Raw genomic sequence first — 105,000 nt, forward strand, 5'->3', positions numbered from 1 at the left:
GAATATTTCAGACACTAAACTGCGAGAGCGTGAAGCAAACTTAATGAGGTTTTAGAATGGGATAAAATCCTTGAATATGTAATTATATTGGACAGTACAATATATTTACTTTGAAACGGTAAATTGGAAATGAATGTGACATTTCGATCAATCTACTATGGACCTTGATCACGCAATGATTTAATTCGTCAGCATTAATGTTTCTCTCTGAAACTGTGGAATAATAGTGTCCATAAATTGATGGTAGTTGGTATCCTTGGTCCATGTTCATGGTGGGTCTCCTCTGTCTGATGCAAATAGCTTCCTTTACTTTATGTTTTAACCAGTGCTGTTCTCTGTCTAAAACCTGCTAAGTGTTATCCCAGGACACATTGTGACCAGTCTTTTTACAGTGGTCCCCAACTTCGGTGGCCTTATCCCTCTTTGTGTGCTCTTTGAATCAGACGCTGAGGGGGCGTTTGGACTCCCCGATGTAGGTATGGCTGCTGTCCTGATCACATGTGATGTGGTAAATCGTGCCACAGAGTTTGTTCTTTCGGTGTTTTGTCCTTGGGGTGCACTAGCAATGTGTGCAGGGTGTTGCTTGGCTGGTGGTACAAATTAACACCATGAGATTGGAAAACTCTGAACAGTTGTTCAGAGAGTCCCTGTAGATAAGGTAGTCCCAGTATGCGCTGGCTAGTTGGGGGAGTATTGGACTTACTGACAGTTGGCTTGGTAGTTCTTGGTGGTATGTTGAGGGTCCACTCCTCATTGTCATTGCCCCTCAATGTGTTGTTCAGCAATTGTAATTATATTATTTATTCGTTTTAGGAAATTCATTTTTTTTTAGATATCCAAGGTTTATATAAACAAATAAAACAAATACAGATGAAGATAAAGAGACACATAGAGTCACTCATGTAAAGCCAAGTACAAATACTTATAGGCATCAACACAGACTTGTAAATTTGTACCATACACAATGGAACACTACCAGTGGTTCTACAGTACACAAATAGACACATACACACAAACATGTACATGCATATTCATATTCATAATCACACAAATACATCCCCGATATGCTTGTATCATTCATATCCTTACACGCTACAGGCATTCTCGCAAAACAGAGCTGTTATTTCTTCCGCAACACTGACTTGGACAGTGCCGTAAGAGAGGGTGTAGTTTTACAATGACTACAGGAGGCAAAACATGAAACATTTCAAAACACAAAAATATATACATGTATATAATAAAGAAACATCAAGATTGTAAAACATGTAAAATTTGCAAATACTTGTAAACAGAATCTTTTCAATTGGAAATATATGTTTATCTTTTTTTAAATAAAAAATCAACAGGTGGTTGAAAATATGATTATCTATAAGCTAAACATAAAATATTTCATTTTAGTGCTGACCAGTCAGACAAAAAAAAATCAAAAAATATAATCATTTGCAGCAAATTTCTGCCAAACCTCAATAAAAAATATTGAACTTTTTGTTTCATAATTATGTATATCTATAGATTTGACTACTTCTGTACTAATGCATGTGTCATCAAAACCTACATTGGTACTTGGCAACACAATATTATTTTTAGTCTTCTATGATACTATACACAGGATAATACACATTTCTCATTGTCAGATGTCATATGACTTGAGTAAGCCATTTTTCATCTCGCGGCAAATCTCACGATATCCGCATGAGCAACTGCATCCATAGCAACTATGTGAGGGTGGTCAAGCTGAAAGTGTCAAACGCTTAGCAACACGATTGTTCTCAACATCATCGCACATGGTCACGGCGAACGCTTGACCACGATCACATGATTGACAACCGTTGTTGCTAGGTATATTTGCATATCTCACGAGATCTGTAATGAGACGTAAAATCCCTTATTGAGCACCTGTTAGAAATCTCATACAGATTGTAGACAATCCAAAGTGTCGACTGACCATACTACTCAAATTAATGTTATTCCATAAATTTTATCATCAAAATATGTAACAGTAACAATGAAATAACCTGTGACAGCTACTGGTGGGCTGTAATAAGATATTAAAAAATTCATGTCTGGGTGTCAGTTAGATATTAGTCCCAAATATTCTTCTTCATTCAGATGAAAAAAATATGAGTGACTTAAGGGACCTTGTTACTCTTCGATCAACTTATACTGACAAATCCTCAGGTTACAAGTATTTTCTGGCTAAACGAAGATAAGTATTGGGGAATACAGATATATAAGTATACCTCCTCAAGCACAATTTATGAAAACTCAAGTAAAATAATAATAGTGATTTGGAATGTTTTGACTCATATTTTGAACATTGCAGAACCAGTGAATGAGTGATGTAGATGCAAGTAGTCACGATGTAGCCCAATCATAGTATTATAACCCACGTTTTTAGTTCAATCAAACAACTTCGACTCAGCTTGTGGGTGGTATAATACTTCTTGGCATTATTTACCACGCATTGCACTGTAAGTGCTACGCTCTGATCAAGGTTAGGATGTGGGAGTTGAAATATTAGGCAGCCCTAAAAAGGTATCATTTGTATCAAATGGAACATTGAACAGTAAACAACTCCAATGGTGTAGTTGCTGTTCTTGTTATTTAGTATTTTAGAGGAAGTGTGTATGTGGAGCAGATGTCATTTGCTTGTTCATGATTGCCTCTGCAGTTGTCTTCACTGAAGTAGAGAGGGTTATTTTTGTGTTTCCCCATGGATATGCATACTGCATTGGCTGACAAACACATATAAAAAAGACCGATGTGAGGGCATTTAAGTGACCAGAAACAATTCTTTTCTCTTTTTTTTGGCCTAACAATATATGTTATTTACTTCTAATCAGTCCCATTGATTCTCTAAGTTACACATTTTATAATTTATATACTAACCTACTGTTGACATCTGCTGAATCAATTTGCCTATAAATGCATAGTAATGAGTATTCATGAATATGAAATGACCCACCAGCACTTCTTCATGCTGGGGAGAAACCCTAAAATGGGCCAACTAGTTTTCTATCCTGGCAGGATTTTTCAAAGAAGGGGCAAATATGGTGAAATAGTGTATACGGGAACACTGATAAATAACTAAAGTTCACATCTCACATTAGTGACTTTGTCTATATTCCAGCAAAATTGAAACTGTAGGTTCAATTACAATACACATGTAAACAAATCAACTATGTATTACTGCAAAGTACAATATCCTACAATTTCCCTGTGGTTTCCTTTTCAATCTTTGATAGCCACACTTAACTGCAGCTTAACAGAAATGTATGTAGTTCATTTCACACAGATTAATTCTGACTAGGTTAACCTATCAAACGCTGTCGCTGACAGCAGAGAGTAGGTCCCAAGTGCAAGGCAGGTCACACATGATTGCATGTTAATCAGAATGAAACTTGACAAGAAGCAAAATCTGTCCTGCCTGCAACATACACAAATATCAGGCAGGTCAAAGGTCATAGGTCATTCAAACATGTACACTAAGGTCATGATATGCAACATACTGGACATAACCTTCTTCTTTTCTAAATTTTTTTGTGCTGGGAATTCCTTCCAGCGATTTTCTTTTTATGCAGACTAATAAACAAACATAAACACAACCACACAATTCTACTGAAATCCATTCCGGTTTTGGGACTATCTGACAGGGCTATGTTGCATGCTCCATATCGCATCACTGTTAGGCTTTCCCAGTCAGTCCACAGGCTATCCTGGAGTCACCCAGGACTGGCATACACAGTGCCAGCAGGCTCTGTGTGAGCAGTCATCCTTGACTTTTTGAGTCAATACTCCAAGGGTCCCCAAATTCACACTCATCTTGTGAGTGAAGGCCAAGTGATACAGCCTACCCATTGAGACTACAGAACACTCACCCTGGGTTTGGGTCAATCACAGAACAATCCCCTGAGTGTCTCCATTCTGATTTGAACCCATGACTTCCCAACTGATAATCCTGAGCACAGAGCACTATACCACAGGGAGCTGGCTGGACTTGACATTAAACAAGTAACCAAAAGTTTGATATAGCACAGCACAACAGCTACAGTTTTGTTTTGAAAGTAATATGTAGATGCATACACTGAAGAGATGCCAGTATTGTGTACATCTTTATAGTTACACCTCATGACATGTATCTAATTTAAGTCAGAAATATAATTTTTGACCTAAAATATTACAGAAAATTGCCCTACAAATAGTTTTAATACAGGATGACAGATATCACCTCCCACTGAATAAACCTACAGTGACTCTCAACCCTAGGAACATTTCAGAAATTAACATTCTATTCAAAGATATTTACTCAAGTGGAACTTTCAGGCAACTTGACATTACAACCTATTTACCAATTTCAAATAACTCACTAGGTTTTGCTCCAATAGATGTAACTTTTTTTTTCTATCTTTGGTAATTTTTGCTGCCTATAGACACCATATTACATGTACATTATTATTATTTCATTTGTAAAAATCTAATATCAATTTTATAACATTTGTAGAAACTTAATATAACGATAAAACAAACAACTTCTGTCTCAGCATCAAATCAGATAAAGTGTACCCAAAGGATAGTATCTACTACAATGTGATGTATCTTGATGTCTCATCATGTTATCAGCATCACAACATTCCAGCAAATGTCAACATCCTATCACGAAATTAATTTTACTAAATGTGGACATATACATAGATTCTTAGTCTTTGGGTTGGTGTGGTTATATATAGATATAATAGTCTTTGGGTCAGTTTGGTTATACATAGTCTAGATACAAAGTCTTTGGGTCAGTGGTTATATACATAGACACATAGTCTTAATGTCTGCAGTTCCTGGATTATCTCTGTCTTACTCATCCATGTCAAGGATAATACTACGATATTAAATTTTTTCCATAAATCTTTAATAAAGAAGAACAGACTACAAAAAAAAAAGAAGCCGCTATACCCTTCAAGCAGTAGACTGTAATATCTCATTCCTGATATGCTGTTGAGTCCTATGATGACTTGTGTATGTAATGGAGTAAACTTTAGATGATCAACAGTTGATGCTAGCACTCTTTTTTCTTTCTTTTGCAGAGTATATATTCTGTAGGGTAAATTTTAATAATATTTTGAAAAGTGCTGAGGATATGATTTTTTTTTGCTGACGTAGAATGTCTTACTACCAAAATCTTTTTGTATACAAATCAAAACCTGAATACAGCATAATTTACCAGCTACAAAATTGTTTGGGTAACTGTAATCTCCTGAAATTGACTCAACAAATGTAATTTAAGGAACAGCATTTTATATGATGGTAGTTTGTAAATGTCACATGAAAGTACAAAAATGTGTTTTGTGGATTACTATGAAAATTCTGACCATAAATTTTTTTTGGTGTAGAAATAAATCCAAATTTTTTGCTGACATCAAAAAGTACTGTATGTACTAGTAGAGGTTTGGTCGTCATGTTTACAGATACCTCATACATTGAATTGTATGGACACATCTAATAGATGTAATCTCATTGAATGTCAACAGGTATAACACACATGACATAGTGACTGTATATATATATCCTATTACCCTGATAAATGTAATTCTAAACTCACTGATACTATGAGTCCATGACTTAATCCTGAAATCAATCATAATCTAATATTATGTGTTTTCAGTTTCAAATCCTCTCATTATATCAAGACTCAATAAAACACACAAATTTTAATCAAAGACTCAATAAACTGCAAACTGCATGCAACAATAAATATACTAGATATGTAATTATTGAGCAAAAAAAGGTTTTAATTTACTAGACTCGATGTCGCCTTTTTGAGGAACAAATATATTTAGTATTATCTGACATCGTTCAGCCATGCCTGTCCATGTTATACACATATACCTTCAAATTTCCGTTTCTTGTTTTCTATCATGCATTAACATTAGTTTTGTATGCTATGATGACATGTCAGTCACGCCATCATTTAATCATATATAACATACATGTTACTACATTGACTGTCAGAAAGAAATGACTATGTTCATATAAATCATTAAAGTACTTTGCGGAAGGTTCAGCAAGCAATTCTTTGTATTTGCTTTCACTGATCACCTTTCAGCCAACAGAAGTTCAAAATTCTGAACACAGTTTACACATTCTAGTTCAATATTTTAAATGTATGCCTGTGTGTGAGCAACTGCATAATATACGTACACAAAGCAAAAGTGAGAATAGTATATGGCATACATAATATCATATTACAGACCTGTATTATCTATTTTTATGAAACTACTACTTACATAAAGTCACAAGGTCTGTGAAATAAACATCAACGCTTATATTTACAGAGATAATACCCATCTAATTCATGGTTTTTAGCATAAAGTACAAATACTAACATCATTTTCCTAAGGAGCATATTTGTTAAGGTTTCAACTTTTTTCCAAAAAGATACTGGGGGCGGGTGGGGGGGGGGGGGGGGGAGAGGCAACAACATTGTAAGATAACATATAGCTATGCCATAATGATGCCATATGGTTTCTAAATACAAGTTACAACACAAACAATATTAACAGTAAACAATGAAAGTATAACTGACACATCTCAGATAGTGTTTACATACCATGTTTGTGACAATACACTCATATTTATAACCAAAAGGTATGGCAGTGGTTAATACTATGAACTAATACTATTATTGCAACACAATGACATACATAAGCTGTTCAACACTGAACATTGATTTAAAGGGACTGAAATAAAAAAAAATTTCTTTGGTAGTCCTACTGGGTTACCACTTTCAGAAACTGGTAGCCCAAGAATGATGACCGATAGTCCTATATTCCTGAAGTGAAAACTGAGTTCCTCGATTGGAAATATGTCTGATATTAAAATAGCTTCATGTTCGTAAATCTTCCATCTTTTAAATCTTCACATAATCAGCTGCAAACTATGGTAGCCCCATTACAAGAATTGGTAGTCTGTGGGAACGAGACTACTGTTGATTTTAAGTCCTGTTTAATTATTATACCCTCAGTAGGGTGGTGTTTCTGCTAGCTACAATGTAAATTGAATACAAAGTGATTACATCCACACAAAAGAGGCACTGCTATCACCACATTGAAAAGCAGTTTTAGTTTGTGTCTATCTTCAATAAGGCAAGCCTACACCTTGATTGTTGCTAAAGCATTTCACTATTACCTTTGGCTAGACAGGCACTGTTGTGAAAGTCATTGTCAATGATAATAAATACACATATATACTATCTGCCTACTGGGAAATCATGAAGGACTTACTTATAGTAAGGTGATACAATTAATGTCTTTCTAAATCCCGATCACCAAAGAATAAGACAAATATATCAGCAACTACGTAATGAGTAAAATCACAACTATAGTAATATGGATATGATGAAAGTATAAGTAATTACTCATAACTTGATTAGGTTTCCAATTATTTGCCACAGAGGTTGAATAACTGAGATTATAGTGTCATTCAAATATATTGATAATCAAAAAAATCTCATAACCCTTTTCATTTAATGTTTGGATTCATGATGTGAAAATTAAATGTTTAAGTTGCCAGGCATGATATTTGAGTACTTGAAATAAATCATACAGTTCAATAAAAATAACCCCAAAATATAAAACCCGCAATGTGTGACTTGCTTGTCAAAAGGATTTTTGTACTATACCACATCATATTGTGTGCAATTCACCTTTAATACATTCACACAAACAAGACCTTGCTCTAACATGTTTTTTGGGGGTTTTTTTTTATTGAAAACACATTCACATGTCTACATTTCATATCTTCATTTGTACAACATGATACTGCCCTTAAAACTCACCTATTTCGGTCTTAAATCTCACTCACTTGCACACTTCTCTCTACATCCTTGCTATGTTTTCAATTGTTTTTTATGTATCCTCTCATTTTGTTAATAGTTCTGTGTCTGGAGCTCGTCAGAGAACAGGCCCATTATTATTATTTTATTATTATACATTAGGTAAGATAAGATTAGATAGGATATACCTTTACTACAACTGTATAGAAAATTGATAATTCTATTTGGGTACTTAAAGTGTAATAAAGATATTAAGAACACTAAAATGAAATAGGCTAATGTTCTAAGTATAGAAGTAAAACAATTTTCTTGAATAAAATATTTTCACGAGTATAGATGAAATTTTAAGTCTGGTTACAAGCAATATGTATTGGTTGTCGTCATATTGTACATCTATATAGAATGGCTATATAGTAGAGCTGTATTCCTTACATTGTCAAACCAAACCTATCGTCTTCATCTCTATATACATTACATGACATGGCACAGCCATGATCTACATGTCAAGTCATACTGCAGTAGTTCTTTTGATGTTTGCCAGCACACTCAGTATCAACAGTTCAAATCGCAATCAATACAGTATGGCTTTATTCCCTGACTTTAAAAGTACAATTTATAGCACTTTGACAACTTCCTTATAGCCTTCACAGATTACTATATTTCCTACTTTTCACCCTTTTTCACTATCTAATTCTGATTGAACACCTGTTAGTAGAAATGTCATAGTGCAACATGTTTGAATGAAAAGAGAGTGCATTATTGATTTTTTTTTTACATTGTGACCTCTGCGAACAGATTTCTGTAACATTTGCATTTTACCTTTTGCAATTAGATTGGCATTCTGAAATTTACATAGTCACGGCAATCAAAAATGATGAAAGACTATATCTGAGATAGAAATACAGTATGTGATTTGTTCCGAAACCATTACAGAGTGGTTGTTATTAGCTATTAGAATATGAATACCATCACTTGAGAAACGCAATCACATCACCATGTTTCACTTCTCTATTTTTTCATAATTTTTTGCATCCCACATTTATTCTGGTATTTAAAGTTTAAAGATCAAGATTACAATACCAGGTTCTCATATTAGTCTTATCTACCTAATCAATAGTCTGGATGTCGATGTGGTATCAATCATCTCTAAGAGAGATCTTAAGATTTGAAGCCAAGGATAGCACTAGACTAGGTAATCAGAGGAGCCATAAGATTGCATAGGAGTATTCTCCTGTCCTCAACCAACTGTATCGAAGTCTCTACCAGGCAACAATTTTTCACTCCTATATTTTCATACGAATCCAAACTGGGAATTTAACACCATTATTGTATAAATATGAGTTGGTTATTTGACTTGTGTGCTGTCATCTCCACTTATCCTATATGGCTCAATTCTTAATATAATACATAACAATTATTAACATAGTGATATTTTTCACAAGTTAAAAGCTTTGCTCATAATAAGGATAATGGAAAAACAGCGCTTAGACTTTCGCAAAACTCTGAGGAGTGGATCACAGTGACATGTAATGATGTACATGTATATTTGATACTGGTAAGATGTAGGACATGTGGTAATCATAGAAGGCTTGTCCGTACCTTCAGGTAAAAAAAGAGTTACTTGAGAAGTCAAGGGGATGGTTGTCACTGGTTACACGGATTACTTTGATCTGACATGAATATTATATGGAATCCCGTGTTCATCGGTCATCATACTGTATGGATGCCAAGTTGTATGCATTCTAACAGAAAACACAGGATTTATGTCATCACAACACTTGCCTACATCCTCTAAGTGCTAAAAATATTACTTAAAACATTCACAATTGCTGTTATTTTCCCTGTATTCTCTTAAATTGAGTTGAAGCTTCATTCATTTTGCAAATATAGGGTTAGCACTATATTATTGTGTTTAACTTTTAGTGACTGTAGTGACAATGTCACTTTTTGTTTGTCACTCAGATTTTATTCTGCTGAATGAAAGGAAAGAAAAGAATGTACAAAGTCATTTACTTGGGTATAATTATAGTTTGAAATTCAAAGCTTTAAAACAAATTTATTCAAACTGAAATGTAGGTATTTTCTGTGGGTGGGGTGGGGTGGGGTGGGGTGGGGAAGAGGGGGTAGGGGTAGAAGGATCTATTAAACTGAACTTTTAAATCTAACACAAATATTAGTACTATAACTATTCCTGTTTTCATTCCAACAGTAATTATTAACAAAATATTTTTTTCAACAGAACAGTTTTCTCCAAAAGCAATAAATTATTTTGCATAGTTTTGTACTTATGATATATTTGGTCAAATTTGGAAGATGTATTGATGTTTTGTTTTGTTTTAAAGTTTTTCTAAGAACTCACTACCTAGTGCACAACATCTTTGTTTGACTGCCACCTAAACTAAACTACATGCATGTGTATTACAGCATATCTGAAGGACATTGACAGTCTTCCCAGGGGAATGCACAACATTCCTTCAAGGGAAGCAACTTTCAATACACAACATGTCTCTCTAAATGTCTTTGTACAAACCAGAACAGGTACTGCTACGACTATGTAATAGAGTTTAATACATCCAATAGTTTATTTTACCTCATCTGTTTTGATCTAAAGTCAGTAACCAGATCACTGTACTGTGAGGAGAATGAACCCATTGTACATCTTAAACTCATTTTTCAACCCAAGTTAATCCAATCATTAGAATTTTGAAGCAACAATTCATCACAAAGTGTCCCACTTATGCAATTACACTGTCATAGAAGACTGGCAATGGCAGTGAATAAAATCAAATTACAAACTCAAACCAAACCTATGAACAAAAATTTGACCTTTACAATTTGTTTTTGAAGCAGTATAAATAACACTTACATGAAATTCCTATTTCAAGTTTTTATAGCAAAACATCAGTATGAGTTGGTCTCACGGGAATTGACATTTTTTAATCATCATAGCGTCATGTATTATGCATAATTAATGATGTACAATGACTACTTTGCAACCTATTGGTTAGGGTTATTAAATATGTTATGATTTATGGTTCAGTACCTATAATATGACAATCCTAGTCAATGTCAATATTTTAGTTCTTAAAAAATACATACCTTTATTTGGAACGTTTCAATTCTAATTTTTAATAAATGGTAATATCATTTTTTCCTGATCTGATATTTTCCCCCCAAATTATGGTCAGGTTCAGGAAATTTAAGGTCTGTTAGGCAAAAAAAAAAATTGTTTCTGGTCAGAACAGTTCGTCTAAAATGGTGTGACATGGTTTTTTTGTTGTTGGTTTTTTTAATTCTCAACAAACCTGTCAGTCTACTATTTATGGCAGTTACTGTTCTTTTTATTTAGTACTTTAAGTGTGTATGTGGGGCAGATGTCATTTGCTTGTTCATGATTGGCTCTGCAGTTGTCTTCACTGATGTAGGGAGGGTTATTTTTGTTTCCCCACAGATCTGCAGACAGTATGGGCTGGACAAATATGAAAAAACAAGTCATTGAAAAAGACAGTCCCCGCTATGATTAGGTTTTAAGGAACTGGCAGTTTATGTTGTCATTTTCGAGGTATGCATTTTCTTGATATCACTACTCTGATCACACAACAACACTTGTGAACCTAAACGCTGACCAGAAACAATTCTTTTTTTTTTTTGCCTTAGGTCATGAGAAATGGCAAACTATCCAAATAAGGCCACTCAGATATGTGAAACCTTCCAAGGGAACAATAAAGGACTAAAATGACATAACAAGATTGAACGGTCATGGACTCTAGGTTCACAGTATTATGTGAAAATTTCTATTTACAGAATCCAAAAATTTCTTGGCAGCAAATCACAAATACATCTGAATGTCAACCAATCTTTCTGAAAGCTTACTTCAGCACTGCAAAGAATATGAGAAACTGACTTAGAGTTTAAAACCACCCAGAATAGTAATTTTTACTTAAAATGCAAAAACGAACCAGAATAGTCTTTTTTTTTTACTTCTGCATGTCACCAGGTAAAATTATGTTACAGCAATATCCTGAATACTCTAGGTATGACTCATCTCATGATAAATTCTTTTATTTCAATTTCCCAACTAGATAATACAATATATTCAAATTGGAATTGATCATACACAGCTGCGATTTACTACCTTTCTACATAAATTTTCAAAGAGGATTTTCAAAACGTGATTATTCTTTCAAGGATTTGAATGGAAGATGTCTGAGTGGTATACTTTGATGTCTTAATAATTCTTCATGGCATCCAGTAAAACTTGAGTACCATCACACAATGGTGTAGTAATATCACGACGTTCAATAGTCATCATTACGTACAGCAGTTAAGGACCTTCGGGGTGTTTTTTTAACATTGCAGTGGTCAATACAACTTTTGTGAATGGAGATGAGTTGATTCAGGCCAAGGATTATACATTCTTCTATCTATATTCCTTTGACATACATTGTATTTATCATGAGTTTGTATTTTTTTTCCTGCTATGCACCTTTAAACTTAGAAATTTCTATTTGTAAATTAAATTATGTTTTTCATTTTCTCTTTTCTCTCTTGAGCATTTGTTGGATTTGTTTGGTAAACGAATAAATGTGTAGAAAATTTCATTAGAATCAATGCAGTAGTTTTTGAGATATTGTGTTCACAGACAGACAGACAGACAGACAGACAGACAGACAGACAGACAGACAGACAGACAGAAACATACACAGACACAGAGACAGAGGCAGACAGAGATAGAGAGAGGGGGTGAGAGAGACAGAGACAGACAGACAGACAGACAGACAGACAGACAGACACACACACACACACACACACAGACAGACAATCAAGAAATTTATTATGAAAAAGACTCAAGTAAACTTGGTGTACTATGTTTTGTTTGGGTTCTAAACATGAGATGGCTATAGATGCATGAATCTACTGGGTCGATTAGTAAACAAGATACATCAGTTTCCCTGTGACATGTTGACTTTCTAATTCTTAGTCATTGAACAGTAGCTATGTTCTCTAAATTTCACCATTCGTCTTCAAGCCTTTCACGTAAATTAATGTTGAAACCTTTCTTGATTATTAGTAATTCGTCATGTTTCTATGTGTGTATCTGTAAAATCTTGCATAGTATATCTAGCATGTCTGGAAAAAACAAATGACATCTAATAGACATGGGATTTCATTCATAGCTATCCAGCAACAAAACTCTGCCTACTGAATGTGATAAACAGCCAGTCAGTACAATCTGTCAAAAATTCCATGTTACTCCTTATTTTACTTTTGCACAATGTAATATTTGATTATGAATGATTGATAAAAATTTTATTAAATACCCCCAAAAAAGACAACCATATACACACAAATTGCTGTACTGAATGCAAGACTATGCAGTCATTAACTTTGTTTGAGTCAAGTAATAGCTTGCGCAGCGGCAGTGAAGCTGCTGTGTAGCGGCTCAATGACTAGTATGCATGCAGGTCGTATATACTGTGCGAAAAAAATTGGTGGTTCAGTTTAATTTCCGGGTTGTGGAAGTGTTTTGACATTTATATTGTCGATAATTGATTTTTTTTACATTTTTTTTAATTAAAAAGAATAACTACTTTCCTATGTTTGTTGGTACAGTAACATTCCTAAATCATCGAGTTGAATTGAGAAATCGTGATGTTCGGCAACATGTCAACAAAACATTTGTCCAAAGACCAACTATGATAAGTTGATTGAAAATGAACAATATTAATCTAATGGCTATGATGGTTTTTGAAACCAACAACTGCATAGAGTGTTGATGCATAGAGTTTTGACTTTCTTTACTTCAGAGAATTAGATGTCATTCAATAAAATAAATTTTGATGATCAATACCCCTGGAAAATGACCCAAATCAAGTGTATCAACCCTGGCCCAGGCAGCCGGTCACAAATGAATCTACCCTGCACGAGCTTATGGGCTTTGCCTAGTTATGATATTATTTTTTAATATATCCCTAGTATTATTTTTAAAAATATGTCCCCATAGTCATTTGTGGTTACACTAATGTAAACACTACTGATAAAAGGTGTACATAGAATTGGTATAATGTAACAGTATGTAATTTTGTACTTAAAACAAACATTTCACAGAAACTCTATGTAACAGACAAGACTACAACCTCAAATTTATACTTTTAACAAGTTTGGTTCAAGACGATAATTAAAATAATATTATCTATTCTTGTATTAAGTACTAAAATTAACCAATACACACATATCAATATTTTTATTTTATTTAAATTCTCTTCCTATCATTAATAAAACGCTTATTAATAAAAAAAAAATCAATATTGTCATTAACTTTATTCCTTCATCTATTATTTAAGATGTATAACGTGTAGAAAAGGAAGAGGGTAACAAGTAACAGTAATGATCATTCTCTATGCAAACTACCGTTAATGTTATTTCAGATTTTCCCTGTAGAATTATACCTATGGGATTAATTAACCACCTGTTGGATATCCTGGTAAACCTCTTTATGACCTATGACCTACAGTATAAACAGACAGGGAGACAGGGAGACAGAGAGGAATAATTTATTGATTTGATAGTTGCTACACTTAAAAGAGCAGTGTTTATGTCTCTGTTTATTTATAGTTGTTAATAAAAACTGTAATAAAGTCTGTATACATTTTATGATAAAGTACTGTATACTTTTATATGATGACACCACATGTCTCAATAACAGTTGATTATTAAAAACAGCACAGTCTAGAGTAGACTTAGAGTTTTTTGTCAGTATAAATTTTCACATATGAACAATTATTATGTATTTTATTCCAATATTTTGAACTTCTAGTGCATTGTAACCTTTGTAAATGATTTGATCTATCAAGCTGATGTACATTTTTGGTTAATAATTGAAACTGTTTTACTCCAACCATTACTGATAAAATTCTGTGAGATCACATCAGTACATAGATCTACGTAGTATTGTTGTACATTTGTCTGTTTAGTTATATGTTGTCTGTGATAGCGTTTTTATTTGTATATTGGGATTTCTGAGATGCCAGAAGAAAATTTTCCATTATATGTTTTAATTTAATGGACAATAAAGGTTTTGAATTGAATTGAATTGAATTGAATTGAATTTAGCATTTACTTTATTGAATCCCAAGAAGAAGGCAATCATTTCCACAACAGAAAAACTGAAAACAAACTACAATATACGAGTAAATAAAGGAATCAAGTCATATTCCGACATCATATTTTAATCAGATTGATGTAATACAGCAGTTAGTTCTACAAATGCAATGAATGGTTCAATGACATATTTTTTGGATGCACCCAGAAATTTTTCATTGAAATTTGGAACGTAATATAAACTGTCCCTGCATTTCTCTGTCACAAGACATAACAAATTGACTACATGTATATTTACAAATATGAAAGAATGAAAGAAAACTAATGAAGAGTTAGGTTGTGCCTCCTTAACTAAATAGTGAAACCCATTCATCTCCGTCCCAACTCTTGTAACATTTTACATGTTCCGGTTGACAATGTTTCTGTCTAGTCCCTTGCATACTATTTCATATACACTTACTAGTACTAAAGTACATCGATAGCATCCTGATATTTTTACATTTCTCGGTCTATTAAAACTACATATAGTATACATTATACCATCACATACTTTCACTTCACAAGCGGTATGTAATGCTAGGGGCAGAACTTTCTTTTTCATTCTAATGACCTTATTACCCCTGATAATCCTGAAAATTTCCACTGTCGCATGGAAGCAGATATTTCCCCATAACAGACTCTGAGACATCTTGTATTGCAAGACTTAAGAGGTTAATCTCCGGTTATGGCTGTGGCAGGATTAGTGACAGGGTTAAGTCAGACAAGGGAATTACTTAAAGACGTAATGAATACTTGACTAGTAGTACTTGAAACAACATGCCTGAAAGAATAGTCTGACACTAATTATCTATTTAACTCCATGGCGGTAGTAGCATCATCATACATGAAGGTAGTGGTGTTATTTCCATGACCTAATCCACCTGAAAGCTTCATCCAGAGTTCTTCATTCAAATGACAAAATTCTACTTCATGTACCACGGAGTAACCGGAAAACTTATGGTGATTGTGCTTTCTCACATACTTCTCACTTGGAACAGTGTCCCTCTAGAAGTATGCCAGTCACCTAGCCTTGATAATTTTAAGAAGTGCATCAAGACTTATCTGTTTAGCAGAACATACTAACAACTCTACTCAGACTTTGTAAAGGGCCATTGAACATTACTATGTATTGGAGTTTGGTGCTATATATAAATCCATTTGATTGATTGATTGATTGATTGATTGATTGATTGATTGATTGATTGATTGATTGATTGGTTGGTTGATTGATTGATTGATTACTCCAATGTCTTCATGAAGTCAACCCTGTATCCCTAGGTTTCTGAGTTTCTTCTTTCTAGTAGGTCCAAAAGTGAAATATTTGAAGATTTGTGTCTATTTTTTCATTCTTTCTACAAGAGAGGTATTAATTAGGAAAAACAGAAAAGTAACCTACCAACCATCTAGTAATCATATTGAGGGTCTAATAACATACAAATTATTTGGCTACATTTTTTGTATACAGATACTAAATACATGTAGTTCACAAATATGTAGCCTTGTACATGTACATTCTTCATACTGTACATTAGAACCCCATGACACATGAGTGCCAATGTGACATACCAAGGGTATTTACATGACTGGTTTTCGCTTCATGATCTGTACTTGCTTGATCATGAAACCAGTGAAAGTGCAGGGCATTGGAATCTAGCTTCTCTTCTCTGTTACTGGAGTCCAAAACCTTACCAAAACAGTCTAGAATTGGTTTTAATTTCATCAATAATTATATACACACAGTGGCACTATACCATATTGTAGACAATAGTGATTCCATATGTGACACTATATTCACATATGTTCTAGATGATGGAATGATGGAATGCAATCATACATTTTTATCATATTCATCTTTTGTCTAGTACATGCCTCATTAGAATAATTCCACATTAAACATATGTGTTATATTACAAAGTATATTCAGTTTGGTTTGTGAATGTTATAACCCTATTGTAACTGCAGAACAGAGGAAATTCACAGCACTAGAATCTTGTCAAGGTTTCAAAAAGTATACCAGTACATTTTGTATATTATTAATTAAGGTGAATACAAAGCAATATATTGTGGTTATAACTTATATATTATGACATGGGATCAAATAGCATTGAAATTAATTTGAAAGGTTGCTTCCAGGTATTTCATACTTGGATCATTTTCAAGGACTGTCGGTAGAAATGTCATGTCAGTGACTCGAGTTATAGTGGTCTATGTACATACAATCTGGATCACAGCTCTGTACGTGAAATACAGATTTCAACATAGCTGTAATGTGTACTATAGCCCACAGACCAGACACAATTTATGTACACATTTTAATGAAAACAAAATATTTTAGTTATATGCTGCATGGGGATATAACATTTTAATTTATGTACAGTCACACCTCAGAAAGGTCAAGATATTGTAATTTGTTTATAACTGTACACTGCTTCACTGTACATACTTTCAGTTTTGATCAACGAAAGTGAAGGCATTTCTGAAGGTATCGAGCTTGACAGTGTGGGTGTATTCTCGCAATCGAAAGGGTATTACTTAATTATAGGCATATTACCTGCTTATATAGGCACAATATTGTGTAAATGGCCAATTACACACTATATAAGGTTAAAATGACATTGTCATTGGCACTTGAAGGGAAGGGGTGAAGTTTACGCATGAACTCAACTCACCATCCGTACGATCTAAAATTAAGATGTACATACAATACAGTACGATGTAAAAATATATCACGATCTATTTCACACAGATCTAATAACTTGACGTCGAACTTACCTTCACTAAGCAGCTAACATAAAAATCACAACACAAATAATCGACGTGCGAGACCCGTGATTTGTAAGGACATTCGTATTTGGCCAAGTTTTAATGAGAACATGCAGCCATCTTGACTGAAATGAAGGTGCGTTTGACTCCCTATCTTACTGATTATGATTTTTGGGTTGCCAATGTCGAACTTTAGGTGTCACTTGAAATATTCCATCTACTCAAACTTGATCAACAAATATAAAATAAACTGTTTACGGGGTATCAAGCGATACAATTTGTTAATTAACATCGGCTACATTTGAGAGGGTGTACTGTAGATCAACGAATATGCCTAAAGGGCTTTTTGGAGCTTATTGGAGCAAAGATTTTGTTTTCACCGTGACGGGCCAGCCTGCATTGCGCAACCTCTTTAAAATCATCATAAAAATTGGCAAATCTGCTTGAGAAGGGCCCGCTGTATTTGGGGCAAGGCATTCTGGGAACCAAGTAAAGTTGGGAGCTCCTCAAACAATGTTTAGACTATTCTTTTACAACGTAAGAGATTAGAAACCCGGATCCAGGAAATCGAACTGTTCTAACCAGAAAACAATTGAACAAATGTCAGTAAAAAAACATGTATTGATAGTAACATTATACTAAAATTATTAATTTTACAGTTATTTTCCCTCTACTAAGTAGAAAGTTTATTGGGTTGTGCCACTTTAAGTTTGTCCAAATGCTACAGATCTCCCGAATAGACCTAGTAAGCTTATATGACGATTGCAAACTCTAAATATATTCTGATATATTCTTCATAATGAAAATGTTTTTTTGTAGAAAAAAATGCCACAATCTGAACTTTGTCCCTCTAAGTCTAGGATGATAGCGTATAGGCCGACTCGATATTTTTTAATTTACATGAAATCTTTCAACGTGTTCCATGTGCATAAGCTTACATTGCAGTGTTCCATTATGTTGCCATGACAAACAAACGATTCGTCACATCTCAGATATTTATTAATCCAAAGAACATGAAGCTTATCGGACTAAATCTTGCAATTTCTAGGCTAGTTAGATAGTTTGGGTATTTAAATAACTTAACATACAGAAGTCAAAGAGTTCTTCTTTTGGTAGAAATGTGTGCATTTTCATGATAATATTATCTCGTTTCCATAACCCAGATTATAAAGAATTATTCGTTATATGTAAATAGAAATTTCTTACAATTAAAAAACACACGACTGCGTACATATATATCTTGTTGGTTCTGTACGACAAATTGTGGCCTCCTGGTGTGGTATCCTTGTATGTGATAATCCGGCCTTTTTTGATGTTTACATGTTCTACAGATAATGAAGTTTTTGCTTACACTGAGGACACGAGAAATGTCATTGCAGTTAGTGGATTAAACTGGCGAATCAATAATCATACATACTTTGAAATTGGAAAGAGTAAGCTATATAAAACTATAAACACCGTGACTGATGAAGAAAAAAGAAGAACTTAAGCTTACCTAATAGGGGTCTTTCAGGAGAAATTTAATTTAATTTAGATTTTTATTGGAAGAATCTCACCCTTCAAATATATAAATTCCATCAATGCAAGTGAAAAGTATATAGATATCTTTCCAAGTGCTTATCACGTGTATCATAAAGCAGTAATAGTAACCTAAAGGAATAAATGTGGGGGATATATACATTTCTTTTATTTGAACTTATATCCGATATAAATTTTATCATACTCCTAGGCTACAAGGATCTGAAAGATTTTTTTTTTATTTTGCATGTTTTTGTAAGATATAGAGAAACATCACGAAAGAAATGGAAAATAGGATAGGATGGATGGGAAAAAAAGAAAGTCGAGTTCGAACACACGTTGAGCATTGATTGTGGCGCGATGAGCTCGCGCTGCTGGCGGTTTTGTGAAAAGTACTGTTCGAGCTTCAGAGGGCGCGCTCGGGCGAAGAATTGAAATTCATACAACAAATTCAACATGGCGACAGCTAGCTGATCACGAAAAGGTGAGCTCGTAATATTGTGTGCGTTGAGTTGAAAGAAATGCTGTGTGTGACCCAAGGTGATGAGCGAGAGACCCTCTAGTAACCGACCAAGTCGACAACGCAGAGAAAAAGTACCAGAAGATTTGTCCAAAATTCCAAACGACAGCAAGAAGGAGAAGACCGTGACAGGAAGCTCAAGACAGTCCTCGTCGCAACAGCATGGTCGTTCCCGTCGAAGCAGACGGGAAAGGGAACGAAAACCAAGCCTACACAGCGACCACAGAGAAGATGGACAAAGGATCACATCAAAAACCAAGAGAGAACAGTCTGAGAAGAGTGGCAGTACCGATAAATCAGAATTGTCTGCACAACTTCTGCTTGGGGAAAGCTTGATTCAGTATGGTCGGGGATTTCCCCGTACAAGTGGCGTAACAATGAGGCAAAACCATGGTAAGAATTAGATAATTTCCTACTTAGTTTCGTAATAGCAGCAGAATTATCGTTGCGAGACATACATATCAAGGTTTCGTTGCATAGATATTGGCAAAAAGTGAACGAGAAGACGTATTCAAGGTTCTCTTTGACAACGCCTTTTATTGGAACTGTTGAACTATTTATATTGTTGTTATCATCAAATGACCGTTGTGATCTGCCTGCACCGTCATGCCACGTAAAATCCCATGGCCTCGATTTGTCAACGTAATAGTGAAAGTTGTTTTTCAGTAAGATACTTAAGATGTTAAAATAAAATAAAGACTTCAATGATAGGATCGGACAACTGCATTATTAATTTGCATTTTCAGTTTGAACTGTTTTGCGCGGTCCTTGGTTTGGGAAGGGGGTCGATCGACGGCAGTTTGCCAACATAAACCGAGGTCAAAGTTCGTGTAAGGCCAACTTTGATCGAAACAACACAGCTATTTTATACCATATGGTAAAGAAATGGTTCGATCTCTAAAATGGGAACTTCATGCCTTCATATATCAAGGAAAGAGAACGCAATGTAAGACATCACTTTTAGAGGCAGTGGCCACCTGCATGGCCTTAAAACATACACTTGTGTAATGATGTGCAGTTGTGAGGTTGGATTGTGCCAGGGATCTATTGTACTGAAAACAATGTGTATGTATTCATGAAGTTTGAACCCAATAATTTACTGGAAACATTAAGTCAGCCCATTTGATTGTAACCAGAAATGGTGACATTGTCATTCATTGTTCTCAAGACAAATTGAAAAGTATCTTGTAAAAATTTTAATTTTTGTTATTTGGGCTAATAATGATAGGGGAAAATGTGCACTTGACTTTCAAAGTTAGACACAGCTATTTTACATTTTACAACATTTTAAATTTGCATGAACACAAGAACACATAGATCACAGGCTTCAGTACAGCTGTATAACAGAAGTCTTTGAGATGCATGAATATAACAGATTGTATGGTTATAATCTTTGGAATCTCTGATTTGTTTAATACATACAGTTACACTTACCTGTAAATTATTCTTTCTGTCAAAAAGTCGTCGCAAACCCTGACCGTTTTACAGTACTGCTCTTAATGAGCTGGTCCCTATTTCGAAGTGTAGTGGTAGAAATAATAACTCTGGTTTGCGAGAATGTCAAAAAGTATGTTAATGTCGAACTCTCAAATTCTTTAGGACAATGCAATCCACAGTATACAGAAATAGCTCAGCTTTGAGACTGTCAGACATGATTCTTCCTTTTTGTTACATGTATGTAATGATAGTACATAAATCCTTTCCTAAAATGTCTTCAAAATAGATTGAAGTTTAGGTATTATATGAGTATTAAAAGTAATCCTTTGTGGTGCTCCTTTTCTGTCTCTGTAGATCGTAGTTTGATATTCAATGATGATTCCCATCTGTCAACCCTTGTAAGGCGCATTACACGAGAAGATGATCGTGATCGCCGCCTTACTGCTGCCAGACAACTGAGGGAATATCTCTACCAGCCAGAGAATGGCAAGGTAAGGGGATTTTGCTGTGGTTTGCAAACACTGATGAAGTACTGTATAGCCTGGTTAAGACTTAGTATCGTATGTGTTTGATACACCATAACTTTGGTTGGGATTCTTAGAATATATTTATAGATATTTGCAAATCTGGTTAATAAGAAGCCTGCTATAAATTGTGGAGAGGCTCTTTGGAAAACAATGTTACTAAAATAGGAGCTACATGTAAACGTTTATTTAATCCTTGCCCAAACAATGCTGAGGGTTTTGTTTTAAGATGTGTACAGCTCTAAACTTTGTTTATCCAGAATGCCTCACCCCTATGTACAGCAGGCCTCGCCTTGACCAGATTTGTTTTTAGAAAGGCTGTAATTTGATGTTATACTGATGTATAGACTAGAATGGTATTGTCTGCGATACATCAGTGCCAGCAAGGGTTATACTGACGTATAGACTAGAATGGTATTGTCTGCGATACATCAGTACCAGCAAGGGTTATACTGACGTATAGACTAGAATGGTATTGTCTGCGATACATCAGTACCAGCAAGGGTTATACTGACACATAAACTAGAATGGTATTGTCTGCGATACATCAGTACCAGCAAGGGTTATACTGACGTAGAGACTAGAATGGTATTGTCTGCGATACATCAGTACCAGCAAGGGTTATACTGACGTATAGACTAGAATGGTATTGTCTGCGATACATCAGTGGCAGCAAGGGTTATACTGATGTATAGACTAGAATGGTATTGTCTGCGATACATCAGTGCCAGCAAGGGTTATACTGACGTATAAACTAGAATGGTATTGTCTGCGATACATCAGTGCCAGCAAGGGTTATACTGACATAGAGACTAGAATGGTATTGTCTGTGATACATCAGTGCCAGCAAGGGTTATACTGACGTAGAGACTAGAATGGTATTGTCTGCGATACATCAGTACCAGCAAGGGTTATACTGACGTAGAGACTAGAATGGTATTGTCTGCGATACATCAGTGCCAGCAAGGGTTATACTGACGTAGAGACTAGAATGGTATTGTCTGCGATACATCAGTGCCAGCAAGGGTTATACTGACGTAGAGACTAGAATGGTATTGTCTGCAATACATCAGTGGCAGCAAGGGTTATACTGATGTATAGACTAGAATGGCATTGTCTGCGATACATCAGTGCCAGCAAGGGTTATACATGTACTGACGTAGAGACTAGAATGGTATTGTCTGCGATACATCAGTGCCAGCAAGGGTTATACTGACGTAGAGACTAGAATGGTATTGTCTGCGATACATCAGTGCCAGCAAGGGTTATACTGATGTATAGACTAGAATGGTATTGTCTGCGATACATCAGTGCCAGCAAGGGTTATACTGACGTAGAGACTAGAATGGTATTGTCTGCGATACATCAGTACCAGCAAGGGTTATACTGACGTATAGACTAGAATGGTATTGTCTGCGATACATCAGTACCAGCAAGGGTTATACTGATGTATAGACTAGAATGGTATTGTCTGCGATACATCAGTGCCAGCAAGGGTTATACTGACGTAGAGACTAGAATGGTATTGTCTGCGATACATCAGTGCCAGCAAGGGTTATACTGACGTATAGACTAGAATGGTATTGTCTGCGATACATCAGTGCCAGCAAGGGTTATACTGACGTATAGACTAGAATGGTATTGTCTGCTATACATCAGTACCAGCAAGGGTTATACTGACGTATAGACTAGAATGGTATTGTCTGCGATACATCAGTGCCAGCAAGGGTTATATACTGATGTAGAGACTAAAATGGTATTGTCTGCGATACATCAGTACCAGCAAGGGTTATATATTATTAAACAACTGAGGAATTTGATGCTAATTTGGATAATAATAATGAAAGTAATATCATTGAAATGAAGATTGGAACTGTAATAAAGACATTGTGTTATGGATATTGAATGACACAGTAGAAAAAATGCTATACACATGTCATTCTTACAGCATAACTCTAAAAAAAAAAGAAATCAACCATCTTCATTCGTACTTGTTCAGACAACTATAATGTATGACTTTATATTTTAATTGCTTATCAATATTTTGCATCCAAAGTCAAAGTAAATACCAAATAATTCAAGTTAATGGTCTCACAGTCTTTAAATTGTTTACCCAGTATTTCAGGTCATTATATAATCTAATAAAAGAATATATGATAGCTTAGAGATTAGTTAGAGTAGAAAAAACGACTAGTGTTATAGATTATAAATATCGAATTTCATATTCCCTAATAGTAATACATTTTTGTGCAGCTTGAATCTAAATTCATGAAGAAGAAATTACCCTGGAAAATTTTATTTGATAATGATTACTATTAAATGTGAGGGATGATAGAGATAGCTTGTCAATTTCAGAACAAATGGTGAAGTGTAATTTGTGTTATGCGTGTCAGAAATTTTCCTGCTTCAAGTCTCCTATTCACACACCAATAGAATGGCTGTGCTGTAATAGGTTGTGGTTGTGGTGATAAAAATTATTTCACATTTGCTGAGTGTGAATAAAATAAGCCATTCACAACGTATACTGCATTGTGAAGTCAAGATAATTGAAGCAGACTCATATTAATGTTTATTATATTCCCCAGACTGAAGCATGTTTTGATTTTTTTTCACAGGCTATTTCCAAAGTAATTGATAATTTGCTAGCTGCTCTACAAGAAGTCTTTTATGAAAGGTAGGCACCTTCCTATTGAATTTTTGTTATTGACAGAAGTGTGAAAGAAAGCGTAGGAACTTTGACATTTGTGTTATACAACAAGTGATGCGATAACAGACTTGATATGTTGAGACTTGAGTGTTCTAATCCATTATGTAAGCTGTGTGTTACAACATGATGTAATGATTTCAACTTTCAAGGATGTAGATAGATTCATAGTCGTAGAGTAAAAAAAAGATGAAACATAAAAGGTTTGTTGTGTTCTCTGAAGGTGCATTAAGCCTCGTCAAATTTATGTCAGACTAGAGTACATTGTTATGCCAGTAAATTTCAACTAAATAAAGGAATATAATTAAATTGTTTTCAGGAAGTCTTAGGGTAGAACCCACTACTGCTATAGTTTGATGATTTGTTTTGGGATATGATGCAATTTAGCCAACTTAGAGCCATTTTTGTGTCAAAAAATGTTATTTTTGGTCAAAAAAACATAAACTCCAAAACTACTGGGCAGATTGGCCTGGGATTTGGTGGGAATGTTCTTAGAAGTGATATTCTGCAGATTTTCTGTAAAACATTTTGGCCCTAGCAACAATAACCATGCCCATAGCAACAACCAAATGGTAGTGTGTTTTGGTCAAATAACAACCTTATCAGGTAGGCAAGTGTAAACATTAAAAAAATGTATGCAAATATCCTCAGATAACATTTATTAATAGGCAATTGAATAAGCATTCAAGAAATGTATGTAAATGTGTCTAGCAACAGGACCATGCCCATAGCAACAACCAAATGATCTGGTATATTGCAAAGATAACAATATGTATTAAAAGACAATTAAATAAACATTCAAAAATATGTATGTAAATGTGCCTGGCAACAAGACCACACCCATAGCAACAGCCAGATGATCACTTTATATTGGAAAGATAACAACAGGGATTAGTATACAATATAAAAATACAAATTAACATTCAAAAAAAATTTATGCAAATATTCAGCCATTGGCACTATATTTCATACAACCTTATACATCACACTACCATGACTGGTAGCAATCCCCTGAAAACATCCATTGCAAGGGGGGGGGGGGAGGGGGTGAGTCATCTATAATGACTGCTTGTTTGTTTTGGATCGGTTTTTGCAGCGTTTCAGTTGTCAACTGTCATTGGCTATAGAATTAGCATTTCCCAGTTGGGAGTTTTCAAGTCACACAGTGTGTTAAATTGGTTAATTAGAAATGGTGATGAGTTTTACTCTTTCTCTTATCAATTGATTTATGAGAAAATGTTATGTGTTATCTGGCGCTCTCTAGTGAATGGTCTTGTCTTGAAATTAACATGTTTGGGGCTAATAATAGTCTGTGAATATATGCTTAAGCCACACTATCTGGAGTATCATTTTCGATTGGACAACCAACAATATATATTCATGGAAAGTTGTGGAAATACCAATAATTAGATACTGTATATGTTAATTTAATAAATAGAGGTCTATTTTATCTATTAGTACATGTAGTACAGAATAGGTTGAAATAGTGATCATGTGGAGGCACTGTTTTTAGGGTATGGACAACCCAAAAATCAGTTTGAGGGAATTTATTGTACCATACTCTGCGTACAGATACACAAATGTGATTACCCACATGTGATTCAATACTGTTCAGTGTGTACAACATTACAAGTAAGTCATTACATCTAACAAAGAAGTTTTTAAAAAAAAATGTTTGAGTTGCAGCCAGTGCAGCTTTAAACTATTGGGTTGTTTTTTTGTTTCACCAAAATTTTAGATGAATCAAGTTTTTTTTAAGTTTCTAAACAAGATTTGAAGAAGCCTAATATATACTTAATTTGTTTCCAATTGGTACCTATCATTCTGAAATTGTTACAGTATTTTTTTGTCATTCATGCATAAACGATGCGACATCATATACTGTCAGAAGACCTGTAGACTCAGGTTGAAAGCTAACATTTACAGTATTTTCAAAATCATTCAAAGTATACATGACTTTTCACAATTAAAAATAAATACCAAAAATTATATTTGAATTTCATATTAGTCAGCAATTTTTTTTCCAAAAAACAGTACTTGATATGACAATATTTTGTAGTTGCTCATGCATAAACAATGTGACTTCACATCCCTGGAGAAGACCTGCAGACATAGTTTGAAACCTATGGTTTATTTAAAAATTCAAGAATTTTGAAGAATACAAATTTTAGATTTACTTAGAATGTAAATATCACCTGTACAGTTGAGCCCTCGTCATAGTAGCCATGTTTTCTACATTTTTGGGGGGATATGGAAAGGTGTACATTACAGTAGATGTGTTTATCTTGTCACCAGCTACTCTTCCTTGTTATGCACAAACACATGTCACTTTATCAGATATAACAAACTTTACATCAATTCTCTCCTAGAAAAATGTCTGTGAGGTTAAAAATGTCTCTGAGGTTACATTGTAAAAATGGCTGTGAGGTTACATATAGCTGTGAGGTTAAAATGGCTGGGAGGTTACATATGCTAATATTTGATGAAAGAAATATAGTCGTCATAACTATTGTAGTACCGGTAATGCTAAGAATGTTTTTTATATGATGAGAAAAATAAAGACCTCACAAGATAACTTTTTATAATGGTTTATGATAATGTGTATTTAAATATTTGTTTGTTTTAGTTTTTGAATGTACAAATTTTGAGTAGCTTTTCAATGAATAAATGTAAGAATTGACAGGCAACATAATCATAACAGTTTACAGAATCTTTGAACAGTCTAATAAATAAATAATGTGAAAGTTCAATGTCTACTTTTGGAGGTAAGATTATTTGATGTATTATACTATGTTCAGCAAAAAATATGAGATACATAAATTGATGCAGGTGTAAAAAAAGAAGACATTCCCTGCTGGTGATTTATATCTTGTTCATGTCATTAGGGGCAATGTGTCAAGCCTTGTGAGTACCTCTATGGTATAAATAATTTCTGGGATATTTTGACAATATTTCTTTCCCATGTTAAAAAATAAGATATGTAAAATTGTAATGCAAATAATTCCCTAGAGGTTCTGTGCATATCAAGGCGAGCTTCTGACTTGAATTAATGGTAAAAAAAGAAACATGATTGATATGTTTTGCAATATTATTTACGCTAGTGTACATTTGGGTTAGGTGGATTATCCTATATACTTCTACCTCCATGATTATCCAAAATGTTGAGAACTACTACACTGGAGGTTTGAGTTTACTAAGATCTATAGACACAAACTAACATTATTGTGACATGGTGATATAATTATCTATTATTATAATAATCTATTGAATAGGGAACTTGCAAACCCACCATGTTGAATGTTGCATCATGGGAAAAGTGATAATAAATACTAATCGAATAGTATTGTAAATAATAATATTAAATTGTTTTTAACCACAAATGATCAATTCATAGTCACCCTGACAATTGTGGGAGGTTTATTTTATCGGCAACTCAAGATTAGTTATTATGATAACCACAGATAATCCCATAGTCCTTTGTGTCTGAGCATGCTCAGTCTGGATTGCAAGTTCCCTATTGATGTTAGTTCAGTTATATTCACAATAGGGTGTCTTTTCTGATGACTTCCATGATCTTATGATATTTTTGGGACGTGGTGACTTCTAGTGTTTTCACTATCTGGATTACAGGGTGATAATAATCCACACAACAAAGACACCACTATCACCCACTTGTATAATCTACCACATTGAACATCAATAGTTGTAGTTTGTGTCTATTTTAGTAATCCGAAACCTCAATTGCTGTTGTTGTAAGAAAGGAGAAATGGAAAATATGAGAACTATGTACTCTTGGTTGATTTATTTATTTGAAACTGAACATTTAGGTGATGCTATGTCATGGATTTGGACCACTTAGCAATACATCTTAGGATCAGTGCACTTTCTAATAAAATGACCCCAAAAAATTGTGTTGTGCGTCAAAATGATAAAAGTGTTTTCTTGTTAGTTACCAAGAGATAGAGGAACACTAAAGCTTTAACTAGCTGACAATATATTTCATAAAGTCTTGTTCATTTTTTGGATGTTTTGATGTTGTTTTACTTGCTATAGGTCTGTACATTATTCACAACTAGACATCAAGTAAGAATAGAACACAGTGATAAGTCAAAATTTCAGCTCATCAGAAGTATTCAACTGTTAAAGATTTGGTGTATTTTGCAATAATAGTGAAATGATTACAGCAGCTGAGGTTTTGAAATGAAAAGGGTGTCTTTAAGACCCCGAGGAAAACTGATTCAATTAACTGTCCTACTTTTCTGTCCTTACTGACCCCGAAACATCTAGATCAATACATGTGGACTGGCACAGATGGCCAATTATGGAAAATGAATGGGACTGTTTGAAAAAAAGTATGAAAATCCAAAGTTACCCACAGGCGTTATTTTCCCTATCTGACATTTAAAAATCAGAATTCTTACCTGTGTTGCATGCTGCTTGAGGACAATAGGCGACCTTAAAATGAACCTAATGTGTGGTATTGATATTATTTTTACTAACTGTCACGATTCATACATCATGAAATACTATTAATCAAATTTGTCCTCGAGATGATTTAATCTTGAAGTATTAGTGAGTATAGAATTTGTTTGATCGATATTAGATGGCATGTAAGACTATATGTCTGTTCCTTTGTAGCATGGTGACTAGTTGAATGAAGGGGTGTTGTCTGTACCTGTCTGTGTCTGTTTGTCTGTCTGGCTCGCTGTCTGTCGCTCTGTCTGTACTATAATCACCATGATTGCATTGTCGACACGTTTGTTTGTAATAAAGGTGTACCAGGTTGATGAAAATTTCAGACAAGTCTGGTTTTGTTCTGGTGTCTGCCATCTTGTTCTGTTGTCAGCCATATTGTTATGTGTCAGCTATCTTGTTCTTGCTGGTCCTGGTACATTTGTAGTACATTTCAAGTACAGGTACACATATAGTATTCACCGTAGAATGTTTTCACAAGATGGCCTAGTGATCAGCAACACTGTTTGTTTGTTAGAGGCCTGGAGAAGGGAGAATATTGGATCGTGTGGCCATTAAGATGTCATTTTTGTTATAAATTTAAGTGGTTCGGAGTATAATTTTAATTTTGTCAAGATGGGGCATTTCAGTAGGACTTGGCACCTTGTCACTTTCTCTAAGAGAACATTTCCAGTCAGTCTGTTATGATGGATGTGTCAAAAGAAAGGCCATAATGTCAAGCCTAATTGTTATAACCTCTTCTATGACAGAACAATGTATCTGCATGTCAAAATAAAAACAGAGGAGCAAAATTTGCCACTGATGACATGTAATACAAATGTATGTGTACCCCATTGTAATACAATATCACTTGATGACTTGACATGTAAGTCTGACTAGAACAGTGAAAGATATAAAACCAGTCTATACCAACATTTCAAAATCTTTTTAAAGTGTGGTACATTTGAAAGTTGTTAATATGAAAATATTTGGTATTTTAGATCAATCAATGAGAAACATAAAGCATGTCAATACAAGTACAGAAGAGTCAGTGTTGGTGGATGTTGGCAGCCTGGGTGGCACATTTGGTAGTACATCCACCTAGTGATTGGAAAGTGCTAGGTCTGAGTCTCCACACCCAGCCAACATTCCTCCTTCTCGACTTCACTATCTAAATCATTTTCATCATCTTACAAAAGTTAGTCTTTGCCGGATCCATCATTAATGTTGTCATGTTTTATGATTTCAGGGCACTGAATGAATTGAAAAAGGAGATTTCACAATGCCTTGGTATATTAGGCAGTCATTTAGGTTATGATGCACAGATGTTTTTCCAATGGCTGTTTGGCAAACTGAATTCGGCACCTTCTGATGAGGTCAAAGCACTTTTCCTTGCTACTCTAATGCAGGTAAGAGAGAGGCCCCACATGTGGTTTATGAATTATAGTAATAACTGACATGCTAGAGTCATCCGTGATACACTGATAAGATTGCAGGAGAAAGAGCTTTCTCTAAGTTGCACCCTGGGAGATGTATTCGGCAATCTGTGTCTGTTCTGTAAAAAGTGACAGATTGTATGCAAAGGATGTAAGATGGTAGGTTACGTGAACATAAATATGATCGATTAATTTGGTGGCAACCAAAACTTTGAATAAGCACTTTAGTCCAAATTCTCTGGTACATTTATGGTGAAAAACAATTAGTCTGGTAAAGCTACACAGAAATTTTGTCCAGAACAAAAGAATGATCCCTTTTATCAGCAAACTTTTAGGATTTGCTAGCAAAATTTTTTTCTTGTCTGAGTCAAATTTTTATTTGTAGCTATGTTCCCAAAGTCCACGAACATTCATTCTTGCAAATGAATGATCCTATATAATCGTTGTGGTTCCACTGATACTCTAAAGGTTGAACCTGGGATTGAAACCATGGCTTTTAAAGTTCATAATGTTTCCTTAGGGTTACACATTATGCCATAATTGTGATAGAGAATCTAGTATGTGTTATGGAGTCTAGGGAGATTTGACCTGCTTTTCCTTTTAAAAAAATGTGTGAAATTTTGAATATCGGAGTCTGATTGTGAGTTGACCCCATTTCTCGTTTGTGATTTTACAACCTTCAGGCTTTGCAAGAAGATAGAGAAAAATTGGAATTTGCAGAGCTGATGCCGTTTGTGATGAATAATTTGCAAACAACTCTTGAAAGTGTAGATACCCCAGGTAAGAGATATAAATAATGACAGTTGTAACCTTAAGATTTCCTCCAAGTGCATGTATCTGGTTTCATTGCTCATCACCAAAATTACCTAACTTTATTCGCTGACTGTTTTAAAAGTTCCAAAGAGGAGCATAAAATACAGTTCTGTTTAGTTGACAATGTTTGAAGTAGCTAGAATAATGTTAGAATATGAAATGGGTAGTGTAAATAATGCAAATATTTGGGTTTAATTAATATTAGAAGCAGACAACATTACACAATAAAAAAATGTGTGCATGTCATTTTAAATAATGAATCCAAAAAATTCATATTTTTGGTTGTAATAACAATTTTTTGATGAATTTTGATGACTTGATATGTTTACTTTTATGTTTATTAAGTAAAACCAAATAAAAAGGATGGGGTTCTGACTACGTAAAATATGGTCGATACGAACTTTTGTTTGTATTTTTGGTGATCACACCCTCGCTGTTTCTAGTCTAGTGTAATATCTTTTATTCAAATCTTTTTGTTTGTGTCATTACTTGTACTGTTTTTGTAAACTAATCAAAGAAAAAATTAGGGTCTACATGGGAAAATCAGGCTTGTTTTCTGGGGGTGAACTAGGAAAGAGTAGGTAAGGTTGTAAGTAGCTAGGTAAGGTTGGGTAATGAAAACAGTAACATGCCTAAGAATCATTCCCTTGGATTGTGCTTTTCTTTTCCTGTGAAGTCTTTTTCAATGCTGTTTCTTGACCTACTTTCCTGTAAAAATGACAGGCAATCAATTATGATATGATAGCTTGTAGTAGAAATCTTAGCTAGCTCTATATGATTAATGGAACACATAATGCTTTCTAACCTTCTACAGATCTGCTTGTAGCTACAGTGGATAATATTCGCTATGTGTCTGAGGTACACCCAGCTGTGTTTGGCGTTCACTTCAGGGTAAGCAGAACAGAGTGTATGCACATGTTTGTCTGGATGGACATCAACAAATTGTCGTTTACCAAGAAAGAAAAGATTTCTATGGACAACTGGAGAATAACAGGATCTGTAGTGTACACCATTTTATATATATTTCAATCAGAAAAAAATTAAAGCTTAAAGCTGCTGTATACCTGCAACATTTTGTGAAACTGGTTTGTTCGATGTAATGACTTACTCGTAATATCGTACATCCTGCACTGCACAGTATTGATACACCTGTGGGTAAACACATTGGTGTAGCAACACATATAATATATCCAATTAAATTGATATTTTTGGTTTGCACCCAAATGTTGAAGGTCAAATTATTGGCACTTTAAAGGGGAACACTCCAGGAAATAAAACTATTTTCATAAACTAAGGATTCTGGAGAGTCATTTCATGATTTTACATCACCTACAATTACTTGTGATTGCAGAGAAACATGAAGTTTATCTTGTGCATTTATAGGGTATCTCTGCTGTAGGCCTTTGCATCATGGGAGTTAGCTGACATATTACAGTCATGGTTGCACAGTGAATATTCATGACTACCAAGTGCTTATCCCCTTCAATGTAAAACATCTCTCATGAACAAAAATAAATACCCAATCCTCATCCATATGGCCACTTTAAAGGAAGCACTTAATCAATACACTTGGGATTTTGAAACCGACATGTTTTGAAAAAAAATATGTTTCCTTCTTCGGAGTCCACACTATATCCATAGACCCACCTCCTCTATGCTATATCAGAATGATCCAAATTACAAAGCATTGTTGATTTTCAAATTTGTGTCATTGATTCAAGTTGTTTGTACATCTATTGTAGAGGACAATGGCACACAATTAACTGAGTTGATTGTTATTACCATTTTACTGTCAACATTGTATATTGTACAAAAGTGCATGCACACCACTGACAATAGAAGGGTATCCTAGCATTGTGTGTGTTTACAAACTACAATCACCTCAGTCTAGCGAATAGGCAACTGTCTATTAAAAAAAAAACATTTGTGTTGTTTCATAGAGAGAAACATTTCAGTATGAAAGCACTGCTCTTCCAATGACGCCTGTTGTGCAAGATGTACAGACAAACAAAAGTGACAAACAATACACAAAAAGAAACCCTCAATTCAGTTGTTAAGTAAATCAGGGATGAAGTTTTCTCTCTTTCTTTTTTTGCACTCCAGGACACTGTAGATATTTTGGTTGGCTGGCATATTGATACTACTCAGAAGCGAGCAGTTACACTGTATACTGCAGGTACATGGAAAAATATATTATATTTGTAACTCATTAAGTGACTGCATTGTCATAGTGATGTGTGTGTGTGTGTGTGTGTGTGTGTGTGTGTGTGTGTGTGTGTGTGTGTGTGTGTGTGTGTGTGTGTGTAGATGGGTTTGAGTGGATGTGTATACATATGTATGTGGATGTGGATGTGTTTGCATATGTATATGTGTGTGTGTGTGTGTGCAGTATGTGTATGTATGCGTGTGATGGTTAGGTATAGTTAGAGGTGACAAAACTCACTTTAAACTATATTATGTGTATGAGCAGTTGATGATAATGTCTATAGATAACCCCAGGTTTTGCCATGGGAAAAGATTGTTTCAGAATTGATATAAATGTAGGTACATTGTTAAAAGTGTCCTTTTTCCATTCTTTGGTTATGGTATACACATACATACAGTCATATAAGATTTGTAGATTTAGGTCCATGAAAGAGTTTACTTTGAATAATTATGTATTGTTGTGACTGTGTACATGTATGCTTTATGTCAACACATTACCCCCCCCCCCCTCTCTCTCTCTCTCTCTCTCTCTCTCTCTCTCTCTCTCTCTCTCTCTCTCTCTCTCTCTCTCTCTCTCTCTCTCTCTCTCTCTCTCTCTCTCTCTCTCTCTCTCTCTCTCTCTCTCTCTCTCTCTCTCTCTCTCTCTCTCTCTCTCTCTCTCTCTCTCTCTCTCTCTCTCTCTCTCTCTCTCTCTCTCTCTCTCTCTCTCTCTCTCTCTCCCCCCCCCCCACACCTTATGTAATTGCCGGTCATTGTTGGGTGCATTTGTGTTACACATGCAGGAGAACTCTCTTATAAACAGATATTAGACTGGAACCAGTCCCTCAGGATTTTTTGTTAATGTCATATTCTTCAAATAATTTGGGTTTGTTATTAAATTGTAGTTTTGTGAAGGAAAATGTCTGCAACTTTTTTTTCCAAGTCACCAGTAGTCTCCCAATGGACTTGGTGTTCACCCAGTTGTCTGCAGTCTCTCATTCAGATCACTATTTCACACAAGAACAAGCTTGTGTTAAAAAAAGAATATTTTCTTCAAATAATGAGTGAAAAAAACCCCAGAGACTTGAGCAAGTCAACTAGTGTTGTAGAAATTGTTCAAATTGCAGTACAGGTATGCCACTGTATTTTTTTCTTTGGAAAATCTTATAAACGGCGTAAAACGCTATCAGAAATGGTTGTAAATGTATTTGCTTTCCTACAATAGAGAAAACATTATATATTTGTAATGAGTGCTATTAACTTTACAGTTTACCAGAGTTCTCCTCAATCCCAATAGAGTGCTGGTCAGTTATTAATGTTTATGAGTATTGATATTCACAATATTAAAGGTAGGCGTAGCTAGTGTGTGTTAGGATTAATTGCAAAATGTATGTTAACAGTAGAGTGGTTGAGGTTTTGAGTGTTGGCTGGTAATGTGGTAATGTGGTATCACCCCTGTATAAGGGGAACCCCCCCCCCCCAACCCCCCCCATCTCAGCCCAAAGCTATTTAGAAGTATTAGCACTTAGGCCTAAAAAATAATTTTTGGTTCCAATTTCACTCAATTTTAGAATAGGTAGGGTAGGTAGATTTTTTTTCATGTGTGAGTGTCTAGGTCAGGTAGTTGTGTTTTCCGTTGTTTTCCATATGGTCTCTGTGTTATTGGTTTCTTCTCATCAGATGTACAGCCATTACAGATTGGAAGAACAGTTTTGTATTGTCTTTTTAAGGTGATGTCAGTTTCCGCATCCACTAATTCTGGCAAGACTTCCCAATTTTTGCAATTTTTTTCTTGAATACATAAAAAAGTTTACGGTCGGCAGTGAAAAACTAGGTGGGGGTTGGGTAAGAAGAAGATTGTTTTCCATCTATCTGCAAATATTTTGAAGTAATTCATAGTCAAACACACTGTGGAATATCAATGGGTTAGAATATTTATCAGATAAATTGTAATTCGTTATACTGTTTCCGTTCTAAGTGTGTTCTTTGTTAAAATATTGATGTGTAACCTTTTCTGTGATAACATGATACCACAGGAAGTGTAGAAATTGATGTACAATGTAATATGTATTGTGTGTAATGATATCGTTTTTACTGCCCTGTGACATTTTAAAGAAATAGGAGGCAACACTTTATTACAGTTGCTTTCTAGGTGCCTGTGTTTTCTGTATCATAAATCTTTCATCTATATCTTTGAATTTCCAATGTAGAAGTTACCTATGTAAGCTTTATAGTCAAAGTTGAATTATTGTAAGTTGTAAAATAGTAGTATTCTTTCAAAACTAATAAATTGTTTGTTGGCATTCGTTTAATAACCAAATAGGCTTTTTGAATATGTGTAGTCTGAGATTAAAATTTAATTAGCAACTAATGTCAGAAATCTTATGAGAAGCATTTTTCAAACTGGTACCAGAAGAATAATGTAAGAAGAAAAAAGTGATACCGGTACATTTAATAAAAAAGCTGTCATTGTAGTTTAATTCTTAACACTTAATGTTAATACATACAAGTAGTGCTAATATGTAATTTGAAAATTATATAATAACTCCTTTGATATTCTTAAAATACCCCTTTAATATGATAAGAGCTTTATATGGTATGTTTCCATGGTTACACGTTTTAATCCATGTCTCTTGTTGTACTTGATATCACAAATGTGACATGAACCCATAACATGACAAGAACGATATATGGTATATGTTTCCATGGTTACACCTGTTTTGGTCCCTGTCTTTTGTTGTGTGTGATATCCCATAAATTATGTAGCATGAACCCATCACACTATTATCATCACCAACATCACACTATACACCTGTGTTGGACTATTTCTCTAATGCTTACATGTAATGTTCAGTGTATTGAATCTACATAACCTGCTAAACAAAATTTCAACATCTGAGTTTCCATGGTTACAAGTGTTTTTATGATGTCTTGCTGTATGCTTGATATCAAGTATATGATATGTAGCTAGAAAAGTTTGGAGTGCAATCTTCTGTACAGATGTAAAATTTCAACATGAGTTTCCATGGTTACAAGTGTTTGTATGATGTGCTCTATGCTGTGTGTGGCTAGAAATGTTAGGAGTGCTATCTTCTGTTAGTGTACAGATGTAACATTTCAACATCTGAGTTTCCATGGTGATGAGTGTTTTTATGATGTCGCGCTGTATGCTTGATATCAAGTGTATAGTGTGTGTGGCTAGAAATGTTAAAAGTGCAATCTTCTGTACAGATGTACTCAGTAAATTAAAAATGATGGGAATCCAGAGAGCAAGAGGCACATTTATCTTGTCATACAAGGTTCTATGAATAATTTAGAGCTAATGATAACGTTATCTCCTGTTTGTTGTAAATATACTAGAACTAGTAGAACTTGTGCTGTTCAAAGATTGTGTGTCAATTTGTCAAATTACGGCATGAAAGGTGTTTGTTTCCTTTGTTTGTATGACTAAATATTCTCCCAAAATGTTTTGTACTCATTATTTCCAGTGAAATTAATACAATATGTAAATACATGTGCATGTCTGTGTGTGTGTGTGTGTGTGTGTGTGTGTGTCTGTGTGTCTGTGTCTGTGTCTGTGTCTGTGTCTGTGTGTGTGTCACTGTGTGAGTGTCTATATGTGTATCATAGTATGTATGTGCGTGTTTCTGTTTGTGTATATGTATGTGTATGTATGTGTGTATGTATGTATGTATGTGTGTGTGTGTGTATGTATGTATGTATGTATGTATGTATGTATGTGTGTCTGTATGTGTGTATGTGTGTGTGTGTGTGTGTGTGTGTGTGTGTGTGTGTGTGTGTGTGTGTGTGTGTGTGTGTGTGTGTGTATAGTAAAGTCAACATGATTTTGCAAGGGATCTTACTGTATAGCAAGATATAGCACTGAATTCCATTAATATTATGAATTTTATTCCAGACTCGCTTGTCAGTTTTCATCCATTCTGGATAGCTGATATTGGATTTTCACTCACTTTGCTTGGACAGTTTCTTGAAGACATGGAGGCATATGCAGAGGTGAGGGGCAGTAGCTATTATTTGGGGAAGGGAAGGGAGATTTTACCTTTTCAGAGCTTGCCTGTATTTAATAGAGGCTAGTAGATCAAAAATTGGTAACTGTATCTTGGTTGAATAGACATAGAATAAGTATGTGTGGATGAATAATATTTAGCCATGCAGAAAATACATCACTTTGTCTCTGTAAACTTAAAAATGAATTTGTATGGCGTACATTTCCTCCTTAAGAAAACTGATGCTGCAGAGATCACCATGGCAACTGTTGTCAAAGTAATGGTGATTTATTCATTGTAGAAATCTTGATACAATTGAGTCGTAAGTCTTGAGTGCCACAAGATGTAACATACTTCGAGGCCATTCCAAACAGTCCTAGGACATACCAACATGCTATAAAGATTGTCTTTGACAAATCTTGAATGAATGCTCACAGCATAAATCTATATAGCCAGTTAGCCATTGTAGCTAACAGCTGGCATTAAGCTATTAATGTTTTTTACTCCCCGTGAACATTTTTCCACCGAGAAAATAATGCATTTTGCATGTCATTCTCATTGACAAAGTAGCCAAGCATACACAGTATATGCAATGTATAGTTAGAGATGTAATGGAAGGGTACTTTGAACAAAGAATAAGACTTAGTATACTTTGGGATAAAATTGTAGGCTGTTTTTGAATAGCCAGTTACATGTAAAATAGTTAATCTAAAAATAATATAACCAGTTTTAAAAAATATACTAGTAGTAGTTAAATAGAAAGAACTGGAATTTGTCTCCATAGATCATGAGAAGTAATAAATTCACTACCTGACCAAGTGAGAAAAAAATTGAAATCAGATTGGCCTTCTAATTTCAATTAAAGCAGTATTTATTAGTTAATTGATTTGTTAAAATATTGTTTTTGAACCTTTGTTTCGCCCCTTCCATGTACTCCACAGACATAGTCATTCATTTTAAGTCAGTACACCCTCATTTTACCCCTTCCATGTACTCCAGACATAGTCATTCATTTAAGTCAGTACTCCCTCATTTTACCCCTTCCATGTACTCCAGACATAGTCATTCATTTAAGTCAATGCACCTTTTGTTAGTGTACTGCATCTTTTCTTTGAGCCATAAACCTGGCTAGTTTGGAAAAACTATTTTTGGCGTCCAGCCAGAAGTCTAAAGTTTTGTAATTAATATTTGTTCATTTGTTTGCCTATTTGTTTGTTTGTTTATGTATTTATTTATTTATTTATTTATGTATTTATTTATTTATTTGTTACCATTGTATTTATGTTATTGTTTCTCATTTGAATTCAGGCAAATAAATGTTATTATTAGTAAGGAGAAACTGTTAACTGTGAAAAAAACCCTCTTATAGGTACGGGTGGTGAGGACTGCTGTGATGGATTCATAGGGTTACAACATACATCTACTTGTTTGATAGGTTATTTTAGCCCCAAACCCATTCAGGCATGGTTGGGATGGGGGTGAGGTTATTTTAGCCCCAAACCCATTCAGGCATGGTTGGGATGAGGGTGGGGCTGGGGCAGTTACAATGAGTTCCATGTGTCCATCTATTGTGTCCACAGTACTGATTTCTCTGACATTCAAACCTGGCACAAATACTGTGTCTTCTACAATGACTAATAATGTTTCCAATTTCTTTGTAGGATTTAAACCATGATGGTAGAGTGTCACCAGGGGATGATGAAATTCCACCTCCTGATGTCTGTAGAAATAAAATTGCTGCTTTGCTGAGGTGTGTTATGGGTTACTAATATATACATTTTATAGTAACAACTTCATGCAATGTCAAACTGTCCCTTATTTTGTAGGGAGGTGTGGAGAAAAATGCATTAAATCAAAATTGCAGAGGACTGTGTGATTGCATAATGTTGTTTTCTCAGAGGTACCTGTTACATGTTGTACCTCTAAGACAGGTTGAACTCATGTTAAAGTGAGACCTATCACAAGGTATATGCTAGACTGTAAGATATTTTGTCTTGTTCAGCCATATCAGGCTTCTCTGAGTGCTGGCTCATAGCGTTGCACGAATGTCGTATCTTACAGAATAGGAATATACATGTACTAGTGTAGGAAAAAAATATTGCAGTGTATTTTACCAAAGAATGCACGATGTTAGAGTTGTATCATTCTAATTAGACAAGATAAACCTATAGAACATTCAGCTACTTCATAGTGTATCACTTATCAGAAAGATTTGTTTATTTACAACGACTGTTCAGGCTGTTATTCAAGTATTTTGTCATCATTCAAGTTGCATACACATCGCTGTGTTATATATAAATGTGATTTGTGTTTCGTTTTGACTCACGCTACCTGTCAATTACATTTCAGGGTGTTCACAACAGTAGTTCAAGCTATAGGCAACCATTTTAATCCTATGAAATCTCCAGCTATTACAGCGTCTTACGTTGCAGAGGTTAGTACTGGTACTCTGACTTGAAATTTGAGGAGAGTGACAACAGATGTATAATTTATCAGTATTAAATGTCAATTATCCAGTCTCACTGGTTTTTACATTAGTGTTATCTTATCAGTGGAGCCATGAGGATTTACATAGAATCATTTCTTTGTTTCATATTATAAATTTATATATGTTATTGAAATGTGAATACTACTAAGTATATTTCAAGTTGTTCAGTTGTGAGAATTGCTTAAAAGATGCTTAGTTTTATAGTTAAGGATTTTCAGTATATTTTCAATGTGTAAGTTAGGTTTGAGAAAATAGGAAAGAGTGAGTGAACTTGTGTATCGGAGGTAACCTGTCTTTCATCTCAACAGAACAACAGAAATTGTGTTCAATTGTGTTCTACACTGTACATATCCCAAAAATAGTAGCATACATTATTGAAATTAAATTTATTTTTTCCTATTCACAGACTTTGCAAAGAGTAATGAAATGCCATAATGTAGCACTGCGAAAAGAATTCTATGAAGACATAGTTATTGCAGGTAGGAGAGGCGAAAAACTGTAATTTGTGAAGTCTATGAACATACAGACAGGTCTAAAAGATAGATTTTTTGGCTGAAATGCATGCTGTGGGATTTACAGACTTTGGTTAATGGACTTTCCGTCAGACCTTTCTTTCTTCCACTTGGGAATTGCACCTATGTTGAAATCATCAAATATATTTGAAATGTTGTTACATAGCATACATAAGTTATGAATACTGAATAGGTTGGATCAGTCCTGCCTCTTGCTGTTCAGCAATGACTTTGAATACAAGACTATTTCTACGCTACAATTTTGTACATGTTTTCCAGATATATGTCGAAGGATATGCTAGATAAGTTCTACAGTGGGTTTGATAAATGTCATTTTGAACAATCTTCTCAGCCTTGATATTTTCTGTAGAGATGTAATTACTTAGCTAGATGTTTCTTGTACCATGTGGTCCTTGGCATATAGAAATAAAATAGAGTGAATGCAATATGTTTGAATTGACAGCTAATGACACCCTGCAAGCTATGTGTGCTGGTCTACAGTCTCATCTCACCAAGTGCTTTGATGGTGTACTTAAGTATGCTGTAGATCAAGTAGAGAAGAAGCACATACTTTCCAAGGCTCATTTAGTATCTGTTCTAAATCTCTTGCATAAGGTAAGGATGAAGACAATGGATTCACCAAAGTGTAGTGTGTCTTGATGTCTGGATGGATGTCTGGATGGATGTCTGGATGGATGGATGGATGGATGGATGATGGATGAATGGACGGATGGATGGATGAATGGATGGATGGATGGATGGATGGATGGATGGATGGATGGATGGATGGATGGATGGATGGATGAATGATGGATGGATGGATTGATGGATGAATGGATGGATAGATGAATGATGGATGGATGGATTGATGGATGTACTGTGTGTGTGTGTGTGTGTGTGTGTGTGTGTGTGTGTGTGTGTGTGTGTGTGTGTTTGTGTATGTTTCAATTCATTCTACTTTAAGTCCATTCATACAGATCTCAAATGTCCTGAAAATTGCTTTGTAAATCAAAAGAACAGAAAACAGAGCTTATCACATTGCTAGTATTTGTTAGAGGCTTATAGGTGTTTATTTGAAGTAAAATGCTCAGGACACCTCTCTGCATAGATGTTGTTAGTTTTGAGTTTAGTGATGCAGAACAAATAGTATATTCTTGAGCTTTGGAAAAAAGAAGCATTTCTTAGAAATGATTTGCTCTTTGATTTTTAGCTATAAACACTCATTTAGTAGCTTACACCAGAAGATCATGTTACTGTAATATTTGAAATTGTGGCAGTGTCATTAATTGCTAAATTGATAATTGTCTGATTTGTTGTGTTTGATTTCTTAGATTGTAGATAACGTTGGTTCTGTCCTTCCTGCAACATTTGTGCAACAGTTCCTTGGCCCTCAGTCAAAGTTTCTCAGGCTCAGATTACAGCCCCATCAACAGGTAAGTTTGTACTGTACTGTACTGTACTGTACTGTACTGTACTGTACTGTACTGTACTGTACTGTACTGGTATATAGGATTTTGATCATTGATACAAGAGTGATGTTATTGCATGTGGTATATCACATAAAAGGATGATTGTGGAACCTTGGGGATATGAATGAGATCACACTTAAATCAAGATAGTGTAACCCCATAAATGTACTCTGGGAAAATCTTGGAATTGAAATCTACAAGAATGAAATATTAACATAGGTCTTCCCTAGACAGAAGTATTCTTGAGGTCAAATGTGCCATCACTTGAGGAAACCTTGCATCAGAAACTCCTCCATACTGTGAGTGTAACAAAACCAATGTTCATTGATAGATTGTGTCAACATATCACAACAACCATACCATGTGACACAATATGAGCCAATCACTGAAGGCTGTAGGAAGATGATATGATTGTTTATATATTCCAAATGGTAGAAGAGATCAGGATGTCATTGAATTGACATGTTGTATTATTTATCCTAATATTTGTATTTCATTGTATTCAGGTATTGTCTAGTTTGATGAATGTCTACCATAGTCTGCTTGGCATGAAAAATATTCCTTTATTAGAGTCTGCATATAGGTGAGTCTTGAGTCTTGTGTCTTGTGTCGTGTAACATTCTGTAACAGTGTACACTGGTAGTGTACTGTAATTACTATAATGTACTGAACTATGCTACATGCTATGCTGTACAGTACTGTACTATAATGTATTGTATTATGCTGTGCCGTGCTGTGCTGTACTGTACTGTACTGTACTGTACTGTACTATAATGTATTGTACTATGCTGTGCCATGCTGTGCTGTACTGTACTATACTGTACTATAATGTATTGTACTATGCTGTGCCGTGCTGTGCTGTGCTGTACTGTACTGTACTGTAATGAACTATGCTGTTGTGCCCTCTGTGTTGTGCTATACTGTAATGTAATGTACTATGGTTAAATGTACTGTGCTGTGCTGTGCTGTGCTGTGCTGTACTGTACTGTACTGTACTGTACTGTACTGTACTGTACTGTACTGTACTGTACTGTACTGTACTGCACTGTACTGCACTGCACTGTACTGTGTCAAAGGTCATGTAGTTTGATATGTATTGGCATTCAAATGTTTGGCTGATTATTTAGGGTCATGTTATGTCAGGTTAAGTAAAGATTGTTTGAAGTTGAAGATTGAATTTGAGTACTGGTATGTCCCTACCCAAAGGAATATCAGTTGGTTGATGTCATTCAACAACAACAACAACAACAACAACAACAACAACAACAACAACAACAACAATGATTCAGAGATGATAATAATTTTGAAGATGTGAAGCACAATTCCATATTTCATAAAAGGCACTATGGCAGTATTATCCAGTAAAATGTTCTTTCTTTTCTTGTTTTTCAGTTTTGTGTTGAGTGATCTTGAATTAGCATACAACAAATTACTAGAACACAGTGATTGTGTTAGTAGAGTTGACGTAGTCAAAGAAAACATGTTTGTTGACAAGCATGTCAATTTACAAGATGCAGAGACTACAATTATTTTTGATATCTGTGCACTGTCAGAGATTGGTAGCTCCAAGAACACCATTATTGGGGTGAGTGCAAATATGTACCGATGTCTTCAAACTACATGTACCTATAGTGGGTGTTATTAACATTACTAGTCTATTACAGCCAGTGACAGGTAAACATTTACAAACAAGAAAAGTAAATAAATGAATTGGATTACTAACACTTGGCAAAAATGTTGGAACTTTAGAGCCTTGTATTTTATTTCATGGTTCGATATGAAAAGTTTTACTAAACCAACTGTATTGGAAATATCCGTATATTCCATTATAACTTCTACATAGAATATAGTGTTCTTGGTTTTGATGTTTAAAAAAAAAAGGAGTTTATGTGTAATTTTGTAACTTCATTGCAATCAACTCAAAACAATTCTTCCATAGACAGCATAACAGTTCTTCTAAATCTCTCAGAAATTTAGTTCATCATTTACATCATATATTGTTTAGAAAGTACAGTGTGAGGTATGAATGTGTGGTATAGTTGACGGGCATTCATTCAATCCATATCATCTTTCATTTCAGATGTGGGCATTATCTCCAAGTGTTTTTGAGTTACTGACTGACAACTTGAGTGTTTGTCACTGGGAGTTAGCAATGTATTATCCCAGTGTACAGTATGCTGTGCTGCAAGCCTTGTATGCCCATTGTCACAGGTGAGTTGATTGTGTAATGTGTAATCGCATGTCAAAGGTCATGCAAGGGAGGACATAAGGACAAGCCAAGATGGTGTCCCAAAGTGTATGTCAAAGGTCAAGTGCAAATCCAACATGGCTGCCTGAATGTTTCATTCCCACATTTTTGTGCACCCTGACAGTAAATGTTTGCCGCTTGGACTCGGGGATGTCAATGTAAAGTATTTTGAGTAATACTGCATCAATAGAGAAATGAGTAAAAGGAAAAATTACCCACTGATTTGAAAGAACTACCGGTATGGTATGAGAATTATATAACTCTACTATAGTATTATAACATAGTTGGGGTTCTTATAGCTGACATGTTGGAGGATTTGTATCCTAGCAACCTATTAATATTATGAATGGATGAAGACGAATACATATTGTGATAAACCATTTGAAAACGATATCTTGTAAAAAAAGTCACCCAGTTTTCATACTCATGACATGACATTTTCCCTTCTATGACAGACATGGCCACTTTATAACCAGTAGTATGGGTAGCAACCAGCCAGCCATCGTAGAAGGAACCGTACTAAGTTCTGTCTCATCCAGTACAACCAGTACTTACTTTCCTAAAATATTAGAAATACTGAGTAGTGTGTTGTCTCATTCAGCTACATCTTGTGATATCAAGTAAGTTCAAGATTTACATACTTATTGTTGTTGTTTCAACACTTTTGTACTTATCTCCATAAATTACCATGCGTCCTTTTCAGGCTTGGTAGCACGTTTTTATGTTGTTAATGTGTAATAATGGCATAATTTGTCATAAACGATGTAAATTATAATAATTTGAACAATTTGTAGAAAAGGTCTCAACATAATAGTCACTGATGCAGTTTGTAATAAAACCTAAACAAAGTCTTTTTGAAAGAGTTGATATGTGAAACTAGTTGAAAACTCAAGCTGATTCTGTACTCTGTTAGGGCTGTAATGAGAGATTTTAACAAAAGTTGTAAGCCCCTGACTTAATAAAGATTAAATTAGTAATTGATAATGTGCGTTTGATCCAATTTATAACGAACTTCAAAAATAGGAACCAAAAACTCTTCCTTCTCAATGTGGTCAATTATGAATTAGATATTATAACAAATGATTGCTATACAGCATGAAATGGCTTCAACACATTCTTCACAAGTTACTCATGTGTGTAGTCAGTCTATTTAATTTGTACCATTTCAGGTTGTTTGGTATGAAATGGCTGCAAGAAATCCTTGAGAGGTTACACAACACTGAGAGTTTCACATTATACAACTCTCCAGAGTTCAAATCTACCATCATGGCTCTGCTGTCACAAGGTAATTTTTAAACTTTCCAACTTGTGATGCTGTAGTTTAGCTGCTAGCCCATTGGGCTTTCTCTTCATTATAGGTGACCAAAAGTGCACATCAGGGACATTTGCACACCAGGGGTATTCAGCTTTTCCGTGGCAACCTTCCAAACACAGAGTCAGGTCTACCTACAAGACTATTGACTGAGTTGAAAAATGAATAAACTCTGAACTTTTACCCTGTGTCCACAGTATAATGTTTCAATCATTGCAGAGTAGTTCATTCTCTGTAAGAATTTAATTGCCAGGACAACTGTACTGTGTTAATGCCATAAGTCCTTGGGCAAGATTTGAAACATGATTGTGCCTCAGTCAACCCAGCTTTATAATTGGGGACCTGGTAGGATAAAGGTTGGAATGTGAATGCTGTAAACCTACACACTTGCAAAGGCTACAAGGATTGTATGCTTCCCAGGGAGTTGAGGAAGTATAAAGGGCCATTATACTAGGGTAGTAATTGTAATGCACTTAAGTTATAATAGAGCACAGTGTGGGCAAGTGCTATATAGAAACTAACATTATTTTTATTATTATTATTATTAGTATTATTATATTTATAAAGTGAAGATGACACATTTTTTAATTACTTCACCCCAGTCTGATGCACATATTCAATTTATTTATTTTTATTTTTATTTAATTTATTTAAAACACTGCATCCATAAATGGGTTTTCATGCAGATGTTAAAAGAAAAAATATATAAATGTACATAAAGCAGAACACATACAATAAAAACAGTAAGGTGGAAAATAAAATCTACAATGACACATAAAAAACACAAAGCTATTTGATTCTATTGTTTGCAACAATTTTACAATATCTTTGTTGTTTATAGTACTACCCTGCAAAGAATAATTAATGTTACAGAGTCCATTTGATACAGTATTTATTCGAAATAATGTCTTTGTCATTATTATTTTTTGCTCACTTCTTTATGAGCTTTCCTAAATCTAATGTGATAGCTGTATAAATATTGTACATATGGCCATCTTTCATTAATTGATTGGTTGGTTGTTCAGTTGATTGATTTATTTGTTTGTGATGGATGGATTGGGTGATTGATTGATTGATTGATTGATTGATTGATTGATTGATTGATTGATTGATTGATAGATGTGTGAGTTGGAAATAGTCTATTTTCTTTATCTTTTCTGACGGTTTTTGATGGTTGAGTGATAGTAATTGGGTAGCTGACTTAATCAGATTATAGAAGATTAGAGGTTAATCAAAGTTTGTGATTATTCTGATATTTTTTCATCAAATTAATTACTTTTGTAGATTTCCTTGCCTGTGTAATCTATGTATCAAATTACATTTACTCTCCGATGTTGTATTCCTTATTTTAATCGACTAGTTGTTTACATACTGTCAGATATTGCCCACTTGCAACTCTTCTACTACAGAGATGGTATCAAGTGATAGAATTATGCATTCCTATCTGTGCTAGCCTATATTGCCCACTTACAACTCTTCAACTACAGAGATTGTGCTATATTTAGTATTTGAATTTTTTTTCTGTACAGCTACGTCATCTACTTCTAGTCTGAGTTTACAAGCTTGTTTGTGTCTTCACTCTACTGTAACGTCCAAACACCTGCTTAGTTATTTGCTGAAAAGGTAAGGTTATATCACCATTATTCTGACTAAATTTTACGACCGTTTTGTGATCTTTCTCATTGTTTAACTCATCTCAAGTAGTTAGAGATAGTTTGGTTGTGATAATAGCAGTTTTATCTCAGGTTGTGACCACCTATCAATAAGCCATTTGAATCAACAAATAGGGCTTTATCTCCTGAGGGGTTTTATTGCTATAAAAATCAACTGTTCCAAGACTAGGCTGTATTATAATATTTGCATATAAAAGAGAGTTAGTGGTCTGTCATCAGTTCATTCTCCACGTTGCTGTGGTCTGTACTGTAGTGCTTAGAGAGGCAGGTAGTTTTCTTGTTGGCAAAATACATACATGCCCCTCTGTATAAATGGTAAAAATGTGTTAAAGAAAATCCAGGTAAGGCTAAAACGAAGAATGCATGACTGTTTCACACAACTACATTCTAGCTTGATATTTTGTGTTACACATTATTTTTTTGACGTTACTTTGTGGTATGTTCACGACGTGAAATATTGAGATGTAATTTTGCTAAATGATAGAAATAATTTACGATGTCATAATCTTTTCAGTACTTTTTGGTAACACATTAAAGTCTGCTAGGTCACCTAAAGCCCAAGTATCTATTTTCTGTTATTTTTATCATTTAAATATATTCCAAACTTTTATTTACATCAGTTAAATCTTTCTATTTAGCTGACTTACCCTGTCTGGTACTCGTAACACTGGTACTATGTACACTAGCTTGATATATATCTGTCTGTTAAAAGTACAGATAAACAGTCCAAACCAACGATAATCATATTCCATACACTCAGCTTCAGTAAGCATCAGGAAATAAAATAATTTGAAAATAAAAGCAACAAATTCTGGAAAGAGTCGTTCCATTTTATACAGGTGTAAATGAATTTTGCTGTAAGTTTGTCAGTGAACTTGATTCAAAATAAAGAGAAAAGAAATTATGTTCTCAATTGTTGATAATCTTTCGTTAGTGTACAAGTATTTTTTCTTACCAGTTCTCTCTTGGACTTACCATCCATTGAATTTGTTCCTTTTTGTTTTGTGTCCTAGATTAATTGAAGTGTGTAAAGTGAAACTAAGTAGCAGTGATGGTGCAGTCTTAGATGCATACACAACAATGCTAAAGAGTTTACCAACAGATATCATAACAAGGTACAGTAAATTTTAGAAGGTGTTAGTTATACTTCCATAAATTAAGGTTTTCAAAAATTGTTTCATCATTCACATATCAGTATGAACAATTATTTTGTTTGGGCAATTTAAATTTTCTATAATTGAAAGGATGAAGTGGGGGTGGGTGAGATGGGTGGGGGAACGGACGAGAAAATTAGTTGATAGCCAATTTATGTTTCCTGTAACTGAAAGGATGAAGGGAGCTTGGATGGGTGGGGAGAGGAGGGAGGGAGGGAGGGAGGGACAGACAGACAAAGAAACAGAGAATTAGAGAAGTAGAATGAGGGAGAAAGAGAGTGGGAGGAGGGGGAATCAGTAATCCAAAATGCATTTTACTACTAAAGTAGTCTGTTGTGTTTACTTCATTGTACTTACCTTTACTGTTGTTTGGTTATTCTTGTAGGTCTGCTGACCCCTCCCTGATAGATGGCAAACAGAGGAATGGTGCAGTACGAGGACAGTTAGACCTCAGTAGTGTACAGGCTCTTAGACTGGCATGTCGTAGTCAGATTGCTAGACCACCTACTGGCTCCTTTCATTCACATAACTTTAGAACTGTTATGGCATTCATTCTGAAAGGAGATGCACGAGGGTAAGCTTACATATCACATTAGGTCTTTGTGTGTTAAAAATTTCCAAACAATAATGTTTCTTTGTGGGGTGTAGATCTGCACACCAAATGCATTTTGTCACTTCAATGCAGTAAGGTCGTATCTGCTGTGCAATTGTATAGGCAGATACAACCTTACTGCACTGACTCGATGATTTCTGTGCTTTCTTCATATTGCATGTATGATTAAATACTTATGAATTGTTTTAGAAAAATACAATTTTTGTTTGAGCATTGGAGTAACAGCAATGGCCCATTTGCCAGTCCTAAAGTACACCACATGTCTTCCTCAATGTAATTTTGTATGTACAGGAGACTTGGTTTACAAGTAAAAACTGTTTTACTCTCTCATTGATGGAATTTGATGTTTCTTGTATAAAGTTATATGTTTCTTGTCAAAATAACTTGCACGTAAACAAGTCAACATCTCTTTTCATCATTTGATTAGTCATGAAAATGTTTCTTCAAGTGTCCTACTTAAAGACAAAATAAACCAAAAGTTTTAACCACACTAACTACATTGCCGTACACAATATATCTTGGAACCAAAAAATCAACTAGTGATTGGTATATTTAGACTAAGTACTCGGTACACCTTTCTGCCAAACCAACTATATAATGTGCTAATACACTATGACAATAGTGGCCATAGTTCCTTTCACACTCTGACAGAATGACATTACAACCTTTACCTAACTTTGTGTATTCCACAGGAGATATGAAGGACAAGATTGGTTGGAAAGACAGTACTACAGTTGTCAAAGACATCACAAATCATCATTAAGTGATGGCAAGTCTAACACTGATGATAATTTATTCCATGAAATGGTAGGTATTCTAATCTTCTCATTGTCAAGTTGTTGTTACAGGCAGATTGTGTGATTTGTCTCTGTCTGTCTGTCTGTCTGTCTGTCTGTCTGTCTGTCTGTCTGTCTGTCTGTCTGTCTGTCTGTCTGTCTGTCTGTCTGTCTGCCTGCCTGTCTGTCTGTCTGTCTGTCTGTCTGTCTGTCTGTCTCTGTCTGTCTGTCTGTCTGTCTGACTCTGTCTCATTATCATCTCACCAAGTTTTGGGAGGATTTGAATGAAATTGGGTACTTGTCTACTTTATTGTAATGCAGAAGTGTAATCATTGTGTGTGCAGACCTGTGAATATTGATTAGTGTGATTTGCATATATCAGATTGAAAATGATTGTAAGAAATAGATTTCTTTTAAATCAGTAATGATCTGTGTCTTCATATTGTATTTACTAGATGGTTGGCAATGATAACCTAAAGTGGTTCTGGGCTACCTGTGAGTGTGCTATGTTTTGTGTGTTAGCTAAATTGAGAACACCACTTGGTAAACCACAAGAAACATTCCAGAATATTGAAGGTAAGGTTTATCATCTGCATGTGTAATTTTGGTGAAGAAGCTGTGATTTTTCATCGAAGCAAGGCAATGCTTGTTGGTAGCCATCTTGAAAAATGGCTGCCATATTGGATTTTCTAGTTGCCAATATTATTTTTATGCAGAGATTCCCTTTATTTGTAGCAAATTACTTTGTTTATATTACGAAGTGAATGATTATGGCTAAAATGGCACTGATTTTGTCCATTGGACTGCTTACAAAAATGATGGGTCATAAAAAATATGATCTGATGCAAACATTAATCATATGAATAATTGCCTTTTTTTAAGTTTTAATGTCAAAGTTCATGTTGCTAAGAGACTAGAAGTGTATACACAATTTTAATATGTGTCTGAAATGTTGTTACGTGGTTTGTAGGTACACTAAGAGCCTATGCTGCTGAGGCTAGAGCTGAAGAACCAAAGTCTACACCAATGAGCTTGACCAAAGATAGCAGTGGTAGGTGGAAGCCAAACAAAGTTTTCAAGTTTGACAAAAGTTATCCCTGTGATTATTGGTAGATGTATTTCCTGTAAAAAGTCCCTGACGAATAAATATGTCAGTTTTGAAATATTTGAAGGAAAGAACAGTAACCATTTCAACTTTAAAATATTTTATTCAGCAAGAATATAGATTAGTGGACTTTGTATTCTAACTAGGGAGTTACAGGTGGGATAGTGTATGGAGAAGAAGAAAGTTAGACTCCCTGGCTTGCATATATTACCTGATTTTATATATCATGATTCATATGCATTAAGGGGGTGCTGTTGTACATATGTTTGATTGGAACATTCTATCAAGCCACCATTCATGATTTTGAGGTCTATCTTTCTAAAAAAATTGATATAAATTGAATCATTCATATATGCCGATTATAGCTTTCATTTGTATGTACCTTGTTTACATTATTTGAACTTTATAACTTGTTCTTTCAGTTGTTAGGTTGTGTTATAATTTGTTACTTGTATTGTGTTTGACAGTGTTAGGACCAGCGTACTACACCCGACAGCTACGTCCTGTGTTACTACTACAGTTCCTAGAACACTTAGAGAAACACATGTACAATGCCTATGAAGGCTGTGCTGTGGCATTACCTACTCTGCCTAAGGTAAGACTGTCTGAACGACTTGGCTTTTTTGTCACTCTGTGCACAGTGTAGAAGTATAGAGAGATTTTGTTGTCACTATAGTATCAGTCAGCTCTGTTTGTGTGTGGATGATAAAGGTACATATAACATAAAAGATACAGAACTTTTTGTGTGTATTTGTCTATATTGTATCCTGCGAGGCTGATCCTGCTGTGTGTTTCTGCGGTGAGTCTGTGAACACACATTTACAAAGCCAGTTTTAATTGTCCCCTATCGATAAAACTTTGTTCTGATCACATGGATTGCTGTAGAAAACTCTGAAAAGGTTTGTAGCCTGTACTTGGACCTTGCGTCAAGATAATAGGATTGGTTAAGTTTTGAGTTTCAGATTATATGAAGTGAAAGTGAAAAGAGAAATGTGTTTTGTCCATCAGATTGTGAAAACGTTCTTTAGAACGAACCGTGGTACATGTCAGGAATGGTTGAATAGAATCCGACTGTCAGCTATGACGGTGGCTTTACACAGTGGACAACCAGCTATTGCCATCAGACATGGCTTTGAACTTCTACAAGATATGAAACACAACAACAATACAATGGTAAGTGGTCAGAAGCTTACGGATTGTTTCCTAGACAACTACACACAACACTATGATGCACTTTAAAGCAGTGTATATTGATTGGAAGCTTATCATTCAACACTTCTATGAATTGTACATTGTTTTATTTCGATATAAAAGTACACAATAGTAGGATGAATATACATGGTTTAACATATGTGTCATGACTGTGATGGATGAAAACTCATTCATTACTAGTATGTATCATATTGTACAATTCATTGAGCATAAACGATGATAATGATATTTAAAACTCATCTAATACATAGGATTTTTTTACAAATCATTCAGTTTGAAAGATCTACCCCAGACAACTAAAATAAAGTGTCCCCTCATGTTTTGGAAAATGTAACATTAATTTGAGGCATCTGTACGTGATATTACACACTTGTACTTTATCCGTAGGGTTCTGAGTTTGAACATGCTGTTATGATGGTTGTTTGCGCAATGTGTGAGTTACATTGCTCTGAGGCCATACAGGGTATATTAGCCTGGACTAAGGAAATCATTGGTCGACATTTTCCATGGATTGGTGCTGTAGCACAGCAAGCAGCAGGACGGTAAGCTGTATAACTTTCATTGTAACATTTACTGATTGTTCATCACTGTCAGTAATGAGTTTCCATGTCTTTTTAAACTTGAATGTCGTGAAAGAACAAGCTGTGATTTTCATTTTTTATTTAGGACAGCTATTGATTTGACTTTGGCTCTATGTGTGTATGTGTGTGTGTGTGTGTGTGTGTGTGTGTGTGTGTGTGTGTGTGTGTGTGTGTGTGTGTGTGTGTGTGTGTGTGTGGGAGGGGAGGTATGCTGGTGGGGGATGAGGCGTGTAGGTATGCGGGTGGGGGTGGGTAGGGTGTGTGTGGGTGGCTTTGTGGATGGATGGGTAGGTGTGTTTCTGTCTGTCTGTCTGTCTGTCTGTCTGTCTGTCTGTCTGTCTGTCTGTCTGTCTGTCTGTTTATGTTGGGATATGTGTGTGCAGGTATTGGTGCACATGATGCATTTCTTGTAACACATTACTAATATATGTATTGCCATAGTAACTGAATTGCTTAAACGTTATAGTTATGTAACATTTGACTGACTGAAAAGTAGGTCTCAATTTGTCTGTCCTGACTATGGTTCAGTGTGAATTCCTTCTCTGAATGAGGAACATTTTGAGAAAGATGTCAGTTTAAACCTGGTGTTTTCTTGTCATCCCAAGGTATGAGACTGCAGCTGGGGAGTACATGGCAGTGTTACAGAAATATCTCAATGTGGAGTCCATTCCAAACTTTGCCAATATTCCAAATACACCATCTAAGACAAATCTGAAGAAACTAAGTAGTAGCACTCCACCAAACAGTCCTAAGGGAAAGAAGGCTCCAGTTGACCTTAGCAGTGGTAATGGAACAGCCAATAAGAGAACCTTACTAGCCAAAGCACCAGAACCTGATCCAGTTGTCACTGAATTTCTGATCAACCAGGTATTTGTACTCTGATTGTGCGGTGTATTGGGGGGGGGGGGGGGGGGGGCAGAGTCTGTTAGTGTATTTAGTATGTCTTCAAGTGTATATTGTACAACTTACAGATATGTGGGTTTTTTACTGTTCATGTGAGATAGCATTTGTGGTAACACACACACACACACACACACACACACACACATACACACACACACACATACACACACACACACACACGCACACGCACACACGCACACACACACACACACACACACACACACACACACACACACACACACACACACACACACACACGCACACACACCACACACACACTGCTAGATATACCATGAGCATTATACTTCAGAATAGAAGGCTATAAGAATATTTGAAATGAAATATGATTACTGACCACTGCCTTTCAAACTGTGTCACATTTACCTTCAGGTGATGGAGTGTTATGTTCAACTGTGTGAATGGTCTGAAGTGGAGAAATGGCAGGACAGTGTACAGAAAATGAGAACAGACAACACCAACTCACAGCTCCAGAAATCTTTCACAATCCATACTGACATCAACTACATCAAGTAAGTACCATTCACCCCAACCCCCCAACCACATAATGAGAACTCTCCTCTCAACTTTAATAATCTATTCTGTTGTATCACTTCCCTCTATATCACTGTGTTGGTGAAAGTTGATAGGAAGTGTACCAGTTTTCCATACAGCAGATCACAAAGAATCATCTTGATAGTATAAAACAATGTTTTTGTTTCACTCATATAAGAATTTCTTGTCTGACCAATGTTGACAGAGCTCTATCCAGTTTTGAAGAACAGAATTTCAATGAAGTGGCAGAACACTTGGAGCTGGTGCCTGGAGCTTCCTTGGACGGCTTAGAAAATGAGAAGTTGGATGAGATATCCCGTAAACTGCCCTGGGATCCAAATGAATTACTCAAACACAATGAATTACAAATGTTACGTGCTATCACTCACTACCAACTTAACAAGAAAAACTCTTCAGATGGTGACAATGACAGGTCAGTTGGATTTGTGGTACAGTTAGTGTGTAAATGTTGGGGGGGAGGGGGGTAATTAAAACTGAAGTCAAAGGGAGGTCTCAAGTTGGCATCAGTTATGATATTATTATTACTGTTATTCCATTGCATGATAGGTTTGACATGACAAGCCATAATCTAAAATGAAAGGCCAAGTATAAAAAAAAAGAAGAAAAAAAATTGTTAAAGTACCTTATACATTATACCATGTGTTGCATATTGTATATTTTATACTATTTCATCACTCATGCTGTAATAGTGCTTCAAAGTGACTCAGTGTGTTACCCTTGACTCTGAATATTATAGAATTATTATTGTGTAGAATAACATATGAGTCATGAATGACAGAGCTGTCTTGACAAGAGGGCCCTGTTGTTATTCTATGGTTGATATAACATTATTTTGTGTCTTATCATGACTACAACTCTCCTGTACAGATCTGTGTTCCACAGTCTCATTGAGAAGACCTCTGAGTTATCAGAAAGTTGTCTACATGTAGCCAGCATCAATTGGCCGTGTGGTCTACCACCAGGTCATGTAGCAGTGTCTCAGTCTATCAAGGCACTCAAGTGTACAGTTAATGGCTCCAATGTCAAGGTCAGTTGTAATTCATAGTTTCCTTCCATTACTAATATTTGTACTAATATCTCAGAAATGAAATAATCATATCAGAAGTTTTATGACAGTTGTTTAATGATTACATTGCTTTTAAATTTGACCTTGATCCAAACTTGTAGTCATGCAACACAATGTTACCAATGTCACTAAACATCTCAATTTCTATGTTTTTGTAGGATATGTTGTTACCAATAAATGACAACCTACAATTAGATTCAGAATATCATGGTGTGGGTATATTCAATAAAGCAATGAGACTGACCAAATATCAAAAAAATATGCACCAACCAGAGGACCAAAGTAAGTACAATGTCTACGATTCAACAGTTTTATTCTTGATTTGAATTGTTTCTATATTGATGTATTATGCATTGATTATGTTATAGAAGGGGGAAAAAGGTCTGTCAATGTTTTTTTGTTTCAAGGAAGGTAACATTCAGAAATTAGAGTCCAAGTAGATTTTTTTTCAAATTGTTAGCATTGTGCATTGGTGTACAAAGTTTTGAAGTGAAACTTTCTTTGTGATTTCAGATGTAGAAGACAAGAAAAATGTGGGAAAGCAAAATATAGCATGAAACACTTTAACAGATTTGTATTACAGTTGGTGTCACACATTTTGTTGCAAGTTTGGGTGGTGCGAATTTTTTTTTTTTTGGGGGGGGGGGGGGGGGGGGGCAAGCAAGAACGTAAGTTGGGTTGGAGAAAATTTTGCCTGTACATGTATAATGATATTCCATCATGTGCCAATTTACATTTTCTGTAATTTGTCTGATTTGTAACAGATTTACAGAATCAGCTGTTCAAACTACAGATGGCTACCTCAAAGCTTGCCAGGAAGCAGGGTAACTATCAGTTATCACAGAAACTGATTCTAGATCAGTTGTCACTGTTAGACACAATGCAGGACGATCTCAATGGTGCTGGTGACGAACTCAAAGGTGGTACAACAGAGAATGCTATGAAACCGTTACTGACAGCACTGAGGACAGTCAGTTATGAAAACTGTAACACATTCACAGCACTGCAAATTGAACGGGAGAGTGCAAAACTGCTAAACAGTGTAGGACCTTCATTGGACTCCCTAGAAACACTCAGTAATAGTATTGTGAGACACAGCAGTCTTCTAGACTCTGGGATCTGTGATATTGGCCTATTAGCCAACAAATGTGAACTGACAGCAAGGTCACTGCTGTCTCTGGTCAAATGGATCCAGGCTGACTGGAAGAACACCAGTGTTCATCTTAAGCTACCTAAGGGGTCTGATCTGATTGATATGTCAAAACTAACCAGGAACTTAGTGAGTCTGATGGATATGGAACATGATAACGTACAGCAAGGACTGGGTGTCACCGTGGAAACAAGCACAGGATGTGAAAGTTAGTATTTATTCCAAATATCAAAAGCCCCTCCCCAGAACAGCTTGCCTGGTGTCCACACTCCACTTTAGGTACTAAAGAATAGATTACATGTGTGTACTACTTACAACACCAGTACGTCAAGACAATTGTTTCACCACAGTTCTAACTTTGTTGTTGTTTGTTGTAGGTGTTGGCAGCAGTCCTGGGATTAGTGAAACTGACAGTGTATGTGGTAGACTTCTTCATCTCAGTACTATGAATGCTCCAAACCTAGCCAAAGCTTGGTCGTCTCTGGCTAACTGGTGCTATAAATGGGGTAGAAAAACTGTAGATATTGCCAGGTTAGTGTCACATTTACAATTCAACTCATTGCTATTAGCCCTGTTTTCATGGGTACTGAAATCTCTCTGAACCCGGGTAGGAAGTATAAAACCATGAGAGGCATGAGTTAGATTGGTCTCATATATCCATGAATTAGAACATGAACACTTTCTGAAACCCCCTGAACTTTTTCTACCATGCACGTCTTTGCAACATATACCATTATATATGTTATCATATGGCTGTCCTACTATGAGTGTGTAAGATGGCGACATGTAACTGGGGCTATGCACTCAATTGCACAATTACATTTTTGTTATGTGAATATGGCTATTGAGTGCATGCACTAGGTTTTCAGATGGTCAGATTTCACTAAAACTGCAGACTTGTTTATTTTCATTCTGAAGCTGGTATCGTAGAGTTTCATCACTTCTTTTTTGCAATTTCAGTTCTGAAGGTGGTGTAAAGTTAGTACCAGAGGAGAAGTCCAATGTGTTATCTATTCTACCAGTAGGCCTGACTAATGATGAAACTGATAGAATCTTATCAGTTCTAAGTCAAGCACATTGCAGTGCTAGTGGTATACAGGATGAAGACATCACTGAACAAGTACAGGTATGCTCTTATTTCAGTATGTCAACAATTGTTGTACATTACCTGTTCATAGTTTATCAAGAATTGCAACTTCATTTCAACTAAGTAAAGGGCACTTAAAGGATTTGGATGTATGAAGCATGCCCTCACATGGCCATAACTGGCCATTATCTTTTTGGAACTGTTGACAATCAGAAAGCTCCTATTTATACCTGTTACAACTTGTGCCATTTTCAAAAGTCATAGCTTAGCAAACACAACAAATGGGCGATGAGTCAGCTTTTTTGAAAGAGAAGCCCATTTGACAAATAAGCACTACCAATAGCAAGTGATGATTAAGTATATATTATATATTATAATATCTACAACGTTTGTCCTACTCTGCACAACCAGTCAGATATACTCTGTCTATACAGACCAATGACCAATTCTATATCTTTTGTTTTTTATGTGACTACAGTCTACCTATGATGATGGAACAGAGACTACCAAGAAACAGCTTCTCAATGTGTGTCCAGCATTACAAACAGCTGACCCCAAGGTGGTGGATGCACTATTGGAGATCTGGAAAGGTGTCTGTAGGAGAATATTCAGTCACTATGAGTTGGCTGCAAAGAGTTACTTCACCTATCTCAAACTTAGGGGAGGGGTAAGTCAACACGTAAAGTTGTCAGTGTGTTTTGTCATGCATGTAAACAGAAAATCAGATCTTACTCGATGTCTTAACTGATGGTACAGTGGTTCCCACCAAATATGGCTGAATTTGGGCAATTATTGGCTAGTTAACACTTGCAAAGACTAAAGCCAGAATAGGTGAAATATTCAGAACCTTCCATTTTCCAAATAAATTCAAGGAAATTTGGCAATATTTACAGGAACAGAATTCCGCACAGACACCAACCAGCACACCAAGAGATGGTGGAGACAGTGGAATGGCATTGCCAGATGAGAATGTCAATAGCAACGAAGATGCTAATACCACGGCAACACTGAGGTTACTGAGACTGCTAGTTAAACATGCTGGAGAGCTAAGAGATGTGTTAGAGGATGGGTTGGCAAACACACCTACTGGTCCATGGAAAGGTAAGGTTCTACCATTGTATTCAAATAGACGATACCAGACACAAAAATTGGGGGGGGGGGGGGGGGGGGGAGTACTTATATGCAGTCGTGTCTTGTATATTTTGCCAAATGAACTTTTGTTCAAAACACAAAATTTCAGGTAACAATTTTCAATTTTGTGTTCAGAAGAAAAGTTTTAATTTGATACAAAAGTTCACCAACACAGATAAATTTCATTTGAAGATGTCTTTGATACTTTTTGACAACAGCATTTTAGCAATATTGTAACTATCATGTCTCAGTTAATTATTCATTCCATTTCGTAAATTAATGTCAGATTTGTTTTAACTTCATTAATTTACACTCAAGTGGCCATTCTCATGTGTCTCTTGTTTATTTTTCCGACAGGTATCATTCCACAGTTGTTTTCCAGACTAAATCATCCGGAAGCATACGTAAGACAAAGTATATCTGACTTGTTGTGTAGAGTAGGACAAGATTCACCACATCTTATCATTTATCCAGCTGTTATTGGCTGTGGTCCTATCAACACAGACAAGAAAGGCACAAATGAAGGTAGGAATTTGTCAAATGACTGTAATTAGTTTGTCAATGAAATGTGTTGTACACAGGTATTACTTCAGGATTTATAGTTATGTTTTCAATTCTTGGTTCCTGAAATAGAATATTACTGCCTAGGCGCACCATAAAAATAGCAAAACATTAAATTTCTTGGTCGACACCACAACTTCTGCTCCATGTGCTTCACATGCATTACTATAGGCACATGTGAGATTAAGTTGACCTTCTTGTTCCATTTTAACCCTCTTGCACGAGGTAAAATGATATTGCAGGTACTGAGAATTACCTGCTGCGTTGGTGACTATGCCTTTGATAACAATTTATCATTTCTTTGTATAATACAGTCTAACGTGTTAATTGCCACTACTTCAAACTAGTATAACAGTATAGAACGAATCACTCTTTATGAAAGACACCTATAAATTGTCACTCTGTTACCGTTTCTCTAAAGTTAAAGTTCTCAACTCTTTTCAGGAATGCTGAGTAAGATTTTTGCCGTTAGCCCCAACAAGCAAGATGATGATGATGATGAGGCGGAGGATATAATGAAAGGTGGGGATGGTGATGACGACGACGATGATGATGAACAAGATGAACAGAACAGAAGTATGCTACAGAATGCTTTTGGATATATACTGGATAACTTGGCTAAGTACAACCCAACTCTGGTGTCCCAAGTCCAAGTTATGGTACAGGAACTGAGACGAATCACTCTTCTCTGGGAAGAACTTTGGTTGGGGACTCTGAACCAACATCATATTGATGTGTCTGGGTGAGTATGTGCTGATAACTAGGGAGTGGACCTTTCTTATGAATAGCGCCCTCAAGCATTAGCATGTTTTGACATAAAGAGGTGTCATCAGTGAGCAACCTGTTATGTTATTGTTTTTCCAGGGCACTGGCATGTAGTCTTTTACATGTATTTGGTCAATTAGTGAATTATTTATCCTGTCTAAATAATCGTTTATGTGTGACCTACAGAGATATTTTCATTTTAATCATATTAGATATTATGGCAATAAGAATTTGTACCATCAGTTCCACATGTATGTTTACATTGTCAAATACAGTAGGCTAATGTCAGTAATTAAGTAATTGATTTCTTTCTGTTCGTGTAATCCATTTGTATGTTTCAATCACAGGAGACGGATGCCCCAGCTTGAGGATGAAATCAAGAGAGTTCTTAATAACAGTACATTGACCAAGGATGAAAAGATGGCTATTATCAGAGAGAAACACAATGCTATACTTAGACCTGTAAGTTTGTCAGGATTTATCATTTCAAGTTAGACACATAGTACTATGCTTTTAGATTTGTGATAGAAATAGCAGTAGAGGAAATTATGTCAATTGCATAAGTGTACACCATACTTTCATCCACATTGTTTGTTTGTTTGTTTGTTTGTTTGTTTGTTTGTTTGATTGATTGATTGATTGGTTGATTGATTGATTGATTGATTGATTGATTGATTGATTGATTGATTGATTGATTGATTGATTTGTTCATTCATTCACTCATTATTTCATTCAGACTGTGTATGCCTTGGAGCAAGTGCAGGCCATCACTAAGCAGCCTGCAGAGACACCCAATGAGAAATGGTTCCAAGACAACTATTCTGAGTCTATCAACAAAGCCATGGATACTTTACAGAACCCAAACCACCCTGCCACTCCTCATAGTAGTTGGACCAAATTTAAACAGGTAGGCCTTGTAAACTTTCCATGGAACCGTATATCCTGCTATTAAAATCTTGTAGTATTTGAACCCAATTTGTAGACCCACTGTCAACGGTAGTTCTGAACATGTAGCATTAATTTTTTTTCTAGTATATTTCATCTAAAATCAGCCATCACCAGCTGCTATGTTACACTGTTCAATGACATAATACTGAGTGTCTAATGACTGGTTATATATGTTTGATAATGCATATGAATATATTACCCACCTTGTGTGCTTATTTGAGTTCAGCTGGCACAAGTCAATGAGTCAAACAGAATTTCAGGATGCACCTGCAATTGCCTATTGGTAGAGAAACTGTTTTTGCATAAAATTTCCAAGGAAAGCTGTATGGAGATTTTATACAATGTCTCCTTTCAAGGCATGAAAATAGATGAAAATTTGGGTTCATGTTGGGCTATGTTAATTAAAACAGCTGAATACAAATGTAAGCTGATGCACAGTGCTGCTAGGTATGGTTTAAATAGGACAATGATGTGGTTACCTGATAATGCTCTCTGAAGAAGGCTGTCTGCGCTATTAAAAATATCTGACACATTTTGCAAGTTTATATTAAAAAACTGAGAATTTTCATTCTTTATTGTTATTTGTCTTTTGTTTCAGCTTCATCATTCTCTGCAGCAGAGAGCCACTAAAAGAGCCACTCACTTACTACAGATGGATGAGATTAGTCCAAAGTTAGCTCAGATGAAAAATACAGTGATATCTATGCCAGGATTGTCAGCCCATTCTGACCAGGTAATTATCATATAAATCTACAGTCATTCTCAACTATCATTTTCCCTATTAAAACCGGAATGTACTTGTGTGGTGCATATTTTTGGAAATGGTTGTAAAATGCATAACTGGAATGTGGTGTATTTTGTAAAACTGAAAAAGACAAAGAAAATTATTATTAAATTATTCAGAGTTATAATTTGCCACACTGGAAATTCAAGACATTCTTTGAATTGTTGATACCTGCAATAGAACTGTACCTTATGCTATATAGGAGGTATATAGGGTCAAAATAGAACAAGAAGGTTGACTTATTCTCATGTGCATCTGTAGTAATGCATGTGAAGCACAAGAAATGAAAGTCATGGTGTCAACCAAGAAATCAGGTGATTATTATTTTTATGATGCACCTAGATTGTGACATTTTATATCAGGTAACATGAAATCCAAAATACATGTATATGTTACGGTATATTAGTACTTAAACTATACTTTGTATTTTTTGTATATTTTATAATTTTCAGATCATAACCATTGAGTCTTTCTCTAACAATGTGACTATCTTGCCAACCAAGACCAAACCAAAGAAGCTGGTATTCAGTGGATCTGATGGTCAGAAGTACACCTATCTGTTTAAAGGTTTAGAAGATTTACATCTAGATGAAAGAATCATGCAGTTCCTGACCATTGTCAATAACATGTTTGCTAAGGCTAATAAACGGTTAGTGAATGATAAAGAGTTATTGCCAGGAAATCTAGAACTGTAAAATAAGTACAATAGACACATTTGTATTCAAGCTAGGAGGTTTGGACTCCAGTAAGGTTAGGGTAGGAATGGGGTTAGGCCCCCTAGCATGACTATGATTTGTTCTATCTACTACATAGCCATCATTCAATTTCTACACCTGCCAGACAGAGTGTGTAAATATGGATTGGAATGGTTTGATGTTTGTAGATTGGTATGGCCTCTGTAACAGAACAATTTAAATGTAGATTTTATTTTTAATCACTTACACTTTTCACATTTAATGTGCAATGAGAATCACCATGATAGATAAGGAAATCTTTGCAGCATCAACATAATTCCTACTGTAGACTCAAAGGAGAAAATTATGAATTTATGATTTACTCATGATGTACTTCTTTCTTTGACTGCAGACATGAAGTGTCTTTATACCATGCTAGACACTACTCAGTAACACCTCTAGGACCTAGATCTGGACTCATTCAATGGGTAGATGGTGCCACACCACTCTTTGGTCTGTACAAACGGTGGCAACAGAGAGAAGCTGCTGCAGCTGCTGTCAAGGCACAAGTAAGTGCTGCGTCCCCTCTATCACTCTACCACATAGACTAGACCAATGAAAAAAAGCTATAGGGTTGTACCATTACTTATCAGGTATAGGGATGATGCTGTTATTTGTGTGTAGTGGTCTTGAGAGTTTGAAAATTGTCATTGAAGTTCATAATCAGTAACTAGGAATTTGGTGACAACATGAAGAAAGGGAGATGAAACCTTTTTTTTTTAAACTGCAACTCAGATTTACTATGATGTGAAAATAACATGAATTGTAGATGAAAATTCTACTCAGAGTTAAAAGATGTTTTTCAAATCTGAACAAAGCTGACTTATACTGATGTCTCATCAGCATCGTAAGAGATGTACCATAACAGGCTATCCTTACAGGTCTTACTTGAGACATATCTCGTGTTTTAAAGAATTTTCTTGATTTTCACTTCCAGGGTAGCAGTACAACCACTGTACAACCAGCTCCCATACTCAGACCAAGTGAAGTCTTTTATAACAAGATGACACCAGCCTTGAAGGAGAAAGTAAGTTTTGAAGGAGTTTTGTAAACTTTTCAATGTTAAGTTACAGTAAAATGATATCAAAATACATATCAGAATTCTTAAAAGTGCAATGTTTGTTGTTAAGACTGTACTGTGTTTCTGGCCATGTAATAAAGTTAATTACAAACATGGTCTTACAGAATTGTCTACCAGAAATCAACATTCACAGATATAAAAAATGTAATGAATTGTAATGAATGTGTAAGAAAGTGGTTTCTACTGTTCGAATGTAGAAATTATTGGCAGAGATGTATTGACATATTTTTGTCATTGTTACAGGGTATAACAGATCTGTCATCTCGTAAAGAGTGGCCACAGAATGTGCTGAGACAAGTATTACTAGAACTGATGGAAGAAACACCCAGGGACCTTTTAGCTAGGTATGACATGACCATAATTAATGATTCACTCTGTCAAAGCTAACTTGATAAAACTTTCACCAGTTGCATAAGTCATCTCCATCACCTGAAGACTCAGCTTAGCACAAAGTAAAGAGTTGGGGTTTAAGTGAAGTTGACGACAATCAAAATATTAATGTGATGGAACTTGAGAGTCTGAATATTTTTAAGTATACTTATTGGCAATCGTTTTAGATACTTGTGTCTCCAGTACTGCCATTAGAATCTTCTAACACAATCTTATGTAAGTTATAGTGTCCGTCTGTACTAAACTGCAGCGTCTACTTTCCAACATATAACAATGTCAGAATGAAAAGATGTCAAAATGAAACTGAGATTCTAAAATATGAAATTTGAAAGTAGTCTTATTCTATGCTGTTTCTTTGATATACCATGATTAAAACATCTATCATATCACAAGATAGAATATCAACCAATGTTTCATACTGAGTAACATGGTTTCTTCATTGTCATTACATCAATGTTGGTTAGTATAGTCTTGATCGTTTACCTACACTCTACTTTCATCTGTAGGGAATTGTGGTGTGCATGTAGCGGTGCATCAGAATGGTGGCAGATAACACAGAGCTATGCTAGGTCCACAGCTGTCATGTCAATGATTGGCTACATAATAGGACTTGGTGATAGACACTTGGATAATGTGATGGTAGATCTACTGACTGGAGAGGTAAGTACTTGGTGATAGACACTTGGATAATGTGATGGTAGAAACACTGACTTGAAAGGGTAAGTACTTGGTGATAGATACTTGGATTATGTGATGGTAGATCTACTGACTGGAGAGGTAAGTACTTGGTGATACTGATAGACACTTGGATAATGTGATGGTAGAAACACTGACTTGAAAGGGTAAGTACTTGGTGATAGACACTTGGATTAGATGGTAGATCTACTGACTGGAGAGGTAAGTGCTGACAAGATTACACAGTACAGAACTGATGCAGTGAAAAAACATACCATGTCAATTAACATTACAAAGCTCACTAACTCAAGTTATGCCACATAGTTAAATAACATTCATTAGGTGTTGCCATCAGTAGATGGAAAGTGTAGAGGGTATCAAGAGAGGAAAATGTCCACATAGAGGTACAGAACATACATGTACAATATCTCATTCAAAGAGATGGTCAGCACCTATCATCACAGATACACTCAACTGTATTTCATTCTCTGTAGGTGGTTCATATTGACTACAACGTATGCTTTGAAAAAGGCAGAAATCTAAGAGTACCAGAGAAAGTACCATTTAGGATGACTCCTAACATAGAAGCAGCTCTTGGTGTTACAGCCACAGAAGTAAGTGATTGCTGACCCCATGACCTTAAATTGATGATGTAATTGCCTGGTCATTTTCTGACCTTTTGACCCTGAAACTGGTGATGTCATTACCCTGTTACAGTACCCGAGCTTTATGTTCATTCAAGACTGCATTTGTTTAAAATCTGTGTAAACACTGGAATTTAGGAAGTGGGAAAGGGTTTTTTTTTATTACATTTAAAGTTGGAAACACTTTGTGATACCAAACGCTAATGTTATCCATCAACACAAAGATTTCTGTAGGAATTCCATGTAAAGGAGAACTTTTAGGGATCCATGTCTTTGGTTTATAATCAGTATCCGTCAAAACCTACTGTTAATCATTTATGTCAACACACTTAATATTTTCAGGGAGTCTTCAGACTGTCATGTGAACAGGTGTTGAAAACCATGCGTAAAGGCAGAGAAACACTCCTCACATTGTTAGAGGCCTTTGTGTATGACCCCTTAGTAGATTGGACCACTGGAAATGAGGCCGGCTTTGCCAGTGCCTTCTATGGAGGAGGGCAGCTCAATCCAGCCATCACTGAAGGCAGACAAACCAAAGAAGAAATGGAGAGAGAGATTACAAGGAGTCTGTTCTCATCTAGAGTGGCTGAAATGAAAGGACATTGGTTGAAGAACAGGTCTGTCTCATATCTTTTAGATTTGTGTATTTATTTATTTAGTTATTTACTTAACTCATTCTTTAAGGGTTGTGGGCTAGACTAGTTGTGTAGAACTATTTCTACAACCCCCATCAGGTCCATGGAATTACTGATGTATTTGATTGAATATTCTTTGACTTAATTTAATTTTATATATTTTTTTGATTTCCTGGTGAAATCAATAAATGAAAAAAAAAATTCTTGAAATCTGAAATGATTCATAACATTGTTGGTTTTCAGTATTGGAATGAAAATTAGGATGACTAATAAATAAGTAACATTACTTAGACCATAGACCCTACATCACTTTGGTGGATGGTCTATGCATAGACACTTGTTTGAGTGCTTACCTGTTACATAGCTATTATATTTCACAATACATGTATCACATGTCAAGATTTTAAAAGTTCATGTGTACTGTTCAGTAAATTTAAAACTTCTGTCTCTTTTAAATTCATGAGCTGGCTAGATAAAATGACAAGATGTGATTGGATAAAGCAAAGTATGCTGGATAATGTTACTAAATTAGTTGTTTAATAACAAGCAATTTTACTGTTATTAGTTACTTTTGAGTGAGGTTTTGAGTATTTAAAGTGACTTAAGGAACTATGTGCTGCTCCTTCACATAGACATTTTGGTGTTATTTGTTTGTTTGCAGGGATGAATTGGTGTTGTCTCTAGGTAAACTACGTGACTCCATGCAGGCCTATGGTAATGTAAAGGAAGACATCACAAGAATTGCTAACATTCATGAGAACTTGACTACTCAGAAATCTACACTGGATGCAGCATTGGCTGATAAAAAACACTCACTACATTCCTTGCAGAAAAGGTAAGTTAGTAGTAACTGTACTTTCCTAAGGACTTCATTCATGTGATTGTTGTCAAACATTAAGTAGTTCTGTATCAGCATGCTTTACAGTTTGAAACTGAAATGATGGGAGCTGCTAATCATGCCATTTCAAGATCATAACATATATACACAACTTTTAAAAGTACTTTATCTGTAAAGGCATTTATTGCAAAACTTGTGGATATGTATGTTTTCATAATGCTTGCCGTGATTTGTGTCAAATGGCTAAATGAATATTTCAGTGTAGTGACTAGTGAAAATAAGAAAAGAAAATAACAAGGTGATATTCCTACCTTTGTAATTCTCTCTACGTAGATATGATGACCATACTAAAGTGTTGTCAGCTCAGACCAGTGTCCAACAAAGTATACAGGATAAACTAAACGAGTGTGAAACATGGCATACACAGCATATCAAGGCGTTGGACACTGTCAGGGGAACACACATAGCTACCATGTGTACTGAATTGGCTAAACCTCTAGACTTTGGTAAGTATTAGTCTTTATAATGCATGTCAGTTTATGGTATTCCAAGATTGGCCCCCTGTTAAAGTGTAGAGTGGGCAGCATTCATTAGACCACAGTAATCACTATGTGTCTGATTTCATGAAAGTATAGGTGTTTTCATTAGTACTTGTAGTAGCACCTGTCCATTCACAGATAGTGTTTTGATAAACCTATTCATACCTTCAAATATACAGTGCATTACATAGTCTATAAATTTAATGTTTGGTTGACAAATGTACATTATTCTTTGAGATTACCACCTGTATCTGTTGTGTCAAAATATTCTGATCATATAGATGTACTTTGGTTTTACTTATAGCTGATATATTTAATCATTTTCATTGACATCTGTTTTCAAACGAAAACTTAAAAGTGAAAATACCAGACTGTAGTTTTTGATTGATGTCAGTCTGTATAAATATATAAATTGTGAAATGACATCATTGCAAAATACTGTTTAGAAAATTAAATCTACTGTCAACAAGATACTGTTAAAATGAAGATAGCAATTTGTTTAATGTAATGATTTTGTCATTGCCACAATTGAATGAGTTCTGCCTATCCCCAGGGTACAGTGTACTTTATTCCCCAACAAATGATTTGTAAAGGAGGCCAGGTAGAATGTAGAATCTAGATGTGCATTGTTTGTTGGCATCCTTGTTGAGTTACTGAATGGACCTCGATGAGATGGCATAGAATTGAAAGTAGAAATAAATGTATTGCTTTACAGCTTTCAGTATCTCTTACTGACTAAATCTTTTTCCATCGTAGGTATTCCAAGTTACATCGCAGCCACTGAATTCTTACAAACAGCTGGACAGACTCAGACTGTTGTACAATGTGAACAACTTGAGAGTGAACTGTCCAATCTGATACATCAAAGACAACAGTTACTGAGAGGTTGTTTAGATGTATTACACAGCTATGGAACCATAGTGTCTCAGGTAAGAGTATGTGCCCCCAAACCCCCCTTCCCCACCTCCTATGTCCTTAACTCAATTCCCAGAATTCATTGCAGGTTATAAAGCATTTTGATTGGCTAAGAAAACTTTATCAGTGATGTCACTGTAATAGACTTACAAGTGCATTCAATTTATACCTTCCATATTACCCTCCATTGATAGATTATGTCAACATGTTGCAATAATAGTTTGAGTTAGTTTGTCAAAACTACATACACCAGATTAATATAGTTACAGTGGTATTATTTCTACTCCCCTGTAGTTTCCTGTTTCATTTGCTGATCAGAATCGATGTTATGACTGGCAGCAGTGGTTGCAAGAACTCGTATCTAACTTTAATACAGAAACGTAAGTATTCCTTTTATTTTCATGTAAGTTTACATTTCATATTAACAGTGAAAGGTTTTGACCATGGAAATGCGGCCTCTCATACATCTTCTTTTTCTTTTTTTTGTATTTTTATCAGTGAGACATCACAGGTTTGGATGTTAATATTTGGTATTTCAACTGATGATTTATATACCCAATGTTTTTACTTTGAGATTATTGTAAACTTGAAAATAACTTGATATTATTACAGTTGCCATTTGTGAGCCATTTTGTACATATGTTTTAATACACCAGCCCCCAACAATGCACAAGATGAAGTCTAAAGGACCTAAAAGTTCACAAAATGTTCTTGTCAAGAAAACATCAGATTAACAGTACTTTGTAGTTCATTGTTTATCCTGTATAGATTTGAAATAATGTTTTCATATGTTAGCATTGGAAAGAGAACTTGGTTGGACCAATTATTTGTTGATAAAATTGATGAAAGAATGTTAATCATTAATGCAATGAATGATTTCCATCCAGATTGCAATCTGCAATCAAATGATAACTCTTTGTAAGAGAAAATCCTTCATGGTCCCTTATGCTTACAGAAAAGGTGGTTTTACATGTATATTTTATGTGTTTTGTAGGTTTGAACTACAGGAGAATCCATTTTGTTAAATTTTAGCTGTGTAACACTAACACCGACAGTGTTTGCCAAGTTTTAAAGTCAAATACAGCAAGACTAACATGACTGAAGTCTTAAGATCATTTGTTCTTTGTCACATTTCAGCTGTGGTACGGTATTCGGCAAGTTTGAAGTCAAATATGGTAATACTAAGAAGCCAGACAAGATGAAACGTGTGTACAATACTGAACTAAAACTACAAAATATCCTGGCTGAAGACAATGCCAAACTCGTCAAATTGATTGATAGAAGAAGTCAAGAAAATGCTGAGACAAACATGCTGTCTGTTGTGGTCAAAGAAACTAATGTCACTATCAAGAAATTTGTACAGGGTGAGTTCATCATCTATCTAACAGTGTCTTCACAGCCTATGTTCTGAAAACATACCTTGATGAAAACAAGATGAATGAAAATTATTTCAAAGATCATTGGCCAATCATGTAACCCAACCTTGTTGAATTCTGTATTACAGAAAATGGCATTGGTGGTGTAACCAGCCTGACATCTGTTATTGTCACAGCACTGTGTGCTCTCAATAGAAGGGCCCTGGTCATGGAAGGTGCCGCAGCAGGTAACGGACACAGTCAGTGTTTTTAGGGAATGGTTTATGGATAATGAGGGAAAAGGAAAGAGGTAGAAAAAGATATAGGAATGGATGGGGGGAATGAAAGGAAGTGGTTTACTTTCTTGTTTTGAAAAGATGACTTGGAAAATCCTCAAAAGAAAGGATGGAATCCAACAGTCCAACTTGTCTGCATACGTCTTGTACAGTAGATAGAAACACTTCAATATTCAACCTAACATACCAATTGAACCTTTATTTCATTAATTTTTATACTGTGTTATAGCAGACAAACAACTTGGATTTCATTTTGTCCCTGTTCTGTTTGTTTTTTCCCCAGGTGCTGGTGATCGTTTGATGGACCTGACATCTAGGGATGGCAGTTGGTTCCTAGAAGAGCTGTGCAGTATGAGTGGAAATGTATCCCATTTTGTAGGTTTACTAGAAGAACATCCCTTGGTGAGTTTTAATGCATCAACTTTGTATTTCATTTTTACCACAGTGTTTTATCTCATTATTGCATTTGTATTTACATATGTTACATAAATTGTATTAACAGTTAGTGAAAGTAGTGTTACATATTTCTGTGTTGAAAATCTCATTCAAACTTTTAACGGTGAATTTTTCCATCTGTATTTTCATTAGATACCAATGTCTGAAATTGTTCAGAATGTGATACAGACAGTCTCAGCTTCCAACAAAGTATACATAGCTCTACAGGTAAGTCACTTTGACAGTAGGAGGGGGTCTAGTTAGTGCAAGCCTCCAACATAGTCTACAAAGTTCTGCTGGTAAGTCACTTCGAGGCAGTGAGGGGGTGAGGGTGGAGGATGAGACTGTCCCAGCCTCTAACATAGTCCACAAAGCTCTACTTGAAAGTCACTAAGAGAGGAGGAGGATATGTGAGAAAGAGAAGGGAAGGAAAGAATGGGTCACTTGTTTATCAGTGCCTTTACTATTCTAAATTCAGATTTGATTCTGAATTACAATATTACTTTTACTGGCAATCCTAAAAAACATGAACATTAAATGTTGATAAGTAATTGTGCATGGTATTTATATTTGAATTTCAAGAATTGTCAGTTTGTCTTGTTGGGAAATCAATGACTATGCTAAGGATATCAGTGGTGACATAACGTAAGGATAAAATCATTCCTTTGTATTTCCAGGATTTGAACAATAGCTTCAGAACCATCATCTTACCAGAATCCATGAAGACTATCCAGAGTGAGGAGCCCTCAGTGTTGGATTGTATAGAGACATTAGAAGACTTCTCATTGGAGTATGGACTGCCACTAGAGGCTATACTACAACAACTAGAATTGAATCTCAAACATCTTACATTGGGAATGGAGGTGAGAGGTCAAATACACCACTATGTTAAACTTAATTTGATGTTCTTGATTTTGATATTTTAAAAGTTGATATGATGGATGGGGTCAGCTTTGTCACTTAGTTGTAACATGTCTGACATGATAGATGCATTATTTAATAATGGCTGATCAGTGGCTGAAGTATAGTTGTCAGATATTGGATGTATATGTCAGTATTTTCATCACAGATTAGGTACAGCCACTTAGAGTGACTTGCCTAACCTTATAACCTGGGTGACAACACTGCTTTCATCAGAAATATTTCATTAAGGAAGGGTTACAGAGTCACAAAATTAGTTTTTTTTTTCCCTTCTCTAGGTCAGTATTTCCATCACTGAAGTGGTGCAGGCACTCAGAGAGAAATTCCAGCATCTTATCCTACCAGTGTCTAGTAAGACAGAAATACATACGTCAGACATGACAGCTGGACAGATGTTGCTGGCTGGTTTCAATGGCCTCTTTACTCAGATAGATGCTGTTTTCAGTGAGTTACTGGACTGCTTTAACCGTCTTGTTGTCACACCAGAGTGGAATAAAATTGATGTGATTAGGGAAGCTAGATCACTGCAGTGTTATATCTTTACTGACAGCACACGACAGATTCTGGCTGATATTTTCTTCATCAAAAGATTGCAGGCTATGCAGGATTTTTTTTCACTGTGTAAGCAACATGCCTATACTTTCAAAGGTAAGCAAGGTAAACTCTGTGTGTGTGTGTGTGTGTGTGTGTGTGTGTGTGTGTGTGTGTGTGTGTGTGTGTGTGTGTGTGTGTGTGTTTGTGTGTGTTTGCATGCACGTGTACATGCATGCCAGCATGTGTCTGTCTGTCTGTCTATCTATCTATGTCTCTCATTCTTGCTTGCGCATGTGTGTACATGAACACACGTTTCGTTAACAATTCTTGGTGAAAAGGACAAAAATAAAATAAAAAGACTAGAAGTTGATAAAATAACATAATTTAGGAAGGCATTGATAAGAAATATGAATACAGGAGTCAAAGACTAGTAAAAAAAGAAGAGGAAAATTTTATGGATCCATGTATGTCATGAAAGTGAAGTTAAAAAGTGACTTGGATGTAGAGAACAAAATGAGTATTTTTATGAAATTTTATCACAAGCCACCTTATGTCAGTTTTCAGTTTTTACAAAAGACCCAAATTATTGTAATCAATAGAGACTCCTCAGTAATAGTCCTGATGGGGTGTAGAGACAACAAAATTTGAGTTTATAGGTAGATTTCTGTGTTTGTATTCAACCAGGTGATCACAGTGATATGTATCACCTATCCAATGGTGGTATGATGGTAAATGGACAAAACACTCCTCTGTACACACTGGATTCCATCGATGCATCTCTCAATCTGTATCATGATGAACAACTATCTAAACCTATCAAGAGATTCATTGCTGACTTTGTCAGGGGACAGGTCTGTACTCATTTATTTATTTATTTATTCATTCATTCATTCATTCATCCATTCATTCATTCATTCATTCATTCTTTCATCTATCCATCCATCCATTCATTCATTCATTCATTCATTCATTCATTCATTCATTCATTCATTCATTCATCCATTCATTTCTTACATCATGTATAACCATGATTTGAAGTGACAATTCAGGAATTGCTCTTCTTAGGTTCATGCATGCACTGTATGTAAAACAAAATATCTCCACCATATACACTTGTAATAGGAAATTAACCATATACATAGTTTACCTGTAATTTCCTTTCAGAGAATACTGTCATACGTGTGTACTTTTTGAATTAATTAAAGGTGATTTCAATGCTAATCAACTTTATTTATATGTCTTTGACAGTTAATTGGTCTACCATCTCAAGCCCTTGGTTACACTATCTGCCTGTATATAGATGGTTTGGGACTGGATGTTGTCGCCATGGTGAATACCAAGGATATTGGTGTGGATTGTAAAGTTTCCGTAGAGGAGATGTGTAAGAAGGCAGTTGATAAATGTATGCAGTTGAACTTCTCCTCTGGTCATCTGAGTCAAGCCAGTGCACTGACCAGTACTAGTGACACAGCATGGAAGAAGCAGGACTTGGCCAGGTATTGTATAGTTACAGAAACTCTTGAGTGTTTGTTTTATTTTGTGTGTAGATTTATACCCTTTAGCTATGAAAATGTTGACACTGTTTAACATGTATTGGATTAGCAATCCTCTATTGGAGTTGATCTTGAAAAGTTTTTAAGTTTCGGGTTCTGCCCTCTTTAAATTTTAGTCTCTGGACTGTTTCATATATTTATCTTTCTTCTGACTTCTTGTTACTTGTTGATACATTTGATGTTGATACACTTGACCTTCTTACCTCATTGTTACAGATATTGAAATTATACCGATGCTGGTATTGAAAACACAAATGAATGTCTTGCTATTTTGGCCTGTTGCATGTTATTTGATGAGATTTGTCTGCTCTGTCAGTTGTGAATGTTTGATAAGTTTTCAAAATAAAGCAAAAATACTAGTAAGTTGTGCAGAGCCTTGAGAGCAAATTTATACAGTACTACCCTTGTAAAATAGAAAAAGTCCAAGTTGTCAGTCAAATCTGTGAAAGGCATAATATTCCTTCTTTACATTTTCATTTGACTGTTGATATTAAAGACGACTTGATAGTAACATCATTGCAGCCCAGGCCAGTATACAGAGAGCACAGCTACAACTTGCAAGATATCAGTGGTTGCATGAGGATGTCCTACTGCAGAGTGGTCACCATAGCAGCCCCATCGTCACACCAACAAGATCTAATGTGATGTCAGACATCCGCAAACGAGTTCAAATGCTAACATCATTAGAAACAGCTATAAATGGAGTGCAGGAGAAATACTCAACTCTAGAGGGCAGTATACAACAGAGACTGAAGTGGGCAGCAGGTGCTAATCCATCTCTCAACTCAGTGCTGCAGAACATTGAAGAAGCAATGGAGAAGAGAACTAGCTTTGTGTCGGTAAGTAACTTGAGTTTCTAAGGAATCCATTGCAATAATTCAATGCCTGAGGGCAGTATACAGTATCATTGTCTTGGAGATGAAAATAGATTCTTTTTTCATTACAAGACCTGGCATAAAATATTTAGTAGGGTATAGAGAGTCTAAATTTAGTATTCGGTAATCTAGATGTTCACTGTTTGCAGTTCTTTGTCCTAGTGTTCAAAATGAACAAAATGTGATGAAATGGATGACATTAGCACACTTATTGAATCTCAACAGGTTAATGGCAAGAGAACCAATGATGTCATCTCTCTGTGTAATGCTATCTTACATTTTGAAGCAAGACGTACAAGAACACAGGAAGCTGTTAATGCTGACGCCAACTTCCTAACACTTCTTAAAAGGTAATTTACTCCATGCCTATTCCAGTTAGTGCACAAAGGGCATTGTGTTCCTTACTTGAATCTAAAAACTGCATAAATTTCATTTTTACCAACAGTTCAATGTAACAATGCAGTGTCTCCTCAGTAATGAGTCGTTATCTTGACCAAGATGACAATGAACGTGTCAACCAGCTGATTTGATTGTTCTACATTGTAAGTCAAGTTGTTGGCCTAAAACTACTACTTGCCATGTTTTTTTTATCCATTTCTGCACACTCGCCAGGACAATATGTGACTTTTTATCTCCCAGCATGTTCTGATCTTGCTTGTCCTCAAATCATGCTGGATTGTCTATAGCAAAGACTATGTAAACAAGTATGATAATAGTGACTAGATTCTAGATTTGACATGACAGTAAAATAACTGAACAGTATGTGCATTTTATTTTGGTGGGAGGGGGGGGGTGTGTGCTCCATACACAATATGAAATATACACCAAGATATAGAATATACAATTAAATCATTTATTTTATAGCATCATCAGAATCAAATCCAACAGTATGATGTTTTCATTGTAAAGACTTGCTGGAGCTGTTGATTGTGTTCTCAAAGGTCTTTTACCCAAATTATTGGTTTGAAATGTGGCTGTATCAAAGATAGCAAACATGTGTATCGGTATACTTCATAACCTAAACATTATACAGAATATGTACATTTCATTGAGTTGAACACGGTATTGAGTGATGTATCTAGATAAAACAGTGAATTGACACTTTTATGTACCTTGATCCCATGAATTATACAATATTTTAATATGATCAAAATTGCTCTTATACTAGAAGAAATTATTCAATTTAAAAGTCAGAATCCATCATTTCACCAGAGATACATTGTGTTTTATAACACTATAAACATATATAGATTAATTACTTTTGTCCAGTAAAATCACAAACTTCTTAGATCTGAAGATGGTAGTGACCATTTAATCCTGTGTCTATATTTTGTTAATATGTAGTAAATACTAAAGGTGTTTATAAAGTCACCAGGAGATCATACATGAGTCAACAAATACAATGAAAAACAGAACAAAAACTGTGAAAAAATTGCTCAACTTTACTGGAGTTACAAGTACACATTTTGTCCACAGTTAAAAATATGCATGTAGCAAATTTTAACCACTCCGATATAAATTGTTAGATGTTGTTTAGTAATATTAATACAGGTAATTTCAAGTTAACATGTGATTTAGAAAGCAATGACAATTTACAGAATTTCATGATATTACAGTCTCTGTGTAACTTCAAAATGGATGTGTTCTATCTTATCAATTTGTCAAAATCAGAAGAGAACTTTGTATAAAGTCAATTATCGGAACCATGATAGATTTCTTTTTCACCTCAAGTAGATATGACAGAAATAATAACAAAATCTCAAGGATCAATGTTAAATTTATCCGTATTTGGAATCAACAGGGTTTCTGAATTCATGATTTCTACATAGTGGAAATTGTTAGACTAGTTACAGCTGGAACAAAGTGTTTGTAAGGAAACTATACATAAACAGATACATTTAATGATCTTAATGGTCATTATTAACAGATTGTTTAGCCAGTTTAAGTCACGAGACAATCAATCAATGAAAAAATTTATAGAGCACCTTTATCCAATACGAGGTAGAGTGCAGAGGTGCTGTACCGTTAAATATTGAAAACTTTCGCGAACAAGTATGTTTTAAGGTTCTTCCTGAAGGCATTGACAGTGGGTGTCTGACAAGAGCACTTTACCGCTGAACACAGCAGGGTTGTGATTGCTGGGAGAGGTTTGTTTATGTTTACTCAACTATTTAGACTCCCCATTCTGTGTTTGACAGTAAATGTGATGTTATCTATCAAGTAAAACAACAACCAAAACTTACAAATAATCAACTTTGATTGTTAATGTGTATGTTACATAGTTTTCTAACAAAACTGCCTATTTTAGCTGTATGTGAAAGTTTATTCAGAAATTATGATTTTTAAATTTGAAGTAAATTACATTGGTCCTATTCTTTATGAAAACTTAAAATTTGTGATAATATTCAGTCCAATATATGGTTGAAAGTTAATGTGGAGATAAGACTGTCCACCCACACTTAATATTTTGTGGTGTTTACTAATGTGGATTGATGATTTAGGTGTCATGTCAGACAACATTTTTTTCATTCTAACTCTGATTTGACAGAGTAGTCATTTTAACATGTCTTATATAAAAGTATTATATAAAATGTGTTATTTGTAAAACTTTACATTCCTTTGTATATTTATACAACACTGTATAGTCTAGATCTGATGTAGACATCACTACTTCTATCCCGGTACTACAGTAACACTGTATAGTCTAGATCTGATGTAGACATCACTACTTCTATCCCGGTACTACAGTAACACTGTATAGTGTAGGTTTGATGTAGACATCACTACTTCTATCCCGGTACTACAGTAACACTGTATAGTGTAGATCTGATGTAGACATCACTACTTCTATCCCGGTACTACAGTAACACTGTATAGTGTAGGTTTGATGTAGACATCACTACTTCTATCCCGGTACTACAGTAACACTGTATAGTGTAGATCTGATGTAGACATCACTACTTCTATCCCGGTACTACAGTAACACTGTATAGTCTAGATCTGATGTAGACATCACTACTTCTATCCCGGTACTACAGTAACACTGTATAGTGTAGATCTGATGTAGACATCACTACTTCTATCCCGGTACTACAGTAACACTGTATAGTGTAGATCTGATGTAGACATCACTACTTCTATCCCGGTACTACAGTAACACTGTATAGTGTAGGTTTGATGTAGACATCACTACTTCTATCCCGGTACTACAGTAACACTGTATAGTGTAGGTTTGATGTAGACATCACTACTTCTATCCCGGTACTACAGTAACATTGTATAGTCTAGATCTGATGTAGACATCACTACTTCTATCCCGGTACTACAGTAACACTGTATAGTGTAGGTTTGATGTAGACATCACTACTTCTATCCCGGTACTACAGTAACACTGTATAGTGTAGGTTTGATGTAGACATCACTACTTCTATCCCGGTACTACAGTAACACTGTATAGTGTAGGTTTGATGTAGACATCACTACTTCTATCCCTGGTACTACAGTAACATTTACTGCATAATAACCCTGATGGAGTGGATGTCTTGCTCCACAATGATTATCTTACCAACTGGCTCCTCATCAGTGATACAAACACTGACAGGACGAATAGGTGGATCTGTACCACAATCAACCACACTGATGAATTTACCCAGTGAGTTGAATTTCTGTACTCGGTCATTGCCATAATCACAGACATACACATTATTGTGTTTGTCTGTAATTAGACCTTCTGGGCGTTGTAGCTGACCATTACCACTTCCAATGGAACCAAAGAAATACAGATAATCACCATCAGCACTGTATACCTTTATAGCATGACTACTAGCATCTGACACATACACATTACCCTGACTGCTTTCAATGGTGATACAGTAGGGGTTAACAAACTGACTAGCTGCATATCCCTTACTGCCAAATGATTTGATGTATACACCATTCTGACTGTATATCCTTATACAGTGTGATGTTTTATCAACCACATAAACTTTACCATTGTATGGACTAATAGCTATACCAAAGGGACCCATCAACTCAGACTTCCCAAAGCATCGGATTAATTTACCATTCTCATCACAGACAACAATCTGCTTATTCCCATAGTCTGTGGTGAAAATGGTACCATCCTCTGATACAGCAGAATATCTAGGTGAGAATTGACTGCTGAAATCAGGGAATTGAATGAATCGTTGATGCTGCCCTTGTAAACTGAATAATTGTAACCTGTAGTTATCCTGATCACCCACTATCATACTCCCACTCTTTGTCATGGTTACCCCCCAGGGCCAGTGGAGCTGCCCATTCCCTGAACCCTTCCCTCCAAATTTACGTACCAACCTTTCCTGTGGCACAACCTTGACATTGACAGGTGACCCCTTTACTGGTTTCTCACAAACTGACACTGACAATTGATAATCTCCTTCTATCTCTATCTGACTCTTTAATGAGAATGTTCCATCTCTATTGTGTCTTACTGTCATGTCTTGCGTCTTCTTATCCGGTGTCTTCATCTCAGCTTTGATTTCAGGTTTATGTCTTGACCCCATCTGTCTCCTCATTTCATTATGTTTGGCAGTCAGTGTTACATGTATCTCTTCACCAACTCTTGCCAACTTTGGAACATCGGTTAGACACATGTCAGGTATGAGTTGTACAGTTCCAAGTGGCGTAGATTGACAGAAGTCATCGTTACCATGGAATTCCATGTAGTCATCCTCCACTGGTCCAGTCTCTGTCTCCATTCTCATCAACTGCAGAGTCTGGGCCACCATACCTTTCCTTGCTGACATCATCTGTACTGCATTCCCATAATGCATCAGGTGTTCAGCATACTCTATGGCATTAGTCAGGTCTTTCTCTGTACCATCCAACCCTTTCAGTTGTGCTGTCAGGTTTGTTTGTCGTCTCTTGTATTCATCCGTCATCTCTTTCAACACCATCCTTCCATTCTCATCTATTCTTTTGATGATCTCTTCTTTAACTTTCGGGATGTGTTTGTTTACCTTGGTCTGTTCAGTTTTGTAGCATCTATCCAGTGATTCTGTTGTTTGCTGCACTGTAGTTTTGCTGGTGTTAATGTGTTTTTCCTTCTCCTTCATCTTGTTAACAATGTCTGCTAGTTCTTTAGTAAAGCCAGCAGCTGCATCCTTCAAATAACTACACTGGTGTTCTGGTCTTGGGTGATCCACTACAGTGCACTCTAAACATATGATCTTTTCACACGAATCACAGTAGAATTTGACCTGGTTGTCAGGGTGACTGGTACAGTAGATTGGGGATAGAACTGAGGTGGGGTCATCGACCTTTGCACTCTCATATTCTTCAATGGGTAGGATAGAGTGTGTACGTGTTGTTGGTAGAATCTTGTGTGTTCGAGAACATGTATCACAAAGAGAGACAGCACAGTCAAGACACCTCACCCTGACCTCCCCTTCTTGACAACCTTGGCATTTCTTCTCTTTTGCTGATTCTATGTCTCGTTGGTGGAACTGTATTACCAATTCATTTACAAAGAGGTTGTTGGACAGTTCTTCCACTCCTCCCACTGTAGAATGAGTTCTTCTACAAAGAGGGCATATTAGCTTCCCTGTTTCCTGTATCAGTGTTTCTAAACAATCGGCACAAAAACTGTGCAAACATGGCAGCATCTTAGCATTCTTGTACCTCCCAGAACAAATCCTGCATAGGAGAAAATGCTCGTCAATTTTCTCCAAAAATGTAGGCTTGGCTGTCGCCATTGTGGTCACCTACAATAAGGCTATAGTATGTTATCAGAACTCCCCAAGGCGAACCTTTTATAAGTCATTTCTCAGAGAGTAAAGGTGAGAGTATGCTTAACTGGCAGTATGACTGAACAGCCATATTGTATAAAACCATGGACTTAAATGACCCTGTTGTTGTCATGTGACTGGATTCCTGGAGTTGGCTTGTTACCAGGTAATTTGAGGTAGTGGGAATTCCCCATGAATATTATGTACAGTATGGTGAAGGATTGGCAAACAAAGTGAAAGAAAACAGTTTTATGGCTATAAGTAATACAGTTTTCAGTTTATGATGACCAAACAATAGAAATACAACAGAAATCATAAACCCTGAAACAAAACATCGTCTGGCTCAACAAAAATCTCATTAACAAAGCTACATTCTATCGGCTGGCTAGACAAAAATCTTACCAACAGCATTTCGTCAATTGTCTGGCATGACAAACATCTTTACCGATATTGTTACACTTTCTTTGCATGAGCTACCATTATCTTCAGGAGATCAACACCAAATTCATATGTCTCGCCTGGTAAACCTTAGGTCTGGCACGTTCTTTGATATTTTTGAGACAGTCAATTGACTAAAATGTATCAATTGTAGTTCAGTTCTTGTTGTGCCAGAACTTGTGGAAATATTAATTAGATTGTTGTCGAGCCAGACGAGAACATTTACAACATCAAAGAGATATTTTGTCTGGTCAGACAAAAACTGGCAATGTTAATGAGATTTTTGTCGAACCAGGCGACGTTTTGTTTCACAGTTTGTGATTTCCATTGTCAATGATAAAGTGATATTTGACAGTCTCGTGAATGATGTTGTAATAAAATTTAGACATTTTTAGAATAATTTATTGTGACTATACAGTTGACTAAGTTAGATACAAAGTGAAAGAAGTGGTTTTGTATGAATTAAGAACAGAAAGAGTAGAGTAGAAATTTATTAACTGCTAAAGAAAAACAAACAAGGTTTCTTGAAAAAAATGACAGAAATTAAAAATGTGAAAATTGTTGTAAATTTCTTTGTAGAGTATATAACAGGTCTGCTTTACTAGGGAGGTCAAAGGTCAAATTGTTATAAGTGACATTCACTTTCTCAAATTACAAATGTAACATGAAATAAGGTTTATACAAACAAAATACTAATTTAGATAGGTAAAAAACAAAGAAATATGCAAACCAAATGAAAATTATGACAAATTTTTTTCAAAGATTTTTTGATTTGTTTATCAATATCATTCAGTTTGAAATAATGATTTATTGTAGTTTATCAACAAGAAATACAATGAAGTAAAAAGTGCCTTACACTAGAAACTATGATAAAGACTAACTATATAAGTGTACATCATAACAAAGATGTTAACCCCCCCCCTCCCAATTTTTGACCTTTGACCTTTTGGTATAATGTCAAAATCAAGTGCATATTGAAGACACCTGTAAGATGGAATGAGTAACTTGATAAAACTAAGGAAACGAAAAAAGTTACATATTTGTTGTAATTTAGCACCAATTTTACCTCTTTATAGAAGTGGTGGTGCATTTAAATTTAACAATACCAACTTACCATTGTTTTCTATCCTTTTAATCAGCTGTAGCTACCTCCAACATTGAGCACTTGAAAGAAGGGATGCAACTCTCTATAAATTTGTGATACTGGGGTATAATATTACATCATGATTTTAACTGTATTTGTGTACATAGATGTGAAGAAACTTGTAAGTTGGCTGAGTCCTGTGATAGTACAGTTTCTGCTATTGAAGAGAAGTTTGTCAAACTAAAGCCACCTAATGCATCTATGCCTATTGGTGATGTCTGGATGAAAGCACTGCTGGAAGCCATACAGAAAGAACTGAAGAACAATAAATATCTAACCAAGCAGAAAGAGTCTCATTTGAGACAAAGAAAGGTGGGTGAGATATATGTGGTCATACCCCAGACATCTGTACTAGACTATTTAACAAAGAAAGGTGGGTGAGATATATGTGGTGATACCCCTGATATCTGTACTAGACTATTTAACAAAGAAAGGTGGGTGAGATATATGTGGTGATATCCCTGTTAACAAGAGGATGCAGGTTATCAAAAAATGTGTATTTACATTCGCCATGCTATTCTAGACCACACCAATGTAGGACACAATTTTTTGTTTGAAAGGTAAAGGTTTATTGTAAAGGTCTATTACATTCACCACATGACCTCTATCCCAGACCATGCCACATAAAAGGCACGTTTTATGAAAGGTCTATTACATTCACCACATGACCTCTATCCCAGACCATGCCACATAAAGGGCATGTTTTCTGAAAGGTCAATTACAATCACCACATGACCTCTATCCCAGACCATGCCACATAAAAGGCACGTTTTATGAAAGGTCTATTACATTCACCACATGACCTCTATCCCAGACCATGCCACATAAAGGGCACATTTTCTGAAAGGTCTATTACATTCACCACATGACCTCTATCCCAGACCATGCCACATAAAAGGCACGTTTTCTGAAAGGTCTATTACATTCACCACATGACCTCTATCCCAGACCATGCCACATAAAGGGCACATTTTATGAAAGGTCCATTACATTTAGCCATAACACACTCTTACGTTCATTACCACAATAGTGTAGTATGTTTTTAGAAAGGTCTATTATACAATATTTGTTATATTTAGGACAAAGAAAGTTTGTTGTCAAATGTGTCGCCTCATCCTTTGGTAAACTTTATATGTCTATTTACATGTGATTGTTGTGTTATGTTTAGGAAGCACTGAAGGCTCAGTTTCTGATCGTCAAGGCAACCATCACTACACATCACAAGTTGATCTCTGATGTGAAGCACATGTTGAAATCGATGGCCAGGGAGGAGGACGCCACCAATGGTGACACACAGAGAGGACAAGTCAGGAAGTTCACCACTGAATACAAAGCATTTTCTGAAAGCTTTGCCAATATGTTGAAGAAAGTATCAGAGTGTAAGTATTGTTGCTGTTGGAGAGTGTTTGTTTATTTCAGTTTGTAGTGCTGAAGATGATGGAGAGTGTTAGCAAACGTTTGTTTATTACAGTTTGTAGTGCTGAAGATGATGGAGAGTGCTAATAAATATTTGTTTATTTCAGTTTGTAGTGCTGAAGATGATGGAGATTATAACATAGATGAGTTTATATCAGTAATGGCAGAACTATCAGATACAGGACAGAGGTAAATACAAATTATATATCGTCATTGTTTGTAGACCTTGAATGAGACAGTAATGTCAGTTAACAAGAATATTGACAGCTAGTGTGGAAATACAACAACCAGTGTAAATTACTTAGACAAGTCTACAGATGAAATGATACAAGAATGTTATATATGATCGTATTTTTGACTTGTTTGTTTCTTTTCTTGTATATTCAAAGCTGTTTAATTATTTGTTTGTTTAAATTTTAGTGTGAATTACCAACTACATGTATTACCAAAACATTCTATTGAAGTCCATGTCACACATTCACTTTAGTGTTTATGTTATCATTGGAGTCTTAAGGATCAGATAGACCCATTCCTTTGTTCAGGACTAACTTTTTCTATAACTCTGCTACACAACTCTTATGCTTTATCCCAATCTGACATAAACTTGAGATGGTAGTGGTTCCAGTGTCATTAGTTTTCCTTCAATTGAAACGTGACTGAAACTTGATATGAATTAGATTTGGTTTATGTTACATATGTATAGGCACACTGTACATTGATTAACCAAAACCTTTGCAGGAAGCAAAATACTTCTGCAATATGCAAATTGATAATGAATATTCATGAATCAGTATATAACCAAGTGAGACAAAAGATGCAGTCTTTTCCCTTGGCCACTGTTAAACCATGGAAGTAGAACCCCAGGAAGGACAACTGGTCATAGATCAAAGGGACAGTCATCGCCTCCGCTGTTTGCTAAGAAAACAAGTTTCTTTTCGTAGTACTGGGGTGTGAACAGCAACTTTTAAAGATCGTAACAAGCTTAGCATATTGATGAGGGCGTCCAGGTTTTGTTCGGGTGTTCTCGACTATTATCGGTAGCGTCATGACGCATCATTGATCTAAACATGGCCATCGACAAGCAATTCTGTGGCATGGCATGCGTGACTTCTGACTTTGACTATGAGGAAAATTCTTTCAACACGAACGATGCTGATACTATTGAAAGTGCTATTGTGGAAGAGGGGTGTTTTTGTGTATGTAAGGGCCCGGAGTCGGGCTCAATGATAACGTGTGACGGCGAAGGTTGTCATGTTGGAAATAAACATAAACAATCGGGTGTGATCACAACATTAGGCGTAATAACCTTGAAAATCGGCGACTTTTGACAGCCATTTGAAGCTTTGCAGCAATCTGCAGCTAAAAGATTTTGGTGTCATCGGAAAGCTTATAATCAGCGCTTCAAATTTTACTAAGACACTTCTTTCGGAGATTGTCGCGAAGAAAACAGTCGGGAGGTGGAATTAACTCACAAAAAATGGCATGGAAGTTAAAAATCTTCATAACTTATCTAGTTGTCGCCCGATTTTCAAATGTTTGGTACGACCAAGCTCGTAGTGACACTATCTAACTGCTGAAACACTCTGCGCAGTCGCATTGACCCCCATATTCAACTGCGCTTGCATAGCAACGACCCTGGCTTTTGGAACGCCTTAACAACAGAAGAAGGGCGTTCTTGAACCGCGGAGGCGATGACTGTACAAAAGGGACTCAACACAATAGAGACAAAGGGATTAACTTGGTCTAAAACAAAAGATTTTAAATCGGATTAAGCCAGTTGTCCTTCCTGGGGTTCTACTTCCATGGTTAAACCAAGAAGTAAAGGAGTGATGAGAGCGGTGAGAAGGAGGGAGATATTGACGGATGTTGGCAATACATGTGTGACTTTCACCCACCCACGCACCCACCCTAAGGATAACATCACTTTGCTTGGGATTACCACCATTAACATCTCAGTTCCAATACTTAATACAATAGGTAGTATCCTGAAGCTTTAAATAATATCTTATTTGCAACCTTTTGTTCCATTGTAGAATCTGTGAAGACCTGATTGGCCTTGCTACGCCTATACTAGCCAAGAAAGCTGACAATGACACTGGACAACAACCCAGCTTTGCTTCAGGTAAGAATCTTTCATTTTGTAGGGATCAGAGTTTGTCTGTTACCAAATATGTCTTTGGATATTCTGGTGTCTGTTATTCTATGTATGTAGACCATGATAACAATAATCCAAGTGATAAGAAGTGATCACATTTATGGATTGAGTTACCTTGTAGGCAGAGAAAATTTACTGTGAAAAATAGGAGATTATGTAGAGGAGTTTGAGTGCAGACAGATATTAATTAAATTGCCTACATGTGTGACTTTAATAATGGTCACTGATATTGAAAGTGGTGCCTTAAGCATGTGTACACTGTCTTGACAAGTCATTACGAGATATAGGAGTGATGAACACTACAGTATGATCAAATGTTTAGCTTCTGTACCAGTCAATAGCATGGTGAAGGAGACTGACATATATATACTGAGAGATGTTATAGTACAGGTCTATGTTGATTATATGGTTGTTTTGAACTAATGTAAATCTGGTATCGTGTAGAAGGATTGATACAGTGTGTCTGTCTGGTGTATCCAGGGTAATAGTATAATGACTATGGTGATAGAAATTCTAATATAGAATGTGGAAATACTAACAATGGCATGACTGTTTTACAGCTCTGAAAAGTAGTAAAGAGAAAGAGAACAGTGAAGACAGTAAAGATATGAAAGAGAATCAGATAGGTAGTAGTAGTAATGAGAATAAAAATAGAGCTGTATCACCCAGCAGACCACCACTACTACCACAGAAAGCCACAGCAGCAGACACCACCCCACCAACCCCTCCATCAGTTACAAGGACATCCGGTATGTCTTCATTTTTATTTAGTTCAGCATAATTTTCAAAATTTGCAAAATGGTGTCCTTCCTCCATCTTTGCATCAGTTTTTTGTACTTCGACAAAATGGCATTTTATTATGAATTGAAATTAGACTTTCCATATGAGTTGTCAAGTAATTTCTTCAGTTAAAAACATTGACAATATAACTATTTGATTCTCATTCTAATATATTGTAAATTTCTATTGTTGTCAGCTCCAACCCAACCCCGTGCCTCCCTGTCAGTGATGAGAGACCCAAGAACTGGCAAAGCTATTCAAATGCGTAATTCCTATGCAGTCAGTGTATGGCGTAGAGTCAAGGCTAAGTTGGATGGGCGTGATCCTGAATCTTCTAAAAGATTATCCGTGGCTGAGCAGGTACAGATTTTTTTTCCCATAATTTTCATACATATCGTAGAGATTAGTAGTTTTTTCTGCCATAATCATGTCCATTCAGGGCCGGACATTGTGTCTAAGTTGTTAGTTAGTTGAAATGAATTGCAGATATGAAAGTCTGAATGTTTGTGGATGTATTGCTCAGTGTATTGAAAAATCTAGTAACGCTGTCAGGAGATAAAAAATCTCTTACATTATTTGATGTTGATTTCTGTGTGGTGAGTTTTCTTTACAAATATAAGACAAAAGACAAATTCACCACTGAACCCCCCCCCCCCAATATCACACAAATTTCATAGTGTCCCCAAAATATTTGCACCCCTAAATTTGTGCCAAACATAGCAGTGATACTCCTTGTTGCTAAGCAAATTTCTCAACTTTTTTTTTCGTTAATGATTGTGTTTGAAATAAATTTCTTCTCTGTGTGTGTTTTCTTCAGGTGGACTTTGTCATCCGAGATGCCACAAATTTTGATAATTTAGCTCAGCTATACGAGGGATGGACTGCCTGGGTGTGAAAGCATAGTGCAACCTGCTCCATGACGGAGCAAGATCTAAACTACATATGCTCAGTATCAAAACGAAAAACAAGGGCAAGCCTCCAGTCTAGGCGAGGTTCCTTCAAATACTGAGAAAATTCTATAACAAAAAAAAACAAACACTACTGCCACCGCTGTAATCCACACAGTTCAGGCAGGGGTATCTATTACTAAGGCGACCAGTAATCGACGACAAAACAAAAAACCCAGAGCGCCATAGCTTGGGCCCAGTTTTGGGGGAGGTCGTCAAGGTAACGCACCAATCTTTGTGGAGATCTCTGGTAATACTCTATACCAACCAGAGTCTTTACACAACTATGCTAGGAAACAATGCAGACATATCACAATTCAAATAAATAGAACGAATGAATGAATGACAGTAGAAAGGGAAGAAATGCTATCATGCGGTTTTCCCAAAGGAATGTTTAAATCTAACTTAGTTTTTTGTTGATTTCTTCAAAAAAAATAAGATCATCTGCAGTTTTCTGGTGACGAAAACATTTGACTGTTCTCTTGATAGATAGGATTATATGCCAGAAGAGACAATCCATTCTTGTAATATGCTAGTTGCAAGTACAAACACCAAATTACTTATATCACCGAAAAAAAAAAATCAAAGTTTTGATTTAGCTAATCCAGCAGTTATGTAACAACAAGTCAGATGCTCAAGAAAATAAAAATACATATACTAAACCCAGGATACTAAAATTTTCAAAATATTTCAAATTCTATCGCACCCTGATAATCCAGCACTCAGTGCTGTAGAGCTAAGATTTTTCTAAACCAAGTGTATCTCGAAGTACGCAGATGCCAATGCAGGATCCGTAGAAAGAGATACTTTTCAGTGTCACTTCAGTCTAAAAAAATGGAAATTTCAGCACCAACTACACTTAATGAATGCTTCTTCTAAAATAACATCATTAAAAAATTCATGAAAGATAAAGTTTCACGCTGTGAAAAAAAATGATAAGAAAGCCGTTAGATGTTACATTCATTTTTTGAGTTTTGTATTTTGTAGTGAGTGATGTAGAAATATACTTGCCACCGACCTATAGTTGTGGTTGTTCCATCGTATGGTTATGTAGAGTTGTTAAAAAAGACGTATTGGCTAAAATTATCTCATCCATTGTCAAATTTCTTTTTACTCCTACCTACATTACTAGCTTGTTATTATCCAAACATACCAGTAGATAGTTATGGGGTATACGGTATAGTACTTTACAAACTTTTCGTCTTGCACGCTGTATGTTGTCTACTTTTATGTAGCGATGTCTGTTTTGGTCTGTGTTATGTCAAAGGTTACAAGTCAAAGATCATGTTACTCGTGTCAAAGGTCATCATAATTCCTTTTCCAGACACTCATGTCAAATTCTTTCAATGCTGAGTGTGACATGTTGTGTAGATTTTAGCACTTATCCACACATATCGTCATATTAAGCACACTTTTGTCTCTATCAGTTATGTTACATTTGGTATTGAAAAAGGAAAAGACTTTTTAATCACCAGTCAGTTCAGCATAGTCCAAACCAAGTCTGTCCTCAGAGAGAACAACCAATGATTGATATATATAGTGGTATCTCAATACTGTATAGAAAGTGTATTTCTGTATAGAACCTCAGTAATGGATACAGAAATGTGGTCTAAAGTAAGTTTGATCTCATCGTCACCTGTTGAATTTTAGCTGGGAAACTCTATGACTGATACAATAGTAAATACAGTAGATAATAGATGAACATGCCTCCAACTCATTGATAGCTAAAGGCCATGCCTTACTGAGTACTCTAGGTAGCCACCAGGACTCCATAGAGTGGTGGTCTCCGGTCTGTGGTTTCACTAAATAAGTGGGGTTCTCCCCAGGCCATCATGGAGTGGTGGTCTCCGATCTGTGATTTCACTAAATAAGCGGTAGAGTGGTGATCTCCAGTCTGTGGTTTCACTAAATAAGTGGCGTTCTCCCCAGGTCATCATAGCGTGGTGATCTCCAGTCTGTGATTTCACTAAATAAGCGGAGTTCTCCCCAGGCCGTAATAGAGTGGTGGTCTCCAGTCTGTGATTTCACTAAATAAGCGGGGTGCTCCCCAGGCAATAACAGAGTGGTGGTCTCCAGTCTGTGGTTTCACTAAATAAGCGGGGCTCTCCCCAGGCCATAACAGAGTGGTGGTCTCCAGTCTGTGGTTTCACTAAATAAGCGGGGCTCTCCCCAGGTCATCATAGCGTGGTGGTCTCTGGTCTGTGATTTCACTAAATAAGCGGGGGTTCTCCCCAGGCCATAACAGAGTGGTGGTCTCCAGTCTGTGATTTCACTAAATAAGCGGGGTTCTCCCCAGGCCATAACAGAGTGGTGGTCTCCAGTCTGTGATTTCACTAAATAAGCAGCGTTCTCCCCATACTGTAATAGAGTGGTGGTCTCCAGTCTGTGATTTCACTAAATAAGTGGCGTTCTCCCCATACCGTAATAGAGTGGTGGTCTCCAGTCTGTGATTTCACTAAATAAGTGGCATTCTTCCCAGGTCGTAATAGAGTGGTGGTCTCCAGTCTGTGATTTCACTAAATAAGTGGTAGAGTGGTGGTCTCCAGTCTGTGATTTCACTAAATAAGCGGGTTCTCCCCAGGCCATAACAGAGTGGTGGTCTCCAGTCTGTGATTTCACTAAATAAGCGCGGTGCAACCCTGGCATTTCAACCAATACACAGGGTTCTCTCTAGGCCTCTATAGAATAATGGGTTCCACTTTGTGATTTCATCTAGTAATCAAGGTTCTTCCTTGGCTGTTAAAGAGTCATTTCACCTAGTACAGGGTCTTATACCCTGACCATTGTTGAGTAGTGGGTTCCACCTTGAGATTCTATCTAAAAACGTAGGGTTCTGTCCAGGCCAATATGGAGTACGAAGTGGGTTCTATCCTGTGCTTGTTTGCAATGTCACTGTTTGAATTTTGGAGGACCTGGGTTCTTCTCAACGTTACCACTCAATACCAGTAAACTATTCTATTCTGTACTATTTAATCAAATGTTTGTAGTCAGGGTTCTACTTTGCTGTTCTTCAGTGGGAAGTTCTACCCTGTGATTTCACCCCAAAATTTAATTTCTACTCAAACCATTACAAAGTTACAGGTTCAACTTTGTAATTCAATCCTGGTCTTGTAACTGAGGTCCCATAGGAAAGATTAGATAAACATATCAATATACACCATCCCACATTAAACAGATCTCAACATCAAGTAGACAGAGATGGTTTGGACTTAGCTGAACTTGACAACCATAGTTGAAAATTGTGGCGTACGTACTTGCTTACAATGTACATGAACTGAACTACATGCACATGTATGTCTTGTTGTAGTTGCAGTGAGTAGTGCCGTGTGTCACCGATATACAGATTTCTTTGGCTCCTGATAGACAGACATGTGACTGACATGTGACCTGACAAAATGTAAATTACCCATCATGGAAGTTGTGTAACTGCTTAGTAATATAATTTTATGAATGTTTAGTATGGTTTGAAATGTTAGGAAAAATGGCGTTACTACTGTATCTTGTTCTTGTTCACAATAGTACTCTCTTCCTTGTTTGAAAGCACAAACCTTTGTTCCTCTTCCATAGTTTGACATGAATAAGTTGTAATCATTTTGGGCTGTTATTAAAACTATTCCAGCTACTGTGCAGAAATAAGTTTATATTGGTACTTTTAAGAACGGTTTTAGCCACACCAAATCTACAAGACTCATTCTGTCCATGTTTCAACCCAACAGAACACAAATTACAGTGAGTTATAAAATAACACTTTTATAGATGAAATGAAACCACAGCCTCTTGGCAGTACATCTTGGACAATGCCAGAAAGAGGCGAGTGGTTTATGTATAAGTGTATTACACAAAATTAGTGTAAATTTGACAATACAGTGCTGAAGTGTACATACCTGAAGTGTATGTGCTGAGTTCAAATACATGACAGTGATGTGACATATCCTACATCTCACAAGACGTTCTAAGTCACATCTGCTTTCAGTGACTGTTGCAATGATAAAATAGAGTTGATGTATGCTGCAAGTTGTAAAACAGGCTGCCAGACACTTTTCTGCATTTGATGTTCCATGTATGAGAAATAATGCAGTATAAACCACCATGTCTAATGAAAAATATGTAATATAAGCCTGTATATGTAGCCCAATGTTTGTTGACACTTTCTGATGTTTTGCACATAACACCCAACATAATCTGTAAAGTATGTCATATTTGGGGCGCCCTCACACATCTACCAACTCCTTTGTAGAGCAAGATGACTGACTGACAAGATGGATCTTGCAGTCTATAACCAATAGCACTGTAAGGACAGAAGATTGAAGTTGCTGTAGTCAGTGTATCGTTGAAACTTATCAAGTCATGTACTAGAAGATTCAGGAATTTTTATTTTATTTTTTGTAGTTTTTACTTTGTTAAAACCAGCCTTATTGTGATAGATTGTGTTGAAAGTCACCTTCACTATCAGGTCAAAGTTCATCAACTACATACTCTTGATTTACATCAAATAGTTGAGGAATGTATTACATAATCACTGTTGGCAGATATAAATAGGTTGAAAATGTTGAGAGAAAAAAGTTGAAAAAAGTGTGAATGTAGGTGCCTTCTCCAGCAATGAATGGGGAATATAAATGTTGGAGAAATACATCAAGGTGACTTACAGGAAATGTCATACTTTGTCATACAGGTTTGTATGGTTTGGGTTCCTCTGTTCTATGTTTTCTTCTCTGTAACATGAACTGTTATCACAAATTTGTTGTTTCACTCTGAGTGCTGGTTTGTGTAATCTTTTCTATGTTTTATGTTGTATTATTATGTTGATGGGATGGTTATTTGTGATTTTACTTTTCTTTACAAAGTGTTTAAACATTGTCCTTATTGTATTAGATTAATAGTAGTTGTGTTCAATAAAATTACCTTGCAAAATCACAAAACGCTACATGATTGTGTGTGTCTGTGTTAAGTATGTACACGGTGTCAAGTTCAACCAGCTCTAACTTGAAACCAACCATCCTGAAAATAGGCCGCCCTCAAGTGTCATGAATATTAAAACGTTTTGTTTTTATAGTTTGACAATAGTGCAGTCATGTTCCTACATTTGTTCCATTACTTTGAAAGACAACAGATTGTACAGGTTGGCCACTAGGAGTGCTGTTCTGAGGTACATTTTTGACCCAAAGTGAGGGTCATGATAGTTGAGTAATATCAAGCCTCCTGTGAAAAAAAATCTTCATTTTCCAATATTTCATGAGAAAGTTGGCATTCTACTAGCTTTTTTTTCTGGTGACATAACTTTAAGGAACTCTTAGAGTTGTTTTGACCTCATTTTGCTGACTTGTTCATGATGTTACTTTTTCTTCTTGTGACACTTCTTTTGAAAATGTCAACTCTGATATCCAGAATAGGGTATATTGCACCTCGTGATCACAAAACGTGACATAATGGAATGGGACATTGGTTGCCCAAAGTCTACGATATACTGTGTTATGTACATAACTGGAGTTGTAATAAAACATTCCCCATACAGACATTCATGAAAAAAAGTCACACAAAATAAAACAATGAATACTGTAATTTGTTAAAATTGTTATTTTTAATGAAAAAACTCTGATTCTTAGACCATAATTATTCAAATTTACAAATCATTTAATTATGATGTAAATTATTGACATTATTTTATACAAGTATGTCAAAGACATGCAGAGTCAAAATGAAAGACAGTTTGGAAACACTAATTTACACACATATTCAAAATTGGTCACATGATTTTTTTTTCACCTATTAGAATTAGAATGTTGTTTTCACACTGCATTTATGCACACCAAATATGGAGTTGCATTGACCAAATATGGTGTAAATATTTACATGTATATTTACATATATGGATGGTTGGATAGGGGCATGGTAAAGTTCAAAGTTCACGTTAATAGCTGTACAAAACCTGCTATTAAATTATAAACATGTCTTCTTTCATCAGTGAATTCACAAAATGAGTTTCACACCTACAATTAATTATAGAATGGAACTACTGTACCAACTTGACAATTCTGGTTTCCCCAACAGTTCTAGTTTCAGTTTTTACTTTAATGCTACTACTTGATATGAGTATAACCACCAGTCATCAATCAAAAATTTCAAAATTTTCTGACGATGAAGTACCACTGATTTTTTTAGAAATTGGTTTAGTTTTTCAAGTTGATGTCAATTGATTATCATATTTATGGAAATTATCCTAATGACTATACTAGTAAGTTATTAATTATTCAGTAACTGTGGGGACAAAAATTACATCAAATATGTAGGATTCCTGAGTTTTTAAAACTTGTAAAACAAAGTCTGACAAGGAATACTTTCAGGTTGATAATACTCTTCTGTTGGTAAATAGTAAAACAAACTATATGGTACAGACATATAGGAGTCAATCAGTGTGCTTTCAGTACAATTAACATAACACCACTGAACCTCTTTGTAGCAATACTGAAAGAAGATGATGATGATGATGATGATGATGATAGTGATGATGATGATGACAGTGACGATGACAAGATGTCAAAAAATTTGGGATTTGCTTCGAAAAATCTTTTCACTCTGAGTCTAAATTTTCATTTGATACTAAAAGATTTAATGTTGTTGACATTTCTGTTAACCAATGGCTAAAATGAGTGAACACAGCGACAAACCTTTCAATCTAATAACCCCCTCCCCCTCCCCCTTCCCCTCCCCCTCCCCCATCTCCAGCTTGCAATGATATTTCTATATAAAGTTTAATGATGGAGAGTAAAAAACAACAACATATCACTTCTATACTCAGTTGAAGACATACTAATATACAAACATACAGATTTGCCAACAGTAATACTGGCAGTGTTAAGAAAGACAAACAAAATAAACTTGAAACCAAGACAAAAGACAGTTTGAAAAAACACAAACAAGTTTTTAAGCTTTCTGAGAATATCTTACAAATAAATTAAAACATGCAAAGTTCTAAAGGAATAGAATTTCAACCTAAAATAAAATAATCTTGTGCATCCTGTCTGACTCCGTATAATTTTCTATTTCCTGATACTCTGTGATGATCAGCTGGTATCTCAGGACCTATCCTCCTTCCTGAAATCAAAGAAATAAGCATTTAAATGAAAATAACAAATATTGGACATAAATGATATGTTGATCTAAAATGACTGGAGAAACTTACAGGACACAAACCGAGTTTCTGTGGTCTTTTTTAATGTTTTTTTTTTGTTTTGTTTTTTGTTTTTGTGTTGTAGGGTGTTTTTTGGGGAAGGGGGTGAAAATTTTGCTAGATATTGAAAGTTATTCTTGGAGCATACACTCACCTGCTATTGACAGATCTCAAAAGATTCAATAACATACAGAATTTAGTCATTTTTGATAACCTGTGTACTTAAATGGCAAAGAAACTCCTGTTGTGCTAATAACACCAGAAGTCAATCTTATAAACACTGTTTACAAACAGATATCAAGTCAGTGTACACAGTAAATACCATTAATATATGACAGGTAATTTAACCAAATAAAAAGATTGAACCATTTCTAGTAAAGGGTTGGAATATATTTTTCAACAGACACAATGAACAGTGTAAAAGTGACAGCTAGTACCAGCAGTGCTTCAAAATGTCAAATACATCATATATAAATTATAATGTACAACATGTCACACACACTGTGACACAGGACTTTGCCCCTAGTGTTGGTGTCAACTAAATCACTTAACATGTCTATTGGGTATGAAATTTTGATGTCATACTGTCAGACATCTAGTTTGTATTTTGGCACTGGTTGTATACTGTATACAGTGCACCAATAGGTCAAACTTTAGAGTTAAGATATGCAGGAACTATTAACAAACCTTCCAAAAATAGTTCTATGTTAATTAAGCTTTCCGAAAATCGCAGCATTATAAACATGATTTTTCATTAATGCATGTAACATTATCTGATATAGTTGAGGCGATGAAATTACTACCAAACCAGAGAGAGTATAGAGTTTCAAATAGGCCACATGATGCTTTTTAGTCTCATACTCCATTTTACAAATGAAATACAGACACTGATAGTGCTCATAGCATTTTATCTCATTGTGAACACAAATACGAAGTTTTGTGTTTGAACTTCTTTGTCTCATCTGACAGTGATGTCGCTTTGTATTCATGGTGAGAATGTATCGTTTTATTTGCTTACATGCTATCACTGTATCAGTGTCTGTATTTTGTTTGTGTAATTTGCTTCAAAAAACCCTGTGTCACCTAATTGAAACTCTATAGTCTCTCTAGATAGGTAGTACTTTGGATTACATGAATTTTATATCATTATTATTATATTGGTTATTAGGAATATATTAATAAATGTATTTGAATATTTCAGACTTACTAATCTATGGCAATCAATGTGCTGAATTCAAATCAAATGTGCCAAATTCATTCAGCCACCAAAATACAAAATATACCAGAAGAATTAACAAAAACACTGATATGTTGCAGTCATTGGAATATCACCAAAACGTTGTCCTTACCGTTAAGAGTATGATATTTAATTTTCGGTGGGTCTGGTCTGGGTGCACCAGGTCCTCTCGCTAGACCAAGTCTTGTATGTACATCATTATAGGAACTCCAGTAGTTAGGTTGCCAACTGGGTCTACTCAACACATCCTGCATTTTGGCACCTCGTGTGTTATGGGAATGATTGACCATGGAGGAAAAATGGATTTCATTGGGCTGTAGTATGAAAAGTAGGAATACTAGTTTATTTGAGAGAAGATAATGATAGAGATTGGTGGTAGTTAGTTGTAATTTCTTAGGAATCGTTTGACTCTCTCAGTACTGAAATTATTGATGATAATGTAAAATCCATGCTATAATTCAGGGCTAGGTTTAATAACCCATCAACAGGTGGTTGTCTTTAAAACCTGTGTAACCATAGGTATCCCACCGTATAGGTACACTCCTAGTTCCTATACAAGTATATGGTTGTCTTGTATTTATATAGTATGTATAGGAAGAACTTAAAGTCATGCATACTGTACTCACACACTGAACAAGTTCAGAACAGATTTAGGAAAGTGTCCAAAGTCACATTGGTTTTAAAATGCGTTTATCACTAACATCAAACTCTCTCCATTGTAAATGGATTTATAGGTTATATATCTTTGCTTGGCATCTATGACCATGTCTCATTTGTCAAATTAAATATAACATAATAAACTTTATACCTAAACTTTATTCATACTTACATGTCGTATTTCTTTGTCAAAGTATGTACTTCCATAATGTGTATTCCTGTATCTGTCATTTGTAATACCGATATCAAAATGAGCTGTGTGTAATGACGGACATGGAACAGGTCTGACTGCTGCTGATAAACTCCTACTACCACCAAAGGCCTGGAATATAAACATAAAATAATTCAACATTCACAAATTTTTTTAAATGGAAATACTGGCATTCTTGTAGCCAAACTATGTATAATATTTATAATAATATGAAATTTACAAATCAGCAGAAATGCATTTACAGTAATAAAATTACAAATGTTGAGCTGTGAATGCCCAATCATTTAACACCAATTTGGTATTACAAAATGTATGTACAAAGTTTATAGTTTAGAAGCTTAGAACCCTCTCTGAGATCATGGTGGGTGGGTGGGGGGGGGGGGGAATAATGAATATTGCCAAGATCATCCCAGTGGTGGTTTCTGGGGTATATAAAGTAGTCAAAATACTTTGCAATTCAACAGTTCACTAGTTTCAATGTTATTGTAACTAATGCTTTTTTGTCATGATTTTTAAAAAACATTCAAACCAATAATTATTATCCAAAAATCAATTTTTTATCAATGTCAAATGTATAATTTGCATAATGATATTTATAAATAACATCAAATATTTGACCTTTGACCTTTAACCTCACTGCTAAAATTTGACCTACAGGCATGGTTACCAAATCATTGTTATCGATCATCTATCATTCCACCATGTCATGTAAATCTGATCTCTTGTAGCATTGCACAATAACAGTTTTTTTTCTAAGTTATTTTCTTATCAACGACAGCATTGCATTTACGACATAAAGTGGATAGCTGACTTAACTGGGATTAGTTAACCAAACATATGTCTAGCCTATGTCAAGACAAGTAGAGCTATTTCAGCTGTACAACTGACTTGTTGCTAGGGCTACTTACTATGTGTTTTGGGTACACTTATGTGGTATAGATAAGACCATTACACGGCCATTAAATATCTCAGTAGTTAGAATTGAGGAAACATGAGTTTTATACATGTAACTCAGAATCAGAAAAATACTAACGTTGGTATTAAACTGCTCTAATTAAAACAAACACCTGGTATTAAAACTGCTCTAATTAAAATAAACATCATTAAATCCCCCCCCCCCCGCCAACACATACATATAATTTTGGTTTTTAAAAAGTCACATTGCTATTTTCCTTTAATTACATGAAAAAGCTAACCTCACTATTTACAATAGTGAATTTTCTGTTCTACAAATTTACACTGTCCCTGCCGCCGCCACCACCACCACCACCACCACCACCACCACCACCACCATACCACCCCTATCCCCACCACTACTATACCAACCCTATCCCCATCACCATATTTTGAAATTATTTTTCAAATATGATACATTTTAGGCATAAAGTGTTAAAACAATTATTGTTTTCATATTCTCAATCAATATGCTACAATTTACAAAGATGATCAGTTACAAAGTCTTCTCTTTTTAAAAATTATTTTCATTTTTATTTTTGCATATAGGTAACACTCATTTATACCAATATACATAAAAACTCAATCAATCAATTATTATTTTTACAGAAGAAATCATGACATATTTAAAGATAACAATAAACAGTTAAGTACTGTGTGACTTTGAAATCAGTTCACCAGCTGATCAATTCCATGCAACCATGATAAACAGTAATACATTACTGCAGGCAATGTAAACATCACAAATCAATTTTAATCAATTTAATAGTGGATACAGGGACTATTCATTAAACAATGTATACTACAACACCTTTCATAGTACATTTATGTTCCTTTTCTGCATTAAAAGTTTGCATTGTTAAAATATATAGCCGTTAGTATTTATTTACCTGTCACACTGCTGTACAGGATGTTGACTCCATTAATTCATTAGAGTGTGGTTATTGTGTAATATATTGAGGCACAATTATTTTGTTCAGGGTAGTATAGCTCAGCTATTTCATTCAGGGTGATATTCATTGCTAAATTATTTTGTTCAAGGTGGTATAGCTCAGTTATTTCAGTCAGGGTGGTATGTCCATGCCTGTGTACATGCAGGTAATCATGCTGTGTGTATCCCATGCATGGGGATCCCCCTGGCTGAAATAGTACCATCAGATTTCACCATTATATATTGTCATAGAGTTGATGTTATATGGATTCTAAATGAAAACATTATGATATGATTTCAATAAATAAGGTTTATTTACTTGTGACAAGTTTGGTATTGTATTGTATTACATGTTATATCCCTATATCAACTGGTATTATTTAGATACATAATCTTTATCTGGGATTATTTTATCTAACTCCATGGTTTAATCTACCATTTACTGATTATCTATATTAAAAAAATGTTTCTCAGATAATAGGTATATTTATTCCGTATAAATTAATAGTTTCACTCACAGAGTTGTCGATATCAAGGCCTGTCAGATGTAACCCACTTTATAGGTTAGTGACCCTGTCATTGAAAGTGATGAATCCATTAACAATAATGGGACTTGGCTGTAAATTGTGCTGTATAGTATACGTTGTGAGGAGAGAGACTTAGTAAATGTTGAAGTCTGTATTTACAGTGTGGTTATTTTGAGTGTAGTAGGGTATCTATAGACGGCTGTAGGTAAACTGTCATTGTTTTGAAATCCTGGGAAGTCACGTTTCACTTCAACACATGCCAGTGTACTTCAAGATATTGCTCAAATATTTTGAGAAAGCACACATTCATGAACATCCGTTGTGGTAAACATAGTGATTTCTTTACTACTACTATACTAGTTCACGGATAATGACGATGTTTTTGAATTGCCTGTTTAGGTTTTTTTTTTTTTTTGAAAATGATCACTACGATGCAGTGTAAAGTGACATGAGGCAGACATATCGTATTCGTAATCTTGATCGCTGTTGGCACGTAATAATGATCGCCAGCTCTAAATAACGCGAGTGACAGAAACTTACCGCTGAAGTGGACGTTGTATAACTTGTAGATGCCGGTATCTTTTCGAACGTCAGAGTAGTCCGATGCATAGCACGAGTCCCCTTTGGGGGCCTGTCTGGTGGCACATACGTCCTTCGATCTTTGTACGGTACATCTGAAATGACCGTAATGTCTCTGGACCGATTTGTCAGAATCGTGGCGGCTGAATGTCCCTGTCCGGCCCTACTGCCGTGACTGGATGCTGAACCACCTGAAAGAGTCGCCATATTTAATCCAAGAGGGAAAGTTGTCCAAGGAAAAGTTATATCGTCTGGAATATGTGGCTCCGTATTACGGTAACATATTGTTTAGTGGTAGCAACTCCTTTGATCGGGTCGTAAAACTTCAATGATACAATGCAAACATAACCTTTTCATGACATAAGGAGACTTTATTGAGTTTTGTCCGCACAACAGCTAAACAAAACAAACAAACGCGTCCGCGTATTTTGTAGAAATATAGTACCAAAATTTACATTTCCTCTCATATTGCTTCTCAATTTTTGACCACCATAACGTTTTTATAGTAAATAAATTGAATTCATTACCATAAAATGAAGAAAAGTGACATTTTTTGTCGTCAAAGTGTCTATTAAGCAAAGCGCGCATTGAGACAGTCGTAGTCGTGGCAACCACTGAAAGTAGTCTGCCATTACTGTGAAGTGGTATTGGTCGTGAACTTTCACATTGGTACACAACAGTTCAAGTTGTCGTACAGTATATAAGTATAGTATATATAGAAACATATAGTATATTATTTCAATAGTATGTATGTATTATGGCAAGCCGAGCAGACCAAAAAGAACTTTTTGAATTTTGAATTTAATTTTTTTTAAATATTTAATAGTTGTAGTACGTTTTTTTTTATATTTCTTGATTTTTTTCATATATATTTTCACAATTTTTGATATGTATTTGTCTCATAAATATACATCAACTTTCACTTTTTTGCCATTTTTATTTACTTATTTTTGGGGGGAGGGGTGGGGTGGGGGTGGGGTTCATTTTTTGGGGCCGGTTTTCGTAAGTCACAGCCAGAATGAAAATGGCCGTAGAGGGCTGTCTCCGTTCTGATCTATTTCAAGGACAGTATCTCACAATGTATATTTGTATGTGTGTATATGGGCCTGTATACTATTGAAATAATATATAGTATATGTTTCTATATCGTATACTATCTATACAAACAACACAAGGGGGTGTGACTGGATCGGGTTGTAGACTCATGCATCACTTTTTCAACCCCCAAAACACCCAATCTCATGATCTCATGACCACAAAAATGTCGGAAGTACCCAGGCGAACAATCTGGGAAAGTTTAGATTGATCAGGTCACTTCTCGATATCTCATACCAGCTATAGACATCAGCAATCACGGTGATGGGGAATATTTATCCACTTCCATATTCATCCGTTCTCTTTGAAATATACACCATCTGATCATTTGGCTGTTGCTATGGGCATTGTCTTGTTGCTAGTCATATTTGCATACATATTTTTGAATGTGTATCTACTTACCTACCTATCCATCTCATCTTTGCAATATACATCATCAATAGACCTAATTTGCATATCACTGTGATCATAGTGGAGTCAGGATGGGTGAATGGTTAGAGTGACTGACTGAATCTGCAGGTTACAGGTTAGAGCCCCGTCTCTGCTGTTGGTTTCTGAATGGCAAAATCCTTGGGCAAGATTTCAACCATGATTGTGCCTCGGTCAACCCAGCTGTATAATTGAGGACCTGGTAGGATAGAGGCTGCAATGTGAATGCTTTAATTCTATGTGCTTATAAAGGCTGCAATGGATTATATGCTCCCAAGGGAGTTGAGTAAGTAAAGGGCTGTTGCACCACTATAGATCCGTACCAGGGGTAATAAATGTAACACGCTTTGAGCACAGAATGGGAAAGTGCTACATAAAAACCAACATTATTTTTCATTATCCTGACCCTGAACAAATAACAATCTACACAACCCTAAGAACATCCCACTGAATTACAGACTAATCTGCTGAGTAGTTTTTGAGTTAATCTTTTAGAACCAAAAATCACATTTTCTTTATTAAAAGCATACATCTGTGATGCAATCAATTTCCTTTGAAAAGTTTCCCAACTAGATACCCAAATATCAAGGCAATTGGTCCAGTGGTGTTTAACTTCATGTTATTTACAGACAGACACACACTTTGCCATGCCTATATCAGCACTGATCCTCAGTACGGAACATGACACTTACAAGGTTGTTCATAACAGATAATATACTTTATTGCACTCCAATACTGTACTCTCCATTCTTACACAGAATGCAGGCAGTGTTGTATAAAGAACTAAAAATAGACATAATATGAATAAAACAGACATATCTTGCTATTGCTATAAAAAATCTACAACTTTGACTTAAAAACAACAAAATCAGTAATCGTTAAACAAATGGGTTACACAGAAAAAAATTGATCACCGATCCCAGGTGTGTGTGCATGTGTATGTGTGTTTGCGGCCTAATGCTAATTATTAGAACACTCTCACTAAGATCTATGCAACTGTGTTACTTGTGCTGCAGGGTTAGGACCAAGCTCTGCACATCGATAACCTATAATATTGTTGCTGCCATCAGTGGCGGCCATATTTGATTTCTGATTGGTTGCTTGCACCTTGTAAACAAGATGGCGGCATGCATCCATGTTAGACTACATAGTAAACATCCACAGCACTTCTTTTTCACATAAAACATGTACTTAACAAAGTATCTGAGGTGGTGAGTGAATCATACACATTGTTAAATCAAATGATACATTCCTTCGCAAATGTGGAGTTTGTTCTAGGTTATCTCACAACAGTACAATGTGCATGTTTATGTTTCTTTATTTTGACAGTCACAAAATCCAATATGGCCACTACTAATAGCCAAGAAGCAGAAAGTGATGGAAAGACGATAGTTTCCAGTAATGCTGCATAGGAGCTTGGGTCAGGACATGACTTCTGCTGACATCTCTCATGGAAAACAACTATGTTTCATAATTCAGAAAAGAAACCGACTCATTATATTCTAAAAATAACATTTTACAGTCAGATAAACTAATGTGTACATCTGTCTTAGTAAAGAAGTATTATTCAAATTACCAACACTACTATAGAACAGTTTCTGATTGGTAGATGTACAGATGAATTAGTTGTGAGACCCAATGAAAAATATCCTGTACTTCGACACAAAATCAAATATACATAACTGGTGGATTCAAGGACAATTTTTGATGCACACAATCTTGTGGTGCAGTATCAAATACAAAATGGGACAGTACAAAGATGAACAACATGTAAGAAGGAAATCCCTGAGAAGAAAATTGACCATGTTTATCTTTTGAATTCTATGATGGCTCACTTCAAGCTTTGAGCTGCTATGATAAAACCTCTCAATGCTATTTGTTGGCCATCATTGATTCGAGTTGATAAAATGGTCACCCTGGCAATGAGCTAAAATAAAGACACTGAAAATGACACTACTTAAGAACAATGTAATGATACATGAAATCCACAAGTTCACACAAAGCAAACCATACTGTATACTGTAAACCTGGAAATTTTCGCTAAAGATTTATTTTTGTTTATTTCACTGGAAAACAAAAATGCACATAATGACTAAAATGCCTTCTTGTACACAAACACAATGTACCAGTCTGGTAATTAGTAAAAATTAGTCTGAGAACTGAAGATTGTAAAATTGCCAAATTTTCTAGTGGTGAAAATATCTAGGTTTACAATATTTGAAAGTGTCAAGGTGTTAAAAGGGAATGTAGTTTTAGTAATAGAACTTGACAGGAAAATGCTAAACACTGTGAAATAGTATCATCTGGTGCCAAGAATGAAGACAAACAAAACACTAGTGGTCAAATCTTCCCACAAAGCAAAGACCCCTCCCCATGAGAACATTTATTTATGTGGGTGGTGTCTTCGAGATTTCAACATATGAATGGGATGGGTAGGTAGTTATGGAAACAAGATACACATTAATATTTATATTTATGTGCATGTTCATATTACTGCTTACCTGGACCAGCTGCATAAGAGTACAATCTATGAGTTAATAGCATGAATAGCTGGCAACACACTTGTCTCCTGCTTCTTATGTTCTTACTAGGCACGGACTGTGATGTGCCAAAAAAATTGTGTGACATTTACATTTGACCTTGGAGCTTGAGGTCAAGGTCACATTGCATATTCTCGACACAGACAAAAGAGTGTAAACACTCACTCGCGTCTCCATGCACAACCAAATAATATTGTATACGAGTGTTTTTCATGATAAAAATGGATGGAAATTTACCAAATATTGACATTAACAAAAATGTATCCCATGTATTGTGAAACATAAAATAGGATAACCCTGATACAATGCAGTCTATGATATGTAAGAATATGATTCCAACATTTGACCTAGGGCACAATCGATTTGCATATTCTCATACATGATATATATCACACAGTCTATGATAAGCAAAAACTAACTTGACTCTGACCACCATTCCCCTTAAAGTTTTAGATACTGTAGTCATATTTATTTTGGTGCATGAAAAATTTGGCAGCATGGCAATTTAGGTGTCAGGTGCACTCTAATGGCAGACAATGCAAGGGGAAATTATACACTACTGGACATCGCATGGGGAAATTATACATGTACACTACTTGTAAATAACTCATCCTGTTTTTTGGCTGAATAAAGTAATATGCGCAATGGACATAAAATAGGATAGTGGGACTTGTTTCCATGGAAAAACTTTTGCACATCTTTAGCACTGAAATACATACAACTATAAAAATATGGATAAAATGCATTCATCTCATTACTTTTTGTCTTATTTCTAGGTTCGAAATGGAAAATTGCAAGCACATCCTAATCACCCTCAATATGGGTCCTTCACCCCTTCATAAGATAGAATAATCCAAACTGTGGTCATTATGAATTGCAATATTACTGATAGATGAAACCAAAGTGACTATTAAAGGAGTAAACAAATATATTAGCTAAGCTGACGTAGGTTAAAGAGATTTCAAGTTGCTATGTGTCTACTTGTAAATTGAATCGTGAGGAAATATAACAAGGCACAGATGTGAGTTTAATATACGGACAAGACTGGCATGAATCAACTAAGAACCAAGACAAATTTTCTACAACATCAGAGTGAAACTTTCAGAAACAATGAAGAACAATTCTGTACATAATTCTAAAGCTGTCTTACCCAAACAGTAACTGTGGTATTCACACTGAAAAAAAAAGAGCGTAGCTGACTTCCCCACGGATTAACTGAAAATATTTCCATTCACTCTGAAAAATTATCGTGGCTGTCTTTCCCACAGATTAAATGGAAATATTTCCATTCCATTTCCAGCCTGGCTGTCTTTACCATACATGAACAGGAAATATTTACATTCCATTTCCAGCCTGGCCTCCCAAAAATTAACTGGAAATATTTACATTCTCTTAGAGAAAAAAAAAGCCTGGTTGTCTTTCCCATACATTATAACTGGAGATATTTCCATGCCCTTTCCCACTGAAAAATGACCATGGATGTCTTTCCAATACAAAAAGTACGGTAACTGTTCAAATATTTCCTTTCCTGCTCACACTGAAAATTGAGTCTGGCAGAGAACATACATAAATTGAGTTGTTCTAAGTAAAATTAGCAAAAATCTGAAATGCTGTCCTCCACCAAATATCATGCATACAAAAAACATTACATATTAAAATCTAAAATTTTACATTGATGCATCCTTGTAGAAATAAACAGAATTTTGATTTATAAATTTCACCAGTCCTTTCCCAACCTAACAGAAGATGAACCAACTCAAAGTAATTTTTCTATTTCAAGTTCTTCTTTAACTGGCGGTCCAATGCAAAGGTGCCCTGCAATCTAAAGAGTGGACCTTCACACATCAACTGCCATCACTATCTTTCTAGCCTGTGCTGTGACACCATCCAGCCCCATTTTTTTTTGCCTACAGACTTCTTGTGTGCTATTCACATTATTCACAAGGTTCAGAGACCCTGTAAGCACTGAAATCTGTGCTGAATTTGAAATTAAACTGATAGCTTATCATGTCACCAGTAACATACACTGGGAAATGCTTAGAGTTCTAATCAAATACATCATTCACATATTAGGGTATGTGTTGAGGAGAGGTCACCTGCGAGGTCAGATTAATCCAACATCAGTGAACAATCATTTGAACAAAATGGCCACTTACAAGTGCTTGTCAATATG

The 105,000-nt window shown here is 35.6% G+C and overlaps 2 protein-coding genes across 2 annotated transcripts; one reads left to right on the top strand and one right to left on the bottom strand.

Annotated features, from left to right (window-relative positions):
- The first annotated feature begins 19,707 nt into the window (after window positions 1–19,707).
- LOC144435772 (serine/threonine-protein kinase SMG1-like) lies at window positions 19,708–91,396 on the top strand. Its single transcript, XM_078124391.1, has 70 exons — window positions 19,708–20,156; window positions 21,555–21,691; window positions 24,340–24,398; window positions 30,130–30,289; window positions 31,000–31,096; window positions 31,944–32,020; window positions 33,233–33,305; window positions 37,230–37,327; window positions 38,982–39,070; window positions 39,670–39,754; window positions 40,215–40,287; window positions 40,784–40,935; window positions 41,652–41,753; window positions 42,296–42,372; window positions 43,182–43,374; window positions 43,870–44,000; window positions 44,493–44,657; window positions 45,207–45,322; window positions 46,879–46,972; window positions 48,036–48,137; window positions 48,562–48,750; window positions 49,482–49,596; window positions 50,021–50,141; window positions 50,536–50,616; window positions 51,138–51,265; window positions 51,679–51,843; window positions 52,270–52,424; window positions 53,069–53,330; window positions 53,757–53,896; window positions 54,124–54,351; window positions 54,807–54,966; window positions 55,164–55,287; window positions 55,770–56,363; window positions 56,533–56,686; window positions 57,116–57,281; window positions 57,721–57,909; window positions 58,136–58,343; window positions 58,731–58,898; window positions 59,379–59,676; window positions 60,047–60,161; window positions 60,436–60,606; window positions 61,246–61,380; window positions 61,884–62,080; window positions 62,518–62,674; window positions 63,103–63,192; window positions 63,490–63,590; window positions 64,143–64,296; window positions 64,806–64,925; window positions 65,298–65,572; window positions 66,252–66,425; window positions 66,762–66,934; window positions 67,724–67,896; window positions 68,177–68,262; window positions 69,020–69,246; window positions 69,387–69,485; window positions 69,817–69,935; window positions 70,122–70,196; window positions 70,646–70,831; window positions 71,168–71,537; window positions 72,108–72,274; window positions 72,672–72,919; window positions 73,473–73,815; window positions 74,077–74,201; window positions 81,309–81,513; window positions 82,370–82,580; window positions 82,725–82,806; window positions 84,651–84,739; window positions 85,333–85,521; window positions 85,749–85,912; window positions 86,370–91,396. The coding sequence occupies exons 1-70, from the start codon at window positions 19,787–19,789 to the stop codon at window positions 86,445–86,447; spliced, it is 11,193 nt and encodes a 3,730-aa protein (XP_077980517.1). The 5' UTR covers window positions 19,708–19,786; the 3' UTR covers window positions 86,448–91,396.
- Window positions 91,397–93,235: 1,839 nt separating this feature from the next.
- LOC144435948 (uncharacterized) lies at window positions 93,236–99,042 on the bottom strand. The gene is made up of 4 exons (XM_078124588.1): window positions 98,725–99,042; window positions 95,734–95,883; window positions 95,017–95,218; window positions 93,236–93,591 (listed from the first exon to the last, which is right to left on the bottom strand). The coding sequence occupies exons 1-4, from the start codon at window positions 98,968–98,970 to the stop codon at window positions 93,485–93,487; spliced, it is 705 nt and encodes a 234-aa protein (XP_077980714.1). The 5' UTR covers window positions 98,971–99,042; the 3' UTR covers window positions 93,236–93,484.
- Window positions 99,043–105,000: the final 5,958 nt, after the last annotated feature.

This window comes from Glandiceps talaboti, chromosome 5 (assembly GCF_964340395.1).
Source record: "Glandiceps talaboti chromosome 5, keGlaTala1.1, whole genome shotgun sequence".
NCBI classification, from domain to species: Eukaryota; Metazoa; Hemichordata; class Enteropneusta; family Spengelidae; genus Glandiceps; species Glandiceps talaboti.

What these genes read in the sequence shown, in the direction of transcription:
- LOC144435772 (XM_078124391.1), top strand. Translation starts at nt 19,787, where the DNA reads ATGAGCGAGAGACCCTCTAGTAACCGACCAAGTCGACAACGCAGAGAA. An exon ending in CTTGACCAAAGATAGCAGTG is followed by an intron (nt 50,617 to 51,137) that starts GTAGGTGGAAGC and finishes TGTGTTTGACAG; the next exon opens with TGTTAGGACCAGCGTACTAC. An exon ending in AAGAAGCAGGACTTGGCCAG is followed by an intron (nt 72,920 to 73,472) that starts GTATTGTATAGT and finishes TTGATATTAAAG; the next exon opens with ACGACTTGATAGTAACATCA.
- LOC144435948 (XM_078124588.1), bottom strand. Translation starts at nt 98,970, where the DNA reads ATGGCGACTCTTTCAGGTGGTTCAGCATCCAGTCACGGCAGTAGGGCC. An exon ending in ATACAACGTCCACTTCAGCG is followed by an intron (nt 95,884 to 98,724) that starts GTAAGTTTCTGT and finishes TTTATATTCCAG; the next exon opens with GCCTTTGGTGGTAGTAGGAG. An exon ending in TAAATATCATACTCTTAACG is followed by an intron (nt 93,592 to 95,016) that starts GTAAGGACAACG and finishes CTTTGATTTCAG; the next exon opens with GAAGGAGGATAGGTCCTGAG.